Source organism: Alnus glutinosa, chromosome 2, assembly GCF_958979055.1.
Source record: "Alnus glutinosa chromosome 2, dhAlnGlut1.1, whole genome shotgun sequence".
In the NCBI taxonomy this organism is placed as follows: domain Eukaryota; kingdom Viridiplantae; phylum Streptophyta; class Magnoliopsida; order Fagales; family Betulaceae; genus Alnus; species Alnus glutinosa.
The window spans coordinates 761033-902229 of NC_084887.1; the positions used below are offsets into that span (position 1 = coordinate 761033).

Consider the following 141197-nt stretch of genomic DNA (forward strand, 5'->3'; position numbering starts at 1 on the left):
ATCTTCCGAATAACGACAAGTTTTTGAGATATATTTCTAGCTTGAAAAGAACGCAAGAGAGTCTTTACAACTTCTCAAGTCTTTACACGCGCGCGCGCTTCCCTTTTGACCAAGTCTCTAATCACAATACCTTTCAAAAAAAAAAAAAAAAAAAAGTCTCTAATCACAATTTCTTTTGTCTTAATTCAAATGGATGAATTTATTATAATCTTTTATCTTTCCGTTTAAACTTAATTTTATATGGAGTTGTTATATATGGAGAAATTTCTAAGATTAAAATGGATGTTTTTGACTTCCATTTTAATTAGAGTAATGTTGAATTAATTACAACTTTTTTAGAATGTTTACAAAAGTAATGTTCCACATTAGAAAAAAAAAAAATAACAATCTACACACCACTTCCACTCGATTTGAGCCATATGTGGGTTGCAGTCACCGGTTGGCAAGCTGGGTTGGTGTGATTAGAGCTGGCTCGATATATTTTGAGGATTAAGACAACAAGTTTAAGCGATACATTTTTTATTTTTATTTTTAAATATTCATTAAATAATATTTATTTTAATATTAATATTATATTTTTATTTAAAAATTATTCTTCTCGCCTTTTGGAATAAAAAATTATTGATTAAAGTTTTGATATTAAAGTTTTTCTAACATTTCATTTTCAATTGAGAATATGAGTCATATGACAAAAATTTCACTTTCTTGTGACATTGTTAATCTTAGCCCTTAGGTAAGATTTTATCAATAAAATAAATTTAAAAAATAAAACAATAAAACCTGATTTGTCAAAGAAATTATTTGAAATTTACTCTATGATAGGATTATCAAACACTTTCAACCTCCACAAGAAAAGATAAATTAGTTCTTCTTAATTATAATTTTTTTTTCTTCCTAAAATCAAATAAAAAAAATTAATGTAAGTGATTGATTGAGTTTTTGGTAACTAAAATTTTTTTTTTTTCTTTTAATCACTAATCAGATATGGAATGATTTTAATTCCTTGAATGGTGAGTTGTTGGAAAATAATGAAATTGTAGAAGAATAAAATAATTCAAATTTGAATAAGACTTGAATAGGGAAATAAAGAAAAATAAAATAAAATTGGAAACATATAAAGAGAAGAGTTTATAATTGAATAAAATATTTCAAAAAACTTTTATTCTTCTTTGCATTTAATTTTTTTTCCCCGGTTTTATTTTGAACATTGGACTTGTGTAGCATAATTTCTATCTTTTTAACATTTAAAATAAAGAGACATAATAGATACATATATATTTTTTGTACATCTCATAAATAAATTATATATTATTAACATTAAATGTTAAAACAATACATATCTCTTGCTGCTCAATGCTCATCCAAAAAATTTAAAAAATGAAAAAAAAAAAAATGGCTCATCCCATAATAAGGCCCAAAAAATTTCTATCCACAACGTAATTGAATATAATTATTATTTTTATTATCTCCATTATTCTCAAAAATATAACATTCAAAGTTGAAGAATGAGTTTTATTCAATAATGTTTTTAATATTATTTAATAATACTATTAATTTTTTAATACTTATTTTGAAAATGGAATGTTGCAGAATTAAATGGTATTAATGCTTTTCTAATTACTTATTACTCTAGAATTAAGAGCCTTAATTAAAAAAATATTAACTATAATTAAACCTTTACATGCATGTTTTCTTTTCCCTCGAGAAATTTCTTGGAAGTTACAAATTGGAATGCAGTGCGTCTATATATAATACCTATTCAATTCAAATGTGTCCAGTCCCAGAGGAAGACCGACGACCCATTCAACTCAAAGTCCCAAACAAATTAAGAGTACTGGCTGGGCGCGCGCACCGAAGCTGTCCTCCGGTTTCTGAGTTCCGACCGAAAAACTAAGGTAATTTAAATGTCTGCCAAAGCCAAAGAAATCGAGAAATCTGTGTGTGTTTGCAAATTCTTTCTTTCTATGCATATATATATATATATAATGCAGATGATCAGGTTAAGATCTCATGTACATGTTTTAGCTGTTTTAGCTAATTACAACAGTACCTTTCTGGCATCTTCATTTGGAGCGCTAGCCCTTCCGAAACCAAACAGGTCTAGTACGTACTCTTGGTATATCATATCATCCTCATCCTACCGCAGGTCCGATCCTCAGACTGTCAGACATGTCATTAATTAGGCGGTTGCATGTTTGGGTTGTTGACTTTTTTTTTGCCGGCGCGATCGATGTTAACGTTGCCGGCCAATTATTAATATTTTGTTTTCAAGATTTGATGATATATATATATATATATATATATATATATATATATATATATATATATATATATATATATATATATATATATATATATATATATATATATATATATATCGATTATTTCAGTTGTGTATATATATATATGATTGGTATCTTTTTTAATCGTTCGATCAGGTGGCAGATTCCCTTTCTTTTTGATAAGAAACGTGTCGGTTCCAACAAGTTCCATATCAGCAAGCAGGAAGCCTGTAATTATGGAGGAAAATAGAGTTCAACTGCTAAGCTCAGTTGATGATTTATATGGAGGAGTTCGTGTAAACGTGAAGGATCCTATGGATTCTAACGCCTTTTCTACTTCGCTTCAAGCTTCAATATCACAATGGAAGCAACAGGTACGTAGGATATATATATATTAATCTTATCGGCGTTATTAAAATGTTTTTTTATTATTATTATTATTATTATTGTTGAAAAATAATTTCGGTTAGAAAATATTTTTTTATTTTGTATTTTTCTTGTACGAAAAATCATCAAACATTTTTTTTTTTATATTTTTATCCAATCATTTTAATCTATAAATATCAACTTTTATTCCCAATATTAATATAGCACAACTAAAATATCAACTTAAAAATTATGTTTAATTTAAATATACATATATTAACTAATAATGATCTTATATTTTCAAGTTGAGAGAGCCATCAAATAAATAACATCCAATAGTACATTCAAACTTCCAATAAACGTACTGCATGGCTATTTTTGTTTGTTTATTTGCAACCTTGAAAATTGTTTGAATCTTTTTTTTCGATGTTCGGCTCATATAGAAAATAGTCAAATATTTTTTATATTTTTATATAATTTGGGAAGCTGTGAGAAAGATAGAGACGACAAAAAGGATATTCAGAGAAAGAGTGTGTGAGAATATAAGACCTTCGATGGTGGGATTGGAATCTAGTACAATTGGCTGTAAGGGTGTACATGCGGGACGGTTATTAATCACTAAACGTATAACTGCAACTGGATAACTGCTTGGACTGATTGCGGTTATCGATTATGAGGATTGAGGAAAGTAGTTAATAATTGGATAACCAATGACCGATTTTATAATTTTTTTTTTGTCACACATATATAACTAATTAAAGGAACGACAATTGAAAGATTAAGGGGGTGTTCCGTAAAAATTGTTGAGTTATTTTTTTTTTTTTGAATAGTAGTAACTAGTGAAAAGTGATTGATGTGATATAAAGTAGAAATAATTTGTATGAAAAAATGAAAAAAAAAATTGTATTGTAATGATTTTTTTTATTTGAACAGTAATAAAAAAAAATAGTTCTATAGTATAAAAAGTGAAAAAAAAAAAAAAAATTAAAATATTTTGAAGTTTATTTTTTAAAAAAGTGAAATAGTGGAGAATGAGTCGAATGACAAACACCCCCTTAAATGCTAGAAAGTTTTGTTAGAACTATTTTGTTTTAAATAACTAATATGTTCAACCTCTAAATCTGGCTATGTGGCTACCATCCACGATCCTTATTTTTTGTGCTTATATTAGTGCAGATTAGATGTCATTAATTGGTGCTTCTTTCAAAGAACCATTGAAGAAATTTTATCTGCCCTCGTGGTGAATTATTATTATTAGATAAAACTTCACTTACTATTTTTGATTTTTCATCACTTTTGAAATTATAATTTTAAATTTTAAAAAGTGTCAATTTAACATATTTATCTTTTAATTTTTTTTTGAAAAAAATTACAATTTAGCCCTCCAAACTACCAATTATTTTACGGATAGCTCTCTAAACTACTAACACTTGGATTCTAGCCCCCCAAACTACCAAAACCTTTGAAAAAAAACCTATTTTGGTGAAATATGATCATAATACCCCTGTCACGTGTCATTTTATTAAAAAAATTAAATTAAAAAAAAAAAACTAAAATATTAAAAAACTAAAATTTTATTTTACATTTTTTTTTAATCTTTTCTCCAAATAAAAATATTAACTCATTTAAAAAATAAAAAAAGAAATTTATTGAGGGTGGCTTGCGAGCCACCCCCGGCCACTGGGGGTAGACACGCGGCCACCCCCGGCCCCTGGGCCAGAGGTGGTGCTGGGGTTGGCTCGTAGGCCACCCCCTTCCCAAACACTATTTTTTAAAAAAAATAAAAAATAAAAAATAAAATTTAGTTTTTAGTTTTTAATTTTTTTTTTTAATTTTTTTTTTGTTTTTTAATTTTTTAATTGAAAAATATACGTGGCAGGGGTATTATGGACATATTTCGCTAAAATTGGCATTTTTCAAAGGTTTTGATAGTTTGGAGGGTCAGATTTCAAGCATTGGTAGTTCGGGGGCCATCCGCAGAATGACTGGTAGTTTAAGAGGCTAAATTATTATTTTACCATTTTCTTTCTATTTCACTATTACGTTATGATTTTCTGTTAAATCTTATCAAAATTTTCAAAATACATTTTTTTTTTTGTTTAAAAGAAAATTCAAAGATTAATCAAGCATGCGTACCTTTTCAAATTCCATTAAATCCTGACCAATGCGTAAACTTTTGTAATTTTTTTGACATCTTACTGTTAGGATTTAACGAAAATTCTAACAGATATAGGGTTAAATTGAAGTAAAAATTAAAAGATGAATACATCCACTAAATTGACACTCTTGAAAATTAATCGGTATGATTGTAAAAGTGAAAAAAGATAAAAAAGAATAAGTAAAGTTTTCGCTTATTATTATTATGTTTAGAAGAACATTTTCTTATCATTATTAAGTAAAATGGGCATTATGTCCTAGCATGCAATTCATTAAAATGGGCATTAGGTCCTAGCATATGCAATTCATTAAATTAGCCAATTACAAAATAACTAAAATAATGCAACAATTTATGGCTTAAAAAAAAAAAAAAAAAGGTGTTTTGAATTTTTATTAATTAAAAGAGGTTTCCGGTTAATAACGGATTTTCAATAACAGCCCGTTGTGATTAGCTGCAATCGACCTATCGGTTGATGTTATTTAAAAATGAATAATCGCTTAAACTGGTTGATGTTGTGGTTAGGAGCAGGGGCGGAGCCAAACTTTGGCTTGGGGGGACCTGACCCCCCAGCCAAAGGTTTCCCACCCTCCCCGAAAGAAAGAAAGAAAAAAAAAAAAAAAAAAAAAAAAAAAAAAAAAAATTACCCCTAGTTTTTATTTATTTATTTTCAATTTGGCCCCCCAAAGCTTAAAACTTGGCTCCGCCCTTGATTAGAAGGGAATAATCGTAACCGTTTGTGAACTTCTAATTGGTTGTCTATATTACTTGCTATTTGGATAAACAATTATTGATTGTCCTTATGGAATCCACTTACCCGATCGATCAAGTATTCCGATAGCACGGGACCTGCTCAAGTAAGTAGGCTCCATAAAAGCTCTCTCATTATTGCCTACCTGGAGGTGTAGGAAAGCGACGTAAAAGGTTTATGCATGCAGATGAAAAACGTAAATCATTTTACGCATAGTGAAAGTTACTTTTCTTGGTCAACAAAAAATATCATGATGTTGATCAATATTTTACATCACGACAAACGCTAAAAGATAAGAAAACATTTTTTCCATAAAATATTTTAATTTGAAAGTTGCTGCTACGTTCTATTTTGTTATGAATTTCGAATATAATTTGCAGGGGAAGACGGGCGTCTGGATCAAATTGCCCATCGAACAAGCAAATCTTGTTGAAGCTGCAGTTAAGGTAAACACATTTCCAACTTAGACCAGATGCTGGGTTAGCTTCAGAAAAGCTTACTTTGAATTTGAAATTGTACGTGTAGTTATGGGTGTACAGTCTTTCCGAATCCCGCTTCATAATCTTGTTCTGCTAATTTTACAGGAAGGATTTCGGTATCACCATGCTGAAGCAGATTACTTAATGCTTGTATATTGGATTCCTGAAACTATTGATACTTTTCCTGCAAATGCTTCACGTCGAGTGGGTATTGGTGCTTTTGTCATGAACAGTCAGAGACAGGTATTTCCCACAGTTTTCGTACGTATTAAACCCACCATTTGAGTATTCACTATGAAAGTTGTGAATTTCAACTATTGACTTTCCTTCGTATCCCGAATGCCACCGTCTTTATCACCATAACACGATAATGGAATTAATGAATTGGTGCTGTATTTCTCACTGCATCAAAAAATGTAAATCAAGTGTTCGATATCTATACACAAAGAGAAGACCTTTATAATATCCTGTTGTAACTGCATTGCTTTGTGGAGGAGCATCAGTATCGGGGGTGAGTTGGTGATAACGGTTGAATCTTGATTGCTGGAGTTAGTGAGAAATGAGAATGGTTGAGGCGTGATTCCTCGAGGTATTCACGCTAACAAGCATCAACATTTGCTGTGCCACATTATACCGTACGTTGCCGTCACTACATCTCTATCACTAATAATGGTTAAAATATTAAATAATTGATTAAATTTTCCTCTTCCTATCAGTTTAAACTTTTGAGATAAGTGATTATTTAATAGGATATCCCAAAAACTTAAGCTAATATGAAAAAGTAAATTTAATCATTTAATTAATACTTTAATACTCACCCTCGTGAGTGGGATTCGGCAACACGTAAACTATTTTAATTAAAATGATGGGTAAATGATGAAGACAAGGTTTTAACTTATAATCTTTGCTCTGATATCATGTTAAATTATTACTTATCATAAAATTTCAAGCTGATAAGAATATGTGAATTTAATTAATACTTTAACAATAATAACAATATATGCAATAGTACATCACCACCATTATCATTGTGGTTGTCTCTACCAAATAATACACTAATTCTTAATAAAATTCAAATTTTGACCATCATCAGTGTAGTTTGGCCCCCAAAGATAAATTTCTGGCTCTGTGGTCTTCTGGTTTGAATAGTTGAAATTAATAATGTTAAATATTGTAAGAAAAGTACACTCTGTGGATCAAATGGTTGTTTTCATTTGTGTCTCAAGTACACTCTATGTACACTCATGGTCTTCTGGCTCTTTTTATTTTTTTTGTGTGTGGAAAATAAACCTGCTCCAGTGTATATATTTGGTTTGACAATTTCAATTTCTTTAATACCAGAAATGTGATGGCTTGATATATCTGACTACTGAAATTGATGTTATCGTATGATAGGTGCTTGTAGTTATGGAGAATAGTGGCATATTCAAAGGAACAGGTGTTTGGAAGTTCCCTACTGGGGTTGTTAATGAAGTGAGTACATTATGAGTGCGGTTCTTTATCCAATTCTTTAATTAGAACATCTTAGGAAAGTGTTTCATCTTGAATTGAAATTTTGCATCCACAGGGTGAGGATATTTGTACAGCTGCAGTTAGGGAAGTCAAAGAAGAGACAGGAGTAAGTAAAAAGTGTGCAATTGGTTGAATCAAATGAATATGACATTTACATACATGTGGGTTTACGCATGCCAATGAAAATCTAAGACCATTCCTTATATTTTGTTTCAGATTGATACAGAATTCGTTGAAGTTTTAGCATTTAGGTACGAAATTTTCTCAGTATTATCCCTCTCACAATGCATTTGCACATATTGTTGTTTTAGATTAGTCAACAGAAAATCTTCCCTGTAAAAGCTAGTTTTACTAATGTTGCATTCTGAAGATTTATAGCAACTTGTTACACTAAGCTAGTGTTATTACATCGATAATTTTCAATATAATTTGCATGCTCCTCAGTCTCCTTTTTTATTTTGGCCCTCATCACAGGGAAAGCCACAAGTCATTCTTTAGCAAATCAGATTTGTTCTTTGTTTGCATGTTGCAACCACGCTCCTTTGACATCCAGAAGCAGAATCAGGAGGTTGAAGCAGCCCAGGTACTTTTTTTTTTTTTTTTTCCCAATAACACTACAATGCTTGTTTTGCTTTCAGTAAAGTTACATCAACTTGGATTAGGGTTTTGACTTTTGAGTATAAAATTGCATTAGTTTTGTTAATCAAACAGATGTTGGGCAAGTCACACTGGAAATAGGCATAAAATGTTTCAAACTTTTGTCAATCGATCCTACATTCCTACTAGCTGCTACCTTTGGATTAACTCTTCCAAAATCATACTAGCTGGGTGAAAGACCATGAGCTAAAGTAATCAGTTTGCAGTTCGTATTTGATGAAAGAAATGAATTTAAGGAACAGTCAGTTATGTCTAAAGAAATTGTCACAGCATCCGTATTAAAGCATTTCAGTAACATGTTTTTCTTCCAGCATGTGCTGAAATCAGGGTCTGGTTGATAAGTCCAATTGGGAACTTTTTAACCAGGACTTGTGAATTGATGCTTAGAACTTATATTGAAGTAATGGAAAAGTAGGGAAGTTTGACTCAAATAGGGCCTCCTAAATTACTGAAATATAAAACAAGGTTTCCTTATGTTCATTTTTCTTTTTTATTCTCTAGTGGATGCCAGTTGAGGACTATGCAGCCCAACCTTTTATCCGAGAACACGAGCAATTCAATTATATTGCCAAGATATGCTTAACAAAGTTAGATAAGGACTATGCTGGTTTTTCTCGAATATCTGTAGCTTCATTTTCTGGCAAAACAAATTCCCTGTACTACAGCAATCTTGGCAATCAGCAGTACTAGAAAGGTTTGCACCACCATACTTCTGACAATCAGTAGTAGAAAGGCTGATGTAACACCATATAGCTGTGACAATAAGGCCTGTTATTCATTCAAAAATAAAAAAGGGTTAAATTCTCAAAAATGTATCAAACTATCGGTCATTTTGAGAAAAGTATACTGAACTTTCAAACATTTTAAACTGGAGTATCATTTTCCAAACGTCTCACCTGTTAAATCCTGCCAAAATTTCCAAAATACCTCTAAAAATATATATTTTTTTTAAAAAAAAAATTAATTTTTTTGAAGATTCAGGCATGTGTATTTTTACAAATTTCATTAAATTGTGACTAACAACTAACTCCTAGCATTTTTTTTTCCTAAAAAAAAAAATAGGGTACTTTGAAAATTTTAGCAGGATTTAACAGCAATTCCTAACGAAATATCGAATGTACGTTATACTTTGTCTAGATTTCTTTACCACTTGATATGATTATTCTAAAAAGCATATATACGATTTCTTAACCAAATCGAATGTTAAGACCCATTCTATGTTTCGTTATGCCATTTATTTTGCAATGTTCAAAAGGGAGTACTCCGTACCTTAAATTGGAGTCCATGCTGCAGATACAACATATATGAAGAATTCAAAGACAACTCTGCTTTGCAAGACTTTAGGATTTTAGGTCAAGATTGAGAAATGAATGATTAATACAAGGAAAAACTTTCAGTTAGAATTGCCATAGAATCAAATGCATTTATAAAAAAATATGGCTTTCTTTCTTTGATAGTTTATACAGGTAGATAATTTTATTTCAATTAGTGGATCATTTACCCTTTATCCTAACAATATTTTGATTAGAGAAAGTTTTTAACTAAAATAATAATAATAAAAAAATAGAGAAACTTATTAGTATCACAACAAGGAATCTACCAAGAGTAAGGCTTGTGTCTTATATCCTACGTGCACACGAAGACGCAAACGAAAAGTGTTACATTAGTAATTGGAAATACGTAGCACTCTCAATTTGCGTCTTGTGCAGGGCTAGCTCTTCCTCTAAGCTAGTTAGGCGGTCACCTAAAGCCCTTAGGAGAAAAAGGCCCCCAATATTTGTAATAGTATAAATACAAAAAAAAAAAAAAAAAAAAGATTTGTAAAAAACTAAAAGGGGCTCTATTACAGTACACATCTTTCCTCTGAGAGACTCTTAACTCCCATGGAAAAACCAACAGTGAAAGAAACATTTTGCCAAAAAAAAAATTAAAAACCTGATTTATCTCTATAACACTTTTAAAATTAAATAATTATATTTACTTACCTTGCAATGTTATTCATAGTGTTATCGAACCAATTACCTGGTAATTGATTGAATTCACAAATGATCAGAATATACCATAGCGGAAAGCAGAATCAAATAATCTAAGATTTCTAACAATAAAACTTGAAACATAACATGTATCATCAATTATAGACTCAGAGCATCCAAACAAACATTTTTATCACAACAACATATAACTACTCACTAAACCCACCTTACAATGCGAACCATTCACTTGGCATCTTCATCTCAGAAAATTTCTCACCTTACTTTTTGGCAACATGCTAGACTACAAAACATCGATGTGTTTTACAGTGTAAAAGAAATAATTGCATAAGTCTACGATTTGGTAAATAGATCATTACAAAGCTGATTTATGCAATGAGCCTTGAGTTACTGTCCATTATGCTCAATTTATTACACATGTATTTTTTCAAAAATTGATATGTGTTGTCTCCGTTAAGATGTCATCTAAAAATTTAAGTTTATTTTGAAGAGGGTGACATATTCTCAGTGACAACCACTAATGTTTTAATGCTGAGAAACCATGTTTATATATATACCCATTCCTGGTAAAGTTGACACTGTTCTGAGGGGCCCGTGATACACTACCAGTACCTCGGATATTGCCGCATACTGTCATATAGTAGCACTCCAACCGAGTCCGACCTCGGGTGGCCCACGTTACTACCAAAGCCGTAATGGTGACCATATCTGTATATGGTGCGCCGGTCACAAGGAATCGTTGGATCTAAAGCCAAACGTAAAAATAAATCTATTTGAATATGGGGTTAAGCTTGTATAATTGTAAGTCCATAGCCATTATACTGCACGTACCATTATACCATGTTATACGATGCAAATACTATCCATTTACTTTAAAAAATCATATACACAAATTTATCCACTTGAAACAATTTAAATATGTTATAAGATCAGTAGACTCATGACATATTATTTTGAAAAGTAATGTATGCTCAGTCCTCTGACATATCGCACGTTAAAGTGAAATCAGCTCCGTAAGCATTTAGTTACCTCAATCGCTCATCCACAAACTCAGATATCTTGAACTTCCGCTAGTGCGAAATATATCCTAATATTAAACATAATACATCGAGAGTTATATTATATGCACATAAAAACTCTAATAACAATGTAAAGATTCTAATCTATCATTAAAATCCTAATAATCTATTTTTGGTTACTGTCAAATGTTCGATTTTGAGTTTGAGGGTTCGACTAACAAGGGTCAAATGTTTGGTCAAAACAATGAATGTTTGATTGGTACCAAAATGCACGAAAAACTCAAAACTTCAACTCATGCCACATTCTTGCTTAATTAAAGTTCATAATCACTCTATAAAATATAGTAACCCACATTAACCTCATAAAACATAAAAAACAACGACAAGTTTATAATTTCTTGGAAAATATAATTCCCCCATGCATGACAAATCACAACCTCAACATAGCATATTAGGACTTACAAAATGCTTGATAAACAACAAGGTGAGTGAATAATTATTGTGAAAAGCGGACTTGAGGTTCAAAAGACCTCATGGAGGATGTAATCACTCAAAATACCTTCTTTTTTTTTTTTTCTTTCTAGAACCTCTCTCTCACTAGGTCTAGGGTTTGCTTTGCTGAAATGCAAGAATGAAGGATGACGGTTCAAGGTTGTGGTGTGTTGTTTATAAGCATGGGGAAGGGATAAGGTTGGCTGATATGTGCGGGGGTGTTACAAGATGATTGAAAAGGTAGAGTGCTTTTCAAGTGTGATCAAACGTTTGGAAAAACGATAGAAATATGCACATTACCAAAAAGCAAAACACATTTTATGTTCTTAATATTAATTTATTAATATTTGTTAGAAATATGCATTGAACATTTGAACATGAAAAACTTTAAAAATAGACAAAATAATTAAATGTAAAAAGGAATTTCTAAACAAATTTAGTACTAGCCATATAATAACATTGAATCTCAATATATATATATTAAAAAATATTTTAATATAAAAAATACCTCATATAAAATTTTCGCCTTTATTCCTCACAATACATGAAGCCGCCGCCGGCCCTTGTCTTGAACACGACAAAAATCCAACCTGGATCTCAACCTGGCTCGAGTACGTTAAAACCAAAAAGGTTATGACTTTTTGTATTTTGAATGAAACCTTTTTAAAATAAGGCAGATGCCACCTCCCACTTTATGAAAAAAATTAATTTAATTAATTAATTACCAGCTGATTACGCCCACAGACTGGGTTTGGTTTTGGCCAAAAAAAAAAATGAAACGTTGAGAGATAGATTACATTTTATTTCTACGTGTTCTTATCTACATCCTAAAATGAAATAATATTAAAAAAAATAATGATAATTACACCGTTGATTTTTTAAGTTGACTTAAATTAAGAATCACTCATTGTGGTACAAAAAGTTCATGAAGGGTCATTGTGGTAAATTATAATTACGAATCACTCCATAAACCCGTTTTTCGTTCACCAAGTTAACAGAATCCGTTAGTTTGCCACGTCACATAAATTGTGAGACAACCTCTAAATATTATTTCTATTGTAATCTACTAATAAACTTTATTTATTTGGTGGACGGAAAACAGGTTTAGAGAGTGATTTGTAGTTATAGTACCCCATAAAGTGATTTATAATTTAAAATAACTCCATAGACCAATAGTGCAATTATCCCTTAAAAAAAAAATTTGTTTTTTCATAAAGAATAAGTCACCAAAAACTCGTTTTATATTTAAGAACATGTAAAAAGTAGGGTCGGTAAATGCTGACTTCATCATTAATTATAAATAATTTATTTATTTTTATATTATGACCTTTGACATCAGCAACAGCAAGGCACAGCCCATGCCTTTGAGAGAGTCTATATTTAATATTGCTAATGACTTATATGAAAAGGTAGATATATCTCTATATAGATATTAAATGTAAGTGATGTTTGCTGATTAAGATCCACTAATATTTTTTAAGATAATTTCCAGGGTAAACTGATTATTTTAATCATAATTTTCAAAATAAAAATTTGGATTTGATCATCATATCAATATTTATTACATGTGAGAAACAATGGCTTAAAAAAAATGTAAAAATGTTTTTAAAGATTTCGAATGTTAGTGCGACAAAATCTTTTAATTCAAAAGTAATAATCAAGAGTTTTACTTAATAAACAATGATATATGACTATGTTACTTTATAGTATATGATTATGATTTTATAGAACTTTATATTTTGTGATATAAGAACCTTATGCTTGTGATCTTTGATAAATGAAATATTCAGATTTTTTGTTCACAAAAAAAAAAAAAAAAAATCAATGATATAGATGATAAGTAAATCTTTTTTTAGTCTTGGGTTAGGGCATCAAGCATATTGTTTTTTTAGTGACTTGGAACACTCCTGCAGCATATAAAAAAGTTAATTGCCTAATTTTTCAAGGATAGTTTTGCAGAATTCAATTTATTATATTACCATTTGTTATTAGAACACGTGATTATCATATTATTTTTTAAAAAAATATGTTAGAAATGTGTATTTTAAGAACATATGTTACCTGTTCTATAAATACATGTAAGAATCATATGCTCTAAAGACTAATGTCAATTTATAAACTTAAATTAAAGAAATTTTCTTCATCTAATTTGGAAAAAAACTTTGATCTTTTTAAAGCTGAACCATGATATATATTGAATAAATAGAATTATTAATGTTTTATTGTTAATTTAAAGAATAATATTACTTAATTAGAGGTGAAAAGACGGTTTACGGTTAACGGTTAATAGGCGGTTATTCACTGTCCGCCTTTTTACACTCATCTATGATAAGTATTTTACGTTGTTGACATGACTTATTTTAAAAGACTTTCTTTTTGTTTATTTTAACTGACTGACGTAGAAAATTACTTAAAATATATCATGTAATCGATAAATAATGCATGTAAGAAATAGATATAAACCGACTGCATAACGTGGTTTAAGTGGCTTGCTAGTCGCTTTCTGTTATCTTTTATCTTAAGTGGCTAAAGAAGGGTGGCCTAACTGGTGCAGGTAATATCTTCCTCTTTTCATGCCACGAACCTTATATAAGCACGTGTATTGAGAAATGAGAAGCCACAGGTCAGTTGGGAGGTTTCCGAGAGCCAATTCCTCAGGTGAAATCACTTCGCACGGCGCACGCTCTTAACTCCTGGCGATGGCTCTCGCGCGAGGCAAATGGGTCAAGGTCTGTTCCTCATCTTCTTCTTTGGTCTTGCTCATGCATCAACATATCTTTTGCTTTGTTGGGCCGAATCTAAGTCTCAGATGATGACCTTTCCTAATCACATTTTGAATTGTACATTAGCAGCCCAAGATTTGAACTTTTGTTTTCTCCTTTCGAATTCGTGGAGAAAGAAGTTTGTTAAGCTTTGAATCGGGAGTTCGTATGTTTAATTATATCTTTACTGTTCTGTTGGCTAATTAATAGAGGTTCAATAGAAAATAAGAAACAAGAAAGTCTGGCTGCAAGCAGAGCCACACATTTCGCATCTAATTTCTAATATCCATTAGGGATTCATTTCCTGATCTGAATTCATTTTCATATTCCCCCTATTCCTGTTTTTCTTTAGCAATAACATAATCTTCTTGTACATTTTACTGGATTGCTGCATTCTTTTCCTTCAATAACAGATGTGATATACCTACACCAGGCTTGGTCACATAGAGATATACCTAGACCCTTTTGGGCAAGGCAAATGGGTCAAGGTCTATTATCACATATGGCCACAGACCACAGTTTTCGTCACTGATGATTGTTGGCCAGATGAATGACAAGGCTTTGTCATTGTCATATTTTTTAAAAAAAGGTTGTCCAATTTGTTCTTTGCATTTGTAAACTTGTGTGATAAAGCTTTGTCCTTGTCATATTTAACATGAAGTCTATTGTTTGCATTTGCTAACTTATATCAGCTTGATCAACATGGTACTGGGCCTGGGGCAAGGAGCTCTCATGCCATTGCCATAGTAGGACAAAAGGCCTATGTTTTTGGGGGTGAATTCGCGCCACGTGTCCCGGTCGATAACAAGATCCATGTCTTTGACCTTGAAACCCTAACATGGTCTGTTGCCGATGCTACTGGGGATGTACCGCCACCACGTGTCGGTGTCACAATGGTACCCATTGGGAAAACCATTTATGTATTTGGTGGTAGGGATGTTGAACATAATGAGCTCAATGAGCTCTACTCTTTTGACACGCTTACAAACAAATGGACCCAACTCTCCACCGGGCCCGCTCATCGGAGCTACCATTCTACGACTGCCGATGATCGCCATGTGTACGTCTTTGGTGGGTGTGGCGTGGAGGGCCGGCTTAACGATCTATGGGCCTATGATGTAGTTGATCACAAGTGGGTCAAATATCCATCCCCTGGGGACAAGATCAAGGGAAGAGGTGGGCCTGGGCTGGCTGTGGCCCAAGGAAAAATATGGGTTGTGTATGGCTTTGCTGGAATGGAAATGGATGATGTACACTACTTTGATCCAGCCCGTGAAGAATGGGCCCAAGTGGAGACTACGGGTGAAAAACCTACAGCCCGAAGCGTATTTTCTACCGTTGGGATTGGAAAATACATATTTATACATGGTGGGGAAATAGACCCTAGTGACCAAGGTCACATGGGTGCCGGGCAATTCGCCCCTGAGGTTTATGTATTGGACACTGAGTTGTTGGTATGGAAAAGGTGGGACGATGGGCCGAATTCGGGCGATCATCCCGGGCCTCGCGGTTGGTGTGCATTCACCGGTGGTAAGCGGGACGGCAAGGAGGGACTTTTGGTGTATGGTGGCAATTCACCAAGTAATGACAGGCTTGATGACATTTTCTTTTTCACTCCTCAGTTAGAGGCAGATGATAAATAAGCATAAGCACATGCACAACATAATGATTTCATGATGGGTGTATGTATGGTGGTCATGAGAGAATGAAACTAAGATTGTATGGTATGTGCTTAATGTGGTTACGCGACCTAGGCTTGGCTTTTTATGTTGGAATAAGGTGATGGGTGTATGTGTATGGTGGTCATGAGAGAATGAAACTGAGATTGTATGGTATGTACTTAATGTGGTTATGTGACCTAGGCTTGGCTTTTTATGTTGGAATAAGGTAATTAATATGTTGGCTTTAGACATCAGGGGATTTGGTTGTTTTAAGTATGGTGTTTATGTCCCATCGAATGAATGAAGAAAACAAACTTTTGGTGTCAGTGGCACAAAGCTGTTATTGATTTTGGTCCATCTCTACCTCCCTCCAATGAATGCTCAGTTGATATTGTTTTGTTTATTCAGTTCAACCGATTGACCAAAATAAGGCCTGTTAAACCTAAAAGAACTCTAGGATTAAGTAATAAATTAATAATTGAGATTGGAACGGTTAAATACTTAATTGGTAGTCCGCAACACTTGTCCAACCTAAGAATGGTAGCTAGGTTCGGTCGAATTACAATGAATGATTCATCAGCCTTGCTCTCTTAAACAAATATTAGGAGCATTCATGCATAAACACTCCTTTTAACAATCAAAATTGAGTTCAAACTTTGCACAATTAAGTGCCAATCAAATTGATTACGTAAAGGAGCTTGAATGACATATCAAAATGGTTAGAATACTAATTATTAAATGATTAAATTAATTAAATTTTTTAATCCGTTTAAGCTTTAGAACAATTAGTAATTTAACATGACATCAAAGGGACTCTAACCTTGCAGTTTACCAAAATTTCAGTTAAATGCTTTACTTATTAAGAAGGAGTTTGAGTCTACACGTGAAGGAGAATGCTAATATATTAATTAAATGCTTAAATTCACCACTTTTTTTTATCAACATGATTTAACAAAATCTGATTTGCAAACTCTCTAGCAGCAAACTAAATAAAGAAAAAGGAAAAAGATTAATAAGATGCAAATGATACATTATTCAATATCAAAAGACTTGTTTCCTTATCTATAAAAAAAAAAAAAAAGACTTGTTTCCTTATTCTTAGATCTGAATGATGATGCATACGTAGGAAAAAATCTAAAGCACCCTAAAGAGCACTTGCTTTTGCTTCAAAATAAGTTTATTACTACACTTTTACTTTATTATGTGGGTGATAATTCGTGTTTACGAGTTAGATTCGGGTCATGTCAAAATATGTATATAAGACTATATATGCCAACTCTAACTTAACTCCGGTTAGACCTTTCAACCTTAACTTGATCATTATTTTAATGTAAAAATTATTTTTCTTTCTTCTCTTTCTTTTAACATTTATTTGAAAGAATATTTAAATGATATAGAAAAAGAACGAGAGAAGCTATTGTGAAGTTTATTTCAATAAAAAAACAAAAAGTAGTTTGATTTATTAAATTTAAGAAAAATATAAGGAAAGTTGCTGTTTGGAGAAGGGTAAACACTGCGGCTGTGAGAGTGAGAGAGGCACATCTCTCTTCCAAACGAGACCTGAGAAATGCTGTAAAACCTTGCTCGGACTGATTGAAGTGTATGTGCTTCATGCATTCCGGAAGGGATCCTGTTTGTTATATAAACAGACACGAGAAGTCTTTTTATTTTCTGATATTGGTCCGAAGTCTCCATTAATGGCGCTCTCAGGGACCGGATGAGGTGTCTGCTTCTTCTTCATTCACGAGAAGAACTTGCTGCATTACTTCCATAACTGTATTGGGTAGCTCTATCTGATTGCAATTTCAAAGAATATAGTAACCAAATAAATAAGAAACGAAAAAACAATGGGCAAAATGACAGACCATCTGAAAGTCAAAGGTTGTCTAGGCTGGGAAGGTTGAGAGGGAAACGGATAGAAAACCAGTGAAAAAGTTAGGTAGTTTAGCAGCCTTGGCGTCTACCCCATCTGAAAGTCAGAGAAGTTCCCATAATTGGTGCTGGAGAGAAAAGATGGTTAAGCTGTTTGAGTTGCTAAACCTTAGACTATTTCAGGGTTGGCTGGCAAGAATGGAGGGTATAGAGGCAAGAAGACATAGTAGTTGCTTCAGACTTACAGCTATTTGTCTGCTTTTTTACGGCTGAACGGCTATTATATATGAGACTCAGGATTCATATTGATTTTGGAGCAAAATTTCATGATTGATAACAATCCAATTCACCAAGAAGAAACTCTTAAGCTTTTATTTGCCTACGAAGTTGTATGGCTATACGCTTGATTGCTTCTTCTTCCTCCGCCACCTTGTTTGCACCATCTTCATTCAGCCATGAGACTGAGACTACACCAACAAGAAAGCTTTTCGGAACCTGGGTTTGTCAGAACAATTCAAGATTTCATCAAAACAAGCATTTTGAGCTCAAAGCTTCAAATATGCAACCGTTAAATGCTGTGACTTTGCAGGCTGGTGAGTTTTTGTACATCTACTTTAACATGAATAATTGCTTCTTCATGTTGGTCCTGGATCATGTGCTCTTCTCTAAATGAATAACAATGTGTTTGATATAATGTTTTTTTGCATTGGAAAATCATGGATTTTCATAAAACAAGATAGAGGGTTACCCTTAAATGCCAGGTAAATTGGATATTTAATGAATGATTGTTTTCCTTGATTTGTTAAAGCCTACTTGTGGAAATTTTCTGATTTTCTTAATGTCAGCAAAGAGTTTGGTTTTGGAAAGTTATTTGATAATGGTTAGGAAGAAAAAGGAACGGCTCCGTTCTAGTCCAAAAATCTTCTTGTGTTCAACATTGGACCCAAATCACCCTGCTTCCAATCACAATTGTATGCTTTTTATTTTTGAGGTTAATGCAGTGTGCTATTGATATTCTTCTTGGTTAATTGTCAATATGCTCATGCGAATTGGCTAGTTCTGAGATTGAAACGGATTTATGGTTTAGGTGCACCTGTAAGTTCTCTAGCTACAGAACGTGTTGAGAAGCCAGCTCAAGAAGAGTACATTCCTTTCTTAGAAACAGAGAAAGAAGAGCCTACTCTCAGCATTGTTGTTGTTGGGGCTTCAGGGGACCTTGCTAGGAGGAAGATCTTCCCTGCACTATTTGCTCTTTTTATTGAAGATCGTTTGCCGGAGGTTCAATTCTATGATGCTTTCTTAAATCTTTTGCAAGATATGCCTCACATTTAATTTATTTAACAACCGAGTATCTATTTTTTTTTTTTCCTATTTATTACTTCAGAATTTTACAATTTTTGGCTATGGACGGAGTATTATGACTGATGAGGAGCTGAGGAATATGATCAGCAAAACCCTGACTTGCAGAGTTGACAAGAGGTGCTATTTTATTGTATTGTATTTGAAATTATCTTCATATGGTATGGTTTAACCAATTATGTTTTCCATTTTGTGCTGATTACTCTAATTTTGAGGGATTACAGGGAGAATTGTGATGAGAAGATGGCTGCATTCTTAAAAAAGTGTTTTTACTATTCCGGTCAATATAGCTCTGAGGAGCATTTCTTGGAATTGGACAACAAGCTGAAAGAAAAAGAGGTACCGTATATGCCTTGTTTATAGAGAGTAAGATATCTAGGATTCCATCTTCAATGCTTTTCTTGCGAACTGTGATAATATATCAAAAATATATCTAGGATTTGATAGTTATAGACAATGATGATCTCTCATTATCATGTTTTTAGCTCTTGTATGTCCATATACTCAACATTTAGCTTCTTTTAGGCTGGAAGACTATCAAATAGGCTGTTTTACCTAGCAATACCACCAAACATGTTTGTGGATGTGGCAAGATGTGCCAAACGTCGTGCTTCTTCAGAAAACGGGTGGATTCGAGTCATTGTTGAAAAACCCTTTGGTCGAGACACAGAGTCATCCAGGGAGCTGACCCGAGGCTTAAAACAATATTTGAGTGAGGACCAAATATTCAGGTATCTACTTTTCTGCATTTTGGTTCATTGAGGCAGATTCTAAGACACACACAGCTTTGACATTGTTAATCTTTGTACAGAATTGACCATCACATGGGTGAGGAGCTCGTAGAAAATCTCTTGGTGCTTCGCTTTTCAAATCTGGTTTTTGAGCCTTTATGGTCTAGGAATTACATCCGCAATGTACAGTTGATTTTTTCAGAAGATTTTGGGACACAGGGACAAGGCAGGTTAGTTCAATATCTTCCTTCTACTATTCTAGTCATTTAACGCCATTCCTTTCATCATATGACTAACAGTTTTTGACACGACTTATGAATCTAATACGAAATTAACGGGTTAGGGTTGAGGGGTCTCATCCGTTTAATTAAAAAGGTCGGATATACAGTCTTATACCTATGTCTCGACATAACCCAAACCCAACACACGAATACGAACCGGCACCCCTTCCCAAAATCTCTCACTCTTATAGATAAAAATATTTCCTCACTGTGCTAGTTTTTTATCCAGGTACTTCGATAACTATGGTATCATCCGGGATATAATGCAAAATCATCTTCTGCAAATACTAGCACTGTTTGCCATGGACACACCAGTCAGCTTAGATGCTGAGGACATTAGGAATGAGAAGGTATAGAAACATATCTTTCAAAAATGATCTCTACTGTCTGTCCATCAATATCAACACTTCTGAATATTCCATTTGCCTTAAAGAAAAACTCTAGTCCATCAGATGATCATATTGTAATGACTAATGTTATGATCATGGCCTTGAAACAGGTTAAGGTTTTGCGTTCCATGAAACCTGTTCAGCTTGAAGATGTGGTTGTAGGTCAATATAAGGGTGATTGTGATGGCAATACATGTTATCCCTCTTATACTGATGACATGACTGTATCAAAGAATAGCCTTACGCCAACTTTTGCAGCAGCCACTCTCTTTATAAACAATTCACGATGGGATGGAGTTCCATTCCTGATGATAGCCGGCAAGGCTCTCCATTCAAAGCGGTAGGTAAAACAATTCTTTTTTATGCACTTGCATACTGTTGAGAGTAATCAATAAAATGACCAAATTTGTTGTTGCAATGAAATTACAGGGCAGAAATTAGAGTTCAATTCAGACATGTTCCTGGCAACTTGTACAATCGGAAGTTTGGAAATTCTTTGGATCAAGCTGGAAATGAGCTTGTGATTCGCATACAACCTGATGAAGCTATATATCTGAAGATCAACAACAAGGTCCCTGGTCTTGGAATGAGATTGGATCGCAGTGACCTTAATTTGCTGTACAAAGCCAGGTAATAAATGACAACTAAATACGTTTGACTTTAGGTACAAATCTGTTATCTGCCCCACCCATATTATATGTTTTTATATAATGCAGATATGGTATCATAGATATATATCTTTTATCTCAGTAGGTTTTTGCAAATCAGAAGTAGAAAAATAGAGCAAACAATCACAAGATTTATGCAAATTCAACTTATGAAACAATGTTTGCTTTTCTACTACTCCCTTTCAATGTAATTATGAGCTGCTACTGATAAGACTTGGGTTATGAAGGTATCCAAGAGAGATACCAGATGCATATGAGAGGCTGCTCATTGATGCAATAGAAGGAGAGCGACGGTTGTTCATTAGAAGTGATGAGCTAGATGCAGCTTGGGCAGTATTCACACCATTGTTGAAGGAATTAGAAGAGAAGAAGGTTGCTCCAGAGCTGTACACATATGGTAGCGGTGGGCCAGTTGGAGTGCATTATCTTGCTGCAAAGCATAATGTTCGCTGGGGCGATTTTGGTTATGAGGACTAATGAGTAGTGGCGATCTGTTGCCTTCGAGGATCTTAAATTTGATGGTGGTGATACCATTCATGTATTCAAAGCCTTTTTCTTTCATTTTTCTATATATGTACAACGTTTTTAGTTAATTTATCATGTAAACTTATATATTAAAAAAAAAAAAAAGATTGTAAATTTGGATTCTGAACATGTGAAGGTACAATGTACAAACCAGGTGTAATACATTGAAATGAAAGAATAAGAGTTCATTTGGCCTACGATTTTGCAAGCCAAAAGTACGATTTTAAACAAAATCATGAAAAATCGATTGTTTGGAAATACATTTTTAAGAAATTGTAATTTGAAAATGTAGAAAAAAAAAAATTGTGCATTTCAAATAACTTTCTAAAGGGTGTACGTGTTTTTAAATATGAACAATTTTAAAGTTTAAAAATCGCGATTTTATTAAACGCTTAACTACGCTTTTAAAAATCACATTTTTTTATAGTATTATTTTTTAAATCGTACATTTTAAAACCGTAAATCTGAACCAACTCAAGTATTATCTTGTTTTAATGGCATTCTCTTTCGAAATGGTAGGATTGTTGGTCACTGTGGAAAGGCGTTCAATGGATATTTTGACACACCCCTGATCATGATGATGGAAAGGCATCTTGTTTGATAAACCATTGCTGAATTCTTGTACTTGCCAACTGATTTCCTCAGGGAAATAAAATTGAATTCAACCACTTTCCAGGAGTTAATTCTTCTTTTCCATGCACATTTCTGATAGGTTATCCAATTAATCTTAGCTTTTAGTCTTGGACTTTACTAAGAATCCGATCAAACTGTATGTGTTCAAGAAAGGATCATGTATATGCATCGGTTTAGTAATATCTGATATGATTAGCTTACTTAATACAAAATTAGAGGATTATGATTCGGGTCAAATGGGTCAACCCGATTAAATACAATTAATAAGCGGGTCAAATTCATGTCAACTAGCATAACCTGTATAGTCAAATTACACTTTTACCCTTAAAAACCCTAGGTCAATTAATTATGGTTATGGATATCAATTATCAAATTGATTTTGTTGTGAATCTAGTTGTGATTGTGTGTATAATTTATGCCTCTCAGATATGAACAGGTCAGATAAAATATTTGTATCAATTCAACCTATTTATTTTAAACAGATTGAAATAGGTAATGTTCATGCAAACCTAACACTATTTGTTTATTAAACGAGTTATGTAAGTCATATCGTGTCACCCGTTTAGTTAAACATATTGTATAACGATTCAGAGAAAACGCTAGCCATATTTGCGCCATCGCTCTAATAAAAGCTTTCTATACTAACTTATAAAACTCAGCCTCACCTATGAACGAATGTGAGACTTAACACTCATGAGTGCTTTTATAAATCACTCACTATATATGAGCTACTCATCTTCTCAATATAAGACTGAGGTGTTACATATCGTGTAAGGGTTGTTGAGGGATTTGACACAATTAATTAAATGAAGCGTGTTCGTGTCGGCCCATATGATTGAATACTCATGACCATCGATGGTGGTAGTTGATCTAGTGGCATTCTAGCTAACTCCTAGTGGTTTGATGGGTGGAAGGTCCCTGAGTCGAATCTCGAAATATGAAGCGCTTGCTGTTTTCCACCATCTAGGCCTCTTCTTATCGTTCTCAACGGACATGTGCTACTATAATCACATCAAGATAGAGTAGCCACTCTGATCGCCCCCTCTACCCTTTTGAAATAAAATATACATAAATGTATACTCATGATTCGATACAACATGAACCCAACCTATAAATCCGAATTCCCAACCCTTATTTATATATCATACTGACATTTAAAACAAGGAAAATAAAATATGCACCTCAATTAGGAAGCAATCATGTGTACATTGTACAGATTACATAGAACATGACAACTAAATTAATGGCACCTATACAAGACATAAACATCATGACAAATGGGCCCAAGCAAATATGACTCTTATTTCTTTTTTCCTCCACAAGTAAATTGTTGTATCAAGAAAAGAAAAAAAAATAAAATCTCTCACATGGAAATTAAATTGAGCTGCATGGCAATGGAACTTATATATGCATGTGGCGCCAGGGTGTCACCTCATGCATGGTACCCACCAATCATAGCACCAGAACCCCCACACAAAAACTAAAAAACACCATGGCCAATCTCCCACCATCCACTCCTCCAGCCCCATTACTATCGGCCGTTTGATCTCCCACAGTATCACCCGCGGGTGCATCAGCCTCTGAAGGGGCCTCAGCCTTAGCCTTAGCCTTATCCTTAGGTGAAGCCTTCGGTGCAGGTGCTGTCGGTGCCACCTTAAACAACTCCCTAGGCAACAAAACCTTGTCAATCTTATACACAACTAGTGGCTCCTCATCCTTCACCGTCCCCGTTATCTTCACCGTCACAACCTTCGTCTTTAACGTCACCTCCTCGCCGTCATTTTGCACGGTGAAGTCGTACTTGTTGGCTCCGTCTGTGGCCAGCGTGTTCACGACGCCGTTACTGGACTTCAACATTTGCATGGACTGGTACACGGGGATGCCGTGATATAACAGCAGCGACACCTTCTGGGGAGCCGTTAAGTTCTTGTACTTTGGCGTGAAACCATTGATGACGGTGTCGGTCGGGCAGAACACCGTTAATCCTCCGTCGATGCTCTCTTGGAATGTCTTGTCGGCTCCCGAGGATATGAGCAAGTCGGCGAAGGCTTTGCAGCCTTGCTTGGACAGGATAGCTGTTAAATTCAGATCGCTTGGTCCTGCCGTTGGTGCTTCAGCTTCAGCCGACGTTAAAACCTGATCATTGTTTTCATTTGCAAATTCTTAGCTTAATATTCGATGGGTTTAAATTATATAATAAGTTTTGAAAAATATTCTGGAAATTAAAGAGTTTTTATTACCTGACTGATTTGTAAGACAGAGATATTGTACGGAGTCTCGTGAACAGCCTTCACATAAACAGCATCAAGGTTGCCACCATTGTCCGCAGCACCAAACCCAACTTTGCCGCCTTTAAGGTCGGTGATGTTGACGTAGCCTGAGGATCCAGGGGCGGCGCCGGTGGCTTGGTACATGGTGGCAGTCAAGGCAGTACCATTCGTGATCTGGTGAAGTTTTTTGGAACCAAAGTAGTCAACTAGGACGTGGAGGGAGAGCACGTTTTTTATGGTGGAGAGAGAGAGGTGCTTGGAGAGGAGGGATGACATGGCGGCATTGTCCACGGCGAGGACAGTGATGGTCAGGCGGCGGTTGATCTCAGAGGCGAGGTGGGTGAGGGTGAGGTAGTGGTTGAATGTCGAGAATTCGGGATTTTTGGCGAGTATGGTCGTGATATTGTGCGCATGGCTGGTGGAGGATAAGAATAACAAGAAGAGTACTGGGAGGACAAGCACGGCGGTGAGAGGTGGCGCTTGCCTCATTGCGGTGGACGGAGACTTGTAGAGAAGTTTGAAGTACTACTGGAGTGGGAAGGAGAAAGAAGGTGGTGTGACTTAAGTAAGGGTATAGGAGCAATTTGTTGCATGATAGAATATGCTAGCTAGCTTGGCATTAGGTTGGATGGGGTCCATTAACAGTGTGTCTTATGGTCACAGATTATTGATAATATTTTATGAATATTTAATTTGGGAAACGTTTTTTATTCTAGAAGAAAGAAAACCACTTTGGAAAATCTAGCTTGATTGCACTTGCAAAACCCACTATAGATCCATCTTTTACAACTAAAAGTTTATTGAAGAAGAAGAAAGCAATGGGGACCGCACAATTTCTTGCAGTCCCATTAGAATTTAGAAATCAAAGGAACAATTTGTAGATTATACCCTATAAATAATGCAATATGCCATTGTTTTAACTTTCTTTTTTTTAATTATTATTATTCTACGGTTGATGTGATTTTTAAATTCACCTTTAAAACTAAATTTAATAACGATTCATCTCTATTTCAATGGTGATTTTAAACCCCGTATGAGAGGATAAAAAAAAATGATAAAATGATTGTATGCACGTAGTAGTACTTTATAGCCTATTGGTCTTGTTATGTATAGATAAATTCAAACGGAGTAATACTAGAAATTATATTTTTATTTTACAAATATTTGATAATGCTGACGTGGTAGTTTTAACCAACTCTTAGACCAATTTTTTTTTAAAAAAAAGACAAGAATAAATTAAAACTGTCACGTCAATATTATAAAATATTTATAAAAATAAAACTCTATAACTCAATGTGTACACGTCGGCGTTTGAAAGGGTAATTATTTGTGCTTCACTGTCATTGAACTTGACATAACATTTGAATGTTCATGCTTTTGATCATCTTAGATGGGATTCCTTTTGTCTAAATCAAATGGCTATGATGATATAATATTTTTGTAAGCAACACGGTGTCGTTTCCTGCGCTAGCTTTCTAAACTTTCAATCATGGTATTTTGTTTTATCTATTCTTCAAAGTTTAAATTATATGAAGTGGTTAGGCTAAGGGACCCAAACGTGTCGGTAGAGTTAGTGTACTCCAAAACCAGCCAGCCTGGTATGACGATGGCGTATCAGGTTGGGCCACGTGGACAGCGATGTTTTTTGATAGCGCCACATCACCCGATGCTCCCCCTACCAGGCACCTCCTCATTTGTGTTGGATTAAAATAATCTGACGGTTGAGATTTTCTTTTCAACTCAGAGCTCACTCCACTGCGTCCTCCAGGCTGTTGTCTGTTCTTTCTATTGCCTTTACTGCCCTGTCCACTTTCTCCACTTAATTTGTTTAAAACTAACATAACTTGTCCATAAAAAAGGATTTATTTATTTATTTTTAATCAAGTGTACCACATTTACCATAAGAGTAAGGTTACAAAGGGGGTAAAACTTAAAAAACAAATTAGGGGTAAATTTTTTTTTTTTTTTTGTTGGGCGGGGGGCGGAAACCTTAGGGCTTGGGGGGCCGGGTAGTAGCTACGCCCCTACAAGCAACGTCTTTCTAGAGCCCAATCCCTTTTTCGTTAGCATAACGGTTTTGTAGCAATAGTATGATTGCTTCTTTCTCTTGTAGTAAGTATTGTAATAATTAGCTGTAACGTTATTAGTATACTGTTATATAATTATGATGATGGTACAGTAAAAATAAGTCTTTGAATCAACAAGTGCTTGTAAAAAAATAAATAAATCAATAACTAATTTTTACTGTCACGTCATCCAAGTTATATGACCGTCGTATATCAGTCTACTAAATATCATTTATCTTACCGTACATTCTTTAGAAATTGACATGTCAATTCACTTGACACTTATAATGCATATTGGTTATTAAACAATTAAATTTAATTGTGGATGCAATCATGACAATGCTTTGTGGACTACCACTTCGGTTTGTAAGAGGATTATACCAAACAGTTTCCCCTCTAAGCTAGGGGTTCATTTCTTTGCGCATAGTGCAAGCTTTATACTTATCATTGTATTTCTATACTTTTGAAGTGAATTGTGAATGAATTACTTCCAAGTATTTTTTTCTGCAAAAACTTTTTACCAATTTGAATGAGCACTAATTTAGACAAGATGAATCGGATTGGATTTTATAGTATCTAACGTTGTATATATTGTCTACGTTACCACGTCGTTTAAATTTTTTTTAAATAATGTGACATTATGTACACGGTTAAATACCGTCAAATCTGATCATAATCATGAAATAGTTCTTTCTTGGTCTCACAGAAATCCAGCCTAATAACTCGAAGTTGTGAGTAGAGGAACATTGTTAAGTGGTTATATTAATATAGGTATGAGTGCTGGAGGTATCTTGGGTTGTCGACTTCAGTAGAATTGGATTGAGCACAACATCTTTAACTTGACTATTCAAGCTAGCTCTTTACAGACGTTATTGGGTAGCCCAACAATTTGATTGGTCTTTATCAAAGGACAACACTGGATCAACTACCTCTGCCTGCCCAACTGTTTAAAAAGCTCATTCCAAAATGTGGGTTGGAAAATGGAAACGGCATAAATTAGGCCTCACTTTTGTTCTTTTACTTTCTAGGATTCTTTCTAGCAGCAATAGGCAAAATGGCTATTGAGAAAGCATAAATTTCTATTTTACGTATTTATTTTTCTATACACACTCTAACAGATTCTTTATTTGAATTGAATATTATTTTTCATTCTCATTTTATTATTTTCTTTTATTTCTCTTTAGTCTTCAGTCTCTCACTCTCCCTCTCCATCTCACCCAAGCAAAACCCAGACACAACTGATGGCCATTACTCCTCCCCATGCTAACTTTTACACTGTCCTTCATTTCCCATAGCTCACTTTCTCTTCTTCACTCGATTTCACATTCTCACAAGAATTCCTTTAGATTCCAGTGTTTCCTTTTCCTCCTTTCTATTTTCTTCCACCTTCTTTTAATTTTTTTTTTTTTTCATTTATTTTATGTAAACGGATATATAATTGTAAGAGGCTTTCGATGAGACCCACTTGTCCAAATTGCAAGGATTCCAATCAAACTTTCAAAGTCGAGTCAAGAGGGAGAGGGAGAGGGAGACAAGAAGTGAAGCACTTGCCTTTTGTGATTAAAGAAAAGTTTGTATGCACTTTTGTCCATAATTTTAGTGGGCATATACCATCAGGAAAAAAGATAGGAAAAACACATCGCATTATTACAGGAGAGTGAGGAGACTATTGCGGCCTTCCGGATAAAGTCTAGTAAAAGCAGTGGTAAAAATCACATAAAATGGCCAAAACATCCTCCTTTAATCAAGGATTTCACGCAAGAATATTTGAAAGTCTATCATCTCCATTCGTTGCTGTTGATCGTCCCCAAAGCAAAGATAAAAAGTAAACCACTTTGGACGGAAGCTAATTTAGAAAAAAATAACTAAGGGTAAAGAATTTTCTGAATTAAAGATGATCGCTCAAGTATCAATGCAGTTCAACAGTGTTCTTGAATGCGAGTTTGAGCCCTAAAAGGAATCGGGATTGGCTATAATTCGGTCAACGAACCGTCTTGTAGCTTGTTTGAACAGGTGGACCCGATTGGGGCCCTTTTTCAATTTTCAATTGCAGGAGATTATGATTCCGAGATCAACTCCTTGTAGCATTGAGACAATAATAACCGAGGCACTTTAAATCATATTAACCAAGAAGAAGATGAAACACTTCTCATTAGGAAGCACCCAGCGATAGTAGCTAGCTAGTTCACTTATTAAGGCCATTACTCTTAATTAATGGCATGACGCTCTTCTACATGCCCATTCTAGTGGTATATCTAGATGGAAAGTTTTTTCCTTTACAAAACGTGAACGGGTCCATTCCCATAGCATTAATCTCTTTTTATAGAGGAAAATCATTTCCATACGGATGGAACATTGTTACATAGCATTACTCATATATAAATGACCACTTTCAAAGAGGTGCATTGGCTACGAGTTTGACTTGTCGCTTTTATTATGTCCGCAAATGACACAAGTTAAAAGTGTTACATCAGTAATTATGCATAGCACTCCAAGTTGTGTCGGCCACAATGAAGTGGTAAATTCTATTTTAAGTGGTAATGGTGAATCTCCCAAGAAAGTGTATAATTAAGAAAGTAAGAAGCACCACTAAAGAAACTTCATACGGGAAATTGGACCTCATTGGAAACCCCTTTTCAAAACAAAGAGATCCTTCGAGAGAATATTTATGCTATTGTTATAGACTTAAGCGACAAGAAATTGCTAACACGAATCCAAGGCTCGTTTTAAAAAAAAAAAAGAATAGTATTCTTGATCATACTTATTTATTGGGTTTATTTCACATGGATCGACGGTGCATCTTTTAAATGGCTGACATAAAAAGTTACTTAAAATACACAACATCAACTTGTGTAAAACACCAAAACGGGTGGGAAGAGTAGTAGCATCGAAAAAATGAAATTTCAAGCTAGCCCAGCTGAACAGTTTGGATGATGACAAAGACTTTATCCAATGGAGTTCTAGATGTGGTCAAGAAATCTTGGAAATCTTGCTTACTTTGCAGCAGCCCTTCCAACAACCAACTCAATACGAAATTGCGTGTGTTGTTGACGTTTCCTACGATGTCCAGAAACCAGAAGAAGAGCACCACAGAAATTGGTTTCCCAAAATGCTTTCATAAAGGTATCTATCTCAGCAAGACAATGAATGAATGACACAACAGTGTCTGTAAATAGCCACCAGAAACTCAGAAATGGAAACACCTGGTAAGCAAGGAGGAAAATTTGTATGACAAATACAGGCCAATCTAAACGGCATGGCTCTCTTTCCCTATGTAGTACACACGTAACCAAGAGACAAATGGCTAAACTCGAGACATAAAAATCACTTTCCTCAAAAGAACATGTACATATCAGTACATGCAAACCCTCCTTTTCTTAAACAAACTGTTAAAACTGTCAGTTCAACCGTTTCCAGATTTCCAATGTGCCATGAAAGTAGAAACAGAGAAACTTCCATATCATTCACCCAACTAAAGAGTAAAGAGCATGAGGGACAAGGAACAGAGCAACTCGATCTACAGGTGAAGGAACCCTTATGATACAAACATTTTCCCTCAATCAGAACTAGTGCTCTATCATTAGAGGTTACAGTTTTCTTTTTTTTCAGTACTTTGCGTCATACAATATCTTCTTCTCCACAATTACACATGAGATCCTCTCTCTAAACTCCACAAGGTTTTTAGTACAAAAAAATAGCAAATTAAAATACCCTAACACAAGTCATTTTTATCATATTCTTCACTAAACCATCAAGCACACACCTACCTTAACCTCACAATGGAAGCTCCACCACCACCGCCACCACTGCCACCGCCGCCTGACCCACCCTTCCCAACAACACCACCACCCATACTCGCATGATGATACCCGCCAGAGCCGTACACGTGTCCCTGATGATGCCCCATCACCCCACCATACATCCCACCATACACTCCTCCCCCAACCCCATTAAACCCACCACCCCCAACACTCCCTGAGCTCACTCCCCCACCGCTACCACCACCGCCGGCGGCGGAACCTCCACCGCCGGATCCTCCACCACCACCACCACCATCCTTCTCCCCCTGCCTCCCCCCGATCTGGGTCTTGTCCCCCTCCATCTCCCTATACTTCTGCAGATAAATCTTGAGCGGCTCCACATACTCCTCAAACCCCAGAGTAGTCATCGCCCACAGCAAGTCATCCCCATTGATCGTCTTCCTCTTCTCCCTCTGGCACTTGTCCGAGGCCTCCCCAGTGATGAAGCTAATGAACTCCGACACACATTCCTGCACCGTTTCCTTTGCGTCCTTGGAGATCTTGGCGTTTGCGGGCAATGCCTTCTTCATGATTCTGCTCACGTTAGCGATGGGGAGGAACCTGTCTTGCTCTCGAGCCGAGAAGTCGCTGTTAGCGTTGTTGCTGTTGTTCGGCCCTCCTGAGTCGTTGTCCGAATCAGCCATCGGCAACCAATAACTTTTCGCTTTTTGTGTCTGCTTAAGCTTCACAAACTAGACCCAATTCAGAAACTTTGACCTTTAAACTTTTCTGGGTCTGATCCAATTCAACAAAATGGACCAAATTCCACAACTTTCAGCTATTAAGTATCAAGACCCAATTCAACGACTTTGAGCTAGAAAATCATATGGGTCTGACAAAATTTCAGAAAAAAAAGACCCATGCGAATAATTTTAAGCTGAAAAATTAAATGGGTTCGATCAAGTTATTCCAAAAATTCAGCATTAAAACTTCCTGGCTCGAATAAAGACGCACAAAATTGACCAAATCCAAAACTTTTCAGCTATGAAATTTATTCTGGCTCTAAGTGAATTTCACAAAAATTGATTAAACTTCAAAACTTTTCATCTACAAAGAACTAACTCAACAAATTTTAAGGTACAAAAAAAGAAATTTATATCAGAAAGCAAATACAGAGAAGCAACAAATTCGAGGAAACGTGAAGACAAGGGAGCGGAAAATTTGTTCATGGACAGAATCCGAGATCACAGTATGAGGGTGAGGGATAGGGAGGGAATTGGGTGGAAAGGTGGAGGGCAGAATAGGGAATACGGGTAGGGTTTGGGGGACAGGCCGGGTAAGGAGGGAGGAGCTCCGGGAATGCGGGTGGAGTTGCAGCGTTGAGGTGGAGAGGTGTTGAGGTCCGTTGGATCGTTGGGGTAATAATTGAATCGAGCGTGACACGTGGGTGGCTCTGGACCGTTTATTTGTCGATAAGAATGGACTCACGTGGGTGGTTTCGAAGCGTCAGATTGCTGGTGGGATTAGTGGGATCGGGCCGCCGAGGATCCGACACGTGGTGGGTTAGTGGGTATGTGGACTCTTCGTTCCGACTTCCGAGAATCTTAAGGCGGCTGCTGCTGCTGCAGCTTGGCTCCAGCCGAGTCGAATGCAGAATCTGAGCCGTCTATGTCTATTTGTCCATACACGTGGGCGTCAGAGATAAGCCATTGTTGCGTTTTATTTGGGTAAAAACAGCAGTAGATTTTTTGTCGTCGTAGATAATATATGTTTCTGTTGTGTATGTCTCCAGTCTGCTGGGGAATTGGGACTTGGGCCCAACTCCACTGACGTCAAAGTCTTGTGTCGTCCTAAGCTCCTTGTGCTTAAGGGTCACAACAAATTTAACCCATCCAACACTCCTATAACAACTTCCTCATAATTGGCTTTTAAGAATCCTGGAGGGTAGAATTATCAAAAATTGAACTAATTGTTGAGATGATTTTGGAGTGGATACCATGTTTCCATTGTTTAAGGTTTTAGGTTTGCTTTAAAGCTGTGATTAGTCATTGTTATTTATCTAACCACCATCACTAATCAACTAGTGTAATGGCCACCGTCATTTTCTGTCCACTTGTCTACCGGTCTATCAGCTCATTAATGCTGGACATTTGGAGTGGGTCCAACACGTTCACATTCAACAAGCTTTCATGTCTAATTTTTTTTCTTTCTATAGTGTCGGTAATTTTTTATACTATTAATGAATTTGTTAAATATGTAACGGGTTATAATTCGTATAATTAAATATGTTAAATTAAATTGGTCTGTATAATTTTATAATCATGTCTCGATATAATTTAAATTTGACACACGATATAAGGGTTGATAAATTTTTAAATAACTCTTAAATCCGATATAAAATTAGCAGATTATAATTAAATGAATTGCACCCATAATTTTGGTCACTGAGCAATTAATTTTAATTTTAGTCCGGTCTCGTGCTTCCAAATAGTACATTACATTAATATGGTTATGAGTAATGATTGATTGTCACATTTTTATACAATTTTTTACTACCTTACTTATATGACAAGATGATAAAAAATTATATAAAAATATAGCAGTAAATCATTTCACTATGATTATAAATGTGTGGCACATAATATTGCATCTTTATCTTATCACGGATAAGGCTTACGGTTGAAGGTAAAATATTTGACTTTGTAGGGAGGCTAAAATTTGAACTTTTTCCTTCTTCAGAGAAAATCTCGTACCCATAATTTTCTTTAGACACGTAAAAAGTAAGATACGAAACTTATGGAACAAGTAATTGACTCATATTCTTTCATGTGCATCGAATAATGCGAGATGTTATCCATATAGCGTAATTAAGTTTATGTTGGCTTGGGAATGAATAGGTTGCGGGAGTGCGGAGGCTATTTTAGAGTTTTTTATATCTGTCTGTACAGTAAGATTTTTATATAAATATGTTATGCTTTAATCTTAAATCATATACTGAAATATAGTCGCACTCCTGTGGATATAGACACATTACAGAATTACGTAAATCTATCTTGATTTTTTATTTTTTATTTTTATTCTTTTCAATTACATATTATTCGTCATTATTGTGCACGGCAATAGCAGAAGCTGTCCAATGATTTTATAAATTTCATTGCCAGTAAAGTTTGTGTTCTTTCTAGATTAGAATTGACTCCAATTTACCGATGGAATTACATAAAATATCATCCCATCCCCAAGAAAGAGGCTAAGTGCATAACCTAATTATCTTAAGCAGCTCGAAGTGTGGACCTCAACCGTTAAGAGCAAGTAAGTCTCGCACTTACTAATTCAAGCCGGCCCTAGATTTCACCCCTCATAAAAACAAATCTGAGAGGAGGAGGGAGTGGATTTGCTCCCTCATCCTCTCACTTTCTCTTTCCTACCCTCCCTCTCAAGGGCGGAGCCAGCTTTTGCAATTTGGGAATGCCAAATTGGGGAAAAAAAGAAAGAAAAAAAAGGGAGGGGGAAAAACTTAAATAATAATAATAATAATAAAAATTAGGGATAAAATTTTAATTTTTTTTTTGGAAAAACCTTAGGGCTTGTGGGGGGGGGGGGGGGGAACCCCAAGCCCCTTGCACCTTCGCCCCTGCTCCCTCTCCCATTCTGATTTTTTCTTTTGTGTGTAGGTATTCTTCGACCAGATAAGTAATTTTGGCATCTCTGCTATGCATCCGTCCATCAACCCCTGACCTTTGTGTTGTACCGTTCATCTCTTCCCTGACCGCAACTACTATTAGCTAATTGTGTCTTTGCTTTGAATAAGAATTTTATTCTCTTTAGATATGCTCTCATAGGCGTTCTATGAGATGAAAGTTTGTCAGTTGTGAAGGGTCTCTCCCGGCCGATTTAAATAAATTTTTAGGATATTTGGTTACCATTGTCTTAGATCTAATCTGCTCGTAGCAGATTTGCTATTTAACTATCTTTGTACATGGGTTAGCAGAATATGAAAGTAATAGATAACACTTTACTGTAAGAATTTTGTTTGTATCTATGACATGCACTATGTAACCTCATACCATGTGACTATGATTTTGTAGAACTTTATAGTTTGTAATGTAAGAAATTTATGTTTTATGATCTTTGATCAATGAAATACTCATATTTTTCGTTAAAGAAAAAAAAAAAGTTCTCCTCCTACTCTTTTTGTGGTGTTGCTCGTAGTGATTGCAATTCAATCAGCAAATTGCAGCCAATTTGGATAGGGTCTTTGGGCTATGAGGTTTGAGCAGTATGGGGAGCAATATGGGCACTAAACAGCCCTGAGGAGCAGTATGGGTCCATTGACTGAAGTAGGTGCCCCACAAATCTTGTAGGATCTATTGAAATCAAGCTTCATTCCGGCAGAAATCCGTTGCCTGCCAGAGAGACTTTCACCTCACATAGCCCTAAATATCAAGAATTTCAATTATGGACAATGGTCCAAAAGTGAGGGTGAATTGCTTGAAAGTTATGAGCAATACCTGTGTTCATTGTGATGAGCATCTCTTATGGCCATTAACCCGCTAAAATTCAAGTTAAATAAACGAGTTTGAACCGTCTAAATAAAATCTTGATCATGAAATGACACTTGTTTCCTCTTATATTCTTTAATTGCTTAAAACCATTAGAACACTCTCAAAATGCCCCTTCAGACTGTAAGTCCATATTAGCTCTGCATTTTCGAATGAATTTTGGGAACCATGAACTCAAGAAGAAAGATATAATTAGCTTTCAATAATAAATATATTGTGAAAGTTGGGTCACTTTTGAAGAATGCTGATTAATGGATTTAGCTGAATAATTACAGATTGGATCAAGCAAATGATGACTCCTTACCACTGCTGCCTTTTGTGTGTTAAATTACCGGTTATCACAAAAGTTTAAACCGATAAGAAATGATGAATTATATACGACTGTAACTATCTCATCCCTCTCAAAGTCTTCCTAGGCATAAACATGAGACAATTAAGATGAATGAGAGCTACTGTCTGTGGAAGGTGAAGTTCAATCATATAGATAAAATTGGTATTTCAATCAAAATGTGTCATGATAAGTATGCAGCTAAATGGTCCCCTAATAAGCAAATAAAGGCTAATAATGACTTAGAAGCGCAGAGTAATACTTGCAAATAAATATAGTTAAGGTAAAACTGCAAGGAATCATGGGTGACTCATCTCAACCTGACAAAGAAATTCAGAAAACTATGATATGCAGCAAGAACAATCTTATAGATAAGAAGAAAAAGAGTAACGCCACTCTTCACAACTATTTATCGCACTCATTTCACATTGACTGACTTGACGTGTTTTAAGTGACCAACACTTTTATTTTTTTAGTGGTCGGCTCTCATGTCAACCAATTATCAAAAATAAAAGTGTTAGTCACTTAAAACACGTCACGTCAGTCTGTATAAAATGGGTGTAAAGAGTATGATTAGTCGAAAAAAAATACTTGAACAAAGCACGAGCGGAGAAAGATTGACTAATTGCAGGTGCTAAATGCTACATTTCAAAGATATGCAGAAGGTAACACTTGCAAATGGTAAAACTAGCAGCAAGGAATCATGGATGACTGATCTCAATCTGACCAAGGAAATTCATAAGGCCATGATATGCAGCAAGAACATTAATCTTATAGATAAAAAGAAAAATATAGCACATTTCAGCGGAGAAAGATTGACTACTTGCAAGTGCTAAATGCCACATTTCCAAGAGCTTTTTGGAAGCAAATTGAAGCAAAAGTAATATGTTTAACAACTCTCCATCATCAAGAATTGACCTTACATAGTAAAATCTGTTGGCAATGGATTATTCTTTAAATGTATCTGAACACATTAAGTCAATTAGAATGATTCAACATCAAGGTTCAGTCTCAGCGTTGAGTTGTCTTCTGAACCCCACAGAATAGTTCTAAAACATGAACAAAAAGATCAGAATCAGTAGAAAAAGAAAATGGAAGTGGAATTCCAGCAAATGGCTTTGGCCTTCAAACTTTTAATACTTTAATGTGCATTAAGAGAAAACAAAGGACCATAAATACAATTAAGTGCCTTAATGGGTATCCAAAGTTTGGGAGCAGAAGCTTTCACAGTTCACAACAACATAACAAAGTAAAAGAAAGACAAAAGTATGCATGACATCCTAAATTCAACAAAATCCATGGCGGATCAAAAACTTCAACAGTAAAGTTATTTATCATGACTTCAAAACACTTAACTCAAGCTTCGATCTCAAACCTTGAACACTTGATGGAGCCCATGGATATGTCAATCTCAATCAAGTTGTCTTCTTCGTTCATCTCATTTATATCAGAGAGCAGCTCCATCAGACAATGTGGCTGGAAAAAGGATTCAGGCGAGAAATCTGCAGCCACTTTCTGCTGCTGTTTATTAACCTTAAGCTTCTCTCCAACATACTGCCCACTTGGAAGCGCAATTTCAATGAGGCTTTCCTCGTCAGAAATTGAACCATCCGATTCCTCACTTGTTGATAAGCGATAGATGCCTTCACTCTCTGATAGCGAATCAGGTGATGTGACAAAATATTGATCTTGGACTTCCTTCTTTTCTGTCATAGATTCACTTTCAGGCTGATCAGGTTCTGATACAAAATCTTCCATTTGCGATGAGCTTCCTCTGCTTTTTGAGAGTGTGAAGTAAACAGTAGACAAGATGATCAACAGTGTAGATGTTAGGAGAACAGAGGAGAACCCAAATCCCAAAAAACCAGCAGAGATTAGGAATGGAGCAAGAACAGCAAACCATGGTAGTGGGTTTCTTCTAAAGCAAACCATTTGATCTTTAACTCTGCTTTCCAAGTTCATGAATCAGAAAAAGCCTAGCCTACTAATCAGTTATCCCGAGAAAAGTAATTATGCACGAAAAAAGCAATCACTTTCCCTTTTATCGAACTTCAAGAACAGTACTAGATGAGATCAATGGAAGACAATGGATGGAAAAGATCAACTTTTTACTGAGACAAAAGGATTACGCTATAATACAGATCAAGGACAGATGAAAGAACAGAGATAGCAGAAATTGAGTTTTCTATAGAAGATATAAAAAAATTAGATTGATGGGTCTTCTATAGATTGAAAAAAAGCAAACACAACAAGGAAGAAGGGCATGACAATTTAAAGCTCCACTGCTTTTCTTGCTTGTCTATATTTAGAAAAGACACATAGCTAAAAAGGAAAGGTTTACATGGGACTCGATCGTACGTGCAGAATCTCCAGATTGTATTAATAGGCAGATGAAAAAGGCATGAACAAGGAAGAAATCAGTAAGATCTCAAGCTTCTGTACTGCTGTGCTTAGAGATTTGATTAGCAGCTGTACCTTCACCAACTTGCACGAAAGGGAAAAGCTTAAAAAAAATTGTTTTTTCTTTTCTTTCTTTTGAAATTCGACTTGTACTGAAACTACTAATTACTTAGTTGTTTCTCTTATCACAGACTCACAGTTCCCTAGTTCCCATTGCTCCTAAAAAAACTGGGGTTTTGCTTCTTAAAACCAATCAGGTGGTTTTCCTCTGCAGCTGATTCTCTTGAAAAACCCAAAACCTGTGGGTTTCCCACTACTGTTTATTAGTCTCAGAGCATGGAAAGTTGAGAAGCCATGTGCGCATATGTGAGCTCACCACATGGCACTTCCCCTCCAATTTCAATGCAGAAACAAGGGTAGACAAAAGAAAATAAAAAAGACCAAGAACAGAGGAGTAAAAGGAAAAAAATTTATATTATTTGCTCAGAACCATACCAGAAGCTTCAATAAGGTGGTACATCACCCAAAGACTCATCGTTTGCCTATTTTCCACCAACAAAAAAAAAAAAACTTTCTTTCACTCAAAAGCCTCATCTGATTAACCCAAAAAGACCAACTTTGTGCAGAAACCAAATTGTTCCAAGCATTTCTGTGCCATTAGATTCAAACCATCATTAATATATACCTCAGGCTGCCAATGGGACTTAAAAGAATATCACTTCTTTTGCAGCAAATTCAAGGGAAGGCTGGAGCATCAGAAGACGGACCTTTTAGTAAAATTTAGAAACTTTGCTGCAATGACTTCAACAATTGGTATATATATTCACGTTCTTATAGAAAACTATTGAATCTGTTACTTTTGTCATAGACCGAGTCCTTTGAAGCAAGAAGTTGTAACTGTATACCACCTCTTGTTTTATATTAATTTATTTTTCAGTAGTATATATTGAGTTCAAAAAGAGGTCATATCGACGGTTGAGAGAATAAACAAAAGAAGAGCAATTTTTTCATTTAAAAACTCTGTGACAAACATAAAGCAGAATATTCAAATAAACCAGTTCACCTGATAAAAAACCAAACAAATTAATGTATGTGTTTGACTTGATTTTTATAATCCACCCAAATATAAACTTTTCATTATTTGCACGGCGTTGTTTGCAAAGACAGAAAAAAGGAAGGGAAAAAAAGGGTTAACAGTCTTACTTGGATGTCAAATATTTTTCAGTGTTTGGTTCATAAGAAAAATCGCCGACTTTTAGCGAATTCCAGCAGCGGTCAATGGCAGGTTTTGGAGGTGGCCGGCAGCCCTGGCGACGATGGAGAATAAACTTCGAGAGAGAGAGAGCGTGCGAAAAGAAAAAGCTCAAACTCGAAAAATAATTTGCGGTTTTAAAAATCAAAAACTATTTTTAATTAACCGAAAATAGTTTTCAGATTAACTACAATTTCAACCGTACCAATCACCAACAAATAGGGTCAAAACAAACTGAGCGTAAATAACAAAAGAATAGGAAAAACAGCTATATATATATATATATCTCAACCCTTTTACAAAACTCATGGTTTTGTCTTTTGGCCCTCTCCTTTTGTAGTGCTCTCTTGGCAGTCAATATTGCAGAAGTAACACCAGTTAATAATATCAGTTCTGGATAAAATGGTTGAACAATTTCAATATATATAATATATATATATATGTGTATAGATCTTGACATTAGGGCAGTAGATAGGGTTAAAAGTTTTAGCTATAAGCAATGCTTTTTGCTTTCAGGATTGCGCCACTAATGATGGCTTCAAGCATGCTTTTTTAACACAAGGGCCATCTGTTTGTGTTTTTTTATACCTACCAAAGAAAGCTTGCCCCACTTCCACCATTGCTGGTGGAACGTAATGCCAGAGGTCCAATGCCTGGATTTCTCATATTTGTTGATGCGTGTCTACAACGGCCTCTCAGAGAGCGTCTCGCACATGGGCCACTCTTCCACCACTGCTTGAAATGATGTTAGAGGAATGAGGAGCGTGAAGGATCGATTTCTATATATTTTTAGGTCAAGTTGTGCTTCATTTATCCCTTGTCTTGGTGATCGATAGCTAGGGTCCAACAAGAAAGATATGTAACCCAATGAAGACGATATTTTTTTATTGTAAGGTTTTACTTTTTTATTTCAATACAGTCGATCGATCATTAGGCAGCTAGGGTTTCATTCTTTGATACCTTTTTTTTTTTTTTTTTTCAAAAAAAAAAAAAAAAAAAAAAAAAACTTTACTTACCCGATCCCATTAGATATGTTTCAGCATTTTTGCAAACATATATACTCTCATGAATGTTTAAAAAGTTGCAATATTCTCATGTTTTAAAAATTTACAATATTACCCATCAATTAAGATTTTCGGTTAAATCCTTAACAGAAGAAGCAAAAATCTCCAAAATACCACCATTTTACAAAAAAAAAAAAAAATGGAAGACAAGCCCAAGTCGTGGGTCATCTAAGCCACGATACGAAATTTTTAATTTAAGTGAAAAAGTGATACGAAATTTTTTTTTTAAAAAAAAAATTAAAATTAAAATTTTTTTGTGTTTTGAATTATTTGTAAATATATTTATATTAAAAACAAAGAAAAAAAAAAAGCATTAACAAATTAACGTGCAGGCCGAAACTTTCTGTAATGATCGATGAATTCAACATTTGTATACTAGCTAGTGGCCGGTGTATATAATACTATTAGAGCTAGCTAGTGTTAGTCTCAACATACAAAAGGACCAGCCTTAATGAATCTCATTCTAGTGAATCAAAAGTCAGCCCACTTCTTTTTTCTCGATCTTTTTTAAAACAGGCAGTAATCTTTCATTAATAAAGAAGAGCTTGAGCACCACAACGTTCTGCAAATACAATGAGGAGCTTCTTTCGTGTAGACTTGTTCGTTCAAGAAAGCAATGTACTCTAACATACATTTTCAATCAAATGATCATGCATGCCTGATCGCATCACCTTCTAACTTCACTTTTTGTAACCCTAGATCTCTAGTAAACACTACAGTCTATAGCTGCCAAAGCTGTGGTGGCCCTTGCAACAACCGGATCAGATTGTCATCTTGGTTTTTAATTAATGTTTATTATATATGCACTGAAATATCCTCTGTCGTGTATGACTCGAATTCAAGTCAGTGTATGGGCCCAACAATATTCCTTTCTTCTCTTGTATTTTTCTTCTTGGTGAAGATTGCTACCTTCTTTACTTCAAGCTGAAGCTTTTCCTTGACCGACTATGTAACGACTCATTCTCAATGACATAATATTATTTATTTTTGACTCTTCGGAACAAGACTTTTCAAGAAGTCACTCATCTTGATACTACTCTCGCAGAAACACGCTTAACTGCAAAGTGTCATCACCGCTTTAAAACGCGTTGTGTGAATGAGAGTGTATTTATATATATAAGCGCATCCTCATTCCCAGGCGATGTGAGACGTCATAGACTATCACTTATTTAAAGGATGTAGCCATTCAGTCATTAAGGAAAAGGGGAAGCCAACAGCTTTGTGTGTGGGGGCAGTAACTTCGTAACAAAAAGAGAACATAACTTCGTTGCAATCACCTTGGTTTTTCACAGTTTGTAGTGCTGTTCACGCGCGGTTTAGAGAATTAGAGAATATTTTCTCCTTTATGTATTAATTCTCTTCGTGTATTAATTCTCTTCATGTGTGAGAGTGAGATTTGAGCGCATTGGGGCTTTTGGATTTGAATGGCTTTCTCGATCTGTACTACTCTTTGTACTCTACCTTTTGTTAGTGAATATTCCCTGGGACGTCTCTGCCTGTAGATGCATGAATATTATTAAGCTGAACCACTTAAATCTTGATGTCTTGTGTGATAATGTTATTTTCTATTCTGCTATTTTCTGCTTTATTGGAGATCCTTAAAATTAGTTTTGTCACATGCATCATCCTCTATCTTAATTAGGAAATTAACATAAATACAAATATAGTTTGTTAATGAAAATCCTCCTAGGAAACAAGTAAAAATCCAAGGCAATGAAACGAAGATAATGCCACATGTCGGCCAATTGCAGGGTTGTAGGTAGCTAGTTGCAGATAAAGCAGCCCCATATAAACCCTAACCGGATGGACACGAAACAGACAAACTTAATTAACATTATTCCGCAATTTATTTAATTAAAGATGTTTTGGAGCTCAGACTTAGAGAACTTTTTCTTTTCTTGAAAGAAGCATTTGATCGAGATCATCAAGAAATCCAACCATCGTTGGGGAATGGGGAGTGTAACTTAAGGAATGTCGACATATCGATTGATGAGAATGGGAGGGGACCATATCTAAGTTTTGATGAATGTTTCATTGTAATTCTTGAACTATGGATAAAATATATGTATATATTCTAGCTTTGAATCTAGAGCTAAGACTTTGATTGCTAAAATTGGAAGTAGCTAGCTATAGTACATGGTTGAAATTACCAACTTCAAGAAAAAATAATAAAAATAATAATAATAATGGGCAATATATTATTTCTTATGGGCAATTTCATATATAGATATATGCTGAAATACCTCAAAATAACAATCAACTTGTGAACAAAGGATTGAGCATGTTATGCTGTAGAAAATGGTGAGAAGTTGGATATTTGGAATGACAACCCCACTGCTAATTAATCCAAACCTTACCATTCTTCCTCATGCATCTAAAGGTATGTTGCTGATTTGATTAACTATGTTAACATATTATTTATTCTCATAATTTTCATACGTACGTTACATATCGATTATGTAACTCTCCTGCATTATTTTTATAATTTTCATAGGTTACATATTGATTATATAATTATTGTATTTATGGCCGGCTTCTTTCAACTATAAATAAGTCATTTTATTGTACAGTTTCTATCAAATGAATAAGAGCAACAATGTAGCCTTTAGGACTTTATTATGTGGATGTAAATCATAGACCAAACCACGTAAATTCTTGTGTCTATTAATATTTATTCATTCAGCATTTTCCTTTTGATTCAGATTTTGTAAATCAGGTTCAAAAAATGCGTTTGAGTAAGCAGCCTAGCTACTCCTGACACTCGGGTTTGAACTTTGATCTACTTCATGCCAATTTACAGTCAAGTCGATCAGCCCATGAGATAGAACTTAATTAGATAAATACAACAAGCCCCGGGGCCCCCTTCTTCCAGTTGAATGGAGGAGCTAGCCTTTGGAATCTCAAAATTCAGCATAGTCTCAAACATTTTCTCTAGAAATTAATAAAGCTGCCTGGTCTGGCATTTTCCTCTTTCCATAATAAATTAGAAACCGCTCAAAATTTCAATTATATTAGCTATCTAATAGAAAAAGATGAATTAATTTAATCATTTAATTCTAACAAAATATCATCATTGAATCTTAACCCTTCATTTAATTAACTGGAGAAGTTAAGTTATAAAAATAACTGGATGAAAGCCCTATCCTGCTCGTGCGGCTGCTATATATCACATATATTCATCGAAGGCTTCAAAGCTTTCCTAGCTGGACAGTTGCTAGGGCGCATACATTACTGTAGCCAAATGAGCCGCTTTCAATAGTGTTTGGTTATCATCTTTTGTCCGTCTCTTATCCGAATAATGCTATACACCACCCCTATTCCAGCCCCCTCTTATATATCCATCTCCATACAAAAAAATAGGTAATCCACCATTAATTACTTAGGACCACACACATCTCTCTTATATTATTCTTTGTTTAAAAAAAAATCAAAGATTAATGGGGGCTGACGAAGAGGCAGGGGAGAAAGCTTTTTGGTGTACTTTTGGGGACAGCGAAGTGAAAAGGCATGCATGCTAAATACGAATTGATGATGATGGTGAGGCTTTCCTTCAACAGCTTCATGCAGCAAATTCACTTGCCGAATTATTCTTTCAAGATCGAAGTAGGTACACCGGCCCCGGCGCTTAGGACAGTTACGGAAAAACCACTGACACCGACACGCGCGTACTGATCGATTTCTGGTGCAATATTGTAGCTTTATCTGCTTGTTTTGTCGTGAGAATAACATTTGATGAACAATCAGTTGGTCGCAAATCTGAATTGATATCACATGCATGCATAAAGAGAAGGAAAGTCAAGATCAAAAGTGTTCCTTCGGATTAATCTGGGTAGAGTTACTTCAATGCTAATTAAGTTAGCATTAGCTCGACAAGGGAATGGGCTTAAAGAATTCATAGAAAAAGAGAAAGAGCGTTTGGCTAAAATGGTACGTACGTACCTCAGGAATGAAACGCCCATTTCTTTTGCTTTATACAGATTTGATTTCCTTTGCCCCAGAAAATAAAGGGGTGTTAGCTAGGAGTAGTCCAAGTGGTAATGGTCCGAAAACCATACACACAAAATCTTTTTATTGCTTGTACGCTCTTCCATACGAACTTTGTCGGGTTAATTAAGTCGATCCATAAGACTTATCATCAAGAAATGAGTCTTGTTAAAGTATTGATTAAGTAATTAAATTTACATCTTTCTATCAGTTTAAGCTTTTGGGATAAGTAACGATTTAACATAGTATATATATATCACAGCCAAAGATCTTGAGTTCAAACATTGATTCCGTCATTTACTCTCATTTCAATTAAATATTCTCCGTATTGGGCTTCACCTATTAAAAGGTAGTTTAAGCCCTCACTTAAAAGAAAATGTTAAAGTATTAATTAAGTGATTTTATATATATATATATATATATACTGCCTCAATATTTGCTACCTGGACTAATAATTAAAGTGATTAGCTAGCAGGCATTGCATGAAAGTAAACTTATATCATTCAATTCATTAATATTGGCCCAACTCACCTAATTTCATAAAGTAATTACCTGATCAGCCCTGGCTTTTCAATAGCCGGCCACCACCATATACAACTCGCTTCCTGTCCCTGATCATATGTATAACTAGTTCACTATTTGCTATGCTGTCGCAATCGAAGTGATTCCTTAATTGGTCCAGCTATATTTGCAAAATAACTTTTTCTTTTAGACTGCATGATATATCAAGCATATATATATATATATATTGTTCTTTCCATAGCTTCTTTTTCTTTTTTTAAAAAAAAAAAGTTTTGTTGAGGATTTCTCAATTATTAAGGCAACAACCTTTCTAGTTTTATTTTGTACCACAAATTCTTTCTTCTATATATATATATGATTAATTCTTCCATTCAGTATCATTATATATGTTAAGAACCTAATTAACCACTAATCCAAAGGTCTTAGAACTTGATCTGCCGTTAATTTAAAAACCTTCGGACTGTTAAATATTAATTTGATTAATTAAACCCTTAATAATTAACTTTTCGGATTGAAATTAACATATTTACTTTCTGCAGTAATTACAAATGAATTAAGAGATTTCCAACAATATATTCACACGTACCCAACTAACAGTCATCGATCAGAACACAAATAATTAATTAATGTTCCATATATATATATATATGGCAACCAATGATTGTGAGTTTTGATTTTATGTTCCGGCCACCACTTGTCGAAAACGAAAAGAATTGAAGAACAATTTTGTGACGCAACAATATTTGTCCGGATTGATGTGTTGTCGTCGGAGATGGACCTATATATGAAGCAGACCCATGTAGATTCTCTTAGGCCGTCACATCTCCACCTCCACCCATGTGATGCTTATATTTAACCATAATCGCAGATTCACGTACATAAATAATATAAGCTGTAAATTCTCATTCTCTGTCTCTCTCCCTCTATCAATAATTCCCTTAATTGCTTCTTCTTTTTCTGCTTTCTTTTGTGTTAATGCATGCTTATATTTGACCCTAAGTATGATTATATTTTGTGCATGCGTGTTTAGTTTGTGGGTTGTGTCTAAAATTGTCGAATTTTGGCCTATATATATATATTTGGTATAATCGATCTGCATATATAATTACTTTGAGGATGCATATATATGTTTGTAGACGATTGGATGAACAAATTAAAAGGAGATGCCCACTTCCCCCCATACTTTGCTTTGGTGGTGGTACCACAATCTGTCTCTCTCCCTGGCTGGCTTGCAAGCACACACTTAATTATTCTTACCTTGTGAGTAATCAAAAACATGCGCAAGTATATATTATATGTTTAGCACATATTCTCTTTCAAAAATTAGAAACATGTCACATGGGTAGATGGCTAGCTTTAAGGCTCTTATATGTAGGAAGTGCATTTTATAGGAGAAATTGCATGAAAGAAGCTAGTAAAAAGCAACTCATAGCTACCTATACTTTTCAATAATATCTTATCAATATCACATGTTGTTTTTTATTTCTTTAGTACCATAAATATTTTTGCATCATTTTTTTCTGCTAAAGTAGGCTATAATTACGTTGCTTCCTCTAGGTGCATGTTAGAGAGTTCAATTTTTTTATTTTTTTATTTTAATTAATGCTGAAAACTCTTGGCAAAGAGAGCAAAGATCGAATTAAGAAAACCCAAAATCTGCGCATGCATGCTGCACCATGCAAGAGTGCTTCTAGCTTTGTCGTGACCAAATCAAGAATAAAGTCCAAAAGATTATGGACATATATATTCAAGCATAATATATAAACTATATATATTCCTCCATGGCCAGTTAAGGTTTGAAAGAAATATATTCTAATATCAAAATATTATTAAATGAAAATTCAGAAGCACAATTATAGAAAACTAATACTGAAAGTAACACATAACTCAGGAAAACTTTTCACCAATACAGAAAGATATTATTTTATTTGTAAAACATTATTTATAGTACTTATAATATTACTAATGACAAAATTTTATACAAGCAATGTTGAAAAAACATGACACCATGACCTTTTATGCCATGCACGACTTGTAGTTGTTGTGTTTATATAGTCCACTTTTTTAATTTAAATTATAAAAAAATATTTTCGTTTGAGAATACATTTGAAGAAATGTGAAAAAAATTTACATTTATGTTCAGTGAGAAGGGGGTGTGTTCTTAGAAATGCATAACTTTAAAGACCGAACATCATTTTCATTAACAGAAATAACACTCTTTTACAGATTTTTCTAAACTCTTATCTCTATTTTTAAAAATTGAATTTTTAATATTATCTACATTTTGATTTTTTTTTTTTTTTTTTTTTTTAACAATATGTTTTGAAACTGTTAAACCAAGCAAACACAAATTTCCATAAAATCTATTCTAAAACTTACAATTATGCAAGCACAGTTTGTATATTTTTATCCCACAATGTTGACGTAACAGTATCAACCAATCTTTTTTTTTTTTAAACAAGAATTGGTTGATATTGCCACAAGAGCATTGTGAGATTTTTGTAGGATACAAATGTAATGTCTAGCTTATCTAGCATTACTCAAATCAATTATAATTTAAAACTTGTGATTATGTTCACAAGAGTAATACTATAAAGAGGACTTAAGTCATTCTTGAACCCTCTTAAAATTGATATGGCATTTAAATTATTATTAGATATGTGATAATCACGATTAGATTTTGATTTAATAGTGATTTTAAAGTCATATCAATTTTGGGAGGACTTAAGGAGAGATTAAGTTCTTTATTATTCAAAAAAAAAAAAAAAATTGTAAATTACACATAATTGATTATGCATATTAAATGCGACTAAAATGCTAACCCGGTAGATGCAATACCATTAAATTTAGACCATAAAATGAGTTGTTTCCATTTCAACCGGAGAAGTCCTTATCATGATCAGGTATACCACTTTCTACTATTTCCATAACTAATCGGTTTTGAAAGAAATATGTTAGTTGCACAACAATTACACAATAATGTTGATGTGTCCAACATTTTCATTTTTTTTTTTTAAAAAAAAAAAAATGTTGGACACATCAGCATTGTTGTGCAATTATTGTATAACAGTTGCGCAAATAACATATCTCATTTTGAAATATGTTGCTTATGTCGAACCTGAGGTTTAATTCATAATTATGAATGTTATTAACATTTAACACTCCAATACACTGAAGTAATTTGTACCCATTAATGTCATGCCACGTCAAAGTACTCAACAATTCTAATGGAAAAAAACTACATTTATTTCTCTAAAAATATTTTTAGTACTTAAAAAATTGTGCAAATAAGAAGCTGGTTTGTTTAGTAAAAAACTCCAACAATACTACTGACTTTTTTACTCTAAAAAGTGGTCAAAACACACTTTTGAGAAAGAGTAATGTTTCTTACACAACAAACTTACACATTTTGTACAACAACACTGATGTAAAAATAATTTTCATAATAAAAAAAAATGTAATGTTTCCTGCAAAATAAAAAAATGAAAATCATTTTCTCGTCAACGTTGTTGTATAAAGTGTATACATTTGTTATGTACATTTGTTGTGTATGAAACATTATTCTTTGACAAATGCAAAAAAATAATATTTTTTTAAAAGAGTTATTTTTGACTTTAAAAATTATATTTCTCAACGCAATCTCTAATACGTTCTTAATCTATCATATTTATTGCAATGCCTCATAATCTTGTGTACCCTGCTGATATATTATTGGGATTGCAATTAGAGACGAAACAACTCTCAAAATTTTAAAAATTCTCTTTATTATAAGTTTTTATGGAATAAACCTTTTAAAATTTTGTTTTTACATCTTATAAAGTTGTTGTTTTTTTTTTTTGGTAGTTTTACCCTCCCTTTGCTGATATTTTGGTTTCACCCCTTATTGCAATATCTCATTTCATGACTCAAAATGATAAAAATACCTTGGATAAGATTAAAAAATAATAATAAGAAGAAAAATGAAAAAGAAAAAGAAAAAAGAAAAAAAAGAGACAAAAATTAAGGGGGAGGGGGGAAAGGCATCAGTTTGGTATATTCTAAATGGTTTTTTTTTTTTTTTTGGAGAGGGGAATGAAAAAACAGGGCTAAAACAGTACATTGACATAGTGAAGCGGCAGGGTAGAATTGGTCCACGCATGATTATGCAGAATCAACAACTGTAGAGGAACCGACCAATGATGCCGGCAAGGCAGCATTCCTTATAGAAACCGAAGTCCACCACAAAGAGAATCTCCGAAATCGTCGGAGAGAAAAACCACTGTTCACACACTTCAGTGTTGGTGGGAGAGGGGGAGAGAAGAGACGACTTAGAGAGTGTTTTTGTCAGAAACTCACTGGGAAAACTCCTGTCTATATAACAAGCTGCAAGAGCAATGTTACCTTCTTTTCGATCAATCTTCGCTTTCCTTCTGCTTAGAAAAGTAAAAAACTTCGCTTTCCTTCCTTGTGTTCCTGAGATTCTTTTGCAAAGACGGGTATGTCACCTTAACCCAATGGTTTAATCACTTACGTATTGCCTTCTTGTTCATGTGTTTGGTCTGTTTCACGCATTCTGTTCATTGGTTTTTTTTTTTCTCCTTTTTTTTTTTTTTTTTTTTTGGTTTCTGGGCTTCGTCTACTTTCTCGCAACCTGTACGTGGCTTTGTATTTTTCTTTTTCTTCCTTTGGAATTTGATTGATTTTTGTTCCTGGGCTTGTTCTGTTAATCTGTGTCAATAAATGGGCATGGTTTTCTTTGCTCTTTGCTTTTTCTTCTTCTTTTTTCTTTAAAAAAAGTTCTGTAATAGTTTTTTTGCTTTTACTTTTTCTGTTGATGGAATAGTATTTATTTTTCTCCTTCAATGAGTTTTTGTTTATGAAAATATTGATTTTTATGGTTTGTATTATTTCTTATCATTTTTATATTTTTGGGTTATATTGTTCTTTGATAAATGGTTTTGAATCCTAATTCATACACTTTTTACAATAATAGCCAAGATTATAACTGGGATTGTTGAGTTTTCAGTAATGAGAAACGCTGGTGACAAAAAAGGTCAAGGTGGCCCTTCTGGAGTTAAGAAGTCTGAAGAAAAGTGTGAACATTATATGGAGTCTGGACAGGGTGGGACACTCCTTAATTATCATGTCCCGGGGCTCGTGGTTTACTCTCCCTCCCATAACCCCAGTGCCTACCAGTCACCCTCTAAACCAGAGGTCAGTTTCCTATTGTAATTTTCAGAAATATTTAGACATGAATATTATTTTAGAAAAAATGTGGAGAAGAATATCTTTAATTAGGCATATGTTCATCCATTTCTTTATATCAATACCAGCTGTTTTATTTTGAAGTACTGAAACGTGTTTGTAATAGCTTTGGGCTAGTCTAAAATTTGATTTTTTTTCTCTAGGCGTATGCTTCCTTTGATACGGGTTAATTGTTTGATAAAAGTCTAGTAAAAAAAAAAGGTAGGGTCCATGGAGCAGATTCTACAGTGTAATGACTGTTTTATTTGGGATCCAATCATCTTCAGCAATATCTTGTGGGAGAACAATGTTAAGGATGCAATGAGTTGTATTTTGAATAATGATGGTTCTAATCTTATCTAGGATCTCTAGTTTTTAGGATATTTATTCAAACTCAAGATACTTTATTAACGGAGCAAGTCTTTACCTTTAAAGTTCTAACCTCTCAAAGATTGAACGTATAAGCTGTGGTCATTTTAAAGCATTCTCCTTCCCGGTTTGGTAACCAGAGCCCTGTTGTATTGTACATCCTTCTAAAACCAAGGCCTCCCACTTTCATAGTAATGCAGATGGAGTCTTAAGCTTTGGGGACAAAGTTCCGATGCGTGTTCTCTTTAAAGCCCCACTAGAAGTTATGAGTCAAGGAATTCAAAGAGTTGCAAAAGACTTTGGAAAGAAGAAAAGTTGACATACGAATGAGGGAAGGGCAGTTGCCATGGTTTTGATGAGTGTAGTTCTAGAGTGATTTCTTTGATATTTTGGTAATAGAATGGCCAAGAAAAAGACGAAGGCATCGAAATCTAGTAGACCAAGGAGTTCTCTTCAAACCAAGGATAGTGATAATTTTTTTTTATTTGGTATCCAGGGCTTTGCCCCTACTAGATTTCTGGAAAACCTTGCAAAGCGCCCCTTTCACGCAGATGGGGTAAAGATTGGGCTCTCACTTGAGGCATGATCCCAATGAATTGTTTTCACTCAAGGGGGTCGAACGTTAGACTTGATGCTTCATGAGGCACTAGAGTCAACTGCCTTACCACTCGAGATGGAATTGGTTATGTGAGATCTAACTTTTTTTATGAAGAAAATGATGGATTTGCATTTGTTGGTGCCTCACCTAGACCATTTGGCATAGCATCCATCGCTTGATAGCTAGCTTTCACAAAATCAATTTTGATGCAGTGTTAAAAGCTAATCATGCGATGTATATGTGCTTGAGAGAGAGGATTTGTGGATATTTTCATGTCATACCATATTTGAGGTGGGAGATGGCTCCAAGATTAAATTCTGGCATGATCAATGGTGTGGGGATGTGGCCCTTAAGGAGGCCTTTTCAGATTTATTTGATATTGCCTGCGCAAAGGATGCCTTTGTTGCGCCTCACAAGGTGTTTTTGGGTGTTTCTAATAAGTGGAACGTGACCTTTGCTAGAGCGGCTCATGATTGGGAGGTAGATGTCTTTGGCTCTTTCTTCAAGGTGTTGTATTCAGCTAGAGTGAGACAAGGAAGTGAAGATAAGCAATGGTGGGTCCCTTCCAAAAGATGGTCGTTTAAGGTTAAATTCTTCTATTGCTCCTTGGTTTTTAGTGAAGGATGCCGCTTCCCTTGGAACAGTGTCTGCCCTTCTAGGGAGGCCTTTTTTACTTGGTTGGCAGCCCTTGGTAAGATCCTTATCATGGATAATCTCAGGAAGCGGCACGTCCTTGCGGTGTACAGATGATGCATGTGTAAGAAGAATAAAGAGTCTGTGGACCATCTTCTTTTTCATTGTGATGTGGCTTATGACACGTGGATTGCTTTTTTAGTCATTGGACTGTCTTGGGTTATGCCTAGACGTGTAATCGATCTGTATGCTTGTTGGTGGATTTCCAACAGACTATGGAGTGTTCCTGTGTGAAAGATGGTGCCTACGTAACTTTTATGGTATTTATGGAGGGAAAAGAATGATAGAAGTTTTGAAGATCGAGAGAGGATATTGGAGGATATTAAGTCCTTATTCTTCAAATATTTGTATATGTGGTCAGCTGCTTATGTGTCTCATTTAAAGATTAGTTATAGTGATATCCTTGTTCTTTTTGCTCGTTCTAGTTATATGTTTCCTTTTGTATGCTTCCTATATACTTTTGAGCACCTTACGCTCTTAATGATATATGTCGATTACTTATAAAAAAAATAAAAAGTTGATCATGCGATTTTAGTTGTAATCTGTTAGGACTATCTTAGACACATTCTATATGCCTCTGCTCCCCGGAAAACTTATGTAGGTGAAGTAAAAGCAATACCAATGGCTTTGAATCTCCCATTCCTCTCTCCTTAGGGCCAATTATTATTATTTTTTTTTATAAGTAAATGAAATTTTATAAAAAAAGCGTAAGGCGCCCCTCTAAGTACACTGAAAGTATACACAAGGAAACGCCTAAGAAGGCAAAAAAAAAACGAACAAGAAAATCAGAAAAGCTAATAGACACGGGTGACAAAAAAGCCTCCGTCCAAAGATGCAACAAATGTAAAAACGATGCAACAATATTCTCCATGAAATTCTCCAAGTCTTCAAAACACCTAAGATTTCTCTCCTTCCAAACACACCAAAGAATGCATATAGGCACCATCTTCCAAACTGCAGCATTCCTTGACCTACCCGCCTTCTACCAACAAGAAAATAAATCGACAACTCTCCTAGGTATAACCCAAGACATACCAAACTGAGAAAAGACATGATTCCACAAAGTAGAAGCCACATCACAATGAAGAAGAAGGTGGTCCACAGTTTCCCCGTCTCTTTTGCACAAGTAGTATCTATCCACAATGATGATCTTTCGCTTCCTGAGATTATTCGCTGTAAGAAAAAAGGAAAAAGAAAAAGAAAAAGAAAAAGCAGTACTAATGGCTACCTCAATTAAGGCTTGCACTTAGGACTCCAAAATATTATTCGAGAATTATATTCCTTAATTATCAACTAGGCTATCCAAAACCCATCCCAACCCATGGAATGGGAGTTACACACAATCATAGCTGACATTCATCATAACTTTTCCCACTTAAAACCTTGGATAGCAAGAGAGGTGCACCGTACAGCAAAGGCAGCAGCTTATGACTCTAGACTAATATGCCTCGTCCTATAATATCTCAAGTCTAATTCCCATTTTAAATCTCCCATATCTGTATTACTCGGTGCTTAATTGCCCAACACACACACACACACACACAAAAACAGGGTAAAAGGGGATACCTAGTAAAATTAGAGTTATTGCTTTACATGTGAAAAGGCACGCTCATAGGACTCTTCAATACAATTTTGGTCTATATACACATGCAGAGACACTTGAGGACACTCGAGAAATCCAGTTGTAGACTAGTTGTAGTTGTACATGTAAAAGATTCAGGCTTATAGTCACAGATACTTTCTATCTTTACTCAATTTGGTGCATCCCTATACACACCCTTACACTCGGGACACTTGGAAAATCTCAAGTCACAGTTAAGCTAATAAGCATGAAGGCCCATAAGGCTCTTCAATTTCTTATGGAATTTGGCTTTTACACATGCAAACATGCAGAGACACGTTTGTATGGATTTAGACTCATTTGAAATTGTACTTTTAGGTTCCTGTGACTGCATATGAATTTAAACCCATTTTTCTTTCAATTTCCAGGTGCTTGTGACTTCCATTCTTGGACCTGCTCAGATTGTGCAGTCTCAAATTCACACACTGCCTCAAAGTATAATGGATAATAAAGATGAGTTCTATGGTAGATGGATTTCTGCTGAGATAACATGGAACTGTGCTGGCAATTCAGTAGCTGTCTTGGGATCATGGGACAACTGGCAGACAATGTATCATTGCTTTTCTTTTTCCAAACTTGAACTTGATTCATTTTTGTTCTTTGACTCTATAGTTTGGTATGCTGAACTTTCTTCTGTTTCAATCAGTGAGCCCTTGCAGCGCTCACACGAAAATTTTACTGTTACAAAGGTGCTTCCAGTAGGAATCCATTACTACCGCTTCATTGTTGATGGAGCGTTGGTATGTGCTTCAGACTTGCAATGGGTCTGTGATGACTATGGAAATCACTATAATATTTTAAACTTGCAGGTAACTTATGGTTTCTGTTTTTTACTCATTATTTATAAATTGTTACAGTATTTCTTTTCATCAGTAATATTGCTTGTGGTAACTTATCAAAAAAAAAAAAGTAATATTGCTTGTGGTAGCACTATTATTATTCATAAAAAATATTGCTTGTGGTAGCACTCTCTCCCTCTCTAGTTATATTACTTATATGGTCTAATATACCTCATTACCATCCGTGTAGGTAGCATACGTCATTTTCAGCAGTAACTTATCACCTTAATTGCTATTTAATTTAATCCTTAATATCTCTCCAAATATCTTTAATAATGAAAATAGATATGTAAATTGTCTCACTCATATTACCTTTAATATGCTGCATAAAGTTGCTAACTGCTAAGGATTCAATAGATTGTTCATCTTGATAGCATGTCCCTTGCTCCAAAAGTACTACTGGCAAAAAAATCTACATCTTATCTATAATGCTACATCATATTGGAGTCTTGATGCTTCATACTTCCCCTGCACACTCTGAGCAAAGTATCATTTTTTTTTTTGGTTCCCTACCTTATTACACGATTCTCTTATGGCATTTATAATAAATCAGGGAATTGGCTTATCTCTTAGCCTCATTTAAACTCCCTCTTAAAGCTCCTTTGGTTGTTGAATAGGTAAAGAGCAGAGGAAAAACGGATCCATTGCTACATAGTGACCAAAAGGGGCATAGAAACCTTTATTCTTCTTATCCTGTCATCCTTTCAGTACTATTTTGGTTATAATCAAAGCTATATGTCATATGTATCTTTTAATTTTTGTCCTTAGCTATAATTTTTTTTGATAAGTAATAATTTCATTAAAAAGCACAAAGGGGCGCAACCCCAGTACACAGGAAATATACAAAAGAGCCCCGAATTAGAGGAGATAAACGAACATGAAAGTAAAAAATCAGCAAATAACATACAACCCGGACTATGTGCCAAAACCCACAAATATAACATATTGAGCACATTTCTACAAAGAGCCCCAACCGTAATCTCCACATCTTCAAAAAGCCTAGAATTTCTCTCTCGCCACAAGCCCCGCAAAACACATAAGGGAACCTGCTTCCAAATACGGAGAGCAGAACCACGACCTAGCAAAGTGTCCCAACTACTCAATAAATTCATAACACTACTAGGCATAACCCATTCCACCCCAAATAAGCTATAGAAATAACTCCAAACAACCCGTGCCACATCACAATGTAGAAGAAGGTGATCAACGGATTCCCCATGCTTCTTGCACATGACACACCACTCTACCATCAGAATACCACGCCTACGTAAATTATTATGAGTTAAGATCTTTCCTAAAGCAGCTGTCCAAACAAAGAATGCCACCCGCTTCGGAGCTTTAATACGCCAAATACTCTTCCACGGAAAATAAGCCGCCTCGTGACAAACTAAAACTTTATAAAAAGTTTTCACTTCAAAATTCCTCTTTTTAGAAATATTCCACACCACCCTATCGACCTCTCCGAGCCGAATCCGACTAGAGTATAATTGTTCATAGAATGATATCACCATCTCCACCTCTCAATCCTGAGCATATCGCGTAAAGAGTACATTCCAATGAGCCACACCTCCTACCACAGACAAATTATCCACCACCCAAGCATCCGGGGACCGAGCAATAGAGTACAAAGCCGGAAAGCATAACTTGAGAGGCCTGTTCCCACACCATAAATCATGCCAAAAGCGAATATGAGAACCGTCACCAACCTCGAAACGCAAGTATTTAGCTACAGTATCCCACCCCCTTTGGATAAACTTTCAAACACTCACACCATAAAGCCCCGTCACGGGTAAAGAACTCCAACCTCCCCTCAAACTCCCATAATTCAGAAATGTTTGGACATAGTTTACATTTGTTTCTTCCAATTCTGAGTAAGCATTGGATTTCTTAATTTCTGTAAATTCTTTATGTTTTCTTTTCTTTGAATGTCTTTTCAGAGTTGGATTCTTATCTTGCTACAATAGCATTCAAAATCATCTACTTACATAATTTGGTTTCACCCTGCTGGATGTATATGTGTTTACAGGAGGAAGTCCTAAAAGCGCCTTCAAATGTTCCTGCACATTTGTCTGAGTTTGAATGTCCTCCTTCCCCACCATCAAGCTATGACAATAGATTTTTCACTGATAACGATTTTTATTATAGAACCAAAGAAGGGAAGGTTCGTGAGTTGCAACCACCAGAACTACCACCACAACTAGAAGAAGCATTTTTGGATAAGCCGTCATCCTCATCTGATATTCACCATTCTCTCTCAAGGCCTGAGTTTTCACAGTTGAATCATCTGTACACTCAACAAAAGGATGGTGATCAGTATGTGGCATTCACCTCAACACATAGGTTTGGCAATAAATATGTTACGGCAATATTATTTAAGCCTTTGCCCGACCAGATAAACAAATCCTTTTCTTTTTCTTTTTAGATATTGAAGTTAGCTTTTATTTGGCATCTATGACTTTCTCATCGATTTAGTAGGTGAGGCAAAGAGTTAGCCCAGGGTAGAGTAGGATCTTTTGCAATATATTTCACTAGAACAATTGCTATTCATTTTGAGCATAATTATTTGCCTTTTACTTCTTTCTCATTCCTAAGATTCTGTACCTTTGTAGAGAATTCACATTTCTTTGGATATAATCGAATTTGCAAGGCTTTTACTAGTGAGCCGACAATAATGCAAGTGTATTCTATTCCTTTGAATCTGATGGCATTTGATGGCACCCAATGATAAAAGGCATGTTTGGTTTAATGTGCGATGCTGTTGATTTGATTAAACGGCAACTAGAGTAGGAATATGCAGCATGTTATATCTTTGTTCAGCTAAATTTTCATGGTTCGAGGCCTGCTGCATTGTAGTTGAGATTCTGCTCAAAATTAACTAAGTTTGTAACTTCCACAATCTTTTTAGTATTTACAATCAATGCTTATGACTATGACCCAAAAAAAAAAACAAAAGAAGCCTATTTGCATCCCCAGATTTTCTAATTATACTGTGGTAATATATAATGATAACTTCACTTGCCAAAAAATTAAGTAGTTATCATTTTAGATTCTGCAATGTACAGAGAGTGGGATGAATTGAAAGGAATAGCAAATTGTGTGTCATCCATTTGTGAATGTTGAGACTGAGTTCTCTCTTAGATCCCTGTGTTGTTTCCTGCCTTTTGTGCATGCCCTTCGATTCAAAAGACTTGATCGAAACTAAATGGTTGAAATAACCAAAAGTGCAAACTGGTTGAAATAATCAAAATGCAATAAAAGGAAGCCAAGCCAAGAGCTCCCCTAGTCCTTGTTGCCCTTCTCTCATCAACATTTTTGCTTAATCAAGAGCATGAAATGGTTATAATCAGCCAACAATGATAATAGTTGAATTACTATGTTTCATCTAAGAAACCCATAAATATTCAAGCGATTGTTGAAGAACATATGCCTCGACCGGACTACCGCCATGCGGTCGACTGTTCAAACAGGTTACTAACTGAATAAGACTAGGCATTCATGTCATGTTGCTGCTGTTTGCATCAGATTCCTAATCAAATCATCGAATGGGTACCTTAACCCAGCCATTAGCAAAAGCAATGGCTAAGATTACAAAAGGTGTCGACATGCCAAATATGATAATGTAAGGAATAGGGGTCTTCATGGGATTCTCCCCTTCCCTTTCTCCTGCTGTTTGCCAATACCTGCAATTAGCAAAGTTATTGCCATGACATGTTTTGCTGCAGAATTCAATGGTTTGAATTATTGAAGCAAAGATTACAAATGAGTGGAAGACTTACTGTTCTGGTTCTTCCTCTCGAGTTATGAATTTCTTCTTTCCCCCCTTATTGATTTCTCCTTCCCCACCACCTAACAGGACCAAAATTTTATCCTCTCAAGTTATCATCTTTCAGCCAAAGTTTGCTCAAAATTAAACAATGAAATTTGAGAAAATACACTTGAATACAGAGAAATCTCTCACCCAATTTTGCATGAATTTTCAAATGGTGAACCCTTGTCTTTGGTATAATGTAAGTGCAAGAGAAAGGAGATGATGAAGATGGTTTAGGTGGGAGTGGAAACTTGGTGCTGAAAGAAGAAGAGAGTGCCACTTTGGCTGCCATTTTTTTCCTGGGAATTGTGTGAACTCTTTGCTCATTCCCTGACCATCACATATATCTGTTTTGGATAGGATTTGGTAGCATTGATATTTACAGTTCTGGATATTATTAACCTTGTGAGATCAACATATGACCAGCATGTCCAAATTGAACCACCTCTGTTTCAGGTATGTGGTGTAGAATCATAGCTAAAATGAGTGGACAAAAAGTACTGTCCATTTGGGGGTGCATCGTATATCCTGCACCTTAGGTGTATCAAATAACATTTTCGTCTAACCCTTACCCTGTGTGGCTCATATAATTTTATTTAAAAATAAATAAAAATGTATCAAATATCATAACTGGTTACACAGATATTCTTAGTAATTTTCTTGTCAGTAAATTGAGAGAGCTTTTATAAGCTCTTATCTGTCCGAACAGGTCTCGTGTAATCCACCCTCTCCTCAGGCAAATGGGTCCCATACTAACAATTTAGTTAGCAAGTTGCTGAGAATCTATATCCTATCAGATTGGTGCTCCATGTCCATTTCTAGTTGAGTAATCAAGAACCACCGGTGTTAAAAACTTGAAACTTATTGGAAGAGATGAATTTAATCTTTTATATTCTAACATTTCGCTATTCTTTTATATTTTCATTGGCAATATGTTTTCTTTCAGAAAGTTTGGTCCAATTAGGGCTGCATTCGAGCCGAGTTTGGGACTGCCGGAACGAGCCGAGACTTCAATCGAGCTCGAGCGGCCTCGAGCTCGATTGGAGTTTTTGTAAATCTTTTAACTTAAAAAAATAGTAAAACAAAACTTTTCCAACACCCAACTGGCACAAAACCACCGCACAAAAGGTCTGTGACCACGTGAGACGACTACTCCGACATGCTCTATGGCCGGAGACCACCCAGCAATGAAGACCCACAAAAAACCTTCCCTAGATTTTCATGCTCACCCCATTGATCCACCACAGTGACCGCACGACGACACTCCCTTAGGCCAAAGACAGCGGCCCATTGCCACCACGCGGTGCAATCGCCACTGACGCGCCAAGGCCACAGCGCTGAGCAAGCTCTCTCTGCGTTTCCTTTCTTCTCTAGTGTTTCTTCTTTTTGGTTTTTGTTTTGACAAAGAGCACATCTTGTCTTGTCTTTCGTGCAACAGAAGAGGGAGAAGATATTTCTTCTCCCTCATTCAGCCACAGCCACACACGTGGCTGTGGCATTATCCAATTCTAAATTTTTATAATATATGCAAATACAAATCATTAATTTGTCTAATCTCATTCCAAATTCTTCCAAATAAATTAATTTTTTTAGATAAAAATTATGAATTGAAATGAAAAAATCAGAACTTCAAAAAATTATGTAAATTTAAATGAATATCTCATACTTATTACTTAATAACTAAAATGCATACTTATATTATAAATCCCATTTTTATTAATACAAATATATTTATATTAATAAATATGTATATATATAAATATATATGAGCAAGCTAACGATTCGAGCTGAAAGAGTCGAGTCGAACTTATATGAGCCAAGCTCACGAGCTTTATCCGAACCGAGTTTATACGAGTATGTCTCGTTTAATATTCGAATAGATTATTATGTTCACAAATGGCTCATTTATTATTCGAATTGAGTTTAACCGAGTTGAGTCGAACCGAGTTCACGAGCAGCTGAGCTCATTTAACACCCCTATGTTCAATTATGAATTTTTTTTTTTCACCATTGGATAGACAAGTTTTTTCTTTATAAATATATATATAAGAAGCTCAAAATTTGGTGGGGATTTTAATGTCAATATGATATAATTGGCCTATCAAAACCTTGTTTAGGAGGGTTGGCAAACAATTCTTCAAAAGTAACATCATTATCTATCAATATCCATCTATTACCTTTTGCATAATTATCCTTTCACATGAAGGAAAGTGGGAAAAGAGTGATCCAGGCCTTCTACCATCATGATAATGAACTGACAACCAAATACAAAAGCAGTCCCAATCATGTTTGAACAATTTGAAGAAAAAATCTTAAAAGAGAATCATGAAAATCGGACAGATTTGATTACAGTTTAAAAATAAATAAATAAATAAATAAATTAAAAAAAAAAAAGAAAAAAAAGAAAAAAAAAAGGAAAGATAAAAAGATTGAAGTGTCGAACTGGGGAGAGCCTCCCCACGACACAAACAGGGGACCAACCAAGCATCTTTGACTTGGTCTTGGTGGCTAGTTGGGTTTAGGGTTTAAGAATCAGAACGAAGATATATATATATATATATATTATAATAAAATTTCAAATTAAAAGTTGTGGTAATGTGGTGCAAAAACTGACCTTTCCCAACAAGCAAGTTAGAATTAGGAATTCTTTTTTACAGGTAAATATGAAGAGGAAGAGGATGAAGCTCCACGGTTTGGGAAAGGAGCACCCAATTTTGACTAGACTTTGAATCCCAAAACACCTAAAGAAGTATTTAAAATAGTATTATTATATTCATTTTAGGTAGTAAATGAGACTTTTCTTCCCTTAGCAGAATTGGGCATTACATCAATGGGATTAAGTTAGAACTCAATTCCCTTCATTACTCTACTGCACTTCATATGAAAATGAAGCAAATTCTACTACTCATATTTTAACAATAGTAATTGTGTTTAATATTATGGACTCAATATGGGTAGAGGAAACTCCACCTTATGTCTCTGATATTGTTTTCCAGAAGTTTTTACGATCTTGATTATTGACCTTAGGGTCCTAAATTTATTTTGTAAAGGTGGTTTTTTGTTCCAAAAAAAAAAATAATAAATAGAACTACAAGAACAATAATAAAGGGCTTGGACATTACTGATATAATTAATGTTTTAGGGTGAGGATCGACCGCAATGAACTGCCTGTCAGCCCGTGTAGGTGGGGGCTCATATGTTCGGACAATCCGACCTAAGTAGGTGAGCCTCCTCGCCTATCTCTTATGGGGTGACAATTCAATATAAGTATTAGGTTTGGATCGTATGTAGACATAGGCATAAAACTATATAGATCAACCATAATTTGACTCATTTAATTAATTGGATTAGATTACTTTACCCTAATTTACTAATTTTGTGTCTGATACTATTTAAAACAATTATCTCAAGCTTTCTCAAACAATATTCGGACAATCCGACCTAAGTAGGTGAGCTCCCTCGCCTATCTCTTATAGGGTGACAATTCATATTTAAATATCGGGTTCGAATCATATGAAGACATAGACATAATACTAAATAGATCAATCATAATTTGACTCATTTAATTAATTAAATTAGATTACTTAACCATAATTTACTAATTTTGTGTCTAATACTATTTAAAACAATTTTCTCAAGCTTTACAAAAAGTTATCAATTAAATTTGGCACCCTTTGAAACACCAAATTTAACTAATATTATATATATATATATATATATAAGTAAGGGTATCCCCTAGGCCCTACCCATAAGGCCCGGGAAGCGCCCATAGTTAGCCCCTTTTGGAAGGAAGTCGTCTGCAATGTCACTTTTAAGTTTTAGCCCCCTCATGTTGACTCCATGATTTCCATACAAATCTATAGGAGGCTTTTGTCATACCTTGCAATTGAAGCATATTCCTTGTTTTTCAGTTTTTCATTTTGGAGAACTCCCTTGAAGTCTCCGGCTCTTTGATTAGACGGGGAACCCAACTAAAGGAAGTTTCCTCCCATTTTGTCCTCTCTTCTGTTCTTCAAGTCCGTCAACTGTGCAATCCAGCCCGTTGATCTCAGAGGTATTCAACTTTCCGAAGCAATTCAAAGGTTGTACTGTAGATTTGTTGATTACCCACTTGGGATCCCCCGATTTTTCCACCTAGGTTTTGCTATATTTCATTGACCAAAACCTTGATTCATGGTAGCTGATTGAATCGAAGCAACAAGGGGCACAAGTTTCGGTTCATGGGTATCAGCTAACACGAGCCCTGCGTGCTTTCAGTCTCAATTTGAAGGCTGTAACAGAGGTTTTTGATGTTATCCTTTTAATTATTCACTCTGTTCGCAAATGGGTTGGTACAGTTTTTGGTGTTTGACACTAGTGTAGAATCAAGTTTTGGTTTTTCCTCATTGGAGAATTTTGGCGGGTTTTATTTAATTATTTCTCTGAGCTCTGAAGCTAATGATGCTGTTATTGTACAATCGTTGAAACCTCTTTGGCACTTTGTATTTTGTTAGTGACTTAGTTTTATGGCTACTAACAAGAAACCCAATTTCAAAGTTGCGGCCTTGCGTCGTCTCTTGTCTGTAGTTTTCATCACTTTGTTAGGGGTTTTGCTTCTGATATTTCTCCTTCGAACGAATTCAACTTCAGATTTTGTGTCACCGTCTTTGGATGAAATAGATGAACTTAGTTATAATTATTCAGATTCCAGAGAAAAACTCGGTCTCCCTAAACAGAATAAACTGTCGGTTCATTTGGAGAAGCGAAACCAGTTGCCCCCAAGAAATCTAGATCTATATCCGAGTCTAGCCGAGGATCATATAACTATTGTTCTCTATGTACATAACCGGCCCCAATATCTCCGTGTGGTCGTGGATAGCCTGTCGCATGTAGTGGGAATAAGTGAAACTTTGCTCATAGTTAGCCATGATGGCTACTTTGAAGAGATGAACAAGATTGTTGAAGGGATCAGATTTTGCCAGGTGAAACAGATTTTTGCTCCTTATTCCCCCCATGTCTTTTCCAAAAGCTTTCCGGGGGTCTCACCGAGTGACTGTAAGGATAAAGATGATGCGGCAAAGAAGCATTGTAAAGGGAACCCTGATCAGTATGGAAACCACCGGTCACCGAAGATTGTGTCATTAAAGCATCACTGGTGGTGGATGATGAACACAGTGTGGGATGGATTGAAGGAGACCCATGGACACGAAGGTCATATTCTTTTCATAGAGGAGGACCACTTCATATTTCCCAATGCATATAGCAACTTACGGATACTTACAGAACTGAAGTCTCATAAATGCCCTGATTGTTATGCTGCAAATTTAGCACCTTTGGATGTGAACTCAAGAGGAGAGGGGTGGGATAGCTTGATTGCAGAGAAAATGGGAAATGTGGGTTATTCCTTCAATCGTACTGTTTGGAGGAAAATCCATAGGAAGGGAAGAGAATTTTGTTTCTTTGATGATTACAATTGGGATATAACCATGTGGGCAACTGTTTATCCTTCATTTGGTGGTTCTGTTTACACATTACGAGGGCCTAGGACTAGTGCAGTTCACTTTGGGAGGTGTGGTCTGCATCAGGGCCAGGGAGAGAATAATGCTTGCATTGACAATGGTGGGGTAAAAGTTGGTATGGAAGAGAATGATAAAGTTGCTAATATCAAATCAGAATGGGAAGTGCATATCCATACGCATGAGTCCGGATATAAAGCTGGATTCAAGGGTTGGGGTGGTTGGGGAGATGAGAGAGACCGCCAGTTGTGCTTAAGTTTTGCTCGCATGTATCATGCCATAGACACTGTCCCCACTTCCTGAAGAGTTGACATTGCGGCATTTTGATTTTTTCCAACTGTTGTAACTAGTGAGGTCTGGTTATTTTTTGTTGAGTAATTTAAAGGTAGCATAATTTGCTGTTTTTCCTTTGTTATATCTCACATATCTTCAAAAAATTTCTTCACAATACTGCAAGAATCAAATAAAATTTTTCTATCTGCTATGGTGAATACATTATGGTCTGATATTTTGTGTATCTGACGTTGATGACAGGCCGTGAGACAACAGATTGGCCTTCTATTAATTAACAGAGATTACTTGTCTGTTGTGTTGTGCTCAGTTTCTTTTGCTCTTCCAGGTGTAGTCTCGCTCTTTCTCTCAGTGTTGATCTGATGAGTAGCCAGTTCTTTCTCTCAGTGTTGATCTGATGAGTAGCCAGTTCTTTTTTTGGTCTCTTTATGCATATCTGTGCGTGTATGTCCGCACGTAGACGTGATTCAGTCCTTGGGATTTGGTGCCTATGGATTTGAAAGCTGCGTCTTCTTTTACCCAAGAATTTATATGCTACTTGCTTATCTTATAACATGAGATAAATGATTTATCACTTTGAATCATAATTTGTCAAAGGTTCCACACTGCATTCATTGGATAAAACACTAGATAAGCTTCATGCTTTCACCCAAAGCTGTTAAAGTGCAATTTATGGTTTCTATAATGGAGATATTGCTTCATCTTGGTTGATAAAGTTGTCAATAGCGCTGTTAAAGCATGTCTTTGTATGTCTATATGTATAGAGAGAGCAATAAACTTGAACTTTGGGCTACTGGAGTGAATACTGAAAAGTGATGAGCATTAGAAAGCTAGCTGAGTTTCCACTTTCTAGGGGATGATATTGATGCCAGAAGCTATTTTCTCGTTCAGTTGTGTGAGGGAAATAATCTTGGATAAAAGAAGAAAATAACAAACTGCCTGAATGAACTAAAGAGCGTTTGACTGTTTGAGACGAGCACTGTGTGTGTGTGTGTCTCCTTGTCAGTGCGTGTGCGCTTGCATGCAAGAATTGCTGTCATTCTACTTGGATTTTCTTTCTTTTTTCTGCCTTTTCTACTGCAGGTCAGGTATATACTGTGACTGATATTTTCAGTGTGTTTATATCCTCTTTCTTTGGATACCGCATTACCGCGCCATCTTTTCAGCGGCCAAGACTCATTGCTTAAGCTTTTTGCCTTTTTGGTAGTGCGTCTTCCAGCTTGCAACTAGCAGGTTCCACACTCCAGGTTGCATTCAGTGTGCCCGGTGGAAGTAGGGGTGTACATGCAGACAGATATTAACTGCTCGTATTTGTTATTTATAGTCTGTACATGCGAATGTGGTTAGCAAAAATTATCATTCATAAATACGGATAACAATTTTAAGGTATGCTGATGCAAATAATAACTAGGGGTGAGCACAGGGCAGATTTTTGCCATTTTCGCCCCACCCCGCAACCTTGTGGGTTTAGGAAATCTCACCCCTGAACCGCAAAAAATCACTTACATCCGTACGGGGTGGGGTGGTGCGGGGAGGAGTGATGCGAGGCGAGGGGTGTGGGTTGGGCGGAGCGGGTTTTTTTTTTTTTTTCTTAAAAAAAAAAAAAAGCACAGGAACTCCGAAGACTCTGAACAGAAAAGCAATGTATAGGACCTCAACAAGCATAAGAACATAGAAGCAATGTACCAAACAAGCAATGTACAGAGAAGTAATGCACACAAATAAAAAACAATATAAATAAAAATGAGTAGAATCATCATTGTAACTCACCAGGAAGAAGATGGGCCAAGAGAAATGTTACTCTTATAGGAACTCAGTTCTTGCCTTTTCCCTTCTGGTTTGAGTGTCGGCTACTTTCGCTGTAGTAAAGCTGTAAGTGGCCTTCAAATTCAGGTAAGAACTACTGGTGGTGGTGGTGGTGATTATCAATGGGCGGAGGCCTTGAAGCTGCTGCTGAAGCCATGAAGAAGGGCAAGTGTGGTCCGGAGGGGTCTCTTCCTCATAAATCATAATCAAAGGAAAGGAAGAAGACGAAGGGGTGAGGGGGTGAAGGAGAAAAGGAAGAAGAAGAGGGGGCAAGCGGCGCATGGGTTTTTTAAGGTTAAGAACTTATGTGGCTCAGAAAATGACAAAGGGGTTAGGGTTTTTTCTAGGTCTTATAAGGGTGCGGGGTGAGGCGGGGTGGGGATCCGATGGATTAAAAATCCTAAACCCACAACCCGCCCTGCACGGTTTTACAAAAAACCAAACGCTGCCCGCAATTTTGAACGCAAGAATCGGCCTGTGTGGGTTGGCGCGGGGCGGTTCTTGCAGGTCAGGGTAGTTTTCACAGTTTTTGCCCACCCCTAATAATAATTGCATTATATATATATATATATATATATTCTACTTATGAATGTGTAATATTTATACAATTTATGTTTTTTATATTATGAATTTGTAATATTATTTTTTTATGTTGGATTTGTGATTTATGTGTTTTTATGTTTGTTGGTTCGATTGTTATGCTTATTAAATCATATGAATAAAAAAACATAAGGGTGTTTCTTGTGAGCATTGTTTACCATAAATATTTTGAGGTTGTCATCCCATTTTTTTTCCTTGGTTTTACATGTTTTTAGTGCTACATTATATTTTCAAAACAAGCCTAAAAGATTAAAATCGGTCACAATTATTTTTAAAAGCGTTTAAAATAGGCTCATTATCTATTTGCGGATAACGGTTAATAACTGCACGGATGCAGATAGTAAAAAATGATACGGATGCGGATATCTAAAAGTGATATCGACATTTTGCGAATACGTGTGGAAATATCACAAATAACCGTGCAGTTATTTACATATACACCCCTAACAGGAAGTAGAAAGGGGTGGTTGTAACCAATGTTCTTCATGTCGTGCTTTTTGTCACTTTTTTGCCCTTCATCATATGATTCTATCCTAAGTCATAATAACTCAAATTTATGGCTGAAATTTTTTACACTACTTACGGACTTGATACAAATCCAATATGAAATTAGCGGATTAGGATTGAGGAGTGTAATTCTTTTAATTAAATGATTAGGGTTTGAGTTAACCAATATATCATCTTATACACATGCCTCATTACAATCCAAACCCGATATGTAATATAAAGGCTGTCAATTTTTACACAACTAGTAGATCTAACACGAACTCAATATAAAATTAGCGGGTTAAGATTAAGACTATGTGTACATAATCTTATATACATGCATCGATACGATTCGAACCCAACAATTTATTATGCTTGCTTGGACTTGGAACCTTGGAAATTGCGTTTTTTCTCTGTTGGAAGCCTATATTAACGGGAGACATGTCACATAATTCTCCATTACTAAAATACATATAACTTCCTCAAACTACCACCACATTGTCAATGTCCCCCCAAACTACTAATTGTGTCAATCTCCCCTTCTAAACTACGGAAAAATATCAATGTCCCCCTAATGACAAAAATACCCTTCATACAATCATTAATTTTTTTTTTTTTAAAAAAAAACTACATAATTATTTAAAAAAAATCTAAAATAACAAAAAGTTATAAAAATAATATTTTGTTTACTTAAGTATTTTTAAAAAAAAAAAAAAAATCAGTTATTTTTTCCTTTTTTTTTTTTAAAAAAAAATTCAGTTATTTTTTTCTTTTTCTTTTTTTTTCCTCTTTTAAATTATATATATTTTTTTTAATTTTTTTTTTTCGAATTTATAAAGACATTTTTGTCTTATTGAAAAAATTTATGGTCATTTTTGTCTTTTTGTTCGTCTGAGAGGGACATTAATATGTTTTGGTAGTCTGAGAAAAATTATTGACACAATTGATAATTTGAGAAAAACATTAACAATTAAATAGTAAATTGAAGAAAGATACGAGTAGTTTTCTCTTAAATATAAGGGTTAAATACACTTCTGATCCCTGAGTTTTGGAAACTTTATTTTTTAGTACCTGAGTTTCAATTCGCATTACATATGGTACCTCAATTTTGAGAAAAGACCGAATTAGTATCTCAGTCAAGTTTTCTGTCCAAAAACTAACGGTCCGCCATGTGTCAATCCTTGAGGGTTGACACATGTCACAATATAAAAAATTACAAAAATAAAAAATATTTAAAAATTAATTATAAAATTAAAAAAAAATAAAACTAAAAAAAATTATTAAAAAAAAAAAAGAAAAGAAAAAGAAGAGGGTGGCTGAGCCACCCCATGACTGGTCTGGGGTGGCCGAACCACCCATGGTTGAGCCACCCTCTTGGCCCATGGGGGTGGTCAACCACCAAGGGCCAAAACCCTTGAATTTTATTTTATTTTTTAAAATTTTTTTGCCATGGAGTGGCATTGGGGGTGATTTGGCTACTCCCAAGGGTCAAAACCCTTGATGATTTTATTTTATTTTATTTTCTACCATGGGGTGGCCCAGGGGGTGGTTCCCCTCTTCTTTTTCTTTTTTCTTTTTTTTTTCAATTTTTTTTTTAAATTTTTGTAATTAATTTTTAAAGATTTTTAATTTTTTTTATATTACAACTGGGCCGTTAGTTTTTGGACGAAAAACTTATCTGAAGTACTAATTCAATATTTTTTTTTCTGAAATTGAGATACCATCTGTTATGCGAATTGAAACTCAAATACTAAAAAATAAAATTTTTAAAACTCTAAGAATAAAAGAGTATTTAACCCTAAATATAACCCCAATCATAAACACATTCCAATCTTAACCAAATCCCTTGAAAATAACACAAAATGTGTCGGCCACACAACCGTGCTGTCTACTTGAGCTACGCACAGGCCGGTCTCTGTTTCTCAATCCAATGAACTTTTATCCCCACCTGGGCCACCCCCCTCCTCCTCTATCTATCTATTTATCTATTTATCTCTCTCGGAATTGCTTACGTGGCAATATGATTTTTCATTACTTTTTGAGTTTTTTTTTTTTTTAAATTTTTTAAAAATAAATTAAGGTGAGAGACCACCTTACCATATACCATATAGGCAAGGTAGTAAAAAATTATATCTTTAGATAGTGTTGAATCATTACTCATATATATATAAGAGATATGGTACAACTTTCAAGACACAACTCTTGACTACCTTACCTATGCAGCAAGGTGGTCTCCTATCTAGCTTAGGACCTTTTTTTTTTTTTTTTTTTTTTTTTCTAAAAAAATGAAAAAAAAAATAAAATTAAAAGTTGCTACGTGGATAAAGTGGTCAAAAGTTAAGAAGAAATGTTACATGTACTTAAACTTTTACAAATGAAACTTTATTAATTGATGTGCAGCTTATTTATTGGAGATGATCAAAATAATTAATAAAAAAAAATATTATGAGTACCAATGATATATTGTCACTTTCAAAACATAACTATCGACTATCTTTGTTCCCTCGATAATTTTAACTTTTATTTTTTTTTTAAAAAAGAAACTGTAAAACTGGTTAGGTGACGACTTTCACTTTCCCACGTGAGTAAGGTAGTGTAGAGTTGTCTCCTCGGGCGGCAAAAGATCGTATCTGTGTATATATATCCTTTATTTTTCTTGTAAGCTTTCTGGGTTCTTGATTCATGGATAAGGTGCAGAAATCTGGTCGGTTTCACGTGTTGCTGATCCATGCCCTGCAAATTTGATGGTCAGTAACCCATCACTTGCCCACCGTCTTATTAGGAACTCTCGGGTTATTTTTTAGGAGTATTTGTTTTGGTTTTTTTTCTTTTTCTTTTCGGAACTTTGTGAAGTCTGGGCCTTGGGATTTGAATTATGTTTATATGGATATCAACGAGAATTTGTGGGTATGAAGTGTAAACAAAAAGTTTCGATTACTTAAACACGCCATAAAAGTGGGTTTGTGTACTGGGTTTGACGATTTTGTCGTTATCTGCTCTGAGTTTGTGGGATTTTGTTGTGATCTGGGATTCGGTTTTTGAGGGAGGTGAACCCACTTCGGAGATGTTCTGGCAGAATCCTTTCCGGATGAGTGATGACACTTTTTCTTTTTCTTCTTGGTAGCCTTTTGGTTGAGAATAGACTCGTAAGGACTACGTGAATTGAAGTACCTTTTCTTTTTCTTTTTTTTGGAGCTTTTCACGGGTTTATGGGATTTAAAATGGTAAAAGGGGCTGCTTTTTGGTACTGAAATGGTGGTGCGCTTTACTCTTTTCAACTTTCATGATGATTCCTGGTCCGGTAGATTCCGGCTGACAAAAAGTAGGTAATTTGATATGGGTTTTGAGTTTGGTTTTTGTTGATGCGGATAATTTAGTGGTTTTATTTGTTGGGAGCACATAGTTGGCATTTCTATGTTTGGGGATTTGAACTTTAGTTCACTGGTTTTGCATTATTTCATGTATAAGGAGGGTTGGGTCGATTGAAATTGCTAGTGGAGGAAGAAAAAGAGAGGAACTGGAGAGGAAGGAGGGTTGAGAGATGTCATCAAATTCGACTAGGAGCAGTTCTGCTACAAGACATAGGGCCCGTGTGTTTGTACAGACCCCCATCGATGCAAAGCTTCAAGGAGAATTTGAAGGATCCAAAGGGTTGTTTGATTACTCCACTTCAATTGAATTCAATATCTCAAGTTCCACTAGCAATGTCCCCTCCTCCACTGTATCAACTTACCTCCACAAGATGCAGAGAGGAAGCCTCATTCAACCGTTCGGATGCATGATTGCTGTGGAGGAGCAAAACTTCACTGTTCTTGCCTATAGCGAAAATGCTCCCGAAATGTTGGACTTGGCTCCACATGCCGTTCCAAGCATCGAGCAGCAAGAAGCTCTGACTTTTGGAACAGATGCTCGAACACTCTTTCGGTCCTCAGGTGCCACTGCTTTGCAGAAAGCAGCCAACTTTGGGGAAGTGAATCTTCTCAATCCCATATTGGTTCATTGTAAAACCTCAGGTAAGCCCTTCTACGCAATTCTGCATCGAATTGATGTTGGTTTAGTAATAGATTTGGAACCAGTGAATCCAGCTGACGTGCCGGTGACTGCTGCTGGGGCATTGAAATCTTATAAGCTAGCGGCCAAAGCCATCTCAAGATTGCAGTCCTTACCAAGTGTGAATATATCACTGTTATGTGATGTTTTGGCTAAGGAAGTTCGTGATTTAACTGGTTATGATCGTGTAATGGTGTATAAATTTCATGAGGATGAGCATGGGGAAGTTGTAGCTGAGTGCCTCAGACCTGACCTTGAACCTTATCTCGGTTTACATTACCCGGCTACTGATATACCGCAAGCTTCAAGATTCCTATTCTTGAAGAACAAGGTTAGAATGATATGCGATTGTTTGGCGCCTCCAGTTAAAGTAATTCAAGACAAGAGATTGTCTCAGCCATTGAGCCTTTCTGGATCTACGTTGAGATCTCCTCATGGTTGTCATGTACATTATATGGCAAATATGGGTTCCATTGCATCTCTGGTCATGTCAGTGACTATCAACGAAGATGACAATGAGAGGGAGAGTGATCAGCAGAAGGGAAGAAAACTGTGGGGTTTGGTTGTTTGCCATCACACAGGCCCTCGGTTTGTTCCATTTCCTTTGAGGTATGCCTGTGAGTTCTTGATTCAAGTTTTTGGTGTACAGATCAACAAAGAAGTGGAGTTGGCTGCTCAACTGAGGGAGAAGCATATTTTGCAAACTCAAACTGTGCTTTGTGACATGCTTCTTAGAGATGCTATTGTAGGTATTGTTACTCAATCACCTAATGTAATGGATCTTGTCAAGTGTGATGGAGCTGCACTATACTACAGGAAGAAATTTTGGTTGCTTGGGGTCACCCCGACAGAAGCACAAATTAGATATATAGCTGAATGGCTTGTCGAGTACCATAGTGGGAGCACTGGTTTAAGTACTGATAGCCTTACAGACGCTGGCTACCCAGGTGCTTCAGACCTCGGAGATGAAGTTTGTGGGATGGCAGCTGTTAGGATTACTTCAAAGGATTTCCTGTTTTGGTTCCGGTCGCACACTGCAAAGGAAATCAAGTGGGGTGGTGCGAAACATGACCCTGATGACAAGGACAATGGAAGAAAGATGCACCCCAGGTCATCGTTCAAGGCTTTTCTGGAGGTGGTAAAGCATCGGTGCCTACCTTGGGAAGATGTGGAAATGGATGCCATTCATTCCTTACAGCTGATATTGAGGGGATCTTTACAAGATGAGATTGTGGAGGATGAGTCCAATATGATCGTAAATGTTCCATCGGTTGATGACCGGATACAGAGAGTGGATCAATTGCGCATTGTCACAAATGAAATGGTTCACCTTATTGAGACAGCTGCAGTCCCCATTTTGGCTGTCAATGCCTCTGGTAGCATAAATGGGTGGAATAGCAAAGCAGCTGAACTAACAGGACTGTCTGTCGAGAAAGCCATTGGTATGTCATTAATTGATCTTGTCTGGGATGATTCAGTTGAAGTGGTGAAGAATCTCCTCATCTTGGCTTCGCAAGGTGACACTACTCTGTATCTTTTTTTATGTAGTTTTGTAGTTGCATATCATGCTATTGATGGAATGCTTATCAGATGAAAAAAATCTCAAGACGGTGTTCTATGATTTTAGTTTTGTACTTATCATGTGAGAGATTTGTACATTTGTTCCTCTCTATGCATGTTCTCTAGATTGAAGTGTGACTTTGGCATGGTCTGAATCATGCTGTACTGGACAGTACTTTACCTATGCAATTACTTCTGAAGATAAAGAAGCATATTAAGAGATAGACTTAATAAGTGAAAGTAATCATGTACATGGATTGAGATGTAGTGTCATTATTAGGAGCTTCTTGTCTGGATTTTTACTTAAGGTCTTTTATGTTTTTGTTCTCATGTTTTAGTTTATTGCTTCCCAGTTTATGAACTTCACAAAGGTCTAAATAGTCAAATTATTCTTGCTTTTGCTGTGTGTAGTCTGGGTGCTGCTTCCTAACCTACTTTATTAACTGTAGAAGATAAATTATGTCGTGTCCCACACAATGCATTGGTGAAAATACACGAATGTTTGAAATAAAATGATATGATGCATCAACCACACCCTTTCCGTTCTATCCATCCCTGTCAACGCATGTCGGTTATATGGAAACTACAGTTATACATCCAATTTTTTTTTTTACTAGTAATATGATTTAGTTTTTATATGTAAGTACTATGTACCAGGTTTATAGAATGAAAGCTTGTATATCTTATGTCCAATCAGTTACTCCTCTTCCCAATTTTTTTTTTTTGATAAGTAAAAACATTATTAAAAAATGCGTAAAGCGCCCCTAAGTACACAAGAAGTATACAAAGGAGAAACCAAAGCTAACCTGAGGAAACCCAACAAAAACCACAAAAAAACCTAAGAACCCGAACAAACACCCTAAAACAACCCACGAAAGAACCCAAACAAAAGCATCTGCCAAAGAACCCAAACAAGAACAAAAGGAAAAACACCCCAAGGACCCGAGGTACAACCCACAAAAAACCACCAAGGCAAACACCCCTACAACAAATGGGCCTTGCCTTTCCTGTTACTTATATGTTGTACAACTTTGCTTCTCAAGTTCCATTTCAACTGTATTTTCTGCTCCATGTCCTATTGTGTTCTTCTATTCTCTATTGATTTTTGTGCTAGACCATCTAATCTGATATTAAAATGGCAGGTATAGAAGAGCGAAATATTGAAATCAAACTTAGAACATATGGTCCTCAGGAACACAATGGTCCTCAGGAACACAATGGTCCTGTAATCTTGGTTGTTAATTCATGTTGCAGCCGGGAGTATAAAAAAGAAAATGTTGTAGGGGTTTGCTTTGTTGGCCAAGATGTTACAAAACAAAAGGTCATTTGGGACAAATATACACGCATGCAAGGTGATTATGTTGGAATTGTGCGGAGCCCTTCTGCACTTATTCCTCCAATTTTTATGACTGATGAGGATGGCCGATGCTTGGAATGGAATGACGCAATGCAAAAATTGTCTGGTTTGAGGAGGGAAGAGGCAATTGATCAGATGCTTCTCGGGGAGGTTTTTACCGTAAAATATTTTGGTTGTCGGGTTAAAGATCATGACACATTAACCAAGCTTAGGATACTACTTAATAGGGTAATTGCAGGCCATGATGCTGATAAGTTGTTATTTGGATTCTATGATCAGCAGGGTAATTATGTAGAAGCATTACTTTCTGCAAGTAAAAGGACTGATGTCGAGGGAAAGGTTACTGGTGTTTTGTGCTTTCTGCATGTGGCTAGTCCAGAACTTCAGTATGCTCTGCAGGTGCAGAAGATATCAGAACAGGCTGCTGCTGATAGCATCAAGAAATTAGCATATATTCGTCGAGAAATCAGAAAGCCTCTTAATGGGGTTATGTTAATGCAGAATTTAATGGGATCTTCAGATTTAAACAAAGAGCAGAAGCAGCTACTTAAGACGAGCTCGTTGTGTCAGGAACAATTAGCTAAGGTTGTTGATGACACTGATATTGAAAGTATTGAGGAATGGTATGGCCTTTTAGCTTGAGTATCCGTTGGCATGCATGTGTACTTGATCAGTATATTTGTTTCTATATTGAACTAGATGGTAAAATTTGTTGTTACATCTTGGACTTCAAAACATGATCTGAGTTCTGATTATCATTCTTGATGTAGTGGTTGCTAACAAAAAAATCTAGATTCTCTAAATCTTGCTGTGTTCATTTTACCTTATGGTCTCTCTCTCTCTCCTCTGAGCAATTCATTAGTTTCTTGAGATCCATTAAAAGGAATGTGGCTTGAGGTCCATTATGGTCTTAGACCCAATTGCTGTATGTACGTTACGGTTTTTCCTGGAAACATTTTTCTTGGGTTCTGTCTCCACCTGTTTCCCACTTGCTGTGTAAGTCAATCATGGCCTAGTTGCATGTTTACTCATTATTTACCATATATGTACATTTCGAGATTTCAAATTGCATTTTGAATTGCCCTTCTCCTTTTGCTTATTGTATGTTGTATGATGCTCGGTGTGTATTCTATTAGCTTGCTTTTCTTGCATTGTTGTTGTAGATTTTTATGCCTTCTGAAAAGCCTTTGGATCTTTGGGCCACCTGTTTTCAGCTACATGGAAATGAGATCTGCTGAATTTAACCTCGGGGAAGCTCTTGAAGCTGTCATGAATCAAGTTATGAGTTTGTGCCAGGAGCGGCAGGTGCAGGTCATCCATGATTCACCTGCCGAAGTGGCATCGATGCACTTATATGGAGACAACTTGAGGCTTCAGCAAGTTCTTTCACATTTTTTGAGTAATGCACTCTTCTTCAGCCCTGCAATAGAAGGATCATTTATTTCATTTAAAGTGATTCCAAGGAAGGAACGTATAGGGATGAAAATACACATTGTCCACCTTGAATTTAGGTAATTCCATTCATACCTATAAATATTTTATAGTTTATATTGTCTAATCAAAAAATGTCATGGTTTATATTGCTTAAATGTGTTGCCATATAAGTTCAACAACGAGTACTTAGCAGATCAAACTAATGACAATATCTGAATGATGGATTGAGTATTATCATCATCTTTGAGTCATCTAGAAATATCATCAATTCAAAGTTGTGTTCTTCACCAAAAAAATGAAATAAATGTAAAAAGAAATCAAATTATGTGTTTGAGACTCAATATTACATCTAAGACTGCATCCCATGAGGGTCTTTGTTTAATAAAATAAGGGACTTGGATACTGCATTCCAAGGATATTAAGGTGGATTAGGTGTTAGGGAGAGAAACATCTAGGGAATCCAACAAGAGTAAGTTAACATACTTATTAGGAAACCACTCCTAGTTCAAAAGCCTAAACTAATGGGCTTGGGTCTACATAGGTATAGTAACTACTCTTTTTCTTTATACTTTATCAATGTGAGTCATAAACCTCGCAAGTGCACTCATAACAAATCTCCTCTTCACTTGTGAATCTCTTCCACATTGACCTAACTCTCCCTCGTGTGTAAGTCCTTTACACAAGAGTGTCATGCGTACTCCAAGAGAAACAACACTCTTTTACCGAATCAGACCAAATGCGTCAAATCAAGACACTTGTATCAACAACAGAAGCTAACCATGGCTCTGATTTCAATTATTAGGGAGAGAAGCACCGCGGGAGTCAAACAAGAGTAAGTTAATATACGTACTAGGACACCACTTCTAGCCCATAAGCCTAAGCTAATGGGGTTGGATCCACTTAGGTATATAAATTACTCTTTTTCTTTATACTTTCTTGATGTGAGACACAACAACACTCGTAAGTGCGTTTACAACATTAGGTGTATGAGATGATTATCTTAAAAACCCAATAGTTTTGTCACTGTGAGTTATCTGATGCATGTATGCCTTTGGCTACTCAATACTTGTGGAAGAAAGGCTGAAAAGGAAATGGCAGTGCCCTTATTACATATGTTGCACCGTAGTTACCCATTTTCAGAAGGATGAGTGAGAAATTTATATATCTTTTCGAAAATGTGAAAACATCTTCAGAAACGAACCTGAAAATGTCCAAAATTATGGGAAGCAGATTTTAGAAGTCCTTAGGAATCAACTTTTAGAGTAATCCCAAAACATGTGGGGGTAAACAATGCATTTGATAATATATATTCCAATTGCGCCAACTGTTTTTACCTTCCTTTATGTTATTTATGCATCCTCTTCTGCATCTTGCATCACATAGTTGAATGCCTAAGAATACAATATCAAGGATAAAGACCATGGCATATAGGTCTACCATATGCTAATCAGTCTAAAGAGAAACTTGGAACAGCACAGTTCGGTGAAACGCTGGGGGCATGGATTAGACCTTTTTTAGGGCATAAAGTGATTCCGAATATTTGCAGTTCTTTCTGTAGTTTTGTGTAGTTACCTCTTATCATATGCAAATGAGGTATGCGCTCGAACTTGTAACTGAGATAAAATAGAACAATATCATTGTACATAACCTTCTGCCTTGTCTTTAATATTCTTTGCCATGTGACATGCATCACAATTATCCTGACTAATTGTTGGGAAGTGAAAATGGAAAAAGAATCCAATAGGACTCAATGAGTTTAATTGTGTGTTTAACATGGCAGGATCACCCATCCGGCACCTGGGGTTCCAGAAAATCTAATTCAAGAGATGTTTCACCACGGCCACGGTCTCTCGAGGGAAGGTCTCGGCCTATGCATAAGTCAAAAGCTTGTGAAGATCATGAATGGCACTGTGCAATATATGAGAGAAGCAGAGACATCATCCTTTATAATTCTTATTGAATTTCCATTGGCTGGCCACATTGACTGATGAACTTCATAAACAAACTAACAGATGTTGGCCAAATGAAGTCAATGGCATACCCATAAAAAGGAGTGCCTATATAACCAGAGTTGGACCAGGGATTGGTCGGAGGCTAGATGCCGGATGGTGCTTGAATTTGTGCTACCCAATTTTGGAAACTGAATTGTGGTGAGTTGAAGAGCATCAACTGTTCTGATGTTTGTAAAAGTAAATAACATATTAAGTTCACTGGAACCCTTCTCACAACCTCAAGCTTCTGGATCCTTCTGTAACTTCTTTTGTAACATCGTTCCTCAATTAAGTTATGTTTGTTTTGGGAAGAGCTCACTGGCTAAAGCCTTCTCCTTTAAAATCTCCCTCTCCTTCTCCCTCTCATCTGTGAAGAGTGCAGTCTGCTGTTGTGAATAAACCAAGGAAGGGTGTATCATGTTTAGAACTGAATCAATAGAAGTTTGTATATACTAATGTTGTGAAAAACATCGACCAAATGAACTTCGAAGCTTTTTTAATCTTGGCAACAAGGCAATTATAAGAAATTTCTGACCTTCAGCCAAATATCAGCGTCTCCCTAGTTGCCTGACAGTGCCAACATTACCATGACAGGAAGTTGGTCCAGCGTGCATGATGTTTGGGACTTCTTGTCCAATATTCTCTGCCTAATTGATAGGATCCCCATGATATTTTTCATAATATTCTCCTAATATTTTTCATTAAGTATAATAATTGCATATTATTGCAATCACCTTATTTTAGCCATTATTCTATAATATAAATTTCCTAGAATAAGCTGCAATATTCTTTGTAAAATACTAATATGATATAGATATAGTATGGCAATTCAATCAATGAAAGTTTATTCACAAGTTACGTGTTTGTCAAGAGATTTAGGTTTTTTCTAAGAACCTAATTTATCTTGTTACAGACTTAATGTATAGATTTGTAACAGACATATGATGTCTTTGGACATGCTGCTAAAGTTCTATACGCCCAATCTTTCACTCTTAAAGTAAAAATATTCCTTTCAAATTACCACTCCATTATAAATGCGCTCTTCAAACTACTAATTGTATCAATGTCTCCATCTAAATTACCGAAGAATGTTAATGCCCCTGAAGCCAACAAAAAGACAAAAACAACCTTAAAAAAGTTTCAATAAGACAAATATATCTTTATAAATTTGAAAAAAAAAACGATTTTTTTTTTTTGAAACATTGAAAAAATTAAAATAAAAAAATGAGAAAAATAAAAATTCAAGGGGTGGCCCAAACTGAAAATTATATAAAACAAAATCTAAAAAGAACAAAAAAAAAAATCAAAAAAATGAAAAATCTTGGTTTTTATTTTTTCTTTCTTAAAAATAATTTTGTTTTGTTTTGTTTTGCTTTTATAAAATTGTTTTTGTTATGAAAGGTATTTTTATCATTGGAAGACATTGACATTGTTTGGTAGTTTAGGGGAGACATTTACACAATTGGTAGTTTAGAGGCACATTGACAATTGTGTGATAGTTTAAAGGGGTATATATACTTTCATTTTCTTTTTTCTTTTTTTTTTTTTAAAAAAAGTTTTTAGTTTTAATTTTTAATTTTTATATATATATATATTATAGGTGACATGTATCGTAATTTGATTGGTGCTGATGTGAAATTTGACAGTTTTCATAAAAATATTTAAACGGAAGTTGAGTGCAGAAATGCATTTGTTTTTATTGCATATTATAGTGAGCTTTTAATGTATTTTTATACCGTATGGAGTGTATTGCAAATCGGCGTAACCATATATATTGATTTTTACATTTTTCAAAGAAAAAAAAAAAAAAAAAAAGTAAAAATTGAATGGCATCAACAACAAAGTAATAACAAAGCATTTTACTCATAAGTGGGATTTTAGTATTTGTTTGAGAGCAAACCGTTAAAAGGCGCCAAAAGACATAACCCGAACGTTGCTGCCTTAGCAATGCTACCATGTTCCGGTGGTACCTTACATGCACTCATAGGCGCCTACCCTACAATTCAAACCCTGCTTTTACTACGCTCACTGTCTCACCCATTCCAGCACAAGACAACCCTATTTTCCTCAAACCTCTAAACCCAACAAATCACGTTAGACCCTCCCCTCCTATCATCCCCTTACAAAACTTGGTTGATCAGTACAAAACATCCCAGTCCCAAGTTACAACCCCACCCATCTCATCACATGTTTCGTATTCGGAAACGCGTGAATGTCTTGTTAGTCGATACCGAGATTCCTGTTGTCCGCAAGATGCTAGAGAGCTTCATTTGCAGATTTTCAAAAATGGGTTTGCCAATGATTTATTTCTGTGCAATACTCTTATTAATGTATATGTCAGAATTGGTGATTTGGTTTCAGCGCGTGACTTGTTTGTTGAAATGCCCGAAAGGAATGTGGTTACGTGGGCTTGTTTGATTTCGGGGTATGCCCAGAATCACATGCCTGATGAGGCGTGTGCGATTTTTAAATGGATGATTTCTGAGGGCATTTTTCCAAATACCTATGCTTTTGGTGGTGCTCTTCGAGCTTGCCAGAAATTCGGACCACGTGGGGTTGAATTTGGGATGCAAATTCACGGGTTACTATCAAAAACTCACTATGCACTTGATGTAGTGGTATGTAATGTGCTGATGTCAATGTATGGGAATTGTCTGGGTTCTGCTGATGATGCTCGCCGTGTTTTTGAGTATATACAGATTCGAAATTCAACATCATGGAATTCTATTATTTCAGTTTATTCTCATAGAGGAGATGCAATTTCTGCTTTCAAACTCTTCTCAAGAATGCAATTGGAATGTTCGGGATTCAGTTCAAAACCTAATGAGTATACTTTTGGAAGTTTAATAACTGCTGCTTCTTCATCAGTTGATTGTGGTTGGAGTTTGCTTAGGCAGATGCTCACCAGGGTTAAGAAGTCCGGATATCTTGGGGATCTTTATGTTGGTAGTGCTTTCGTAAGTGGGTTTGCCAGGTTTGGACTGATTGATTATGCTAAGCAGGTTTTTGAGCAGATGAGTGAGAGGAATGCGGTCTCCCTGAATGGTTTGATGGTTGGATTGGTGAGGCAAAAACGAGGAGAAGAAGCAGCTGAAGTTTTCATGGAGATGAGAAACTTGGTTGATATCAATCTTGATTCATACGTGATTCTATTAAGTGCCTTTCCCGAATTCGCTGTGTTGGAGGATGGCAAAAGAAAGGGAACAGAGGTCCATGCATACGTAATCCGAACTGGCTTAACCGATATCAAGCATGAAATTGGGAACGGGCTTGTTAATATGTATGCTAAATTTCATGCTATTGCTGATGCTTGTTCTGTTTTTAGACTCATGGTTAATAAAGATTCAGTCTCATGGAACACCATGATCTCTGGTCTTGACCAGAATGAGTGTTTTGAAGATGCAGTCAATAACTTCCAAGCAATGAGGAGAACTGGAGAGATGCCTTCGAATTTCACGTTGATTAGTACTTTAAGTTCGTGCGCAAGCTTGGGGTGGAAGATGCTGGGACAGCAAATACATTGTGAAGGGATTAAATTGGGACTTGATTTGGATGTTTCAGTTTCTAATGCTCTTCTTGCACTATATGCTGAAACTGGATGTCTTATGGAATCTGAGAAAGTTTTCTCCTTGATGCCAGAGTACGATCAAGTTTCATGGAATTCAGTTATTGGGGCTTTTGCTGACTCAGAGGCATCAGTTATAAAAGCTGTAAAATATTTCCTAAACATGATGCGAGCTCCGTGTTGTCTTAACAGAGTAAGCTTTATAAGTATTCTTGCAGCAGTGTCATCTCTTTCACTTCACCAACTGGGCCATCAGATTCATGGTCTAGTGCTAAAATACTGTGTTGCAAAAGACACTGCTATTGAGAATGCACTTTTGTCTTGCTACGGAAAGTGTGGAGAGATGGATGAATGTGAGAAGATATTTTCTAGGATGTCTGAGAGGAGGGATGAAGTAAGTTGGAATTCTATGATTTCTGGCTACATACACAACGAAGTTTTGCCCAAGGCCATGGATTTGGTTTGGTTTATGATGCAGAGGGGTGAGAGATTGGACTGTTTCACCTTTGCCACTGTTCTCAGTGCTTGTGCCTCTGTTGCAACACTAGAGCGTGGCATGGAAGTCCATGCTTGCGCAATAAGAGCTTGTTTAGAATCTGATGTTGTAGTTGGCAGTGCACTCGTTGACATGTATACTAAATGTGGAAGAATAGATTATGCTTCGAGATTTTTTGAATTGATGCCTATGAGGAATGTCTATTCTTGGAATTCAATGATATCGGGCTACGCCCGCCATGGACATGGTGACAAAGCTTTGGAGCTTTTTTCACAAATGAAGTTATATGGTCAAGCACCGGATCATGTCACCTTTGTTGTGGTCTTATCAGCTTGTAGCCATGTGGGCATGGTGGATGAAGCGTTTAAGCATTTCAGATCCATGAATGAAGTATATGGTTTGGTTCCTCGAGTTGAGCACTTTTCATGTATGGTAGATCTCCTTGGGCGGGCAGGTGAACTTAACAAAATAGAAGACTTCATCAATAAGATGCCAATGAAACCTAATGTTCTTATTTGGAGGACAGTTTTAGGGGCTTGCAGCCGAGCTAATGGTCGTAACACAGAGCTAGGTCAGAGGGCTGCTGAAATGCTTTTGGAGTTGGAACCTCAAAATGCTGTTAACTATGTGCTTCTTTCTAACATGTATGCTTCTGGAACGCGGTGGGAAGATGTGGCAAAAGCTAGAATAGCTATGAGGAAAGCAGCAGTAAAGAAGGAAGCTGGGTGTAGTTGGGTAACCATGAAGGACGGTGTTCATGTTTTTGTGGCTGGAGACAAATCACACCCAGAGAAAGATCTGATATATGAAAAACTAAAGGAACTTAACAGGAAAATGAGAGATGCCGGATATGTGCCCGAGACAAGATTTGCACTATATGATCTTGAGCTGGAAAACAAGGAAGAACTCCTAAGCTATCACAGTGAGAAGCTAGCAGTCGCTTTTGTTCTCACTCGCAAGTCAGGGTTGCCTATAAGGATAATGAAAAATCTCCGGGTTTGTGGTGACTGCCACACCGCCTTTAAATATATATCAAAGATTGTTAGTCGGCAAATAGTATTACGGGATTCAAACAGATTTCATCATTTTCATGAAGGTAAATGTTCATGTGGGGATTACTGGTAATCAACTACTGGATTAGTTTTTGGAAAATTAGAAATTCATAGAAGGTGCATTGTTTCTATTGGGTTAAGAATACAAAGGCACAGTTAGCAGAATAGTACAGAGAAACTTCCTACAGTTCCTTTGTATGGGAAGAGTTAAATACCAAGGCGCAGATTTATACTTTGATTGGCTCTCAAAGGCAGATCATGAAGGCAATTTACTCATGAAAAAGGGGATAAGGACTGGTTTTGCTGTTCTTTCTGCTCTAACAATGATGGATGTATTTCTCACATTTCTTTCAATTTTCAAAATGTTAAGCTGATGGGATTTGGGTTGTATATTTCTGAGATGGGAACATGGAGGATGCTATTTATACTGCTCAACGAATATGTTTACTAAAACCGTTTACAATGTAGATTGCAGCGAATAATAGGATCTTCAGCAAAGCTTTCCTTCTAATGAAAGACATCGAAAAAAAAATCATGCTGGATGTGCAGAAATAATAGTAGTTTCTGCTTGGCTAATCACCTTGATGTTTACTGTAAACAGGAAGTACGGCTTCGCAGATAGATACAGAACAAAAAGCTTTTTATTTTTTTAAATACAACTTCATTTCACAATAGCAGGGTTACAAGATTAAAATAGTGAGGTAAGTTCCTCAACAATGAACCCAAAACTGATATAGCTGAGCCAAAAATAGTAACCTAGTAGGGAAAGAAAGAATTTTCAATCTCAAAGGAATAAAAAATTTTCTGGCCTTATCTACCTTAGACAAAGCCAAGAATTTGTCAGTACCAAACAGACTTTGAACCAAATTGGTGTTGATCAAGGGCATGGCCCTTTGCAGAGTCTTCAACCCTGTCAAGATTAACAATCCCTTTGCAGGGGTTGAGATGTGGGCACCGATCCAACTCCCTTGCAGGGGTTGATGAGAGATAGGTGCAGCTATAAACAGAACAAAATCTCTATAGAAATGGTCTCCCACATAGACTAAAACCCAATCGCAAAAACCATAAAAACAAAAACAACATAAAAAAAACCCAAAATACATCATCGATGGCAGCCAGACCAAAGCTGGAGATCAGCGACGGAGGAAGCTGGTGGAGAGCAGCACAAGCAGCATCAAGTTGACCCCGCGTCAACACGTGAGGTGCACGCTCTAGCGCGTGTAGCTCACTTTTTGGCGTGTGTTGATCTAATGATGAAGCCGGTGCCGATGGATCGAAGCTGGAGGACCATGTAACCTGGTGGAGTGGAGTGTATGATGGAGATGCCTCCTAAAGTTAGTAGATTTGATTTGAAAAAAAAAAAAAAGAAAAAAAAAAAGATCTAAGAACTTCAAGATATCGGGGGAACCATGGCTTAGAACGGAAGGAAGAGGAGAAGACCGATCCAACTGTAGAGAAGCCGTTGACGGTGGTGCAACGGGTGGATAGAACCTCCAATGGAGGTAAAGCTAGAGAAAAACTTTAGCCAGATAAGGGCCTCAAAGGAGGCGTGAGCAGACTGAACATGAGCATATAGAGGAGAAAGTATGGAGAAGAAGAAGGTTGGGGAGGGAAGCTTTAAGCTTCCTTCCTACTGCTGGTGAACCAACCAAGCTTTTTCCGACATGAGGTTTTTCAAGAGAGTTCTCGAGACATTTTCAGACAGGAAGATTTTTTCTGAGCCGAGAAATTTTTTACAAAAAACAAAAAACTTTTTAATTCCTGCTGTTTACTTAAGTATTTTACTTGGTTTTGTGTTTTTAAGAATCTTAGATTCTCATGTAAATATGAGATATATAAGAGCATTCTTAGTAGTTTCACCAAATTTTACTACTAAAAATAGCTAAAAATTACTTTTCTTTATTCTAGTGGGCCACTTTTTTAAAGCATCTACAGTAACTTTACTATTTTAACTATCACTATCAGTATTTTATTTAAATAATATTTTTTTTAGATTATTTATTCTTTCTCTGTTTAATCTTTTTTGAATGTTTGTCTTTTCCTAACGATTATATTTATAAAAATTTATCTTTTCCTAACGGTCATATTTAGTGGTGTATTTTGCTGTGCAAGCTTGATTGTTCTTTGTTGGTTATTTTGGTTGTAGTCTTCTAGGTGTATTCCTTCAGGAATGTTTTGGAATAAATCTAGGGCTCTTATATTGGTAAGCTTTAACTAATATATGTTATAATATAAATTAAATTATTAAATTCATTATTTTTTTATCGACTTAAACTTTTAAAATAAATAGTAATTTAATATAATATTAAAGAAACTTTTTGTAGACTCCAATAATACAAATGAGCCGGTTCTGCCCAAGATTCATCCCAGTTGTTGCCATGCCATCATAGGGCAAACGGAAAATGTTAGATTTATAACATCAATACAACAACTGCACAACAACCCCTCACATGAGGGTGGATCCCACACATTGGGACCCACCTTCATGTGAGGAGTTGTTGTGCAGTTATTGTGATGGTGTAGTGCAAGAATCAAATCCCAGGGCCAACTAAATGACATATCCATGTGCTTACTTGGCAAGGTTTTGAACCTTGGGCTTTTCTAAAGTTGGCCCATAGTAAGATTTTGGGCCTCCACTGACTTATACTATTAAATATAAGAAGAATCCTACAACTATTAATTTAGTAAAAGTACTGTAGAAGACGATGAAGAACCCAAGCACAAACAAAATCAGTGGTGTTTGAGAAACCTTTTTAAGAGGGACTTGAGTTTTGGGAAAAGACTGACTTGATGCCTCTGTCTATTTTTTTGTCCAAATTTTAATGGATTGTCACGTGTCAACCAAAGAAGATAGACATATGGCACAATATAAAAAAATAAAATAAAATAAAGCATTCTGCATGTAGCGCCCTAAATTTTAAGTAATAAAATAAAATGTCTTAAATTAAAATTTAAGACTGAATAAAATAGACAAGTTTAGAATTGACGTTCGATTCTCATAACTCGACGCTCGAATGACTTAATATTGTAGAAAACAATATTCACGTCCAGCTGTGAATAAAATATGGGCTTTAAACACGATATTTTAATCTTAGATAAATAATAAGGAATACATGAATATTTATGAAAATAAATATTTCTTGGTCTTATTATTTATAAATCATGATTTTATAAATAAAGAATAATATTATTAGATTTTAATAATATTACAGGATTAATAAAGGGACAAACTGAATTATTCAGTGGGCTAATAATATTAATGGATAATATTATTGTGTAATATATATATTTGATATATATTTAAAGTATTATAATATTATTGAGATAATAATATTAACAATGAAACAAACTAGACTCAAAATGGACTTAGATTATAATTTTAATGAATTATTTATAATAGTAAAAATCTAATATGAAAATATCTATGGTAAAAATGTAATTAGTAAGTTTTGTAAAATATCTTTACAAGACTTAACTACTAAGTTTTAAACAAAATATCAGTGAATATTTTACTAAAGTTAATGATTAAGAAAAAATAAATATATTTTTCTACAAAAGCCGGCTTCTCTCTTCAATTCCCATGCCCGGTTCTTCCTTCCTCTTCTTTATTATTTTCTTCTTTCTTCTTGTTCTTCTGCCCAAGCACAGTCTGAACGAGAGAGAGAGAGAGAAGTGAAAGAGAGAGACTTGAGAGCAGAGAGTAAGATCGAGACAGAAAGATGAGACCGAGAGAGCCGAGCGATTGAGAGTGAGATTGGGAGAGTTGAGGGAGATGGAGCCCGATCCTCCATGGATTGACACCGGCGACACGAGTTCCGGCCGATTCTACCGGTGGGTCGACTCCGGTAATGCTTAGGACGCGATTTCCAGCGGAACCCAAGAGCTTGAACCCGCGACCCGTGAGCCTAACTTGACGAACCCGGGAGAACCCGTGTGACCCGATCTTCAGTGGCGAAGTTTGGCGCGATTTCCAGTGATTCCAGTGGATTTCCGGCGAAGACCCGTTGACCCTAGCAACCTAAACCGAACCAAGACCTGATTTTTTGATATTCAGTTTTCACAGGATGACTAGGTAGACAAGTAGATATAGTGGTTAAAATGCATGTGCAAATGGCTGGTCATATAGTAAGAGGTAGTATTATATGATGTATATTTACAATCACAGCTAATGCTATCTTAATGGGGACAAAGTTAGCAATTTAAGTTGCTGGTGGAGATAGCCTGTTTTCCTTCTTCCCACTGAGAATTTGAGTGACTTACATTGTTTTGTTTAAAGATCAACAACTTAATTGGTGTCTTGAACTTGATTTCCTGTGAAGATTTGGAAGGAATGATGAATTCTGCAATCTAGAACTTGTTGCACTTTTTTTTTCTTTACCTATTAATTATTATGTCATCCATATCCCTATATTGTTAGTTCTCTAATCCATTTTTGGAATGTCCAAAAAATGTAATACAATTTCAATAACTTTCAATACTGTGGCCACCAGTATTATCCAACTCCCAATTTTGTTGCCACAAGCCTATGGGTGTTGAGCCTTCACATCCAAAAGGATTGGAATGATCAAAAACTTAAACGTCCTGTCTCCCATTCCAAGGATTTAATATTCTTGAAAAGAATGTCTCAAATATTCTTGAAAAGAATGTCTGATTAACAGAAAGGCAAATAAAATTTAAAAATAACTCTTTCATTTTCGGCCAAAAAAAAAAAGAAAAAAAGAAAAAAAAAGCTATAGACTCCGTTACTAACTGCTTTCCTGGAGGAATTTTTCTTTTTCTTATGAAATATCATTTTTACCTTTTCTATAGGATTATATCCTTCACGAGAAGTTCTAAACTATTTCCCAATACGAACTTTTCCAAGAAATGATTCTTGTTAGGGCGATAAGCGATTAGAGTTACTCATGAATATGTTTGGGATTGGCTCGGATTAGTTCGGCTCAAAATTGGTTCATTTATTAAACGAATAGAGTTTGAACAAAAAATTCAGACTCGTATAAATTTAGGCTTGGTTCATATAAGCTCGGATCGATTGGCTCGTATAAGCTCGTATAACTTCATTTGTATTATTTTTATAATATTATTTTTAACTTTGTCATGAAAATATGTTAAGTATTTTTTTTTTTATTTTTTTTTTAAAGAAAGTTCTTCGTAATGTAATTTATATATAAGTTGAATTATTGTAATTGTGAGTTTGAATATAGATATAAGTGCATTTATGTGTATATGAATGTATAAATATACTATAAAATAAACATATAAAATTAAGATTAGATTATTTAAGATTTCAATTAATTTCTCTAATTACTCAAACAATAAATCTCAACCATAATTAGTATTAATTTTTTTTTTTAAATTAAACAATTGCGACTTTTACTTTATATATGGAAGGACTAAATAAATTGAGTAGCTCATGAACAAGCTCGAGATCGTTATAAAAATAAATGAATAGAGCTTGAACAGATTATCTGGTTCTGTGATAAGCTTGAGTTCAGCTCGTGTTCGAAAAAAATTAAACTAACCGAACTTGAACATTCAATACTTGGCTCGGCTCGGCTCGGTTTGATTACAGCCATGATTCTTGTACATCTATTGTACATCTCTTTTCTAAATTAATCATTGGATTTATACGACCCACAAGAACCCACATGTGAGTCCTACATATTCAATTGTTGATTTAGAAAAGAGATGTACAAAAGATGTAATGTAATATGTCTCAACTTTTCCTGTAAGCAAGTTGATTGCGAATATAGTTATATCAAAACTTTATTTTATTTTCTCAAGATTTTTTTTTTTTTTTTACAAAATTATCTTATTAATCAAATTAAATACATAATCAAGTGCTTAACGCACTCACAACAGATTCCTTTTGATTTTATCTAAATTTAATAAATAAAACTATTTTTTGCTTCCATATCCAAATAAAGTACTTTACAATAGCTTTCTTTATCTTTCCCAATACCATTAAAATATTATTTTTTTACAAAATACAACTTCCCGACTTAACTCTCACATTTTTTACAAAATCCAATACAGGCTTCGATGAATGATACACTTATTCTCAAATATTACAATTAATTGTTTAGTTTTTGTGAGTGCTCTTGCAACAAACCAATGCATGATACACTTATGAATCAATGAAAACATTTTCATCAGTCATGGATGGAAATGGGCAATGAGAACTTTCTTTTACTAGTGTAAAAATTAGAAGGAAACCAAAACCAAATGTGTTTCGGCACAATTTCTGAAAGCATACAAGCAGGTATATATATATATATATATAGATATAGAAAAGTACACATAACTTTCTCAAACTACCACCTTATTGTCAATGTCTCCCCTAAACTATCAATTGTGTCAATGTCCCCCCCTAAACTACTAAAAACTGTCAATATCCCCCTAATGACAAAAATATCATTCATAAAATTTTTAAAATAAAATAAAAACTAAAAAAATATTTTAAAAAAAATATAAAATAACAAAAATTTATACAAAAAAAAAAAAAATTAAAAACTGGTTTTTTTTTTTTTTTTTTTGTTAAAACAAATTATTTTTGTAAGTTTCAGTTATTTTTTCGTTTGGTTTTTTTTTTTTTAAAAAAAAATCTTTCTTTTTCGTTTTTTTAATTTAATAGAAAACTGGTTTTTCCTTTTTCTTTTTTGTTTTTTTTTTAAATTGTTTTTATATTTTTCAGTTATTTTTTCGTTTGTTTTTTTTTTTTTTTAAAAAAAAAAACTTCCTTTTTCGTTTTTTATTTAATTTTTTTTTAAAAAAATAATTTTTTAGTTTTTATTTTTAGTTTATATATATATTTTTTAATTTATAAGGACATTTTTGTCTTATTCAAAAAAAATTTAGGGTTATTTTTGTCTTTTTGTTGGTATTAGGGGGAACATTGACATTTTTTGGTAGTTTGAGGGGGACAATTGACACAATTTGTAGTACGAGGAATACATTGACAATTGAGTGGTAGTTTGAGGGAATATGTGTACTTTTTTCATATATATATATATATATATATATATATATATATATATATATATATATATATATATATATATATATATATATATATATATCCTCTTTTCTCAAGTACGTATTGAATCAATGCAAAATCATTTGTAATTTTGTAGGGCGAGGGCCGAGGGGCTTACGCTTAGCTTAGAAATTAAGCAAGGTGAGAGAGTGGGGAAGGGCTTAGCTTAGAAATTAAGCAAGGCAGGCGTCTATGTATAAAAAGTAGTGTAGGGAAACCTAGTACATAGAAAATCAACATCGAAGGTTTGAGAATCTCTTTTTCTTCCTTTTCTTCTTACTTTATATCTTCTATCTCTGCATGTTTCTGTCTTTTAATTAGTTACATTCCTGATCACTACCTTTTTCCTTTCTTTTACACTTGTTTTTATTTAATTACAATGTTCATCATCCTATAGTACGAAAATTAAATCAATTAATTATTCGAAGGTACGTAGTTGTCTACGTACAACACTTAACCAGGTTAATTATTAGTCGTACGGACGGGACGGGACAGGATGTTGAATGTTAAATACCTACGTAGCTACGAAGACATAACTTTTTTATGCACTAACAATTATTTTACTTTGATTTGTACTCATCGTCTCTTCTTTAGACCTTTTTCTCACTTTCGGAATTTGTGTTGCTTTTGATGATCATTATTTGCATGATAATGGGTGTTTAAGTACCTATCTTTATTTATGGCCATGTAGTAGCTAGCCATGCGATTGGGTAAATTTTTTCTAGCCTAGCTATTTTCTTCAGTACGGAAAGTTCTCTCTGATCTCTCTCTCCCTCCCTCCCTCTCCCCTTTAATTGGCATGCGTACATTATGAACTTCTGGGTTTTGGGAAATTGACGTCCGGCTGGTTTTGCAGAAATCACCCAGAAGAAATGGAGAAGAACAAGGAAGAACTTGATGGTAGAAGCTTAATAGACTTGGTGTTCTCTTGGTCTCTTGGGGATGTTCTCAATAAAGATTTTTACAAATATCAGGTTGGTCGATCTGTTTTTCTTCTTATCTAAATATATTATTAATCATATATATACACCCCATCTAATATCTATGGGTTTTTAAATTAAGAAATATACATTTATTAAATTGTAGGTAAGATTAGGAGCAGACATGCACATGTATCATATATATATATATATATATATATGACATGCATGCTAATGATTCATTATTAGCGGCGCGGCGACTTTTAGGTTGCCGCTAATAATCTCAACGCTAATATGATGAGGCAATTTCTTGTAGTGTGAATACTGTAAACAAATAAATCATCCTACCATAGTTGTCCAAACTATTTTCTATTAGTAATATAGTTTTAGAGTTGTGTTATTTGTTACATGGATTCCACGTGCATAGGTTCCACACTCATTGTGAGTGTGTATACAAAAACAATTTTCCATAGTTTTATCACTATGCATTTCTTTTCAAATTCAAGTTTTCAGAATCTTTTACGTTAAGTTTGAAGGGGATATTAGATTATAAGATAAGGTTACATAATAGCTAGCTATATATTCCTTATTGTATTGATTGTAATGATCAGGTTTGATTTGATTACTATAACTATCTTTAGCTTTACCTACCACAATTCTCTAATAAATACGAGTCTTTTATATTGTAAATTTTATGAAAGAATAAAAGTAATATGTAGCCCTTTTCGCTATTCTCTTTTCTTTATCTATTTCTTAATTTATGTGTACTTTAATTATTCATTCAATGATGTACATTTTGTTCCCACAAACATGTGTAGATCGATCTTCTCTCATGACATTTTCATTCATAACTGCGACATCATTTACTGACAGGTTAAAAAGATCCCAGAAACATTCTCATCAGTGCCAGATTATAAGGAGTCATTCGTTCCTTCATTAATTGAGGAAACACATGCTGATTTGTTTTCCAACATAACAACGTTGTCTCAAGCACCCACTTGTGAAATAGAATATGTTGTAACATCTAAAACATTTAAACCTCCCAAAGACTTGTTTTATGAAATTAAATTAGAGAGCATTAAAGATTCTGAGTTGGAGAGCGTGAAAGATACTAAGAAAGATGAAGGAAAATATGAACCTGAGCCTGGTGATATTATTGTCTTAACACATGTTAGACCAAAATGCATTGATGATTTGAAAAGGCCCAAAGAATTCTATCTTATAGCTTATGTTCTTCGGCCAAGAGACTTAGAGACAAAGTCTAGTACGGTATTGATACTGGCATCAAATCCCCTTTTAACTAATGAGGAATACAAGCACAATTACGAGAAGGGAACACTTTTCGCAGTTTATCTTATGAATATGACTACAAATGTTCGTATCTGGAAAGCACTGCACCTGGAAAGGGGGAACACAAACATTATTAAAACAGTACTGCAAGCCAATTCAGCTGTAAGAATTTTGACTCATTTTGCTCTTCAATGTATATTAGTAACCTTCTCTTTGAAGACTCGCATTACTGATGCATTATATATTTAATCCTAACAGGATGATGAAAATTGTTTGACTTGCTTTTCTAAAGGAAAAAACAGCCTTGCCTCTTCTAATCTACAGGGAAGGATCGGCTCTTATAATCTAAATGGCTCTCAAGAAGCAGCGGTTTTAAGCTGCATTGGTATGAGAGACTGCAATCATCAGAATCCTGTCAAACTGATATGGGGCCCTCCAGGGACCGGGAAAACAAAGACCGTTGGTGTCTTATTACATGCCCTCCTTAAAGTGAAGTGTAGAACACTAACATGTGCTCCAACTAACATTGCAGTTCTGGAAGTTACAACACGACTGCTGTGCTTGGCTAGGGCTTCGCAAGAGTATAACCCATATGGGCTTGGAGATATAGTCTTATTTGGGAATGGTAAGCGAATGAAGATTTATGATCGTTTTCAAACAAATAAAAGAATGAAGTTTGGTGAACGTAAAGATCTTCTTGATGTATTTCTCGACTATCGTGTTGATGTGCTTGTGAAGTGCTTTGCTCCTCTATCTGGCTGGAGAAATGGCTTAAAATTAATGGTATCTTTGCTTGATGACCCGAAGTCGCAGTATGAAAAATACCTGGAAAAAAGAAGGGAGGAAAACAATAAGGGAGATGATGATCCTTTGACATTTGAGGAGTTTTTAAAGAAGACATTCTGTTCAATTCATGAGCAACTGAAGTTTTGTATGGTTAATTTGTATACACACTTACCAACTTCTCTAATACCATTAGAGGTAGTGAAGGAAATTATTAGAGCTTTGGATCTGCTCAAATCTCTTGAAACTGGGTTGCAAGGTGTCGGTGTGGGTTATTGGTTTACAGAGTTGAGTATAAGAAAAGAGTGCCTTCGTATAATGAGATGTCTGACATTATCTCTGACATCCTCTATTCCAAATTTCACTAATAATTCTTTAATAAAAAACTTTTGCTTGGCAAATGCATGCCTAGTGTTCTCTACTGCATCAAGCTCTGCTAAATTATACAGTACTGAAGGAAGCATGGAATTTTTGGTTATCGATGAAGCTGCTCAGCTTAAAGAATGTGAAACAGCTATTCCTTTACAGCTATCCGGCGTCCGCCATGCTATTCTCATAGGGGATGAGACGCAGCTCCCTCCTTTAGTTAAAAGCGAGGTTAAAGTTTTATCCTTGTATTGGTTCTTTTATCTTTGCAAATTATGAACTCTTCCACTTTGTTTAACATGCTTGGAATGTGCATTTTTTAGATATCCGAGAAGGCTGAATTTGGAAGAAGTTTGTTTGAAAGATTATTCATGTTGGGGCACAAGAAGCACCTTCTTGATGTTCAGTACAGGATGCATCCATCCATCAGCTTATTTCCAAACGGGGTGTTCTATGGCAAACAGATTTCAGATGGTCCAAATGTTGAAGGAAGAGACTACGAGAAGCGTTTCCTTCAAGGCAACATGTACAGCTCCTACTCTTTCATAAGTGTAGTTCATGGAAAGGAGGAAGTTGGTCTCGGGCATAGTACCAAGAATATGGTTGAGGCTGCTGTGGTCTCTGAGATAGTTGCGAATCTGCATAAACGTATGTTTAAATGTTTGATTGGTAATCGGTCTAGGTTATTATCCTAGAAAATTTGCTTTTAGAAAAGTTGTAGACAAATGTTATGAATTCTTTTTACCATTTCTTGTTTTGGTAACAGAATTCCTTGACACAAAGAAGAAGGTCAGTATAGGAGTGATATCACCATATAAGGCTCAAGTTTCTGCAATTGAAGAGAGGGTCAGAAAATACAGCAAGTCTGGTAGTGGCTTCACTGTGAGTGTTCGCACTGTTGATGGGTTCCAAGGAGGTGAGGCCGATGTAATAATTATCTCTACTGTAAGATGTAACGGGAATGGATCAATAGGTTTCCTTTCCAACCGACAAAGAGCAAATATCGCACTAACTCGAGCAAGGTATTACTTGTATATACCAGATTATGCTGTAGCTGATAAACGTTTTTGTTTCTTTCGGTTTTGCAAATTAAAATTTGGTCACTGTTTCATTCTTCAGGTATTGCCTTTGGATTTTGGGGGATGAGGTGACTTTACTCAATAGTGGCTCTGTTTGGAAGGAACTAGTCCTTGATGCCAAGGAACGTGGGTGTTTCTATGAGGCTAGTGAGGACAAGAGCTTGGCTCAGGCAATTATTGCTGCCTTGGTAGAGCTTGGAGAGCTTGTTATTTTACTCAAAAATGACTCTCTACTTTTCAAAGAGGCTAAATGGAAGGTACATGCAATGTTTTGGTTGTCTATGCCTATTTGATGTCGTAAAACGTCTTATTTGTCCAATATTTTTTTATCAATGACAGATGAAATTCTCTTATAGATTCAAGTGAATCAAAGGATGGAAATATATGTAACTTTTTATAAAGATTTAATAAAGTGCTTTAAATAGTAGAGTAGACTCTTGGAAATTTTATTTTGTAATGGTTTGAACTGATCTGAATTTTTATGATGACATATTACGTACCTTAATTAAAAAATGCAGGTTTTCTTCGACAATGATTTCCAGAATTCTATTGCGAGGACTAGCAATGTAGAGACTCGTAAGGAAGTGCTTTCTCTTTTGGCAAAGCTTTCAAGTGGTTGGCATTGGCCCCATGAGACTAGTTCTCAACTTTTAAAGAGGTACAAGGTCGATGGGCAGCTGAATCTGGTTTGGACTGTAGATATTCTCAAGGAAGAATCATATCACATTCAGGTTATGAAGGTTTGGGATGTTGTGTCGTTATTTGATATACCAAGACTAGAAAACCATCTTAACATCATATTTAGGAGCTATAAAGATGATAAGTTGGATCGATGCAGACAAAGACGTGTTGAGGGGTATGAGCTTATCTGAATTTTCTTTTGAATCTGTTGTTCGTTAAACTGAGCAGCTAATATGTGTATGTTTTTCTAGTTAAATTTAAACTCTGAATCTGATGAATAAAAAGTATGTTATCAAGTAGTGTTTAACAGTACGAGGCATCTATTTGTGATACAACTGTTCATCTGTTTGAGTTTGCTATAGGGGCTTAGTTGTTCCAATGAGATGGCCGGTGGACTTAAGTAGTTGTCCAGAACTTGATAGTGTGCAGCACCTCACAAAACCGCTATCCTCACTCAATCTGAGGGATGAGCCAGAAACATCAATTGCAACTCCTGGGTGCGTGAAATACATCTAATATTCTAGTTAGACTTAAACTCTGAATCTGATGAATGGAAAGTATGTTATCAACTACTAGTGTTTAATAGTAGGAAGAATTTGAATTTGCTTATTATCTGAAAAGGGTTTGAATATATATGATATCACTTCTCATCTGTTTGAGTTTGCTATAGGAGCTTAGTTGTTCCAATGAGATGGTCAGTGGACTCAAGAAGTTGTCCAGAACCTGATAGTGTACAGAACCTCACAAAACCACTATCCTCACTCAGTGTGAGGGATGAGCCAGAAACATCAACTGCAACTCCCAAGTGCGTGAAACACATTTACTGTTCTAGTTAGACTTAAACTCTGAATCTGATGAATGGAAAGTATGTTTTCAAGTAGTGTTTAACAGTAGGAGGAATCTAAATTTGCTTATTATCTGAAAATGGTCTGAATATATTTGATATATACCACTACTCATCTGTTTGAGTTTGCTACAGGAGCTTAGATGGTCCAAAGACATGGCCAGTGGACTCAAGAAAATGTCCTGAACCTGATAATGTGGGCAACCTCTCAAAGACGTTTCCCTCACTTAGTCCGAGGGATGAGGGCCATGAGGCAGATGTCATGGTGTCGCATGGTTTGGACATCGAGAGAGTTACAAGAGCCAGCTCATCCAGTAACGTGGAAACCTCAACTGAAGCTCAAATGCCAAGTGTTGCAAATAACTCGAGCTCATCTTTTATCTTCAAGTACTGCTCGATTTTGTAGTTCAATTGCTCGGGTGCTAGATTGAATTTCTTATCCAAAGTTGTAACACCCCGATTCTAGAACGGGTAAATAAATCATATATTTCTATATGTAAAATTTACATAAATATATGTCTTAAAGAATTCCCACAGATTAATTAGGGTATCTATAATCTTTAATATGTTCTATAAATCATTAATGTAATCATCCAAAATTCTAGGGAAAAATATAAAATAGCTCCCTAAACGAACTAACAATCAATTTTAAATAGTCCATTGAATTTTCAAATGTATTAATGTGACCTATCAAACTATCAAAGTGTGTCAAAAATGCAATTTTTATCGAAATATTCCTATAATACCCATATTCTCTTAAAAACTAAAAAAACAAAAACTAGACTAAACTATTTTTTTTTTTTTTTTAAAAAAAAAAATGTAAAATCAATCCATCTGGTTGGCTTAAATTATGATTTAAAAATGCTATAAAAAATAATTAAAAGGTCTTCAAGTAGGCAAAAAATAGCATTTTAATCATTATAATCAAATTCTGTCAAAATATTTTACGGATTTTGTTAGTGTCAACGTCAATAACAATAAAAATAATGACATGTGTCGCTCTTACAAAAAAAAAATCAATATATTAAAAATATACATTTTGAAATTTAATTACTCCATGCAGTCAAATTTCGTGAAAACACTTGACGAATTCCATTAGTGTGCCACGTTAGCATCAATAAAATGATGACACATGTCACTGTTAATAATATATATATAACTGAAAAATTTAAAGAAATTAAAAACTTAAAAAATTAAATTTTTTTAATTGGTAACCACCCCTTTTTTTCTTCTTCTTCTCCTTTTTTGTTTTTTGTTTTTTTTTTGTTTTTTTAAGTTAAATTTTTTAATTTCTTTAACTTTTTAGTTTTGTATTAATAGTTTTTTTAAATTTATTTTTTTAAAAAAATAGTTTTTTATTATTAATTTTTTATTTTAGGTTTTAAGAGAATAAGGGTATTATAGGAATATTTTGACAAAAATGACATTTTTGGCACACTTCGATAGTTTGATGGGTCACATTAGTGCATTTGAAAATTCAGGGGACTATTCTAAAATCAGTTGTTAGTTCAGAAGGCTTTATATATATATATATATATATATATATATATATATTTCTATATTCATTTAATAACAAAATAAGACAGTTAAGACTAGTACTTCAAAACCTTTCAACAAATCACTACAATTCACTATAATAATATCAATCACTTCTTAATGATCACATTATTAACATGTCTCAAGTTAACAAAATATAAATTCAATACCAATACTTCATTATTAAACCACATAAGGTTTTCCCAAAACTAATGTTTCACCAAAAATACTTCATAAGATAAGAAATCTCTTGCTAAACTCCATGATTCTCAAATTATCCCTGGTGTGGCTAGCCCTTGATCTTTCATCACTTTTGAAATAAGGTACCCAAACTTTAAAACATGTCAATTTAAGGTATCCATCTTTCAAATTTTTTTCAATTTCAACCCTTAATTAGAATTTTCAGTTAAATCTTGTCAAAATTTCAAAAATAACCATCTTTTTTTTAGAGAAAAAAAATTGCAAAGATTTTGGTGTTGGTTAGAATTTGCAAAAAATACTCATGCCTGAATCTTTGAAATTTTTTTATATTTTTTTTAAAAAAAACAAAATACAGTGGTATCTTGAAAATTTTGATAGGATTTAATGGAAATCTCTAACAGAGGGTTAAAATTGAAAAAAAAAAAAATTGGAATATAGATACCCTTAATTGATACGTTTTAAAGTTTAGGTCCCTTATTTTAAAAGTGATGAAAGATCAGGAGTTATAAGTAAAGTTTTTCTAATAAAATATAATGAGCAATCTCATAAGTAGGAATAATTAATCAAGTGAATGATGTCGAGCCATTTACTAGTTGGAATTATGTACTAATTAATCAAGTGAGTGTTAACAAATCAGACATGGTTCTACAAAACAACTCCCTTTTTTTACAACTCCAATAAATCTTACAAAGATCATAATACATTTTTATACTACATAGATGTACAGAGTAAGAAGAAAGATGAGTTTCCTATATTAATATCCGAATCATTCGTTACACAGCCTATTCCCAAATCTTAAAGTTCCATTCATCTGACATGTACATTAAATACAAATCTTTTCTCATTCCACAGCTCGTCCAAAATTTTCATCAACTGTGCGCCACTCCTAAGAAGTTTTAATCTTTAATTTTAATCAAAGTGGCATACTAATATTAGCCAAGCAAGATTGAGAATCACCTTAAATAACCTCAACTTCCAATCTTTCTAGATCTAGAATAATCTGTCTTTGAGTTATCAACATAACTATAGAGAATCAAGAGGAATTCGTACTAAGTGTATCTATCACAACATTAGTCTTTTCAGAGTGGTAATTAATCGAACAATCATGCATGATCCTTAATCAACTCAAACCATCTATGTTGCCTCATGTTTAACTCTTTAATGGTAAATAAATACTCAATTCTTAATCAAGTCAACCCATCTATATTGCCTCGTGTTTAACTCTTTAATAGTAAATAAATACTCAGACTTTTGTGATCCCAATAAATTCATTTTTTCTTTTCAAAAACTATTATTACTTGCTCTAAGTCCTGCTTTAGATAATTCGGTAAATAAAGTTTCAACTAAGAAGAGGTATAGGCTACACTTTCTCATGTAATAAATTCAATGGAAGCAATCTTACAATATATCTTATGTACTATTTGCAAAACTCATCAAATAACAAATCTCATTTCTTCAATTAATTCCATCATATATTATAGAACAACGATAATCTCAAATTAAGAGACATAAAAATAATCTAAGATATACCCATCAATGAAATACACCAGCTCCACCAAAATCCTATACACCATATAGTACTATCATGAATCAGACCTTAACAAAATATGTTCTTTCTCTTTATGTGTACACCAACTATAGCATCATTAACAAGTATACAATTCAATAGCTACTCAGAAACAATAAACTCTTTAGTATTTACCAATATGCATGCTCGAGGAATCCTTCAGGAACATAATTTTTTTCACACAACCAAAAATCAAAGTTCAAATGATCCCCCAAAATCAATATTAGCAACCCAAGATTTTAACAAAACAAAACTTCCAAATATAATAGTCACCAACACCAACACTAAGCCAGCAACTAAGAAATCCACATACCTACAAGCTCGTAGTCAGCAAACCAAACATCAAAAATTACATCCCAATTGGTTAACTTCCATAATACCAATAGTTTTTTTTTTTCTTCTTCTTCTTCTTCTAAATAACACACACCTCCGATCAAAATCAAAGACTAGTCACCAATCTACAATTCTTTTTAGCAAAACCAAAATATAGTATACTCAAAACTTTCGGATATCAACCCAGTTTCCTCGACCTTATAAACCCAATCAAAAACTTCATGCTCTGTCAGCAACTATTCAAAATCTTCCAACCAAAATTTTAATTTCTTAATCACAATTCAGTCTTCTAACTACTAAAAGAAAACACTAATCTGCTTTAATTCTTGAAAACCTTTCTTACACTCTTTTGTCCAGTTATAACTAACATTCTCTCATGTCAACTACTTCAATGAGAGCACTATTCTAAAAAATCATTCCACAAATTTTTTATAGTACTAAGAAAGACCTAAGAAATTTCTAACATCAATCGCACTATATAGTTAGGATTGCACAAAGGACCACAACGTTCACCTTACTAAGATCTATAGAAATTCTATCCATACCCCTTAAAGGTAACTTGATTGAATTAAAATCCACATTTATTAAAACTTGGCATACAGCTTAATTCTTTTCTCACAAGATTTGTTACTCCGGCCACCCTCATATGACATTCATACTTCTTTAAACTTTCAAACTATACGAATATATCATCTATAATTATTATAACAAAATAATCCAAAAAATCACAAGATATCCTATTCATCAAATCCATAAATTAATGTAGTTGGAGCATTAGTCAATCAACCCCCAGCCTAGCTATATTCTTACTTTCTTATGTTCCAAGGATTTAATGATTCGTACACTAATGTTCTTGAAAAGAATGCCTGACTAACAGAAAAGAAAAATGTAAAAATAATTTTTTCATTACCGAAAAAAAAAAAAAAAAAAAAAAGATGCTCTAGATACTGTTAATAACTGCTTTCCTGGAGGAATTTTTCTTTACTTCAGGAGAAATTCTATACTAATTGGGAAAACGAACTTTTCCTGTCACACAGCACACCCCGGGTGCCACACCCTCAAAACCAGCTCCTGTCATTCTGCCTGTCCTCTCACAGCAGCTGACTGCAGCTGCAGGATCGTACCTTTCTGATTCTTGTCCCCCGGGATTCCATCTTCTCATTAAATTCAGCCCACACTCTAGTCCTTGTAGCATACCTTTTCTGTCTCTTCTTATTTTATGTGCTTTGTGAATCTTGTACTTGTATTCTTCTACACACTTGTAAGCTCTTGTAAAAATGATACTCTATAAATAGAGGATACCGCACTGGTTCTGGACCTTCTGGTCAAACAACCAAACCAGATTTCTTTCAACTTTCAAGACCTGCATGAGTCTGCCGAGAAATTGAAATTTAGGTTTTTTACCTGGACCTGTTGATTTTTATCTCTCTCTATATGAAACTGGTCCTTGAATAATCTTAATTAGATATATATTTTATTTTTCATTCCTGGGTTTTCTCTGACTTGAACCACAATACCACATTGCTAAAGGAAATCAAATCCCTATAATGGGTTTTTTTTGGCTATTTGCAAATATCCTTGCCTGAACAGTTTATGCCTCCAAGAAAGCTTGTTCCTATCATCATTTTGATTTAGCTTTCCCTTCATTTTGATGCTGAAACTGAGGATAATGAAAGAAAAAGAATTTTTGAATATTATGTTCTAGAATTTTTGGTTATGCAGGTATCAAAGAAGAAAGTACCTACGTTTAAGAAAGATTGATGTCTTGGGGTTGGTTAAGTTGAGCATTTTTCTTCTTCTTCCAAATACTAGATTTCCATACTGCTATGCCTCCGCCTCGCGCCCAGTCAAAAACTTTTGAGGCGAATCGCTGGCGCTCCACTCTGATGGACCAGCAGCTGGAACGCATTCGGCGGGCTTACCATATCCCGAGTTCAATAATACTCAGGGCTCCTGAGCGTGATGAAAGGGTATCCGTCTTCACTGTCTGGGATGAAGTGGCCCTGCACGAGGAATCGCTGAAGGCTGGGCTTCGATTCCCGATTCCCCATGAGGTGAGGGAGGTGCTGGCCTACCTTAGTCTTGCCCCCTCCCAACTGATGCCAAGCGGCTGGCGGATCCTATTAGCTTGTTCTGTTCTCTGGCCCTCTGTTCTTGGAGCCAAGCGTCGATTATCGGTGAAGGAATTCCTGTACTGCTACCGCCCTAAGGAGTACATCGGGGTCTGGACCTTCCATTGTCGCTGCTCCGAACGGAATCTTGTTTCATATCTCCCATCTAATAACAAGAAGTGGAGGAATAGGTTTTTCTTCGTCTCCGGTAGTGAGTGGGAGTTCGGGAATATGGACAAGGACAAACGGATGCCGATTGGTGTCAATAGGAGATGGGGATACCCTCTCCCGGAAAGTGAGTTTGTCATGGTTTTCTTTCCGACAAGTGTCCATTGTGGGATTTTGCCGGCTTGGTTTTGTTTGCTCATTTCCTTATTGTCTTATGCAGCTTGTTCCGAGCCGACTTTGAGCGTGGAGGAGTCCGACCGGGTGGATCAGTTGGTAAAGTGGGCGGCCGAAAACCGGACGAAGAGGAGTTTTTCTGAGTTGACATCCACGGAGAACATGCAGAAATACCTTTTTCATCCTAAGCCCTCTCTAGCAGGGATAGGTAAGTGTGACACCGCTACTCCAGTAGTGGCTATATCTGCTATTTGTGTGTTCTACAGGGTTGCTTTCCTTAGCAGGCATAATTTCAAGCGATCCTCGGGTCATTGTTAACTCACAGAAGTCCCGGGCTCGAGGTTTGAAAGAGGCTGATGCCCGCTCAAGCAAAAAGGCAAAGACTTCTCGAGAGGATACTACTCCCAACGACGCTCAGGCTCGGAGGTGTTTAGCTTCCTTTGTCGGGTCCGGTTCTAAGGGCCTGGGGAAGGAAAAAGTTCCTTCTCAAACCAAGACAGCTGAGGCGCCTTCGGTTGCTGCTACACTTGGGACTTCTCTGGATCATGTGCCGGTGCCTGGGGCTTCTAAACCACTGACCACTCGGGCCTTAGAAATGGGGCCAGCTGCCCAACCTGAGCGGGCTACGCCTATGGAACTTGAAGCTTCTACCTCATCTGGTTCCGATGTCCCATATATTATTCACTGGAATAGCAAGGGAGCAGCTGAACAGCCTGGAGCTCCGCACCGTGCAGATCGGGTGCCTGAAGCGAGACGGAAAGGAGTGGTCCTCCACACGCCCGAGGGCTCTTATTCTAGCGACCAAGACAGACTGCCTCCGGCAGCACAATCTGATGCCCGTTCTCCAGCTAGGTGGGTAGAACAGCTCAGGCACCCGGTGAGGTTACTCGAGAAGGTTTTTCCCGCAGACTGCTTAGCGAAGAGGAGGGGAGAGCCTTGCACAACCATCAGTGAGAGGTTATGTGGCCTTCTAGCTCAGGTAAGAGTCGATGCATATTCTGGGCTTAGTCAGCTTCTGTTTTTCATTGTACTTATATGTTCCATGTTATGTGTCCTTAGGCTGCATTGGAGACCGTGGCTCTTTGCAAAGAGCAAGAGCGGCACAAGACTGACATGCAATCCTTGGGTGAGCTCGAGACTACACAGGCCAAACTCAAGGATACTAAGGCTCAACTAGACGATGCTCTGGCCCAACTTCAAGACGCTCGGTCTCAACAAAGATCTGAGGACGACTGCGGCAACCTGGAGGCTAAGGAAACCGAGCTTGATTTGACCCGAGCAGCACTGGAGGAAAAGGAGGCTCAGCTCAAATCTGTCAGGGAGGAGCTAGAATCCGAGAAGGCCAGATCGGCCGAGCTTGGATCAATCCATACTGACTTTGAGGCTGCCCGAGCTAAGTTGAAGGCACTGCACAAAGAACTTGAGTCTGAGAAGGCCATGTCTACAGCTTTGGAGGGTCTTCGGGAGGAGCTAGCGGATGAGAAGGAAAGGTCTGCCAAACTTGAAGCCGATCTTCAAGCTAAACAAGCTAAGTTGACCACGGAGCTCAACAATGTGAAGACCAAACTCGATGCTGAGTTGGCCCGTTCCTCCCAGCTTGGAATCGAGCCAAGTACAGTGCGGAGGGAGTTGGAGAAGACTCAACTGAAGCTGAGGCGCAGCCAGAGGCAGTGGAAGTCAGTTTCAGATATGTTGAAAATTACCCGGAAAGACCTGGAAACTGAAAGAGACTTGACATCCCAATTGGAGAGACAGCTTTGGAAGGCTCGGGTGACCAGGGAGGCTGCCTGGGGCCTTGGTTTTACACAAGGGTTCGACACCCTCAGGGACTTGGTCGAAGGAGGTCCCCCAAAAATGGACATTTCAAAGCTTGATGCGGAGGACTTTGTCCCAGGTTCCGAGACTCTCGAGGCCCTCGCATCTCTGGAAGACAATATTGCTGGAGATGGCCCGTCCGTGCCTGAAGGAGTTCTACATGAAGAGGATCCTGCTGCACCTGGGAACGATGAAGCCCAAAGTAGTTCTTCTTCGGCATGATTTTTTTATGTGTTTTTGTTTTATGTTTTTACCTTCTTTTGTGCATGTACTTGGAAGCACTTGGGTTAGATTGCCACGTGAAAAAACATTTAGGACTTAGGAGCTCTTGACACACTCTGCTTGGGAATCTCCCAGGCGTGGCACTTATTAGAGCCGTTTTGTGTGCATTTAGGAAGAATACCAAGGCACAGTTAGCAGTATATATTACAGAGAAAACTTCTTATAGTTCCCTTGTATGGCATTGTTTGGGAAATGAAAAACTTGAATGAGTATCTGCTTTGGTTAACTACCAAAACAGAGGAGATAAGATCATATATATAGCAAGGACTCAAAGAGTCGTTTACAGAGAGATAAAACTACAAAGGGTAAACCACATGTTATGTAGAACAACAAGGCAACTAGAAAAGGAACTAAGAAAAGACACCCATCTATAACTGACTTCTATCTACTGTTGACACCAAGAAAAACCGGGATTGGCGTGGACTAAATTCAGCAGTAAAATAAGGACATGCGCTGTTCTGCAACTGTGCGAAATTTATGCAAGGAAAAATGCAACTGTTGAACTTGTCAGACACTTGTCATTTTCGCTGTCTTCTGAGGTACATGCATGACATACTTTAACAGCCCCTCTCAAGAGGATGGGGGTAGAACCACCATCATCTTGGACTTCAAAAACAAAAATCTTGCAGAGGATAGACCTTTGGTAAATACATCAGCTACTTGATCATGAGTAGAGATGAATTTGATGATGATATCACGATTAAGGACTTTTTCACGAACAAAATGGTAATCCACTTCTATGTGCTTGGTTCTAGCATGAAAAACTGGATTAGATGCCAAAGCTAGGGCACTAAGATTGTCACACCAGAGGACAGGAGCCATGGTCAGAGGAATAGAAATTTCTTTAAACAACATTCTAAGCCAAAAGAGCTCTGCAGTAGTAACAGCTAAGGATCTGTACTCAGCCTCAGTACTTGACCTTGACACCACAGCCTGTTTCTTTGCACTCCAAGACACTAGGCAATCACCCAAAAATACAGCAAAGCCAGTAGTGGATCGGCGATCATCAGGGCATCCTGCCCAATCAGAATCGCAGAAGGCATTAAGCTGAAGATTGCCTTTAGTATAATAGAGACCATGATCAGGTGCCCCTTTAAGATACCGCAAAACTCTCTTTGCGGCTGTCCAATGTGTGGATGTAGGAGAATGCATGTGTTGACAGAGTTGATTAACAGAAAATGCAATTTCTGGTCGAGTAAGAGTACAATATTGGAGTGCCCCCACAATTTGTCTATAGGCTGTAGGATCAGATAGCAATTCCCCATCAAGCTGAGAGAGCTTGGATCCAGAGGAACATGGTGACTGTGCTGGTTTGGCATGCTCCATATGTGTTCTGCACAGCAAATCAAATATGTATTTCGTTTGACATAAGTGAAGTCCATGGCTAGTACGGGTCACCTGAATGCCAAGAAAAAAATTTAAAGGACCCAAGTCCTTCACAGGGAATTCGCACTGCAGCTTCACTATGAGGGAACTGATAACTGAGGAATGGGTACCAGTGATGATAATATCATCTACATAGACTAGCATGTAAATCTGAATGCTTCCACAAATGTAGATGAATAACGATGTGTCCACTAGGGAAGCTGTAAAACCAAGATCGAGAAGAAAATTGGATAGCCTAGTGAACCAAGCTCGTGGAGCTTGCTTTAAGCCATAGATGGCTTTGTGTAATTTACACACCAAATCTGGTTGACCCTTGGCAGCAAAGCCTTGAGGTTGCTCCATATAAACTTCTTCAAGCAAATTCCCATGCAAAAATGCATTGGACACATCCAGTTGTCTGATATCCCACTCAAATTGAACTGCAACAGCAAGGATAATCCGAATGGTGGAGGGTTTAATCACTGGACTAAAAGTTTCAGTGTAGTCCACTCCACTTTGTTGATCAAATCCCTTAGCAACCAACCTAGCCTTGAATCTCTCTACTGTGCCATCAGCTTTCTTCTTTATCTTGAAGACCCATTTATTCCGAATGACGTTGTGTTGGAGTGGTCGAGGACATAATGTCCAAGTATCATTCGAAATTAGAGCATCAAACTCGAGTTGCATGGCATGTCTCCATCGAGGGTCGAGAACGGCCTTACCATAAGAGGAGGGCTCCATTTCAGATAGAGTGGTATGAAGGCTAAGAAAAGGATATTTAGTGGTGTGAAATAGTTGATATTCAGAAAAAGATTTGGGTTTAAGAGAACCAGTTTTTGATCGAGTTACCATGGGATGATAGACATGGGAGGAGGGAATTAAATCATGGGTGGAAAGGGTGGTATCTGGATGGGATTCGGCAGTAGGGGCTAGTTGAGGAGAAAGGGATGGTGTACTGATATGTGGTTCAGAACAAGGGACAGGCGTAGGCTCAAGTGGCAAGAAAGGCTGAGGCAAGAAAGGCTGAGGCGTAGGTGAGGCTGAGTTGACGCTTATTGCAGAAATTGGAACAAGTGTATGTGACTGGTCTGCAGGAGAGATGTGAGATGCAGCTGGATGTGATAAAACCGGGGGCCCACTTGACAAGGAAGGATCATGAGAGAGTGTAGAAATTGGAATATGTGTATTTGATATGGGAACTTGTGTATGTAACCTGTCTGCAGGAGAGATGTGAGGTGCTGGATGTTGTAAAAGTGGGGGCCCACTTGACAAGGTAGGATCATGAGAGAGAGAATCACTAGTGGTTTCATGAGGGAGACAATCAGAGTCATGAGATTTATTAAAAATAGGGAGTAAAAGGGAAGAATCACCTTGGGCATTAATCTTGGAGGGAAGGCGTGAAGTATCCTTTTCTGTTGCAGGGAATGAACTTTCATCAAAAATGACATGTCTAGACAAATAAATTTGCTTTGTAACAGGATCCAAACACTTGTAACCAGCATAGTTATAACCAAGAAAAATACAAGGCTTTGACCTATATTCTAACTTGTGCAGACCGTATGGTCTGAGAAGTGGGTAGCATAAGCACCCAAAGACTCGAAATGCTTGATAATCAGGATCACGGTTGTACACTTTGAAATAAGGTGACACATGCTCTAGAATTGGTGTGGGTAATCTATTGATGATATATACAGCAGTATTAAAGGCATCTGGCCAGTATTTATTAGATAGATGAGAGTGAGCAAGAAGAGTTAATCCCATTTCCAAAATATGTCTTAACTTTCTCTCAGCAACCCCATTTTGAGGAGAAGTGTATGGACAAGTTTTTCTGTGAATAATGCCATGTTTGGTTAAGAAAGATTGAAAATGAAGAGAGTTGTACTCACCTCCCCCATCAGACTGCATTTGTTTAATTTTAGTTGAGAATTGGTTCTCAACTAATAGCTTAAACTTCACAAATTTTTCAAAAACTTCGGACTTGTGATAGAGAGGATATATCCATGTAAAACGAGAAAAATCATCCACAAAAATCACATGAAATTTACACCCACTAACAGACTGAACTGGTGACGTCCAAACATCAGTATGAATAAGTTGTAAAGGTTGAGAAGAAATGCGGTTAGAAGCATGAAAGGGTTGCTTTTTACTTTTGCCTAGCTGGCATGAAGTACATACAACATTTTGATTGAAATCAAAACTAGAAACTGGGAGACTTTTGTTCTTGACAATTCGGTTAACAATGTCCAAGGATGGGTGTCCTAGCCGAAAATGCCACACTAGAGAGGATACTCTAACTCCTATCAAAGCAGTAAATGCCTTGGATGTCCCTTTGAGAAAGTTCTTTCCAAGCCATAGTGGATATAGACCATTTTCACTCCTCCCTTCCAAGAGTGTTGCCTGAGTTCGCAAGTCCTTAATAAAAAAATGTGAAGATGTTAGGATAAAATAGCAAGAATTGTCAACACAAAATTTTTGTATGGAAAGCAGATTTGCAGATGATTGAGGACAATGCAAAATATTTTTAAGATGAAAAGTGGAATTGGAAGAGTGAAGGAGAGAGGAACCAGTGTTTTTGATAGCAAGATCCGATCCATTTCCCACAGCAACAGTATCAGCATTTTGAAAAGGTTGTTGAATTTGTAAGTTCTCCAACTCATTTGTAACGTGGGCATTTGCTCCACTGTCGGCCAACCAAGGTTGATCATCATAGGCTGTATTAGTATGGGCCACCATTGCTGCTAGATGAGTAGGAGGAAATTTTCCTTGAAATGAATAATCCATGCGGTGGTAGCAGTCAAGAGCCAAGTGGTTGGTTCTCCCACAAATCTGACAAGGAACACGAGATGGACCATTGGAGAAGGGTTGCTGTCGACCACTTGAGAATTTCAATCCTGGTTGGTATTGTTGAGAACCTTGGAATTTTGGTGGATAGCCTTGGAAATGTTGTTGTAACTTGGCATTTGGTGGGGGACCATAGAAGCCATGGTGTGGCTTTTGGGTGAAAGGGCGTGATTGGTACTTGACAGAGGACCCATTATGTGGTGTCTTGTTTTTGGGCTGAAAATTACGGTTTGGCCCTTTATGAGAGTAAAGAGCAAACATGGAGGGATCAGTAGCATGAGTTTGCTGCTGCTCTAGTAGCATTTCATGGCTGAGAAGTTCTGCCTGAAAATCTTCAAAGGAAAGTTGATTCTCTCGGGTGGCAAAAGTATATGCCGAAATAAAGCTATTAAAAGAAGGATTTAAACCATTAACAATGAAAGAAATCAAATCTTCATCTGCTATAGGTTTACCTACAGCAGCTAACTCGTCTGACCAAATCTTGGCATTCTGCAAATATTCTGAGCAGGACTTTGCTCCTTGATGCAAGTTTTGCAATTGCTTCTTCAAATGTGAAATATGAGATCGTGACTGTGAGGCAAATCTACTTGCTAATGCAGTCCAAACTTGTCTCGAGGTATTGAGTCCATACACTGTGGACAATACCTTTTCCGAGAGAGTGACATTGATCCAACTAAGGATGCATTGATCCTTTCTATTCCAGAGACGAAATTCTGGATTAGGAATTTCCTTGCCTTGATCATCAGTCAAGGTTGGCTGAGGGCACGGCTCAGATCCGTCAACGATGCCCATCAGATCATTGCTACGCAATATAGGATTAAATTGTGTCAGCCATCTGAGATAATTGGTGCTGTCAAGTTTGACAGTCACCTGGTGATTGGGATTGGGTAAAGAAAAGGCAGAAGTATCTGTTGAGGTTGCCATAATGGAGAGCAAACGAAAATAAGGATCAAAGTTTTGACGTGAGTCTAAATTGGCTCTGATACCATGAAAAACTTGAATGAATATCTGCTTTGGTTAACTACCAAAACAGAGGAGATAAGATCATATATATAGCAAGGACTCAAAGAGTCGTTTACAGAGAGATAAAACTACAAAGGGTAAACCACATGTTATGTAGAACAACAAGGCAACTAGAAAAGGAACTAAGAAAAGACACCCATCTATAACTGACTTCTATCTACTGTTGACACCAAGAAAAACCGGGATTGGCGTGGACTAAATTCAGCAGTAAAATAAGGACATGCGCTGTTCTGCAACTGTGCGAAATTTATGCAAGGAAAAATGCAACTGTTGAACTTGTCAGACACTTGTCATTTTCGCTGTCTTCTGAGGTACATGCATGACATACTTTAACAGGAAAGACTTAATACCAAGGCACATATTTATGCTTCGATTGGCTCTCAAAGGCAGATCATGAATGCAATTTACTCACGAAAAATGGGGTTTTTATAAACGTTCTCTTGCCTTCAATTTGAAAACATGCATTTATTTACGTTTTTAAATCACAAATTTTGAGAAACTAACTTTCAAACAATACATTTTTTTTTGGAATTTAATTTAAAATTGCTTCTTCTTTTTTTCTTTTTTCTTTTTTAATTTTTTTTTAATTTTTTAATTTTTAATTTTTTAAATTAAAATGCCAAACGCACTATTAGCCTTTTATAGAACCGACTTTAAACACTAGAAATAAGACTCACGGTACGTGCATGTGGTTTCTTTCTTCCCCACCGTCTCTCTGTCTCTCCAAAACTCCCCACCCACACTACTAACATGTTTTCTTCTCCACTATCTCTCGTTCTCTCTAAAACTCCCCACCTCTGCAACCACTGCAACTTCAAGTAATCTAGCGAAATAGCAAGAGGGAGGAGAAGAAGATGAAGAAGAAAAAAAATAAAAAAATGCAAATTCCGTAAGCTTTCTCTACATTTAAAGGTAGTTTCTTTTACCTCTTCCACAATAACCAAAAGAGTTATTTTCATGTCTACATAAGAATTCTAAAAGAAGATTATAGACAAAAAAGAGTTGTTTTCACGTTTACATAAGATGCACATAATAAAAGCATTGACACTCTATTTTTTGTGAACACTGAAGAAGAATATCATCGTATAATTTTTCTGCAAACCATAATCTTCTTGAATTCATGCCATTTCCCTCTTGAAAGCCTATTTTGGGGTGCGGGATTAGAGCATCGATCTCTAGAAGGAATAGCCAAAATACCTACTAAGAAAAAATATAAATTTCTATTTTAGCTACTCATTTTTCTATACACTCCAACAGATTCTCTATTCTACTATTTATTTTCTTTAAATATTATTTTGTGTAGGAAATAGTGAAAGAAAGGAGAGAGAAAATAGTAAAAAAATTATTTGTAGTGTAAATAATGAATATGCTCTTCTGCTTATTTAGAGCATCTCCAACATAATAGTCAAATTTAATTATTATAAGCCATTTTTCTTCTTCAACAAAATAGACAAAATATAATTTTTCTTTCTAATGTGAACAGAAAAGCATCTTCAACAATAATAACTAAAATAGTTATTGAAAAAAATACAATTTTCTACTTTAGCTAGAAAAAATTATATTCTTTCTATTATGTTGGAGACGAAAAATAATTCATAATAGTGAAATTTGATCTAAAGCATCTCCAACAGAATGCTCTTGAGCCCATGGGATGCTGGGAAGACCCACAAACCGGCCCATCACACAAATGAACCAGTTGAGCCCAAGACCCATCCCATTGTTGCCACGTCATCATATGACATGTCCATGTGCATACTTGGCAAGGTTCCGGAGGTTGGGCTTTTCTAAAGTAGGCCCACACAAAGATTTTGGGCTACATTGACTTACACTATAATAATAATATATAATAATAATAATAATACTTCGACTACTAATTTAGTAAAAGTTGTAAAACTAGTGCAGAGGACGATGAAGAACCCAAAGCACAAATAAAAACAGAGGACCTGAAAAGGGTTCTGGTTAGGGTTTTTTATTTTATTTTTTATTTTTCACAAGATTCTCGTCCTGGTATCTTGATGTTCGACTCTTTCATCAAACTCTGTTACATAATTTTTATTTTCCGTATCAGTGCTTACAGGTGCTCTGCAACACCACATTGTTAAAGGCAGAGAAATTAGAATCATTTGAAGGCTTTTTCGTGCAATTTTATTTACTGGGTATGTGATATTATCGCAATTAATGCATTTTTTTTTTGGGGTTCAGTTTTTAGTTCTCACTATCTGAAGCTAAATTTGGGGTTTCTATTCGTTTTGCTTGAAGTGTTAATCTCCGTTAGAGCTGGGTATGCTTTATTTGCTTAGACCTACCTGATTCTGCTTTGAAATTGTGGTACATAGACAATCCCAAGCTAAATTTAGGTTTTTTAACTAGGGGCCTAGTGATTTTATCTTTCTCTATATGAAACTGATCCTTGAATTAGCCAAATTAGATTTTATTATTTTTTAATTTTTCATTCCTGGGTTTGCCATGAATTGAACTACATTGTTAAAGGAAATCAAATCCCTTTAGTGGATTTCTCTTTATTTGCAAGTATCCCTACCTGAACAGTTTATGCCGCCAAGAAAGCTTCTTCCTATTTAGCTTTCCCTTCATTTTTGTGCTGAAACTGAGGATAATGAAAGAAAATGAAGTTTTGAGAATTATGTTTTAGAATATTTGGTTTTCAAGGTATCAAAGAAGTAACTACATTTGAGTAAGACTGGGTTAGTTAAGTTGAGCTTTTTGTTTTCCAAATGCCTACTTAGTAATATTCCAAAAATTATACGTTGAAGTTCTTTTTCTTATCCTACATAATTAAATATAGACCATCAAGATGAAAAAAAAAAAAAAAAAACCGAAAGGCTTTCACTATTTTTGTTATCTGCTTTAAGTTTGGTCTGTGGTCTCTCTTCTTTTTCATTGAGAAAAGAAAAGAGTCGACTCAGTTTTAAGTTGAACCTATATCCAAGCTGGACTTTGGGGCAGAGCCAAATTTTTGCAGTAGTCGAGAAGATAATTTTTAACTCGAGCATTGAAAGTTCACTTTAGAGGGTTCAAATTTAAATTCTTGAAAGCTTCCACAGTTGATTAGAAAACAAGGGTATATGCAAAAGGAAGCAATATTGATACTTGATTTGCTATGGTTTTAGTTTCAATTTAAATACACAAATAAAATAAATGAACTCAATTGATGAAAATAATTTTATTTTATTTTATTTTGAGTGAATGTTTTCATTTTCTTCTGTCTCAAATAATTAACTATTTTATTATTTTTCAGCATATTCAGCAACAAAACAGAAGAACAGGAGTTTTGGAACACTTTTTGGTTTTCCGATAAAAATGACGATGAAGCCATCAAACAACATCTGGATTCGGCGCCAACAGTGCCCATGTGGAGATTGGAAGTGTTACATCAAGTATGAAGGAGATGATCAGGCTTCAGTAAGCTCTCAGCTACTGAAGAATGAAACAATGTCATCACCATCATCGGCAGAAGCAGTCTTTACTCCTTATGTGGGTCAAATTTTCAGAACTGATGATGATGCCTTTGAATACTATAGCAATTTTGCCCGGAAGAATGGGTTTTCAATTCGAAAAGCACGTTCCACTGAAAGCCAAAATTTAGGTATATATAGACGAGATTTTGTTTGTTATCGATCAGGGTTTAATCAACCCAGAAAAAAAGCCAATGTGGAGCATCCAAGGGAGCGTAAATCAGTACGATGTGGATGCGATGCAAAATTATATTTGACAAAGGAAATTGTTGATGGTGTTACTCAATGGTATGTTTCACAATTTAGTAATGTTCATAACCATGAATTATTGGAAGATGACCAAGTTCGCCTACTTCCTGCTTATCGGAAAATACAGGAGGTTGATCAAGAACGCATTCTTTTACTCTCCAAAGCTGGGTTTCCTGTGAACCGGATAGTGAAAGTGTTGGAGTTAGAAAAGGGAGTTCAACCTGGGCAGCTGCCCTTCATAGAGAAGGATGTTAGAAATTTTGTTCGGACATGTAAAAAGACCGTACAAGAAAATGATGCTTTGCTCACTGAGAAAAGGGAGAATGATACACTGGAACTTGTCGATGCCTGCAAGGCTATGGTGGATAGGGATCCGGGTTTTGTTTTTGATTATACCACAGATGAAAATGGTAAGGTTGAAAATATTGCATGGTCATCTGGTGACTCTGTTCGTGCATATGCAGTATTTGGTGACGTAGTTACTTTTGACACCACATATCGTTCTATCACCTATGGATTGCTCCTTGGAGTATGGTTTGGTATAGATAATCACGGCAAGGCAATTTTCTTTGGGTGTGTCTTGCTACAAGAAGAAAATTCTCATTCATTTGCATGGGCTTTACAGGTTTGTGGACGCAAATTCTTGTGATCAATTTGCGTCTATCTTCATGCAATTTGTTTTTGATTTTTTTCTTTTTGAACAGACTTTTGTTCGATTTATGAGAGGAAGACGGCCACAGACAATTCTAACTGATATAGATTCGGGCCTCAGAGATGCTATAGCAAGGGAGTTACCCAATACTAAACATGTGATATGTATATGGCATATTCTATCCAAATTATCTAGTTGGTTCTCTTTGCCTCTTGGATCGCAGTATGCAGATTTTAAACCTGACTTTGATATGTTGTGTCATCTGGAGAGTGTAGAAGATTTTGAACATCAATGGAATCTTTTGGTTGCTCGGTTTGGACTTGTTTCAGATAAGCATGTATCATTACTGTTTTCATGTAGAGCATCCTGGCCACTTTCGTACACTAAAAGTCACTTCGTGGCTCGTATGTTGACAGCTGAGTTTTCACAATCTTTGGACTCGTTCTTGAAAAGAATCTTGAGCGCACAGACGTGTTTGCAAGTATTTTTTGATCAGGTATTCTGCCTACATGACCATGTTTTGTTTCCTCTCTCCCCTCTTCCCCCAAGTTCCACCAGTCAGTTGATTAACTGCCTAAGATTTCTTTTGGATCTTGTAGATTGGAATTGCTGCTAACATTCAAAATCAAACCAGAGAAGGAATGCAGTATATGCATATCAAGACATGCATGCCTATTGAAGAACATGCACGAAGTATTCTTACACCTTATGCTTTCAATGTGTTACAACATGAAATTGTGCTGTCCATGCAATATGCAATAACAGAAATGGCAAATGGATCCTATATTGTGCGACACTACAAGAAAATGGATGGGGAATGTTTGGTGATTTGGATACCAGATGATGAGCAAATCCACTGTTCCTGTAAGGAATTTGAACATTCGGGAATATTATGCAGGCACTCTCTTCGAGTGCTTATAGTGAAGAACTACTTTGAGCTCCCAGAAAGGTATTTTCTGCATCGTTGGCGGTTAGAGAGTTCTTTACTTCCCATGGATGATCAACATGTTCAAATCAGCAGCGATGAGTGCACTGAAGCATTTCATTCTCTTGCTGCAACTTTATTGACGGAGTCCTTGATCTCCAAGGAACGGTTTAATTATGTTCACAGAGAAATTACAGGGCTTCTCGAGCATGTTAGAAATATGCCAGTCATTGATGAATTTGCTATGAATATGGCAGCTAACAATGTCAGCGAATCTTAGGTTTGTTGACTGAGCAGAGTTCTTCATTTGGGACCCCATTTCTTCAGAGATTTAGCGATTTCTGGAAGATGAAAGGAGGTCATGTGGAATGCACCAAGAAGTAACTACCGACATTTATAAGCTCGTTCCTGTCCATAGTTTCAAACAAACAGGGGAGTACCCATTTTTTGACAAGTCTCCACTAGTTTCATTTTTTCCTTCACTGTTTTTTCCTTTGAATATTAATTCAATGTTGCAAATATTTGGGAGGATTGGTCAGTTAGTGTAAATGTAAAATGCCTCTTTTTAATAGCTTAAAAAAGAAAAGGAAAGAAAAAGAGTGAACTCAGAAGGTGGTGTTTCTTCTTCCTTGAAATTTTACCCAATTTGAGAGTTGTATTCTAGTCACAATTCTTTCATGTTGATCAAGATTTAATGCAGTCCTATCTTTTTCCTTGATTGTATAATTCTTTATCTTCATCACAATGATAATCCCATTTTTGTATTGTTGTGTTCATGTGAGTAGATCCGTTGTTAATGAGGCTTGCCATGTGACCTTTGATGGATCAAAATGGTAGAAAAGGATCCATTTAGCACGCAGATAGTTGTGAGAAGGCAAAAGTTAGGGATAATTACACTTTACCCCATTGTTTTATCCACGAGGTGACAATTTACCTCTCAATGTACTAAAATTGTTAGATGACCCTCCCGAACTTGCCAACGTATGACAAAATTTACCTTCCGTCCAGTCGCTTATCCGTTGGATGGAAAGTCGGTCATGTGTGTTGCACATGACCGTTTTATTGTGTTTCTCTCCCCAAAATACCCCCGCACCATCCAGGCCTTATACTCGCACATGCGTCCACTGTAGTACCACCGAGTTATAGGGAATGAGACGGTTCAAACCCACCAAACCCAGGTGGTCTAAGCTCTTCAGCTCTCTGCAACTTCCCATGGACTCCAAAGCTTCAACAGTTCAGACTTCTCTGCAAAACCCCAAAACCATAATTCGATCACCACCCAAAGATAGAGACTTCTTGGACCACCTTGAAGCCTACCTCGCAAAACGAGATGGCGTGGACAAGCTGCTCAAGATTTCCAAGTACGCCATCAAGATCGTCCTCAGAGCCGTTCGAGCGAATGCCAAGCACTCGATATGAGAGCATGCAAGACATTGAAGTCTTTCTGCCATCGCAGCATAGCAGTCATACATCAGATGGTTCAATGTTTATGAGTTCATCTGAGAGCAGTTACAACAGTGATCAATGTAGTGGTAATGAGGACGGGCGTGATGTCAGTTACGTAATTTATGAGGAAAGCTCAGATAGGTGGACTTTCTGATGCTGTAGGACAAATACCCATTTATGACAACATAGCTGCAACCAGGGACGGAGCCAGACATTTTAACGGGAGGGGGCCGGGCCAAATAAATTTTTTTTCTTAAGTATAGGTTAAAGAATATATATATATAAAGGCAAATTTTAAGTAAATTAAACATAACCCAGTTTTGATATTTTATTATTCCCTTCAAATTGAAAATCAATAAGTAAAAGTGAAAATAGTTTTTTGGAAAAAAGAAAAAGTAAAGAAAACCGTTGTCCAAAGATTCAGAAAATAAAAAATAAAAAATGTCTCAATTTCTGTATTGAAATTGAGAAATTTCAGTTGGTTGAATTGTGTGCTTTTCGGTTCTCGCAAGGCTTTACCTGAATGACATGGCTCTTGAAGCTAATATTATCTTACTCCTTTTGTTATAACAATCCACTCTAACTAACGCAATAACCCACTAACTGTTATTTAAAACACATTTTGCTAAACACAACACAATACAAATGAAACGCATATCTTCTAGACTTTTCTAATGTCATCTTGCTATTTTTATCCATTTTTCGTTATTTTTGCCACACATCCTTAGGAAATCGAGTTTTGTTAGGCGTGTGACTCCTCAAATCCACATCTGTCTTCTTCCAATGCACTGCTTTACTAAACCCTTTTAATTTATTTTGAACAAAGCCTTTACAATTTTGTAAAGCTTATTCTATCGTTACCTTCTCAGACATGTCTGTTGCTACCGTGAAATATTAAAAGAAAAAGTTTTGATAATAAAGCTATCGTTCTAAATGAGATGAAATCAGTTGAAAAGATAATAAAAGGAAAGGGCCAAAGGGCAAAAAAATTTCTTGTTAGGGGTCAATAGGCAAAAAAAACTTTAATTATTTTTTTTTTACCTTAATTATTTTTTTTTTCATGAGAGTTGAGGGGGGGCCATGGCCCCCACTGGCCCCCCCCTCTCTCCGTCATTGGCTGCAACACAACCCTAGCCCTAACCGGCCGGCTTAAGAGCTTCGAGTCCAGCATGGGACTGAGCTTCGAGTCCAGGTTTACACTGCCATCTTTCATGATTTTCGATCGACAAGTTTCAAGGAACCAACTCAACGATGCTTATTATCCATTTACGTATGGGTTTGTTACCAAAGGATGTAGTGCTCTCAACTCTGTTTTATTACTATCATGCTCTGTTTTATGTTATCAACTAAAGAACTACTCTTCCTATATAATGATATAAGCTGGAATCTTAAGCAATGATTTGGCTCTATCGTGCTCTGTTTTTTGAACATGAAAAAAAGGATGTGGAGAATTTTTTTTATGTCAATGATGGCAAGTCGAAATTCTCCAAAAATGGAAAGCCTATTTACAACTTTATTGGCACCTCCACATTTAGTGAATATACTGTTGTCCATGCAAGCTACCTCACTAAGATCAACCCTGCAGCCCCATTATAGATTGTTTGTGTTCTTAGTTGCGAAATATCTACAAGTTCGGTGGAGTTCTTTGCATTTGAAGAATAGTGTGATTAATTCTCACTAATTTTTAGTTTCCATTGATCTATTTGGTTTTATGTTTAATTGAAAAGTCTGGGTGCCACTTTGAATGTTGCAAAACCCAAAACTCAAAAAGGGTCAATCTGTAGCCGTCTTTGGATTGGGTGTTGTTGGCCTTGTTGTGAGTTTTTCTTCTTGATGAAGGTGAGTTTGCTTCTTTGTCAGGGTTGAGGTGTTGCAGTACTTGTTGGACTCCTACAGTAGCAGATTGCTACACGTGCAATCATAGAATCAAAGATCCTGGTGTTATGCTACGTGGGCATAAAAACATGTGCCACGTGGGCACATGAAAACCATGCAAACAAAACCATGGGTTGCATGGCTGGGTTATTTTCGAACTAATCTTAGGAGACTGAACAGAAGAGACCCTTCTGTTTTCCACCGAATCGATCACATTCACTGTCCTCTACGTTTCAATGCTCAGTGGTCTTCTTCTACTCGGGCTTTTCGCGCCGCGCCCGTTTCTCTCTCTTGTTTGGTACCATCCGTTCTGATCAATCTATGTCCTTTCACATCTCAGGCTCACGGCCGACAACGTCGTTCACATGCCGCCGAACTCTGGCTCTTGATCTAAAGCTTGAAGGCGGAGAGTCGTTCCCCGTCCGACCCGTCCAGTTCACTGGTGACCTCATGGCCGGTTTCATGACAACGATCAGAGACTCGAGGCTCCGATGATCGTAAACAAAATTCCTGTTGTTCATTTGGTTTGAAGGTTTCTTCGAATCCGTGGCTTTCTCGGACGAGGAAGCAAAGCAACTGGGTCAAAAATCTTCACCCGAAGCATTGACAAAGTGAGGAAACCATTGATGGAGCTTTATCCAAAGCATTTATGTGAAAGTGCCATGCAAGTGTGGTCTTTGCTGGACATTGTTGTAAAATCAAAAAACACCATTTCATTTAATAGCTTATGGGGACTGGGGTATTTTGGGAAGGAAAAATCACTTAAACCACGTGACCGACTTTCTGTCCAAACAGACGGGCGAGTAGACGGAAGGTAAATTTTGCCACACGTTGACAAGTTCGGGAGGGTCATCTAACAATTTTGGTACATTAGGGGATAAACTGTCACCCTGTGGATAAAACAGGAGGGTAAACTGTAATTATTCCCAAAAATTAAGTTGTGCATGACTTTTTTATTATTATTATTATTATTATTATTATTATGGGGTGGAGGAAAGGGAAAACAAGGATTATAAAGAAGGAGAATCTTTACCACTTTTGATCCTTAAAGCTAAAAGGAAATGAGAGTTTTCAAGAATGCTTCCAAGTTCCAAACACCAAATGATAAGCGGCCCATTTAGCAATCGAGTGTGCACGAGCATTGGCACATCTAGAGACCAAAAACCTAGTCCAATTGGATCATTAGGGCAAAGACCGAGGAAAGAAACTGTGAGAAGTGGTTTTGTCTTCATCTGGGAGTAGAAGGTAAACCTTCCATAAACATAAGAGAAAGGGATTATTTTGACCCCAACCAAGTCATGGTCGGAAGAAGACATGGCGTGGGAAGGAGGGAGAGAAACCTAACCCTAAAAAATTGCCTCTACTTACAACAAGGGGATGGGGAATAAGGAAGGCTAACCTAGTTTTTGTGAAGTCTAGCGAGGGTGGTGTTTGGCGGTTGATGTATAAAGGATAACGCTTCTCAAGGCCTCTACGAGCCAAAAAGGAAGCACCTGTTGCAATGAGGTAAAACAGAAAGAGATGACGTGGAGGAATATAGAAGAAGCCCGGTGATCTGTCATCTATGGTGGCGGTGCGTGTGACACACGTTGAAAACGATGCATGGAGCAGATAAAAAGTTGGCGGAGACTGAGATGGGGTGTGTGGGCTATGGAGGATGGCGCAAAGCAGTAGGTCTAGGCTTCCAAAATCAGCATGGAGCATATGTGCTTTGCTGGCAATGCATGCACTCCACGCGTGTCGAGTCATTGGTGCAGGAGGTGGAGAGATGACCGATAAGGGCCATGGTGGGGGTGTGTGTGTGGAGGTGGAAGATGAAGGCAGGGGCGGAGGAAAGGGAGCCGAGAGGGGGCAAACAATCCTCTGATATGTTTAGAAATTTATTAAACTAGTGAAATTGTTTTGTTTGTTCTGCTTGCCCACCCTTTAAAAAGAAAAAAGTCTTCACACCCCTATAAATCCCACGTGAACTTGTAAAAAAAATCTTAACATTTAAACTCAAAAGGCACATGTCAAGGCAATTACAACTATGCCCCTGCATCTTTCTTTCTTTTTTAAGCGTGCCCCCTACATCTCTTTTAAGTATTTAAAAATAAGCCCCTAGAATGCATAGGTCTCTTCAAAGCAATTAGGGGTAATTACTTTTTCCCCCCATGAACTACCGGCCTGTGTCATTTTGTCCCCACGAACTACCGCTTCGACCAAAAGAGAGCATCAAACTACCATTTTTACACACTTTGCCCCCTTCTGTTAGTCTAATTCATGCAAAGACTTAAATGCCCTAACTCAATTTCAAAAATGACTTAAATACCCTCATCTTAAAAAATAAAAAATAATAATAATAAAAAAAAAAAACAAAAACCTGAAGGAAAAGGGGTGGCTGCCACCACCCCTGAGGTGGCCTGCAAGCCACCCCCAGAGGTGGCGCGCGGCCACCCCAGAGGCCGTGGGTGGCCCGCGAGCCACCCCTAAAGGTGGCTCCGGCCACCCCTTAGGCCGGGCTGGGCTGCGAGCCACCCTAGAGGTGGCCGGAGCCACCTCTGGGGGTGGCTTGCAGGCCACCCGGCCACCTCAGGGGTGGCGGCAGCCACCCCTTTTCCTTCAGGTTTTTGTTTTTTATTTTTTTTTAATATATTAATTTTAATATTTTTTATTAATTACTGTAGAGAGTATTTTGGTCTTTAAATCAAAATTAACGGTAAAAAATTGCATATTCCATCCAAGTTAATGGAATTCCTGACGGAAGGGGCCAAAGTGTGTAAAAATGGTAGTTTGATGCTCTCTTTTGGTCGAAGTAGTAGTTCGTAGAGGCAAAATGACATAGGCTGGTAGTTCATGGGGGGAAAAGGTAATTACCCCAAGCAATTAATACCATAAAAAAAAAAAAAAAAAAAAAAAAAAAAAAAAGTAGTAAAAATAGCTCTTAGCTCTGATCATAGTTTGCAAAACATTGTGCTAGGTGGTTTGAGAAACTAATTCTATCAATTGATGTTGTAGATAATAATTTGGGTATCTTTTTCAATATTTGCTTATCACCTTTATTTTTTTTTATAGATGAGATAGTCAACCAAACAAACAACAAAACAAAGTACACAGCTTATAAAAAAGGCCACAAAAAGAAACTATCATGGGGGATCTTTACCACTGTCAAGGGGAAGATCTAATAAGGTATACAAATTTGTAGTAAAGCTGCCAGTTAAACTGGTGGTAGTGGCCCGATGAGCTATATTGTGAGCATGAAGGTTGGCGCTTCTATCAATCTTGGTGCAATCTAGTTGTTGAAGGAGTTAAGTGTTAGAGAATATATTCTTCATATATTAAGGGATGTTAGAGAATATATTTCCAAAATATTAGAGAATATATTTCCTATATTGAAAGGAAATATATTATATTGATATTGTACGTTACTTTCGTTTTATAAGGTTGATTGTAACTAGGTTTGATGGTAATCGAATCAATCAAATTTGATTACTATTCTTACCTATCTCAATTCTCTTATAAATAAGAGTATTCTGTATTGTAAAATAATCAAGCAACAAGAGCAATAATGTAGCCCTTTGGGCTTTACCTTGTGGACATAGGTCGTAGACCAAACCACGTAAAATTTTCTTGTCTCCATTTATTATTTCCGCTTTTGTCTTTATTTTTCTATTCAATTATGTTTTCTTTCATGGTATCAAAGTTATAGGCTAATGCCAGTGTTCGATCCAATGGTCCTGTGAATTTTTGGTTTTTTTTTTTTTTTTTGAGTGAGTTTTTCGTTTTCTTTTATCTCTATGTTTTCGATCCAAAATTGTCTTGTGTAATTTTCCTTTTTATTTTTGTTCTATTATTTTCCTTGTATTTTCATGCTTCTGTCATATCTATCCTAGCTCTCATGTTAGCCCAATTTTTGGCCTATTGTTGTTAAAGGCCCTTCTTCGGTCATCGTCACCCCTATCAACTCTAGTCACTGCCATCAACTCCAGCAAGTTTTCGGCCTTCATCGCCGCCTGCCATCTTTGGGAAAGAGGAAAAAATAAAAAATAAAAAAATAAATAAAAATAAAAAGGGGGGGAAAAGGAGTAGAAAAAAAATATATATATTATTTTCAAACTCAAGCTTCCATTATATTCCACATTGTATATTTGATTACTCTATGTTTAGGGCTTTGATGAAGATTTTATTATATTACATTACCTTAAATAAAGAGATTGATTAGACTACACTACCCTAAATAAAGAGATTTGATTAGATTTGAACAAATTTAGATCACCTCACCTGTAAGCAGGGACGGAGGGAGGGGGGGGCTGGCAGGGGCCATGGCCCCCCCCCAAATTTCCTAAAAAAAAAAATTTAAGGTGAGAAAAAAAAAATAATCTAAAAAATTAAAAAATTTAAGGTAAAAAAAAAAATTTAGCTTACTTGGCCCCTACCCAAAAAAAATTTTCGGCCATTGGCCCCTGCCCATAAGAACTTCTGGCTCCGTCCCTGCCTGTAAGTATATAAATAAAAGTATTGTGTACACAATCATATCATCAAGTGAATAAGAACAAAATGTAGCTTTTAGGGTTTTAATCTCTAGTTGTAGATCATGACCAAACCGCGTAAATTCTTGTGTTTCCCTCTCTTTATTCCCTTTTAATTTCATTTACTTTATGTTTCTCTTCATTCCATGATCAAATAATAACTTGATTATACGTACACAACAATGATGTGATCAAATAAATTGCCAACACAGATTTGCCCAATTTATACTAAAGAATTTTGAGAACTTTCTTGTTTATATATTTTTAACTTAATTATAAAGGATGGAGACATAGAGAGTGTGAAGCAAAAACCCTAAAAACTAAAATTCCAACTCTGCCACTAAAGAAAAAGAAAAGAAAAAAAGGAAAGAAAAAGAATAGGGTAAGTAGATATGGGGTTCCAAACCATAGAAAAGAAAGGAACAAAGTAGGGAAGGGGTAAATTCATCTTCCGCTGATTTACTTGAATGAAAGCAATCATTATCTCATTGTTTTTTCTTCTTTACCTTTGAAACACGACATTTTGGACTGGAGACTGGAGTGCCACCATTGACTACTGTTCATGAATGGAATAGACGACAAGGACCACCTAGCTGTTACATTAATCCACAGAATTTTGCAACCTTCCGGCAGAGACAGATCTTCTCTTCCTGATCTTGTAGGGCACTGGTTGATTATACTTCTGAATTATCTACCTGTATAGCTTGTTAACTACAGTGGAGCTAGTAAATCTTATTGTGGGGTCATTTGATGGGGGCATTTCAAATACGTTTAAGCTCCTGTCTCCCACGCTGCCTTGTTGCTGATTTGATATATTTGGGATGTTTGTCACCAAGGAAACCTAGGCAGATGCCAAGTCTATATCAGTGTTACCATGTTTCCAAATGTTAAAGCTTTTGTGTGCGTGTTCTTGTTTCAACTTTATTTTAGTTTCTATGATCAAGTGCGCACAAGGTAGATTTTGAGACAACATTCGGTCCATAACCGGAACATGCTTGAAGACCATAGAATCCTAATTAAGTGCGGGTGGTAATTGGTATTCACGTGTTAGATTCCGGTCATGTCAAAGCTATGAGTATATATATAAGATTATATATGGGTCAAATTCGTCAATTTTAACATGTTAATTAATTTCATGTTGAGTTCATGTCAGGTTTGCGAATCGTATTAAAAATTCCCGGTGATAATCCCAGATAGAAAGCCTATCATGCGGGGAAGAATTGCAGGCACTGGTGAGTAAGAACCGAGGGAAGCCTGTGTGTTTGATGGTGGGGTCTGTGTTTCACTTCTGCCCCAATAACTCCGAGAAGGATTGTTGTGCAGCTCATTATGCACCCAAACATGCTCTTTAAGATATGAGGATCTCAAAGTTTGGTTGGAGGTTGATTTGACCCTTTGTGCACGCTAGAATAACACACACACACACAAAAAAAAAAAAAAAATTGCAAATTAAAAAGAGATACCCTTTTCAAGGTTGGAACGGAACAAGATTGGGCAGCTCATCATGCGTTTAAACATGCTTGAAGATCATAGGATCTCAAAGTTTAGTTGGTAGTTGTCCCTATGTGTCTTGAAAAGTGCCTCAAAAAAGTGATTGCACCCATTATGTTTTGAGTATGTTCACATTGCATGTGACTTGGCAGTGCCCTTAATTAACCACCTAAGAACTTGGTGTACGTCTTCGTCAGTAGGGTTATTTGCGGATTGGGATTCCCTTAAATTTTCTTGTTGGAATTTCTTAAGAGAGAAAACTCTGGGCCTGAGGTGTCAGGGCAGGTGGGCCACACACCCCGAGCTATCCAGAACGATATCTAGAATTGTATACGCGTTAAAATGAGACAAATTCGATCTTCCTCTCTCGGAGGAATTTGGGTAATTTTTTTCAGAAAATCCCTTTCTGTTCTAGTAATATCTCATAAGGATTGTATATGCATTAAAATGAGACAAACTCTCTCTCTCTCTCTCTCGCGGGTGAAGGATTGACTTGTTTGCAATTGTCCTCTTCCGAAAGACCCGAGCTGAAGTCAAGTGGGTAATTGCTTGGTAGCTTCTTTGCAAGGAAATAGAAAGATCATACGTTCACATGCATAAATAAAGCAAGATAAAGGGTATGAGAAGTTTGACAACTTTACAAGGACATATAATATAGAGATAAACTGAAATCAGAGTACATAAATCAATCCTAATTAAGAATAAATGACTGGCAGGTTGCTTTGAAAGAATTCTGCCCCTTCAAGCCCCATTCATGGTCCTTTGTTTTTGTGGTTGAAACCTAAAGACCGTCATGGGCAGAAAAACCTCGTAGTTGCACCGATTTGAAATAAGTTTCATAGGGTTTAAAAAGTGAGTTAAAACTTTATTTGGTAAGCATTAATAACAAATAATTCCCCACCCCAAACTTCCATTTAAAATTTTAACCCAAAACTGTCAAAATATGCCACATTACCACAAATATTGATTTTGTATTTTTCCCATAAATTTAATGGGATGATAACTTCAAAACAACTCATGCTCTGCTTCTAAAGAACTAGTACAAATGATGTAGGCCCCAAAACTTCTCACCCGAACACATTTGAGCTAACTTAGAATTAGAATCAGCAGAACTATAGAGGGCTGGGGGAGTAAAATCCTACACATAATCTAATTAAAGACATGTAAAGAAGATAATACAATTCTGATTCCTTCCGAACAACTGATCAGTTATTCCGATCGACATCCTTTTTTTTTTAACATGGTCAAGTTCAAATAACGATCAGTTGTTTGGCTTCAAATTGGATTCCTTCTTTAACCCTTCTTATAAAATCATCACATCTTTTGTTTAACTCTTCTGTACTCATCAGCCCAGATTCTTCTCCCTCTTCATCTTCTTCTTTTTCAATGATAATGAAACCATTACCATCTTCTTCACCTTCATCGTGTATAGTCAAAAGCCCATCTTCTCCTTTTCCTACTGTTACCAAAGACCAATCTGCCATTTCTTTTTCCTCTTCAACTTCCACAAGTACATTTCTATTTCCATCGATGGCCATAGGTACTGATGGCAGACTATCTTCTTTCTTCACGACATGTTCTTCAGTAAGATCATCCCCTAATGGAGATTTCCCAACCAGACCAGAGTTCTTGACAATAAAAACGAGGAGCCCATTGCAGAGTAGGAACATATAGTTCTTGTCAGCAGAGTAGCTAAAGAGTTTCATGGGAAATGTAGAGATGTAGACATGGAAGGAGTGGAGAAGAGAAGGGAGTAATGAAAATATGATAGATAAGACTGAGAAAGAGAGTAAGAATCTGATGGCTTTGTTGGGATTGCAGAAGTGGTTGAACTGACTTGCAATCTGGATGTATGGATGCTTGAAATGGCCCATGATGATGATCTTTTGTGCAAACAAGAGAGGAGCTTTTTTGGGGAGGGAAGGTTTGGAGAAAGAAGTTTAAAGGAGTGATGACAGGTGCTGAAAGATTGGTTGGGTATATATAGAGAGAAATAGAACCACTGTGGTTAACATGGGGTGAGAATTGTTAAAGAAAGACCAAGTCAGTCAACTGCCCTTCTAGTATTTCTCTTGGGTAAATTTCTAGCTGCCCTACCATGAAGTAGACTTGAAAAGTGGCATTTATTGAATTCAATTTGACTCACTTTTTATATAGGAATCTTTTGTGTGGAAAGTAGCTTTAGGTTTAGGCCCATAAAATAGAATAAAGAGTTGTTAGAGTTTCTAGAGGAAATATTGTAGATGTTGTTATACCATAAAGAATATGCTTGAATGGGTTCATTTAATTGAATTTTCAACTTAAATGGCTTGCTTCCCCAAAATATAGATACCCCATGTAGATGAATAGCAATTTCACAGCTTTGTCTCTAGTAGGTGGTAGATTAATTTCAGGGATGGGCAATCTTAAACTTCTGAAGTTTTTGGGTCGATCTTAATTTCTAGCTTGAAATCTAGTAGATGCTGGATTAATATCATGGCTTAATTTGGATCTTAAATTCTGCCATTCTGGCATTTGGGTAGAGGGATGAAATCTAGTTGGCACAGTATTGTGGCCTTCTGCATCTCAAGTTCTACAATTGTAACACAATTTTCAGAGCATTCCCTTTAAAAATAAATAATTGCATATTCAATTTATTGCAATCGAGGCAGGCAAATGAAAGAAACTCTCGATAGAGTTCATGTATTCGAGTAGATCTTAGGTTGTGCTCGAGAATTTCGCTCAATCGAGAGCTTATCACAATTGCAGTTGGGTAGGCTACAATTAGTGCTTACGTCGAGTTCGAATATATAGGTCAATCATAATTTGACTAGTTTAATTAATCCGATTAGATGTCTTAACTCTAATTTATTAATTTTGTACTAAACCCCTATCGAATTTACAAATCGTATAAAATAGTTGAAACCTGCTTGTTTATCTGTAAAAGATACCCCAAATTTTGTATTTATCAATCAGGAAAATTGGGTGGGGTAACACGAAAATAAGCTTTAATAACTTTTGGCTATGGATGACCTGAAGTCAATGCATTTGTAGTGTACCTTGGGTGGTGTGATGACCGTTTGATTTTCAGAAGGTTGGCTCAGTACAAGAGAAGACACAAAATAGTCCGTACACGCGCAAAACTTAAGATGTGATATTTGAATGCTGTTGAGCGTTCACATTTTAGTAGGTAGACTGAATGTGAATGGACTAGATTTAACAGCGGCTGGCTCTTTTTAAGGAGGTCCAAATATTTAATAAGAAAGGAAAAAATATTAAGAAATAATATAAATACATTTTTTATACAAATTCACTAATGAGAGACTCAAATTAAGTCCTACGAATTCAATGGTAAATTTGAATTTAGTTGTCTGGAGATATGTAAAGGATATATATGTATGATTTCTAAAAAATAATAACAAAAAGAGTTCAACTTTTATAAGGAATGGGTGTAAAATCTTTGATTTACCCCTTTTAATTACATGTTAAACACATCATCATTTCATAAAGTAGCAAAATAAATTATAACACACTCGATAATTACCTTAAGACAATTAAAATTTAAAACATACAATTCTATCATTCATCGATCTCCAATATAGGAATGCCTAGTGTGTTTGTTTTGAATATTATTCTGAATAGAATTCTATTTTTAAAAAAAATAAATCATATTTTATTCAATTTTTTCAATTTTATCTCACAAAGTCAAGCTTCGTAATTCGCACATTGAATTCAAATAATATTCGAATTCAACACTCAAACTGAGCATTAAGCCACTCCAAACAAAGGAGGTGGCCGTGCAAGCAAATAGTGGGGAGGCAACGCAAGTCATCTCTCAATTGAAGATAGCTTGTGCACCCTTCGGCTAGGTTTTTCCTGCATAAATGGAGGAGAGATGCTCCAACGCCCCTCCCAATATATATATACTTTGTTGATTTATTATTGGGTGTGTTAGAATTTATTTGTTAATTTTGAAGTTAAACTCTATTACAATATATTTATAACATATTCATAATATAATATTATTGATTTATATTTTCTAGTCTAGGCCGATTTGTATTTCTTTGTATAAGTCTATTTAAGTTTACTTGTATAGGTCAACTTAATCAACTATAAAAATGGACTTATGTATTGTAAATTATCAAGTTATTGAACACAATGTAGCCATTTCGGCTCTATCCTATAAACATAGGTCATAGACCGAACCACGTAAATTTTCTGTCTCTTTTCTCTCTCTTACTTTTGCTATTATTCCGCTTTTATTCTATTTTAAATTGAAAAATGTTAGATTTACAACACCAACACAACAACTGTACAACAACCTCTTACATGAGGATGGACCCTACACACTAGAGACATCCTCATGTGAGGAGTTGTTGTGCACTTGTTGTGATTGTGTAGTGCATAAATCAAATCCTTTTTAAATTTATTCACAAATCTCAACTAACTCAACCAAATAATCAGTTGTAGACTCGACACATCCAAGTGTTACCATCTCATTTAAGGAATTAAGCCAATTTGATAAATTCGAAATTCTCATAAATCAAGTAAACCAATAGGACCAATTTGGTCAATTCGATATGTCATCTTCAATAAAGAGTTGGAGTTGCCAGTTGGAAAAACTAGTAAACCACCATGGCATCAATCTCTTTCTTGTTTTTATCTCCAAAATTTCATCTTAATCTCTTTCATGCGTCTAGACGTCCCACCATTTGTGGAAGCTCATGGATGTGACCACTTTAGAATACATTGAAGTTGAACGTTTATCCGTTTGGGTGTGAAATTTTTTCGAATTCTAAATTTATTTTAATTTATTGTGCGAATTATGAGATTTAACTTTGTAAGATAAAATTTAAAAAAAAAAAAATTAGGGCTTTGATGAAGATTTTATTAGATTATCTTACCTTAAATAAAGAGATTGATTAGACTACACTACCCTAAATGAAAAGATTTAATTAGATTTAAACAAATTTAGATCACCTCGCCCGTAAGTATATAAATAAAAGTATTTTGTACACAACCATATTATCAAGTGAATAAGAGTAAAATATCGCCCTTATGGCTTTAATCTCTAGCTGTAGATCATGACCAAATCGTGTAAATTCTTGTGTTTCCCCCTCTTTATTCCCTTTTAATTTCATTTACTTTATGTTTCTCTTCATTCCATGATCAAATAATAACTTGATTATACGTACGCAACAATGATGTGATCAAATAAATTGCCAACAAAGATATTGCCCAATTTATACTAAAGAATTTTGAGAACTTTCTTGTTTATATATTTTCAACTTATAAAGGAGGGAGACAAAGAAAGTGTGAAGCAAACAAAGAATGCCATATGCAGAGGAGATGTGATGACCGATCCAATAACTTTTCACTGATCTAAAAATATTTTTGTTGGTGTGTGATTTACCGCAAAAACTCTAAGATCTAAAATCCCGACTCCGCCACTAAAAAAAAAAGAAAAAAAAAAAGAATAGGGTAAGAAGATATGGGGTTCCAAACCATAGAAAAGGAAAGAACAAAGTAGGGAAGGGGTAAATTCATCTTCCGCTGATTTACTTGAATGAAAGCAATCCTTATCTCATTGGGTGTGTTAGAATTTATTTGTTAATTTTGAAGTTAAACTCTGGTAGAATATATTTATAATATATTCATAATATGTTCTGAATATAATATTATTGATTTATATTTTTTAGTCTAGGTTGATTTGTATTTATTTGGGGTAATTACCTTTTTCCCCCCATGAACTACCGGCCTATGTCATTTTGCCCCCACGAACTACCACTTCGATCAAAAGAGAGCATCAAACTACTATTTTTACACACTTTACACCTTTCCGTCAGTCTAATTCATGCAAAGACTTAAATGCCCTAACTCAATTTCTAAAATGACCAAAATACCCTCGTCTTAATAAAAAAAATAAAAAAAAATAAAAAACCTGAAGGAAAAAGGATGGCGGCAGGTGGCCGGGTGGCCGCGCGGCAGGTGGCCGGGTGGCCGCACGGCCACCCTAGGTCTTTTCTAGGGTGGCCGCGCGGCCACCCCAGAGGTCGTGGCTGGCCAGCGAGCCACCCCTAAAGGTGGCTCCGGCCACCTCTGGGGGTGGCTTGCAGGCCACCCGGCCACCTCAGGGGTGGCGGCAGCCACCCCTTTTCCTTCAGGTTTTTTTTTTTAATATATTAATTTTAATATTTTTTTATTAATTACTGTAGAGAGCATTTTTGTCTTTAAATCAAAATTAACGGAAAAATAAAAAATAAAAAAATAAAAAAAAATGTCATATTCCATCCAAGTTAACGAGATTCCTGACGGAAGGGGGTAAAGTGTGTAAAAATGGTAGTTTGATGCTCTCTTTTGATCGAAGTGGTAGTTTGTGGGAGCAAAATAACATAGGCCGGTAGTTCATGGGGGAAAAGGTAATTACCCATATTTCTTTGTATAAGTCTATTTAAGTTTACTTGTATAGGTCAACTTATTCAGCAATAAAAATAGATTTATGTATTGTAAATTATCGAGTTATTGAACACAATGTAGCAATTTCGGCTCTACCCTGTAAACATAGGTCATAGACCGAACCACGTAAATTTTTTGTCTCTTTTCTCTCTCTTGCTTTTGCTATTATTCCACTTTTATACTATTTTAAATTTACAACACAAATCTCAACTAACTAAACCAAATAATTAGTTGTAGACTCATACCCATCCAAGTGTTACCATCTCATTTAAGGAATTAAGCCAATTTGATAAATTCGAAATTTTCATAAATCTAGTAAACCAATAGGACCAATTTGGTCAATTCGATTGAGTTGGAAAAACTAGTAAACTATCATGGCATCAATCTCTTTTTTGTTTTTCTCTCCAAAATTCCATCTTAATTTCTTTCATGTGTCTAGACTTGGTCCAAACCGTGTCACACCATTTGTGGAAGCTCATGGATGTGACCACTTTAGAATAGATTGAAGTTGAACGTTTAAACCATTTAGTAGCATAACCCAATTAAGGTCTATTTTTTTTTGTCAATTTAGTGCTGTTCTGAATTTGACTTTAAGCTTCGAAGTATGCGGAAATGTTTGGTATATGTTTCAGACAAAGTGAAGGACAAGATAAGAGCGATATCATTGTGCTTCCCATGAACATTTTCTTTGATCTTTTATACGTCTTTTCTGTTAATTGGATGATGATGTGCATCATAAGGGCTTGGAAACCAAACATATCTTATTAAATCGACAATTATTCAAAAGCTTAAGTGGATGGAAAGTGTTAAAGCGTATTTTAGGATGGTTGGATTGTGGACGGGTCACCTGTAAAACAAAGAAAAATATCACCGAAAATTGCCGATCCCAAAGGACCGAAGAGCTTTTGATACTTAAATCAGCAAATAGTTCTTTTGAGAGGAAATTGAGTGGAGGAAGCGGGAGAAAAAGAATTGGTGTGTACTTAAAAATATGTCTTTGTTTATGAGAGTCTTTATGATATGGTCCTTTAAATGCTTGCCACTTGACGGGCTCATAACCCTTTGTTTATTTTTATGTAAGGCCAGCTTGAGTGGGGCTAAAGTAATTATTTAATGTATTACCAAAATTTAATAAATTTAATTATTTGATTAATGTTCTAACCATCTATACCATAGCAAAAGGAAGAGCATGTACTATAGGCTATAGCTTCTATGGCCCAAAAGAATCGACTTTAAGTTGGGCCATGCACAATAGAAGTCCAAACATTTAAAGAGAACATTTGTTTCTTGAATGGAGTGCTAAGTATCTTGTCATAGTTAAGGTCCAATCTTCAATATTTCCTTCAATTCTTTTTGCCCTTTCAACTTGGAAGTCATTGTACCATAACATGTTCTTCTTGATATAACCATGGAATAAATCAAGGTATCTAATAGGAGACTTCGACCTTCCTCTTAACTAAAATGGATGCATCACGGATTTACAACTGTCCTCTCGGTTTCTCATTCACACTTAGACTTCGTTTAATTTGTGAAATGAGTATTTTATTAAAAAATATAATAGTGATTGTTGAGAATAAAAGAGAGTGGAATGAAATGGTTATTCCTACTCTTTAGTTTAGTATCAACCAATATACTTTAATTGAAATCCAATCAAAATTACTAAAAAATCCACTTTTAAAAAAAAAAAAAAAAAAAAAAAAAACAACAAGTGGAGTGGTCAGCCACATCCGATGAGAATTGGGGGTGGCATGCTCTGGGGTTGTCGTACCACCATTGGCTCCATATGTGGCTGGCCAATCACCCCGGCCCCTGTAAAGGGTTTTCTTTTTTCTTTGTTTTTTGTTTTTTTTTTAAAAAAAAATTGAAAGAAAATAGAAAATAATTAGCGATTTTTTCTGGAAAATGTCATCTATTCTTTTAGAAATAGATATTCTTCTCAATTTTGCGAGAAATAGATATTTTTTTTGTAAGAGAATAGTTATTCCAAGGGGAATGACTATTCAACTAGGAATAGATCTTTACCAAACAAAATAATGACTATTCTTATCATTTCATTCTAGGGATCTATTCTGCAAACTAAACGAAACCTTAGTTTTAGTCAGCTACATACTTGCCATTTGTGCAAGTTATAATGGGGTAGTCTAAAATGGTGGAGCATCTCAGTGGGTTGAGGCAAGGAGAGGATCTTTTTAAAATGACCCGACATGTTTCAGATACAGGTCTATTTAAAGCACTTGTATCAACTTCTCTAAATCTTATTCACTTTCCTAGTAAAGAATGTAACCATTACCATTTTCGATTTCCCTCTAAAATAATTTTGTTCAAGGACGGAGTTAGGATTTAAGATTTGGGGGGGGGGGCCAAAACTAAAAAAAAAAAAAAAATTAAGGGTAAAATTTATTTATTATTTTTTTGGAGAAACCCTGACCTTGGGGGGCCGGGGTAGCTCCACCCTGATTTTGTTGAGACCCTTTGCCAGTCCAAAAAATATATATATAAAATAAAAAATAAAAAATAAAAAGTCATGGATCGTGACATCAAAATTTATACCGAGAGAGTAAGCCAAAAAAATAATCATCCCTAATCACCACTCTCCATGTTAACTAAAGTGCTACTTATAGTTTAAGAAGTTTGAAGAAAAAAGTAATTAAAAAATAAAAGATTATATTAAAAAATCCTCGACCTCATATGGAAGATTTGCTTAGCATTTGACTGGTAAATGAATGTGATAGTCTCTCTAACTGGCCTTTTACAACAAGTCAGAGGGCAATTATGTATTTATGTATTTGACAATGGATATCAGACAACCAGATCAGATGAGGCCAATGTTCTTTCTTCACCAAGATATCTATTTGATCCATACTACAGTAGTCTTCCACAAAAAACAACTACAGACACATTCTTGGATATATCTCCCATAATTGCTCAAAGCTAAAGTTTCGTTTTTTGCCTCACCCAAATTGCATGGCTATACACTTGAATTCTTGCTCTTCTCCCTCTTATTCTTCTTCCACCACCTTCACACCCTCTTCATTCAAGAATGGGAAACATCTATCCAGTAGAATCGTCATTGTGCCGAGAAAACCACATTCCTCCACATGGGTCTCTCCGGTTCGTCCAAGAACCCGTGCCAGAAAGCACTTTCAGCTCAAATCCTCAAATGGGCATCCACTCAATGCTGTTTCTTCGCAAGATGGTTCGGTTTTTGGATCTTTTCTATTGATTTTTACTATCCCTTTTTCCTCTTTGTTTTGAATAGTTAGCTATTAGCTTTCTTGCGGTTGTCTTTTTCCGATATGTGATTCACTTCTCTGTTTCCCACTTCTTGGTATTGTTCTATGTTAGAGAAATGCGTATGCATAAGCCCAAAGGATTTGTCTTATGGTTGTTGATTTTGTTTCAGATAGTCAGTTAATTTCAAGTTTTCTTGTAGGGTGCTTTCTGTAATACTTATCTGTCTTCGACATTAGGATGACCACAAAGTAGTGTTTATTGACAGTAGGAAAAACGATCTTTTTAGTTTTTAAAAGATTCATAGATATTGGTGGATTGGCCACAAAGTAGTGTTTATTGACATGATTTTGAAATATAATGAGAAAATTTTCAGCAAGTTGTCAAGAAGTTATTTGCTTTGGAATTTTAGGTGTATTTGGTTTTCTGATCCGCCTCTTCTTTATGTTGGCATTCCATTTATGTCTCTGTAATATGTTCTATACCATTCTTTTTCTACCTTTACGTTTCTTAAAGTTCAATCTTAGATGGGATTTTGGAGTAGGTACAGCTGGAAGTCCTCTGGCAGAAAAACATATTGAGCCTCGAGGGGAAAAGGGATCCCTTCCATTCTCAGAACTGGACAATGTAGAATCTCACCTCAGCATAACCATTGTTGGCGCTTCGGGAGACCTTGCCAAAAAGAAGATATTTCCAGCACTTTTTGCACTTTATTATGAAGATTGTTTACCTGAGGTTCCATCCTGCCATTGCTTCATATTGTTGTTTTGTAATGGTATCTCATAGTTCTCTATATGTGAAATGAGTTAAGCGTTTGGCTATGGCTTAAAAATTTCTACATTTTATAATTCGATTGTGTTATGCAGAATTTTATTGTGTTTGGTTATGCTCGGACTAAAATGACCGATGAGGAGCTGAGGAACATGATTAGCAGAACCTTGACTTGCAGAATTGACAAGAGGTTATATTTTGCTAAAAACGTCATGCACACAGCAATATATTTTCTGTTTTCCATGTTGTATCTATTGATTGGAGGCAATGACTTAACAGGGAAAATTGTGAAGACAAAATGGTTCAGTTCTTGAAAAGATGCTTCTACCATTCTGGACTGTATAATTCTGAGGAGCATTTCGCAGAATTAAACAGCAAGCTGAAAGAGAAAGAGGTAATTTTTCTACTTAAGATAAACATTTCAGTCCCTTTTGGTTGCGTCTCTTGTCTGTGTGTATCAACCGTAAAATATAGCGACTGGTAATTGTTGTTGATGGGGCTTCATATTTTTTTTTTTTAGTAGTTGATATAAATTTCCGTTGCACACCTGTTTCCAACCAGAGAGAGAGAGAGAACCAAATTCCATTCTATACTAATTGAAAGTTGAAACTTAGCTGAAATGGGTTCTTTATTTTGGTATACTAATTTATTGTCAGCAACATGAAAGCATATAACTCCAATCCTAATTAATCTCTATGTTGCACTATTGAATGTCTAGATTAGCTTTGACATGGAATTAGACTTTGAAGCAATAAATGGCTTCGTATTGAAGCTTACTGTTACATACCTAGGATTATGGACAAGGGCATTCATGGAATTATATATTATGCCTCAATGACTAAATAAAAGATATTTAGGGATTTGGATTCTTGCTCATAAAGCAAGAATCCCTAATTTAAGGGAATTATATCCCATTATGTTAGGTTTTCTATTAGGAAGGACATAAGGGAATTAATTATTCCATTAGGTTTGGTAATATTTATGTAATATTTATTTATTTATTGTTTCCGTATTTTCCGCTTTGTAACCCTATAAATAGGGTATTGAAGAATGAAATAAGATCAAGAAGAAAAATTATAATTCAGCTCTTGTAGTTGTGTAGGAGTTTTTTATGGTTTCTCGAATAATCCTAACATTAAGAGGCACAGAGTACCTCGAATACCCTACTATCACACGCACCCCCATCCAAATTACCATCGTCCATCCTCTGTTACGGAGGTCCGTAACACTTAACTTTTTTGTGTTGTGATAATTGTTTGATAGTACACTCTTTCAGGCTGGAAAACTGTCAAATAGGTTATTTTACTTGTCAATACCTCCAAACGTATTTGTTGATGTCGCGAGATGTGCTAGCCTTAGAGCTTCTTCCGAAAATGGGTGGACAAGGGTCATTGTTGAAAAGCCTTTTGGTCGTGACTCAAAGTCATCTGGTGAGCTAACGAGATGCTTGAAGCAGTACCTTACTGAAGACCAAATATTCAGGTACATTTTTATTGGTTCTTTGTGATAATTTGTACCTATAGAGCTAGTGAGAAAATATTGATCTTGTTGATAATTTTCAGGATTGACCATTACTTGGGCAAGGAGCTTGTAGAGAATCTCTCGGTGCTTCGGTTCTCTAACCTTATTTTTCAGCCTCTGTGGTCACGGGACTACATCCGCAATGTGCAACTCATATTTTCTGAAGATTTTGGTACAGAAGGACGAGGGGGGTGAGCCTCCTATGTTGCAAGATGAAACAAGTATTGAAATAACATTATTATTCTTTCTCAGACAATGATCACTTCCTTGTTTTTGTTTGTGTTCTCAGATATTTTGACAGCTATGGAATCATACGAGATATAATGCAAAATCATCTTCTGCAAATACTAGCACTTTTTGCAATGGAGACTCCTGTCAGTTTAGATGCTGAGGATATCAGGAATGAAAAGGTATTATCCGGTTTCTTATTTGTTTTCTTTACCATACCAATCAAAGAAAATTATTTCTTTACCATCAAGATTGCAGTTTTAATTCTTTCTTCTCTGATAATCACCTCTGGCTTTTTGAAAAACTAGCTAAAACTTCAGTGAAAAGGTTCTGATCACTTTAGCACTCCTCCTACCCACCTCTCCCAACACACACACAACCACCACCTTTTCTTTCCACCTTCCCAAATCAAATAAATTTAGAAACAGTTTCCGAAAGTCCCACGAAAGAGTGGCTTCATTTACAAGGGGATTGTAATATAGTGACCAGTTAGCCTGGCCTTGATTCAGGTAAAGGTCTTAAGGTCAATGAGACCACTGCAGCTTGAAGATGTGGTTGTTGGTCAATATAAGGGCCACAGCAAGGGTGGGAAATCATATCCTGCTTATACAGATGACCCAACTGTGCCAAACGACAGTCTCACTCCAACCTTTGCAGCAGCAGCTCTCTTTATTAATAATGCCAGATGGGATGGGGTTCCTTTCCTGATGAAAGCAGGCAAGGCTCTCCATACTAAACGGTACGTAAAATTTGTTCTTGATGAGAATCCTTTCTCTTTATGTATGTTGTTGAGATTCAATATATAGAATGATCTGAAAATGTTGCAATGGTATTCCAGAGCAGAGATCAGAGTTCAGTTTAGACATGTCCCTGGAAACCTGTACAAGCGAAACTTTGGAACTGACTTAGATAAGGCAACAAATGAGCTTGTGCTACGTGTACAACCTGATGAAGCCATTTATTTGAAGATCAACAACAAAGTTCCTGGTCTTGGAATGAGATTAGATCGCAGTGACCTAAATTTGCTTTATCGAGCAAGGTATATGAATGATAAAGTCTTAAAGACATCAGAAACATAGGTTTCGTTTGTTAAAATTTTTTCTTTCTCGTTTTTGTTCATTCTTTTCAAAACGAAAAATATTAAAAAACACTCTAAAACACAAAACATTCAACACTATCTTCATCTTTATATCATTTTAGACAACTTTTTCAAACAAAATTAAACACCCAAACCAAAAAGCATTAACAAATGGAGCCATAATTTTTCTCTGCTTCAATGCAATTGGTTCAACATTCAAGATCTTAATCATGGCCTTCTAGTGGTTGAAAGAGAAGTATTATCTTGAGTTACATTATATTTCCAACCTTTTTAGTCTTTAAAGGCAATTTGTTATCCATCCTGATCTCATTCTTGCTACCAGCATATATCATCATCAGTTGATCTTAACGTGCAGATATCCAAGAGAAATACCGGATGCATATGAGCGGCTACTCTTAGATGCAATAGAAGGGGAGCGGAGGTTGTTTATTAGAAGTGATGAGCTTGATGCTGCTTGGGCACTATTCACGCCATTGTTGAATGAACTTGAAGAGAAGAAGATTGTTCCAGAGCTCTACCCACATGGTAGTAGAGGACCAGTTGGAGCACATTATCTTGCTGGAAAGCACAATGTTCGATGGGGAGATCTCAGCGGTGAGGACTTATGAGCGGCAAAGAGTCATGATGCTCATGACAACCGAGTCTTGGTTCCCCTCACAAGTTCATTCTTTTCTTGTATTACACGCCATCTTTTGTCATATATATGGTGCACAGATAACTGATAAGGGTTAGTTTAGAATGGCTACAGAGCATTACGAGTTGATCTATTGCTGGGGTTTCATGTTGGTGGGATGGATACGTTCATGCCTCTTGCTGTTTCATATTGCCGCTGCTTCTTTTAGCAGCGGATGCACGAGGAAGTAAATAACACATATTTTGTAGATACCTACTTTTTCAAAACAATTTTATCTTGCTCTCTATTTTAGAGATTGAATTTTACTATTCTATTTAAATATTCTTACTTTATTTTTTTTATTTTTTTTTTATTTTTTTTTTTGGAAAAACTTTACTTATTCCTTACATTACCACATCTTTTTCAATCTCTCCCATAAATTTCAAAAATTTTGGAATATGGGGTTTTGATTTATGGGTCCCTTTCCATCAATCACCTCATTTGTTATGATTTTTCATTAAATTCTAACGGGGAAAAACAAAAATAACTGAAATACTCCTTAAAAAATAAATAATTGAAAAAAAAAACAAAAAAGAAAAAAAAATGTCAATTTCTTTAATTTATTTATTTTTTTAAAGTAAGATCGAGGTTGTATTTTTAAAAAATTTATGGGTGTAAAATAGACATTTTACATGCTAACCGTTTAAGTTAACCGAAAAAATCAAACAATATGAGGGTACTGAAAGGGGCTGATAAATCAAAACTTCACATTGCAAAATTTTGAAGTTTAGGGGAAACATTGAAAAATATGTGATAGTTTAGGGGTAAGCGAAGTTTTTCTTTTTCTTTTTAATATTTCTTTCCAACAATTATATTTTTGAAAATATGACTTTTAAGGTGGGAAAAGTTTTCTAAAAAATTAAATTATATTTTGTTTTCCTTTAATATTAGTTTATATTTTATTTTATTAAAAAGTGTTTAGTACTGTTTTTAATACTTGTAATTTGAGCTCTACTCATTACCATTCCATGTTAGTAATTTACAAGAGGGTTTACTATTAATTTATAATGATGTTATAAACTATATTTTTATTTCATAAATATTTTATAATACTGATGTGGCAGCCTCAACAACCGTTGGATTAGTCATTGTTAAAAAATAAAAATAAAAATAAAAATAAAATAAAATAAAAAATCTAAGGGTTTTGGTGGAGACTATCACATCAGCGTTGTGAGATAAAAATATGGTATCTAGCATTTCTCATTAATTTATAAACGGTCTTTATTGTATTTTTTCCACAAAACATAACACTACTTTATCTTAGTGGTTGCATAAAATCTCGCCTTATAGGTAGCCCCGTGAGTCTAAAGTTGCACATAAGAGTTTGACTCTCTTTTTAAGGCGTATGATCAGTTGGAGTGGGATTTCTTGGAGGCTATGATGCGGAAATTTGGTTTTGCTGATAGATAGATTCGGCTTCTAATGAATTGTGTTCGAACGGTTACTTATACTATACTCATCAATGGCCAACCCCATGGTCATATCATCCCCACTAGAGGTATCTGTCAGGGAGATCCCCTTTCCCTTTTTTTTTTCATAATTTGTGCTAAGGCTTTAAGTAACATGTTAAACCATTCCGCGGGAATAGGGAAGATTTATGGTGTTCCTATTTGTTGAGGTGGAACAAAGATTAATCACATTCTCTTTGTTGATGATAGTTTTTTTTTTTTTTTTTTTTTTTGGGGGGGGGGGGGGGGGGGGGGGGCTAATCTCGAAGAATGGAGGCAAATTAAGGATATTTTGGATATCTATGAAAGGGCTTCTGGTCAAAAAGTTATGTGATGACCTCTTTTTTCTTTTCTTTTTTTTTTAAAAAAAAAAAAAACATAAATGAGTCATCACAGTGGCATGACTACATGTCGTTTAGCCAACATACGGTACACATTCTATAACATGTACCTGATAATCAGAGTTACATCTACGTAGCGGATAACACACAATAACTTTATCAACATAGCGGAAAGCACATTTATAAACAATATTTGATTACAACAAAAGAGCCCATGATATTTCTATCTGTTTAAGGCTTATTGCATAGTTACTAAATATATACTAAAAGACTGGCTCATCAATACAAGTGTCACAGGCGACACGAGCCATAAACAATGACCACCAAAAAGGTGGACAACTCATAGTCTAACCATTACAACTGTTGTGTCGGGCTTCAATCATAATATCCCAAACACTATGCTATGGCATCATCCCTTAGATTCATTGGACCTGCAATTAAAGCAACAGAGTCTGTACGGTTGTGGTGTTAACCGTACAGGTGAAAGTATGAGTTCACCACCTCAATAATAAATTACCGAGGTCTCAGTGGTATAAGACTCACTACAGAGTAAACAAAGCGCACAAACATATACACATATAGGATTCATCAATATCAATCTCAATTTACCAAGTCCACACCATTCATCACACATTTGTTGTTTATCTCTAATCCAAGACAGGACTAACCAACACCGCAGCTAGAAGCAACAACTCTAGACTTACGTACCGCCCGTAAAGTCACATACCCGCAAGGCAAACAATGCACAAGTGCTAGAGCCACGTACCCTACGCTTACCTTTAACACCGCCCGTAAAGCCACATACCCGCGGGGCAAACAACACATGTGCTAGAGCCACATACCCTAGACTTATCTTTAACACCGCCCGTAAAGCCATATACCCGCAGGGCAAACAACACAAGTGCTATAGACACATACCCTAAACTTACCTTTAACGAAGTACTCATATACTACCATTATCACCACATATTCAATTCCCTCGATCCACAACTCAATCGCATTATTCTCATTCATCTTCCTTCCGACGCATACCACATTCATAATATAATTTCTTATTACTCAATCCCCAACAATTCCAAACATATCAATTTCAATCATTTCAACTTTAACTTATCATATTCTCAATTTAATCACACACACACACACACACACACACACACACATATATCCTACATCATGTTATATATTCACATGTAGCTTTATGCATATCTCTACATTATCTCATTATTACATTTTCATTCACAATACAAATCTCATGCATTCTTCAATATCAATTCATCAACACATATTATATTCACAACACAAATCTCATGCAATACTCAACATCAATTCAATGTCATGCCATCATTCACAATACAAATCTTATGCATTCTTCAATGTCAATTCATCGACATATTTTATCTTCACAATATAGTTCATAATTACATATACCAAATCATCATCATAGTGTTAACATCAAATTAAACCAAACATAGAATTCATATATTTAAATTTCTAAGGTCCCTCATTGAGTAGAATACTCACCTAGTTGTGCGGATATCAAGCTTAACCATGCTTCCTATTCAACTTCTCACAGCGTGCCACTAAAACATAACACAAAATACACCATTTAGCACTTTAAATAATTTAACACTCTAATTATCACTTAAATTGCTCAAGGCTAAACCGTTGGAAATCCCACAATATTTTTAGGGTTCCAAACACACACCCATAAACATTATTTACTAATTTAACTACAACACTACTTAACCCAAAACATTTGTTTAGGATTAGGCACCAACATCACATTCTAACATATACCTCTAATATTTAAACACTTCCATAATTTATTTTCACTAACCCATAACATAATAATGCTATCTAACTACAATAACAATAACTCCCAAATCATATTTACTAATCTAATCACAGTAAATATTAACCCACTAACATATTTAAAATGACATTAACCCATAAGAAAATCTTAGGGTTAAATCCACAAAACATCAATTAAACTAAATACCCATAAATTAGGGATTAAAGGAACTTACCCAAACAATATCCAACACTTGGGAATTGTTTAGGAAGCTCCAAACCATGCAAATCTTAAAGAATAATAAGATTAAATTCACATTTACAAGATTTAACCAAAATCTCCAAAACGTGAGTTTAACGAAAATACCTCAAACCAATTGGTAGAAACGTAGATCAGGCTTCGTAGATCATGTTTTCGAAGTCGGAATTGAGTTTAGACGGTCGGGTTTCTGTGGATCGGCATTTCAAGGTGAAAAAACAGAGAGAGAGAGAGAGAGAGAGGGAGAATTTTAGGAGAA

General features: G+C 35.8%; 16 protein-coding genes and 1 long non-coding RNA gene across 22 annotated transcripts; 11 read left to right on the plus strand and 6 right to left on the minus strand.

Moving 5' to 3' along the window:
* The first annotated feature begins 1758 nt into the window (after positions 1-1758).
* LOC133860643 (nudix hydrolase 2-like) lies at positions 1759-9013 on the plus strand. Of its 3 annotated transcripts, none has more exons than XM_062296215.1 (9): positions 1759-1895; positions 2439-2656; positions 5935-6000; positions 6139-6276; positions 7429-7506; positions 7601-7651; positions 7762-7796; positions 8020-8128; positions 8704-9013. In XM_062296215.1, the coding sequence occupies exons 2-9, from the start codon at positions 2519-2521 to the stop codon at positions 8890-8892; spliced, it is 804 nt and encodes a 267-aa protein (XP_062152199.1). In that variant the 5' UTR covers positions 1759-1895; positions 2439-2518; the 3' UTR covers positions 8893-9013. The 3 variants fall into 3 exon arrangements, with proteins under 3 accessions (XP_062152199.1, XP_062152201.1, XP_062152200.1); XM_062296217.1 differs by lacking the exon at positions 8704-9013 and adding an exon at positions 8257-8660; XM_062296216.1 differs by lacking the exon at positions 1759-1895 and adding an exon at positions 2056-2098.
* Positions 8946-10992, minus strand: LOC133860644 (uncharacterized). The gene is made up of 4 exons (XR_009898896.1): positions 10806-10992; positions 10188-10224; positions 9472-9540; positions 8946-8970 (listed from the first exon to the last, which is right to left on the minus strand). It is a non-coding gene; the product is annotated as an uncharacterized LOC133860644 (long non-coding RNA).
* A 3282-nt stretch (positions 10993-14274) lies between these two features.
* LOC133860642 (thiohydroximate-O-sulfate sulfur/sulfate-lyase (nitrile-forming) NSP5) lies at positions 14275-16453 on the plus strand. The gene is made up of 2 exons (XM_062296214.1): positions 14275-14433; positions 15159-16453. Exons 1-2 carry the CDS (start codon positions 14404-14406, stop codon positions 16107-16109), a joined length of 981 nt encoding a protein of 326 aa, XP_062152198.1. The 5' UTR covers positions 14275-14403; the 3' UTR covers positions 16110-16453.
* A 1113-nt stretch (positions 16454-17566) lies between these two features.
* On the plus strand, positions 17567-22147 carry LOC133860641 (glucose-6-phosphate 1-dehydrogenase, chloroplastic-like). Its single transcript, XM_062296213.1, has 10 exons — positions 17567-18592; positions 19087-19277; positions 19384-19478; positions 19583-19697; positions 19884-20089; positions 20170-20319; positions 20600-20720; positions 20870-21099; positions 21189-21389; positions 21655-22147. Exons 1-10 carry the CDS (start codon positions 18391-18393, stop codon positions 21902-21904), a joined length of 1761 nt encoding a protein of 586 aa, XP_062152197.1. The 5' UTR covers positions 17567-18390; the 3' UTR covers positions 21905-22147.
* Positions 22148-23738: 1591 nt separating this feature from the next.
* Positions 23739-25420, minus strand: LOC133860960 (fasciclin-like arabinogalactan protein 2). The gene is made up of 2 exons (XM_062296645.1): positions 24826-25420; positions 23739-24721 (listed from the first exon to the last, which is right to left on the minus strand). Exons 1-2 carry the CDS (start codon positions 25342-25344, stop codon positions 24038-24040), a joined length of 1203 nt encoding a protein of 400 aa, XP_062152629.1. The 5' UTR covers positions 25345-25420; the 3' UTR covers positions 23739-24037.
* Positions 25421-30363: 4943 nt separating this feature from the next.
* Positions 30364-32080, minus strand: LOC133861224 (nuclear transcription factor Y subunit B-3-like). The gene has a single exon (XM_062296959.1). The coding sequence runs from the start codon at positions 31363-31365 to the stop codon at positions 30685-30687; it is 681 nt and encodes a 226-aa protein (XP_062152943.1). The 5' UTR covers positions 31366-32080; the 3' UTR covers positions 30364-30684.
* Positions 32081-36627: 4547 nt separating this feature from the next.
* LOC133859218 (uncharacterized) lies at positions 36628-38822 on the minus strand. Its single transcript, XM_062294546.1, has one exon. It carries the CDS (start codon positions 37508-37510, stop codon positions 36905-36907), a length of 606 nt encoding a protein of 201 aa, XP_062150530.1. The 5' UTR covers positions 37511-38822; the 3' UTR covers positions 36628-36904.
* A 10073-nt stretch (positions 38823-48895) lies between these two features.
* Positions 48896-56785, plus strand: LOC133861878 (SNF1-related protein kinase regulatory subunit beta-2-like). The gene is made up of 5 exons (XM_062297697.1): positions 48896-49245; positions 49776-49963; positions 53643-53824; positions 53921-54083; positions 56140-56785. The coding sequence occupies exons 2-5, from the start codon at positions 49778-49780 to the stop codon at positions 56533-56535; spliced, it is 927 nt and encodes a 308-aa protein (XP_062153681.1). The 5' UTR covers positions 48896-49245; positions 49776-49777; the 3' UTR covers positions 56536-56785.
* A 685-nt stretch (positions 56786-57470) lies between these two features.
* LOC133861879 (uncharacterized) lies at positions 57471-58313 on the minus strand. Its single transcript, XM_062297698.1, has 3 exons — positions 58072-58313; positions 57890-57959; positions 57471-57793 (listed from the first exon to the last, which is right to left on the minus strand). Exons 1-3 carry the CDS (start codon positions 58211-58213, stop codon positions 57649-57651), a joined length of 357 nt encoding a protein of 118 aa, XP_062153682.1. The 5' UTR covers positions 58214-58313; the 3' UTR covers positions 57471-57648.
* Positions 58314-61684: 3371 nt separating this feature from the next.
* Positions 61685-63914, plus strand: LOC133861211 (alpha-1,6-mannosyl-glycoprotein 2-beta-N-acetylglucosaminyltransferase). Its single transcript, XM_062296943.1, has one exon. It carries the CDS (start codon positions 62427-62429, stop codon positions 63717-63719), a length of 1293 nt encoding a protein of 430 aa, XP_062152927.1. The 5' UTR covers positions 61685-62426; the 3' UTR covers positions 63720-63914.
* A 5269-nt stretch (positions 63915-69183) lies between these two features.
* LOC133860647 (phytochrome C) lies at positions 69184-77508 on the plus strand. Its single transcript, XM_062296218.1, has 4 exons — positions 69184-72166; positions 73352-74189; positions 74781-75077; positions 76781-77508. Exons 1-4 carry the CDS (start codon positions 70141-70143, stop codon positions 76986-76988), a joined length of 3369 nt encoding a protein of 1122 aa, XP_062152202.1. The 5' UTR covers positions 69184-70140; the 3' UTR covers positions 76989-77508.
* Positions 77509-78922: 1414 nt separating this feature from the next.
* On the plus strand, positions 78923-82494 carry LOC133861278 (putative pentatricopeptide repeat-containing protein At5g09950). The gene has a single exon (XM_062297028.1). It carries the CDS (start codon positions 78947-78949, stop codon positions 82175-82177), a length of 3231 nt encoding a protein of 1076 aa, XP_062153012.1. The 5' UTR covers positions 78923-78946; the 3' UTR covers positions 82178-82494.
* A 7229-nt stretch (positions 82495-89723) lies between these two features.
* On the plus strand, positions 89724-95566 carry LOC133861369 (uncharacterized ATP-dependent helicase C29A10.10c-like). 3 transcript variants are annotated; one of them, XM_062297153.1, is made up of 11 exons: positions 89724-89850; positions 89997-90114; positions 90934-91512; positions 91609-92730; positions 92823-93147; positions 93266-93521; positions 93619-93835; positions 94097-94434; positions 94622-94756; positions 94930-95064; positions 95239-95566. In XM_062297153.1, the coding sequence occupies exons 2-11, from the start codon at positions 90013-90015 to the stop codon at positions 95507-95509; spliced, it is 3480 nt and encodes a 1159-aa protein (XP_062153137.1). In that variant the 5' UTR covers positions 89724-89850; positions 89997-90012; the 3' UTR covers positions 95510-95566. The 3 variants fall into 3 exon arrangements, with proteins under 3 accessions (XP_062153137.1, XP_062153136.1, XP_062153138.1); XM_062297152.1 differs by having other exon boundaries at positions 89841-89882; XM_062297154.1 differs by lacking the exon at positions 94930-95064 and having other exon boundaries at positions 89841-89882.
* A 4568-nt stretch (positions 95567-100134) lies between these two features.
* LOC133860818 (uncharacterized) lies at positions 100135-103455 on the plus strand. Its single transcript, XM_062296444.1, has 3 exons — positions 100135-101146; positions 101240-102172; positions 102253-103455. Exons 2-3 carry the CDS (start codon positions 101789-101791, stop codon positions 103228-103230), a joined length of 1362 nt encoding a protein of 453 aa, XP_062152428.1. The 5' UTR covers positions 100135-101146; positions 101240-101788; the 3' UTR covers positions 103231-103455.
* A 6957-nt stretch (positions 103456-110412) lies between these two features.
* LOC133859321 (putative protein FAR1-RELATED SEQUENCE 10) lies at positions 110413-114544 on the plus strand. The gene is made up of 5 exons (XM_062294693.1): positions 110413-110477; positions 110588-110675; positions 111776-112866; positions 112946-113389; positions 113493-114544. The coding sequence occupies exons 3-5, from the start codon at positions 111838-111840 to the stop codon at positions 114096-114098; spliced, it is 2079 nt and encodes a 692-aa protein (XP_062150677.1). The 5' UTR covers positions 110413-110477; positions 110588-110675; positions 111776-111837; the 3' UTR covers positions 114099-114544.
* Positions 114545-124021: 9477 nt separating this feature from the next.
* On the minus strand, positions 124022-125101 carry LOC133861090 (uncharacterized). Its single transcript, XM_062296795.1, has one exon. It carries the CDS (start codon positions 125010-125012, stop codon positions 124389-124391), a length of 624 nt encoding a protein of 207 aa, XP_062152779.1. The 5' UTR covers positions 125013-125101; the 3' UTR covers positions 124022-124388.
* A 7271-nt stretch (positions 125102-132372) lies between these two features.
* LOC133861413 (glucose-6-phosphate 1-dehydrogenase 1, chloroplastic-like) lies at positions 132373-137357 on the plus strand. 2 transcript variants are annotated; one of them, XM_062297204.1, is made up of 10 exons: positions 132373-132769; positions 133355-133539; positions 133671-133765; positions 133855-133969; positions 134852-135057; positions 135138-135287; positions 135386-135506; positions 135834-136063; positions 136163-136363; positions 136779-137357. In XM_062297204.1, the coding sequence occupies exons 1-10, from the start codon at positions 132538-132540 to the stop codon at positions 137029-137031; spliced, it is 1788 nt and encodes a 595-aa protein (XP_062153188.1). In that variant the 5' UTR covers positions 132373-132537; the 3' UTR covers positions 137032-137357. The 2 variants fall into 2 exon arrangements, with proteins under 2 accessions (XP_062153188.1, XP_062153187.1); XM_062297203.1 differs by having other exon boundaries at positions 132374-132769; positions 133349-133539.
* The last annotated feature ends 3840 nt before the right edge of the window (positions 137358-141197 follow it).

Bases quoted from the DNA above. Each gene is read 5' to 3' on its own strand.
- LOC133860643 (XM_062296215.1), top strand. From the start codon at position 2,519: ATGGAGGAAAATAGAGTTCAACTGCTAAGCTCAGTTGATGATTTATAT. The intron at 2,657-5,934 runs GTACGTAGGATA...TATAATTTGCAG, and splicing joins TATCACAATGGAAGCAACAG to GGGAAGACGGGCGTCTGGAT. The intron at 7,507-7,600 runs GTGAGTACATTA...TTGCATCCACAG, and splicing joins CTACTGGGGTTGTTAATGAA to GGTGAGGATATTTGTACAGC.
- LOC133860642 (XM_062296214.1), top strand. From the start codon at position 14,404: ATGGCTCTCGCGCGAGGCAAATGGGTCAAG. The intron at 14,434-15,158 runs GTCTGTTCCTCA...AACTTATATCAG, and splicing joins CGCGAGGCAAATGGGTCAAG to CTTGATCAACATGGTACTGG.
- LOC133860641 (XM_062296213.1), top strand. From the start codon at position 18,391: ATGGCTATACGCTTGATTGCTTCTTCTTCCTCCGCCACCTTGTTTGCA. The intron at 20,320-20,599 runs GTTAGTTCAATA...TTTTTTATCCAG, and splicing joins GGGACACAGGGACAAGGCAG to GTACTTCGATAACTATGGTA. The intron at 20,721-20,869 runs GTATAGAAACAT...GCCTTGAAACAG, and splicing joins AGGACATTAGGAATGAGAAG to GTTAAGGTTTTGCGTTCCAT.
- LOC133860960 (XM_062296645.1), bottom strand. From the start codon at position 25,344: ATGAGGCAAGCGCCACCTCTCACCGCCGTGCTTGTCCTCCCAGTACTC. The intron at 24,722-24,825 runs GTAATAAAAACT...AACAATGATCAG, and splicing joins CTGTCTTACAAATCAGTCAG to GTTTTAACGTCGGCTGAAGC.
- LOC133861224 (XM_062296959.1), bottom strand. From the start codon at position 31,365: ATGGCTGATTCGGACAACGACTCAGGAGGGCCGAACAACAGCAACAAC.
- LOC133859218 (XM_062294546.1), bottom strand. From the start codon at position 37,510: ATGAACTTGGAAAGCAGAGTTAAAGATCAAATGGTTTGCTTTAGAAGA.
- LOC133861878 (XM_062297697.1), top strand. From the start codon at position 49,778: ATGAGAAACGCTGGTGACAAAAAAGGTCAAGGTGGCCCTTCTGGAGTT. The intron at 49,964-53,642 runs GTCAGTTTCCTA...TTCAATTTCCAG, and splicing joins AGTCACCCTCTAAACCAGAG to GTGCTTGTGACTTCCATTCT. The intron at 53,825-53,920 runs GTATCATTGCTT...TGTTTCAATCAG, and splicing joins TGGGACAACTGGCAGACAAT to TGAGCCCTTGCAGCGCTCAC.
- LOC133861879 (XM_062297698.1), bottom strand. From the start codon at position 58,213: ATGGCAGCCAAAGTGGCACTCTCTTCTTCTTTCAGCACCAAGTTTCCA. The intron at 57,960-58,071 runs GTGAGAGATTTC...TGGTCCTGTTAG, and splicing joins GAAAATTCATGCAAAATTGG to GTGGTGGGGAAGGAGAAATC. The intron at 57,794-57,889 runs GTAAGTCTTCCA...TGCTAATTGCAG, and splicing joins CGAGAGGAAGAACCAGAACA to GTATTGGCAAACAGCAGGAG.
- LOC133861211 (XM_062296943.1), top strand. From the start codon at position 62,427: ATGGCTACTAACAAGAAACCCAATTTCAAAGTTGCGGCCTTGCGTCGT.
- LOC133860647 (XM_062296218.1), top strand. From the start codon at position 70,141: ATGTCATCAAATTCGACTAGGAGCAGTTCTGCTACAAGACATAGGGCC. The intron at 74,190-74,780 runs GTATGGCCTTTT...ACCTGTTTTCAG, and splicing joins ATTGAAAGTATTGAGGAATG to CTACATGGAAATGAGATCTG. The intron at 75,078-76,780 runs GTAATTCCATTC...TTAACATGGCAG, and splicing joins ATTGTCCACCTTGAATTTAG to GATCACCCATCCGGCACCTG.
- LOC133861278 (XM_062297028.1), top strand. From the start codon at position 78,947: ATGTTCCGGTGGTACCTTACATGCACTCATAGGCGCCTACCCTACAAT.
- LOC133861369 (XM_062297153.1), top strand. From the start codon at position 90,013: ATGGAGAAGAACAAGGAAGAACTTGATGGTAGAAGCTTAATAGACTTG. The intron at 90,115-90,933 runs GTTGGTCGATCT...ATTTACTGACAG, and splicing joins AAGATTTTTACAAATATCAG to GTTAAAAAGATCCCAGAAAC. The intron at 93,148-93,265 runs GTATGTTTAAAT...TTTTGGTAACAG, and splicing joins AGTTGCGAATCTGCATAAAC to AATTCCTTGACACAAAGAAG.
- LOC133860818 (XM_062296444.1), top strand. From the start codon at position 101,789: ATGGGGCCAGCTGCCCAACCTGAGCGGGCTACGCCTATGGAACTTGAA. The intron at 102,173-102,252 runs GTAAGAGTCGAT...ATGTGTCCTTAG, and splicing joins TATGTGGCCTTCTAGCTCAG to GCTGCATTGGAGACCGTGGC.
- LOC133859321 (XM_062294693.1), top strand. From the start codon at position 111,838: ATGACGATGAAGCCATCAAACAACATCTGGATTCGGCGCCAACAGTGC. The intron at 112,867-112,945 runs GTTTGTGGACGC...CTTTTTGAACAG, and splicing joins CATTTGCATGGGCTTTACAG to ACTTTTGTTCGATTTATGAG. The intron at 113,390-113,492 runs GTATTCTGCCTA...TGGATCTTGTAG, and splicing joins TGCAAGTATTTTTTGATCAG to ATTGGAATTGCTGCTAACAT.
- LOC133861090 (XM_062296795.1), bottom strand. From the start codon at position 125,012: ATGGGCCATTTCAAGCATCCATACATCCAGATTGCAAGTCAGTTCAAC.
- LOC133861413 (XM_062297203.1), top strand. From the start codon at position 132,538: ATGGCTATACACTTGAATTCTTGCTCTTCTCCCTCTTATTCTTCTTCC. The intron at 133,540-133,670 runs GTTCCATCCTGC...TGTGTTATGCAG, and splicing joins ATGAAGATTGTTTACCTGAG to AATTTTATTGTGTTTGGTTA. The intron at 135,507-135,833 runs GTATTATCCGGT...GCCTTGATTCAG, and splicing joins AGGATATCAGGAATGAAAAG to GTAAAGGTCTTAAGGTCAAT.